The sequence below is a fragment of the Nelusetta ayraudi genome, unplaced genomic scaffold (genome assembly GCF_046127955.1).
Source record: "Nelusetta ayraudi isolate G7.1 ecotype Tasmania unplaced genomic scaffold, CSIRO-AGI_Nayr_v1 ptg000045l, whole genome shotgun sequence".
Taxonomy (NCBI): domain Eukaryota; kingdom Metazoa; phylum Chordata; class Actinopteri; order Tetraodontiformes; family Monacanthidae; genus Nelusetta; species Nelusetta ayraudi.
Genome location: NW_027466095.1, coordinates 3151649 through 3286433, shown reverse-complemented (window position 1 = coordinate 3286433; position 134785 = coordinate 3151649). Strand labels below are relative to the sequence as shown.

Genomic DNA, 134785 nt, shown 5'->3' with positions numbered 1-134785 from the left:
AGAACCTGGGCGTCATTTTTGACTCTGAGCTTAGTTTTATTGCGCATATTAAAAACGTCACAAGGACGGGTTTTTATCATCTTAAGAACATAGCTAGAGTCCGCCCGTTTCTCTCCCAGGCAGACACAGAGGTGCTGATGCATGCTTTTATTTCTTGTCGGATAGACTACTGCAATGCCCTGCTCTCTGGTCTACCGAAAAAAAAACTATCTGTAACTTACAGGTACTTCAGAACTCAGCCGCTCGTGTGCTTACTAGGACCAGGGGGCGGGATCACATTACTCCAGTTTTAAAATCACTGCATTGGCTCCCTGTGCGATTCAGGATCGACTTTAAAGTGCTTTTATTAGTTTTCAAGTGTCTTAACGGTCTTGGACCATCTTATTTATCAGATATGCTTTTATCTTATCAGCCCTCGCGGATCTTGAGGTCCTCTGGAACCGGCCTATTAATTGTTCCAAGTGTTCGGACCAGAACCCATGGAGAGGCTGCGTTCAGCCACTACGGTCCGAAACTTTGGAACAGCCTGCCAGAGAGACCTGTATGTGACTTGGGAGGACACGGGTGGATGGTATTTGCTCTATTTTTCTTTTATCTTCACTAATATTTGATTTTAATTTCTGTTAAGCACCTTGAGTTGCAAGCCTTTGTATGAAAGGTGCTATATAAATAAAATTTGATTGATTGATTGATTGATGCGTGTTAAATGTAGTACTATGTTAGCGCTTGAGGCGAGACTTAGCCAGCTTGAGGAACGACTTCGCTCCTTCGAGCATAGTAGTCCTGTAGCTAGTAGGGTTAGCTTAGCTGGAGTGGAGCGTTCATTCGCTAGCGTAGCGTCGGAGTCTCTAGGTCCCACTAGTTCCCCTCCCTTCGCGGCTCCCGAGCAGCCGGGAAAGGTCGGTTGGGTGACTGTCAGGAGGAAGCGTAGCCTTAACAAGCCTGCCGGGCACCACCACCATTCTCAGCACCAGGCCCCCTCCGTCCATGTCTCGAATAAGTTTGCTCCACTCAGCAGCACGCCGACTGAGATTGACACTCTGGTGATCGGTTCGTCTATAGTGAGGCATGTTAACCTAGGACAGCCATCGGCCACAGTGAAGTGCATCCCCGGGGCCAGGGCGGGCGATATTGAAGGGCATTTAAAGTTAATGGCTAAGAATAAACGGAGATTTAGGCAGATTGTAATTCACTGTGGTTTCAATGATGCACGCCTGAAATCGTCCGAGGTCACTAAGTTAAACGTAGCTTCGGTGTGCGCATTTGCTCAGACCATGTCGGACAAAGTAGTTTTCTCTGGCCCCTTGCCAAATGTTAGGAACGATGAGATGTTTAGCCGCATGTCATCTTTTCACCGTTGGCTGTCAGGGTGGTGTCCCAATAACTCGGTGGGCTTTGTAGATAACTGGAAGCCTTTCTGGGGCAAGCCTGGTCTTGTTAGGAGGGATGGCATTCATCCCACCCGGGAAGGTGCAGCTCTCTTATCTAGCAATATAGTTAAAATTTTAGCTTCCACTCACTGACGCTCCAGGGTGGAGACCAGGCAACAGAGTTGTAGTCCTATACGCTACTCTGGGCTTCTCTCACTGCCGTCCCCTGCCGTTAGTAAGTAAGTAAGTCCCCGAAGCCCTGCCAGTCTTTTCCAATAGAAGTTGTGTCGGTCCCTCGCACCTCCAAACCTCTTATACTGTGCAAATCTCCAATAGATCATAGTAACCTAGTTCGAATAGATTGTAGAAATAAGGGGGCCCGGTCGGAGGTGGCTCCAGGGTCTCCCACAAACAAAATGGTGAAATGTGGCCTTCTTAACATTAGGTCTCTACATTCCAAGGCAGTTTTAGTTAATGATTTGATTAGTGAACATAGTGTTGATATTTTCGGCCTCACAGAGACATGGCTACGTCAAGATGAATATTTTAGTCTTAATGAAGCCACTCCTCCTAGTCATATTAATACTCATAAGGCTCGTGATAGTGGTCGAGGAGGTGGCGTTGCAGCTATTTATAATTCCAATTTGTTAGTCAATCTCAAGGCTCAATCTATTTATAATTCATTTGAGAGTTTAGCGATGTCTATTTCGTTGTCACCTGATAGGCAGGCAGATTCCGTTGAATTCATTGTTGTCTACCGTCCCCCCGGTCCATATTCTTCTTTCTTAGATGAATTTTCAGAGTTTTTGTCTACTTTAGCATTGACTAAAGACAAGATCATAATGATTGGAGATTTTAATATTCATGTTGACATTGAGAGTGACAGTCTGAGTTCTCATTTCAAATCTATCCTCGACTCCTTAGGCTTCCTTCAAGTTGTGAATGTACCCACTCATAAGCATAGTCATACTTTGGATCTTGTGCTCACTTTTGGACTTGGTGTAGAGCAGCTGACAATCTTTCCCCGAAACGACGTTTTGTCTGACCACTTTCTGATCAAGTGGTCAGATTCTAAGATTAAGATTCTAGTTTTAACTTACAAAGCTCTTCATTCTCAGGCTCCTTCTTATATTAGGGAACTCATTGAACTTTATCATCCTCCAAGAGCCCTTCGCTCTGAGGATTCAGGTCTTTTAGTTATCCTCAAAATTTCTAGAGTTAGATCAGGAGGTAGGTGTTTCAGTTTCCTGGCACCTTTATTTTGGAACCATCTTCCAGCCTCGGTGAGGGGGGCAGACACAGTTAGTTTATTTAGGAGTAGACTTAAGACTTTCCTTTTTCTTAAAGCTTATAGTTAGACTCCATCCACTGTCAGTTAAGCTGCTGTAGACTTACGCCGTGGAGGGAGATCTTTCGCTCCCGTTACAGGGATCGTTGCTCTGTGCAGGCGGAGCCTCTATCACTCTCCTCACCCAATCAATCTTTTACTCTATCCACTCTGTCCAAGCTCTCATTATGCTTTGTACAGAATGCTCGATATGCATGATACTGCCGCAGTCTCTGTGTCCCCGGCAGGTGATGACCACTGCGCCAGGAGCTGGATTGTGCTGTCCTGGGGGTCTTGGTGTCATCGCTTCATCCCACCGCCACGCTTAAGACCTGGACTTGTCCTATCGGCAGATTGTCCATCGAGCTAGGCTCTTGCCTTCCAAAGCATGAACACTTACACTCCACATGGACAGCAGCCTTGAATTATTTCCTATTCTTTGTGTTTATATCCATTTTGCCTGGTTGGTGTATCTGTTTTTCACTCTGTCCTGTCTGCCACCCTGGCTCACTCTGCTCCTTTCTCTCTTTCTCTGTCTCTCCTCTATCTTTCTACTTCACCCCAACTACTCATAGGCAGATGATGGCCCTCTGGAGTCTGGTTCTGCCCTAGGTTTCTTCCCACAGGGGAGTTTTTCCCAGCCACTGTAGCATCTTGCTTGCTCCGGTGGCCCGGTTGGTTCTCTCTGATTGTATGAAGCGCTTTGAGACGCCTTTGGTTGTGATTTAGCGCTGTACAAATAAAAGTTTATTATTATTTTTATAAATATACACAGATAAAACCTGGTCATCGGGTACCATGTGGGATTTGAACCCACATCTCCTACAACCACAGTCAGAGGTTTAGCCTACTGAGCTAACCACCTTGTTAGCCTGAGGACTGTGGAGGTCAATAGGTCACCCTGTTCATACAGCCTATTATACAGCCCACTACTTCTGGTAAACACATGACTATAAACTCATTATATTATACAGTGACCTGTATGTGATTGATTTGATGCTGATGATCTTCTATTATTCATCACTGATGAGGAAATGAGTTGAAGAGTCTTTGGTTTTGGCAACTTGTTGTCCTTTGTTGTGTGTCTGTGTCACTGCTTGTCAGTGTGTGTCAGTGTGTGTGTGTCAGTGTGTGTCAGTGTGTGTCAGGTGAAGCACTGAGGCCTCTATAGTTCTTTGCTTTTGTGGTGAATTCTTCTGGTGGCTTCGTGTGATGTAGATGTTGAAGGAGTCTTCACTGACACAGACTTAGTTGTATATAAAAACTGGTTTATTTGCAAAGAAGTCAGAAGTCAGTCAGGCACCTAGAAAGCCTGGGGATGTCTCTGGGCCAGATGTCAGCAACTCCGATGATCCTTTGTTCACATCACCTCTTATACCCCCCAGCAACCAGAGAGGAAGATGCTGGGAGTGGAGGAGAATGTATACATTACATAGTTGCACCCCCAATGGCCATCTGGTTTCAATTTGGTGGACGTTGGCAACAACAAGACCATATATCGACCCTGACGTCCTTAGGGAAGGAGTGCAGCAGCGGGTTCACTGCTGAGTTCACATCAGGCCATATACATAAGATCACATGATGTCATATAGATAGATTCAGATACTACACTGTCTCAGCGCTGAAGACGGTCTTGTGGGGAGCAACGCTGACTCCTAACACGGAGGTCACAGGATCAAATCCCAGCCTGTACCAGAGATACAACTCTGCTAACTAGCCAGCTAGCTCCCCCTTCTTTCTTTTTGAATTCAATTTTAAAAGAGTGAGGAGAATTTCCTTTCCTCTTAATTGTATCTAAAAGGCTTCAGCTCCGCTTGTTGTGTTGCACTTGTACAAAGTGACTGTGGCTGTTTGTTTCTCCTGCAGAGTCCGGTGTTGAAACGCACCAATGTCAAGTCACTGCTTTCTATTGATGTAGTGACATCCCTCCACAGCCCTCAGGAACCTGCTTAGCAGGTTAGCTCAGTGGGTTAGCCTGCTGACTGTGGTGCTGGAGACCAGTGTTCCACTCCTGGTTGTTGGTTCAATTCGCAAGCAAAGCCTCTTTTGTTCTCTTGCTACTTTGAACCAAGCCCAACCCCAACACTAAGTGACCCTCCAATCCAGGAGTGGGCAAACCGTTTGACTGGTGGGCCATAATGGCTTCTACAATATGACAGAGGGGCCGCTTTCTCATTGGAGGAAAAACATAGCAGGGGATATGTAGAAAACATCTTGCTTTAATGGCAATTAAATAATGAACACAACAAAATAATTGTTTTCATTATTTTCTATTTCATTACCTAATGACTATTAACCCTTTAAGCGCCATCATTTTTTCAAGAAAATATTCAATTTTAATATCCAGATTTCAAATGGCTGTGACTTGAAATTGGTAAGAGATAAACCCAGACTGTAACTTTGAAAAATCTTCAGTAAACGCGAACTTTTTGTTTGTTTGTTTTTGTATTTTGTCAGATGTCTGGGGTCTGTATGTCAGATCCCTGTCTCCACAATACCCCACAACCTCATCAAAATGTTTTGTCCACTTTCGATAATTTTCCACATATCTCAAACAGACTCAGCCATCATCACTGGAATTTACAGGGTGACCGCGAACATCCCTGCTGCCTCCACCAGCACTGGCTGGGCGTTTCCTCCCACAGCTTCTACCACGTTGATCACTAACTCAGTGCACCCTCCGTCACCATTAGCGGTGTTTTGAGCACTCCTGCTTCCCCCACCACGTCCCCTCATCCTCATTGGTCGATTACTCCCACTACACCCCGGCCACGCTGAGGCGAAGCATGTGCTGCTTAGTGACTGTCGTGGCGCATCGACTCGCTGCCGCTGCGTAAAGACGCACCGGCAGACTCGCTCTCACGGGACGACTGAACATCATCGTCAGAGTGCGAATATTCCTCTTTGTTATCTGAGTCAGACATTACTTGACAAAGTACTTTGTCAACGAACAAACCTCTCGGCGATGTATTCTTGGTAAAATTTGCTGTCTTTCTCTCCGCTCCCACTACAACCACTTCCTCGTCTCCTCGACTGAGGCTTTCTCTCTATTTATACTCCGAAATCTGAATATAAACACCCCCACAAATGCTGCTCAGATTGAAGCCACAGGTATCTGCCATCTCCTGGTGAAAAGTGGTAACTACTTTCAGCACCATATTTGCCTCTATGGCCTGTTTAATTCAACAATGACGCTCGTCGCAAGGCGACCATGGCGCCTGAAGGTTTAATAAAATTCCTTCAAGTTTGGTGGGCCTGGTTGGAAAGTATAATGGGCCGCATATGGCCCCCGGGACGTAGTTTGAGTTCCAACCTGGATCCTCTGACATAATTCCTCCATTCCGAACAGGCCAGAGGTGGAATCATCTTTATATGACCTTCCGTTCCTGAAATATGCGTCTTTGACCTATGAATTTGATCTTTGACGCGGTTCCAAACGTCTGACCCCTGATTCAGTTGTTCTGTTAGAATCAGGCTCCCTGAAACTGGGAGGGTGGGCGGAGTTTCAACTCAACAACAGGAAGGTAAAGTCAGTGAATCTTGGTTTGAACAGTGCCACTGATTCCTCTGGCCCTGCGCTTTTCAAAGCCTCCACTGGGGTGCGCCAGTGGACTGCAGGGGAGGCGACGGTGAAAACTGTGGCATCATATTGAAAGTGAAGCCAAAGTTGAAGGATGAAGCGGTGGGAAAAGCAACAGTGTCCATAGTGATGATGAAAGTCTCTGACTACAGTTGATGTGTTGACGATTTGATTGGAGGAATTGCACCAGCAGCCTCAGAATGAAGACATTAGTTGACTGGAGAACTGGAGGAGGTTTCAATGGATTGAAAAATATGTTGAAAAACACTCAGATATTTATTAGAATGTGTTTCAAAGAGATGTTAAAGCATGCAGATGATAAAATGTGTTTAAAAGAAAGACAATTAAGATCAAACACAAAAGATTATTAAAATGTTATTAAATATACACGTTTAAGAACATTCAAATGTGAAAGATGTTTCCAAAAAAATACACATGTATACAACATTTATTGTTGGAACCTTTTTTTAATATACAAAGCAATGACCTTGACCTCTGACCTCTGACCCTGACCCATCTGTTTCTCCTGGTTTCATTGGTTGTGGCTTCATTTGATCAGTTTTCAGATTTGGTTTCTAAAAGGCTTCTGATGTTTTTTAGCAGATTCATCAGGAGAACAACAAGCACAACTACAGTCACACAACACAACACAACACACACACACACACACACACACACACACACACACACACACACACACACACATATACCTGTATATATAAGACTGGTAGTTTTGACTCTATCCCTGTGTGGAATGTTGTCCTTGTACTTCCTAATACTGGCTGCTTTTTACCGGCCCTATAGTTGATGTTCAGATGATCATTTGTGACTCACCTTGATTTTGTTTTTTTGCCTAAACTGCACATTTTCTAAGTGTGCTTTCCAATACTTTCAGTTTCTTTTGTGCCATAGCCAGCTATGGTGTTTCTCCTGTTGTCTTTTCTTTACCCTCTGCTACCTTGACTTAACCAAGTCCAATCGTGACTTGGTATCACACACATCTTTGACAGCTACATTTTCATTCAACTCACTTTTTGTGCACGACCTCAGACTGTAACCTGTTGCCTGGTTCAGTAAACAACAGCCAGAACAACGGTGCTGTCCAGGTTGACCAACACAAACACCGTGGATAAAAGTCTTCACATCTAATCCTAAACAATCTGCTGCAACCTGAATTTCTGCTTCTGTGGCCCCCACCGTCCAACTGAGGTGCCTTGTCCTGTGGTGGCCCTACCACCTTCCTAGAGGGCGCTATAGCCAATTTAGTCTTTTGGTCTACATAGGGGGCGCTATAGCCAATTTAGTCTTTTGGTCTATGTAGGGAGCGCTATAGCCAATTTAGTCTTTTGGTCTATGTAGGAAGAATAACACTGAGAAATAAAAGATAGGAAGAACAATGGGGTCTTGGCCCTGCGATAACCTGCTCTGCTTCAGAGCTGCTCTATCGCCAGGGCTCTGAGGAGCCTTGTCCTTGTCCTTCTTTGTTATCTGAGTCAGACATTACTTGACAAAGTACTTTGTCAACGAACAAACCTCTCGGCGATGTATTCTTGGTAAAATTTGCTGTCTTTCTCTCCGCTCCCACTACAACCACTTCCTCGTCTCCTCGACTGAGGCTTTCTCTCTATTTATACTCCGAAATCTGAATATAAACACCCCCACAAATGCTGCTCAGATTGAAGCCACAGGTATCTGCCATCTCCTGGTGAAAAGTGGTAACTACTTTCAGCACCATATTTGCCTCTATGGCCTGTTTAATTCAACAATGACGCTCGTCGCAAGGCGACCATGGCGCCTGAAGGTTTAATAAAATTCCTTCAAGTTTGGTGGGCCTGGTTGGAAAGTATAATGGGCCGCATATGGCCCCCGGGACGTAGTTTGAGTTCCAACCTGGATCCTCTGACATAATTCCTCCATTCCGAACAGGCCAGAGGTGGAATCATCTTTATATGACCTTCCGTTCCTGAAATATGCGTCTTTGACCTATGAATTTGATATAAATATATATACATATGTATATATATATATATATATATATACATATATATGTATATATATATATATATATATATATATATATATATATATATATATATATATATATATATATATATATATATACAGTTTCCCTGCAGAGAAGCTTTGACGTGTGTGTGTGTGTGTGTGTGTGTGTGTGTGTGTGTGTGTGTGTGTTTGGCCAGCAGAGGGCAGTGTTACTGCAGCTTGGAGTCATTTTCAGCCATTTTCAAAGCAGTGGCTCCAGTGCTTGGATGTTTCCCACAAGCTTCATTTGTCCATCACTGCTTTGTCCTGCAGTGTGTTCTGCTCCGAGTGCAGTTTCTGCCACTGTTCTCCTGCCACTGCTTCTGACACAATGTTTGCTGCCCTTGTCTTTTGATGGAGTGAGCATCCTTGAGGACCGGACCATCTTCACCTGTTGCACTCCAACTGCTCCTGGGAGCCACAGCCACGCTTGATGCACCCTGGCAGAGAGAGAGGGGCATGGCTGCACTTCAACTCAACACAGCGTCATGTGATTTCAGGGAAGTGGGAGCAGAAACACTGATCAGAGAATCTAAGAATCAAAAAATATCACAAGAGCAGCTGAAAGTCCAAATGCTTCTCCATCAGGCTGCATGTTGGCTGGAGGCGGCAGCAGCAGCAGCAGTGTGAGTGAGCGGTGCAGCAGGAGTCCTCCTCTGTGTTCACAGAGGGTTGCTCTAGGTGGACACAGGTGGCTTCTTTCGCTCCTCTCTCAAACCATCTGTCTTCTGTGTCTAAAATCTGGACCTTTGAGTCTTGGAAGGAGCGGCCTTTGTCCCGGAAATACAGATGAACCGCTGACTCAGCAGAGCTGTTGATTACAACACCTGCTTGATCATCAACACCTAATGGTGAAAAATCAACACCTTGCTATAAATCGGTACCATCAGCCTTGGCCCCACCCACAACTTCACTGGTAATCTGATTGGATTTTGGTTATGGGATTGGATGGAATCTTGAAAATGGGTTCCAAAGGGAAAGAAGGATTCTGAAATCAGATTAGATGATGTAATCCAATCCTAATTTTAATCTGGATCAAACCTTCAGTTTGTGTTGTTCAAAACATTTCAGTAGGATCTGGATAACTTTGATCCAAAAAGAACTGGATTATCCTGATCCCAACAGGGGTGGGATTTCAAGGTGGATTTCAGGAAGGAAATGAGCAAAACTTTAAAATTGGTCAAATAACCAATTTGTATAATTTTGTGTATATACTTTGATTTATATTTTGCACTTGATTCGATATTCATGCATATATATGTATAAAAATATACATATGTATATTTTAGCAGGGTGCTTCAATATTATTGTGCCTTGTTAACAGGTTGTAGTTCTGTTCCTTTTAATGTTGGATGTCAGCTTGAAGTCACCACTCCAGCTGCAGCCTGAGGGGGAGAAGGGCTGATCAGACAGAAGAACACTGTGCAGCAGCAGGAAGTGCAAAGCTGATTTCTAGCTTGTGCTCCAGATGCGGCCAGGCAGTGGACAGTTTGTGCAACAGACTGGTGTGATGTGGCAGGCAGGCAGGCAGCAGTCATTCAGAGTTTGAGCATTTCTATCTGGCTGTACCCCAGAGAAACAATGGAAGGCCTCAGATGACTGGAGTATTAATTTGAGAATCCACATATTGGACGGATCAATATTTTAGTCCTGATCTGGTCAATAGTGTAATTTCCCATCATGCCCGTCTCACCAGTCAAGCCGTCCCGCTGCCAAGTGTAGAAGCAATAAAAATGCCTCAGAGTCCCAGACCAGACCCAGACCCTTGACAAGTGTTCTGGAGACCAACCTGCAGTACTACAGTACTACTGCAGTACTACTACACTGCTGCTCCCTGTCATTATTGTTAACTTGCAGGCAAATGTGCAGTGATCTTCTTCTTGGAGTTGTTGTCAACTGCACTGGTTGTGGCTGCAATGGCCTGGAAGGGGCCACAGACCATAGTTTGGTTCACCTGTCTCTTGTAAGAATGACACTTTTATTTTCTGTAGTTGAATTTTCATCTCACTGGAGGTCTCTGCCAAGCACCAAAACAAACAAAGCAGACAGCAAACACTGTTTCTCTTTCCTTTGGGTCACATGACTGTGAAACACCTCCAAAATTGTGGCTGACAAAAAAGAATTAGAAATTTGAGCATTTTCCCACTGGGAGCAGGTTTTACTTTGTTTGTTCCTGTGAAGAAAGCATCCAGAAACATCAATTGGATGATGTGGATCTTGAGCTTCAGCACAGAGTTTGCGTGACGTCAGTGGGTTCAGCAGAAGTGGAGATATTTTATTGGCAAGTGGAACAACAGCAATAGTGCTGAGCAGGAAACAGCAGCTGCTGGATGATGTGCCGGCCTGCTGTCAGTCCAGCAGCCTTCTGTGAAAAACACTCTTCCAGGAACGCAAACAACAACTTCCAGCTTCCAGTCCAGTCCCTAAGCAGCTGAGACTGGGAGGTTGTGGGTTCCATCCCCGCCTGGCTCACACCAAGACAGTCAAAATGCTCTCGTTGCCTCCCTGCTTCAGTCTTCAGGGTTGCAACTGTGGCTTGGTGCTGTTCTTTTATTGAAAGCATGGTCACCTTTGCTGCCATCTGCTGGTTTGACAATGCCACACAGGCTCAAATGAAGAGTCAGTCAAATCATCAGACTATGCTCAGTATGAGCTCAACTTGGTCAAAGAGCAGCACCACAGTCTTCTGGAGCTCCATGTTTTCCATCCAACGTTAGAGAAGCTCACAGCAGACCAGCTGCATGTCTGCAAGCTTCTCTTCATCTTGGACGGCCTGGATGAAAGCAGACTGGTTCTGGACTTTGAGAAGAACCAGGTGGTGACTGACGTCACTCAGAAGAAGTCAGTCAGCGTCCTGCTAACAAACCTGATCAGAGGAGATCTGCTTCCCTCGGCTATGCTGTGCATAACTTCCAGACCTGCAGCAGCCAATCAGATCCCTCCGTCATGTGTGGACAGGCTGACAGAAGTACGAGGCTTCACCAATGACCACAAGGAGGACTATTTCAGGAGGAGGTTCAGAGATAGAGGAGATGTGTCCAGCAGGATCATCTCCCACATCAAGGCCTCCAGGAGCCTCCACATCATGTGTGAGATCCCGGTCTTCTGCTGGATCACTGTCACAGTTCTGGAGAGCATGTTGAGCTTAGAGCAGAGAGGAGAGCTGCCCAAGACCCTGACTGACATGTACTCACACTTCCTGCTGGTCCAGACCAAGAGGAAACAGCACAAGTATGGAGGAGAGCATCAGACCACAGGTCCACAGGAGCTGAAGTGGTCAAAGATGCTGACTGACATGTTCTCATTCTCATTCTTCTCAAGGAAGAAACCAAAAGACAACATTAACCTGACAGAGGCTGACAGGGAGCTTCTTCTGAAGCTGGGCCAGCTGGCATTTGAACATCTGGAGAGTGGAAACATCATGTTCTACAATGAAGACCTGGAGAAGTGTGGTCTCAGTGTGACTGATGCCTCTGTGTACTCAGGAGTTTGTACAGAGATCTTCAGAAAAGAGAGTGTGATCTTCCACAAAACTGTCTACTGCTTCGTTCATCTGAGCGTCCAGGAGTTTCTGGCTGCAGTCTACAGCTTCCACTGTCACACCAAGAGGAAGAGGACAGAAGATGGTCACTCTGGAGAATCCCTGGATAAGTTCCTGAAGAGGATGATGAAGAAATCCCTGCAGAGTCCAAACGGTCACCTGGACTTGTTTGTTCGCTTTCTCCATGGACTTAGTCTGGAATCCAACCAGAGACTCTTAGGAGGCCTGCTGGGTCTCACTGACAACCATCCAGGAACCTTACAGAAGGTCATCAACAACCTGAAGGAGATGAACACTGGTGATGTTTATCCTGACAGAAGCATCAACATCTTCCACTGTCTGCTGGAGGTGCAGGATCAGTCAGTGCATCAGGAGGTCCAAGAGTTCCTACAGTCAGAGAACAGATCAGAGAAGAGACTCTCAGCCATCCAGTGTTCAGCTCTGGCCTACATGCTGCAGATGTCAGAGGAGGTTATGGAGGAGTTGGACCTCAACAAGTACAATACAACCATGGAGGGAAGATTGAGACTGATTCCAGCTGTGAGGAACTGCAGGAAGGCTGTGATAGGAAGGTACGTATAGAGTGCGTGTGTGTGTGTGTGTGTGTGTGTGTGTGTGTGTGTGTGTGGTCATTCTTGTAAAAGAGATCTTGGATCTCAAAGGGACAAACCTGGTTAAATAGTTCTAATAATAATTCAACTACAGAAAAGAGTTGTCAGAATAATCAATAAAGTTCCCTAAAGCACAAATCAATGATTGATAGAATCAAAGATCTTCCAATTCATCTTCCAGTCTGGCGCAACCCTGCCGCTATCTGTGCCTCAGCGCATTGTAAGCCGATTTTCACGTTTGCGTCCCCTCTGTGGATCGGAATCACCGTTTTTTGTGCTATTTACACAGATTTTCAGGCGCAAAAGCCGCGCAATCGCTTTGAGGATCTACCCCACAGTGTTTTAAAGTGAGAGAAAATCAATCCGTGTTCAGAGGGTTGAGTGTCTTTGAATGATGGAAGGTGAGAAGCATTGTTAAATATAGATGTCTTTCTTTTTTGGGAGTTCCATTTTGGAATGGGATCAGTGACCATTTGAAAATGTGTGCTTCTTTGTTGAGTTGAAAAAATCTTGAAGGGCAAAATACTTGATGATGATGAGGATAAATGATTTAATTGTGAGTCAATGATGAAGAATAATGTCAAGCATATTTTGTTGAGTTGTTTTTCTCTTTTTTTCCTTTTTGATTTTGTCTGACTAATTATTCCAGCTAATCTTATGGACTGTATAGGAGAGGCAAGAATCAGCTTGGGCTTCAGCCTGCTGCTTTTTCCTTCACACAGTTGTTATGTTTTTGTTGTTGTGAGTCTTTATAATGTGCACATTTGTTTTGGAAGCTTCTTTTTCATTGTTGTCAGTTGATTGCACAAGATTGATTGGATTTACACTGTCAACCAAAATCAACTATTCAATCATTCATGATGAAGATGATGAAGATGGTGGTGATGGTGGTTATGATGGTGATGGTGGTGATGATGATGGTGATGGTGATGATGGTGATGGTGATGATGGTGATGGTGGTGATGATGATGATCGTGGTGATGTGGTGGTGATGATGATGATGATGGTGGTGGTGGTGATGACGGTGATGGCGATGATGATGATGATGATGATGATGATGATGGTGGTGATGATGATGATCATGATGATGATGAAGGAGGGAGCAACTTCTCACTCTGCTCTCCTTCATTCAGTGTTGGACTCTCAGAGCTTGAGTGTGCAGTGGTGTCTTCAGCTCTGCAGTCCAGCCCCTCCCACCTCACACTGCTGGACCTGAGCTGGACCATCCTGAAGGATCCTGGAGTGAAGCTGCTCTGTGCTGGACTGCAGAGTCCAAACTGCAGACTGGAAGTTCTCAGGTCAGTTCCTGCTTTCTACTGGTGGACAGTGTGTGTCAGCAGATGACAACTGGTGTGTAACGCTGCTCAGTGTGAAGACTTTGAAGCAGATATTAAAGACTCATCAAGACAAAGTGGATGTTGATATTTTCATGTCAACAATCTGCAGCCAGAAAAGACTTTGGATGGTGGAAGAAAGTGTGGAAAATGTCTCCAGTCACTTTGGAGCTCAATGGAAGTTGTTGATTGGTGATGAAGGTCATATGACTGATCAGAAAATCCTGTGAAGAAATGTTAGAGGCAGATTAATAGTGCAGCAGTATTTCTTCATCTTGTCCTTTGAATGTGTTTGACTTGTAACGAGACTCTGATGACTGAAAACAGCCACAAGCACACAAAGGACTCACTGATTATTTTCCATCTTCACTGCTGATTAGCTGCACACTGACTGGCACACTGCTGTTGTTATTGTGTTGACAACACACTGACACAATGACTGGTTTGAGGGAATGACTCAGTGATCCCAATAGCTGCACATCTGGATCATCAACAGGGAGAAATGACTCTTAATATGACATTTACACCATGGAAGAAATCAAATATTGATTCTTTATTCAGGTTGGAGAGGTGCAGTTTGTCAGAGCTTAACTGTGATTGGCTGCTCTCAGCTCTGAAGTCCAACCCCTCCCACCTCAGACTGCTGGACCTGACTGGGAACCAGCTGCAGGATTCATCAGTGAAGGTGCTGAGTGGTTTTCTGCAGAGTCCAGACTGTAAACTGGAGACTCTGAGGTCAGTTCACCCTCTTCACTTTACAACTTCTATCACTCTTGTTATTGTTGTCATGATTTTCACTTAACTGCTGTTGGAAATTCAATTTGCAGTCACTGGTTTGTGTTTGAAATGAGTGAAACTGGGTTGAAAGGTCCAGTATGTAAAATCCTGCCATCTAGTGGTCAGATTGCAGTGCTTACTTGCTGGCCCTCCCTCTCCCCTTCTTGCCAGTGAACTACGGGGGCCTTCCAGCATCATAAAGGATGTGGTTGACACCAAAGGTGTCTAATTCTCTGTATAAAGTTCCATCGATACAAATATTACAACCATCTATTAGCATCACAATTAGTCATAGTCACAGCAGACAGTCCAGTGCTAGCATGATTTTCAGCTAGCGCTAGCATTAGCCACCTGTATGAGCACTTAGATACTGTAGATAGATCCAGCTGGACTCAGCAGAAGGTCAACAGTCAATGCAGGTTCTATCATCTCAGTCAGTTCAGTATTGATGAGCAAGATGCAGAAAAGATTCCACTGCATTTCAGTCACTTAATAACCATTTGTTCTCAGAATTTGCTTTATTAGAGGATTCCAGCCTCCAACCATCAATATGAAACTGTCTCTCAAACTGATCTTCCCAACCAGCCGCCTACAAACATGGGGGTGCAAGATGGCCACGACCTTTGACCTCCTGTCTTTTTCTATAAAGAACCGTTCTAATGGCAGGAAAAGCAGAGGACTTTTATTTTCTACTAATCAAAGACTTCAAACTATATTGACGGTTGTATATGAAGCTTTCAGCAATAAATCTGCACTGATTTTACACACTGAACCTTTGAGGCAAAAGGAATCAATGAATTCCAACATTGTTAACAGCTGATCAGTGGTCACATGACTAAACAGGTTGATATCAAATATTTTATTGTGGTGATTCATTATTTCAGTATTATTGTTGTGCTTCTGATTGGTTTAATGGACATTACAGTGTTATAGACATTAATATTTTTAATTTGAGATAGTGATGAAAACTCCACTCACACCATCATTTATTCTTTATTCAGGTTGGACGACTGCAGTTTGTCAGAGCTCAGCTGTGATTGGCTGCTCTCAGCTCTGAAGTCCAACCCCTCCCACCTCAGACTCCGGGACCTGAGTGAGAACCAGCTGCAGGATTCAGGAGTGAAGGAGCTGAGTGGTTTTCTGCAGAGTCCAGACTGTAAACTGGAGGTTCTGAGGTCAGTACTGGTTTGGAACCAGTGGATGATGGTTTCAGCACCAAACACAATTCATCACACATGTTGAATAAACATTGAACTGAAGGTTGATTCATATCAAAATGACATCCAGAAATATGAAAACTTCATTCTGTTCATCAGTGGTCATGTGACCAAACATCATTTCAACACACATTAATTTTGGACTGAGGATTTAATTTCAAGGTGACATTTTCTGTAGTGTCAGATTCTGAAGTCGACGTTTCACTTTGATTTTCAGAGTGATGACACCCTGGAAAAAATCTCTATCATTATAAACTCTCCATCATTTATTCTCTATTCAGATTGGGGGACTGCAGGTTGTCAGAGCTCAGCTGTGATTGGCTGCTCTCAGCTCTGAAGTCCAACCCCTCCCACCTCAGACACCTGGACCTGAGTGGGAACCAGCTGCAGTATTCATCAGTGAAGCCACTAATGGATCTTGTCCACAGCAGAGACTATCAACTGGAGGGTGTGAGGTCAGTACTGGTGTCGCTTGGCTGCAAATCACCTCAGCTGAGACACGTAGTCAGTCACCGCAGGCAAGTATTTATCATCTTGAAAGATTCCACACACCATCTAAACCTGTCCTTTCCATTCAAAGTCCATGGCTTCAATGACGTCGTTTTGCCAACATCTGAAACCATGAAATGGCGGAGGCTCATTTGGTTCCATCGTGCCCAGAGAAGAGTGGGGCGGGGCCAATGCGGTCTAGGCCGACCGCCGGTGGGGAACCACCGCAGCCGGCCCGGTCCGAAGTCGCTGCTAGCATGGAACCGCTGCAGCCGACCGGGTCCGAGGGTACCGTTGGTGAGAGAGGTTTCCCCCGTTGTCTGTTTGGAAAGGACAGGTGAAGAGACGGTTCAGGAGGATGCAGCCGGCGAGTCAGAAGAAAGTGGAAAAAATTTAAAGATTGATGACGTGGAAACTCAGATGGATGCCTTATTGGACGAGGAGATGGTCAGCGATGACGACATTAAAATCTCACAAAAGAGAAAGGGAACAGAGTCAGGGAGCGGCAGCAGCAAGGTGAGCAGGAGAGCAGTGACTCTCAGCCAGGAGGGAGACAGCAATCTTGCTTTGTCACAAGAGTCACCAGCACACTCTCTCTACACTGGGGGGGGGGATAAAAAGGTTTTTGGAAAGAACTAAAGGGCAGATAATAAGTTATCTGTTAATAATAGTAGAAGATCACTTTCCCCATCTTAAAGTGTTTTCTAAAATCCGCTAAACTCCTCACTAGGAAATGTGGAAGAGTTGATGATGAGCTCTCTGATCAGGAGGTTTACAGGTTAAAAAAGCACATTGTCAAAGTAAAAAGTCAACTCAGCAGCCAAAATGAGGAAGTGTAGAGGGTCTTTGACTTTGACTTTGACTTGTGTACTTTTTCTTTTATCCATGGGTGGTCCAACTGTAGTGGAGGGGTGGGAATTTTATTTTCACAAAGATTTTTACCAGTTTCTTTTGATTTTGAAGTAATCATCCCAGGTGTGTTGCTCAAAGTGAAAATATCCAACTTGTATTTTTAAATGTCTACGCCCAACAAAGGCGCTTGAAGGGTCGGCTTTTTTAGACATTTTAAATGATGCTGTTAAAAATTGTGATGAAAATGATTTGATGTTTTTGGGAAGTGATTTGAATTGCACAGAGTGACCTTCACTAGATAGGAATCACCCAGAACCCCAGCGGGCCTCCTCCAGCAGGATGATACAGGTTATAAAATCACATCAGTTATCCAACGTGTGGAGGCTTTTTAACAGCAATCGTAGACCTGGAGTAATTCCAAAGAAAACTTTTCATCTTGAGCTCCACTTGACCACATTTATTGTTTTACACACCTTTGAAATATTTTTAACCTGTGGGTTTTCGTGACCACTCCTTGGTCTCCTGCACTGTTTTTTATGAAGAATATTCCTTTAAAAAGCGCCTATTGGCATTTTAACACTGCCATTTTAAATAACCAGGCTTTTAGAACAGCTTTGAAATATTTCTGGGAGAGCCATAGGGAGAACAGGCCTGCCTTTCCCAGCAGCCAGCAGTGGTGGGATTTCGGCAAGGCACAGATCCAGCAGTTGACTGGCAATGTCGCGAGAGATTTAGCCCGATGTTTGAGGCGGAAGAACTGCCATCTCTAGCAGAGTCCTCTGGAAATCGATGGCTTTTAGATTCCCTCAAAAAGAAAAAGGCCGCTATAGCCAACCTGCTAGGTGTGTCAGCACACGGAGCTCTGGTCAGGTCTAGCTTTTTAAATGTGGCTGAGATGGATGCCCCTTCTCAAGTCTTCTTTGGGCTGGAGCAAAACAAGGGACAAAGGAAGATCATTCACTGTTTACGCCCGGATTGTGGCCTTGAAATGTCAGACTGGTCTGAGATTAGAAGATCTGCTGTCGGGTTCTACAAGAACCTTCTTAGGAGTGAATGTCAGATTATAAATATTATTGTAGCACTACGCCTTTACCAAGGGTGGGCTTCTGGGTTCATTAGTTAATTCTTTAAAAATGTCATTTTAGATTATTGATTTTAATGTATATCTTTAAGTTCTGTAAATAACACAATACTCTTAACTTGAAAATGAAAAAAGGAATAGTTTATTTCAAGGTTTTTTCTTTTAGACATATAAACAAAATACAAACACTTTAAATAAAATTAAGTTTCAACCAAATTCTTCAATTCATAAAGAAAGGCATTGTTGCAGGAGTCAATGCAAAGAGCTCAAGGAAGGACAAAGGAAGCACATCCCTCATCAACTGGTGACCAGAGGGGGACCAGAGGATGGACAGCAGAAGCAACTGGCTTTGCCACCACCATCAAACTCTACAACACATTCAGTTCCATGGTGGGGAACTTATGATCCATCGGAGGCACGGGGACAGGAACCTGTGACCTCAGGCTTGTCTTGCAGGAAATTGTTTGAACAGGTGACACCAGAAGAAGGGATGGATCATTTGGCTCCCTGCCAAATAAGGACTTGTTTCTTCTCATTATCAGTAATCAGAGTGTAACGCCTCCAACCTTCACTGGATGAAGAAAGCACACTGTCTAGTAGTGATGGTGAGGTGAAGCCTCATGAGGCATTGAACCACTTGAGCCAACTGCTTGGAGAAAGGCTTCATTTCTCAAAGCGTCATGTGCACACGACACCACCTACTGGCCAAGTGTACAATCACAGGCAAGCTGTGTCTCAACCACGTGTGATGCATTGCATTTTTGTGTCTGTTGTGTCTGTTGGGAATGACTATGAATTGCAAAAAAATTGATGACCAAATCATTTCTGTACATAAATTAGAATATGTATAGAATACATTTTTTGAATGTATTCTGTTTGTGCAAATGTTCAGAAAATGCTAATATAATATGGCAGGTTGTGCATTTTTTTTTTCTGAAAAGGGCATGGGTGTAATCAGGCAGATGACAGTGAAAGTGCTTGTGGAACTTGGAAAAGGGCATAGATCAGGGGTGCTCACACTTTTTCAACATGCAAGTTACTTTTAAAATGACCAAGTCAAAAAGATCCACCTACTATAAAATAGCAAAACATATTAATTCAGAAATATATTTGTAGTCCAGTGAGAAAGAAAGAAGGAAAGAAGGAAAGAAAGAGGATTAAATGGGTAAACATGTTCCCATGTGCATGTATGATTATCATTGCACAGAAAACTCATGGTTTAAAATTGTTAAGGTTATATCTGCCTATGTTTTATTTTATCAGTAAAAGTGTGTTTACGTTGAGATGTTTTGCTGTATATTTCTGTGTTTTTCAACGCATAGGTTAGGGGTAATTGGTGTGTGTGTGTGTGTGTGTGTGTGTGTGGAACGCAGACGTTTTGCTAGCAGCATCTCCCAGGATCTCCGGTGCGTCTGTGGTGCGTGCGCATTTTGAAGCGCATTTTCCGAGCGAGGCGTCTCGATCAGTTTACGCCAGGATTGCAAGCTCACGCGACAACCCCGGTAGTTTGGCGTGTATTTAAAGAAAACAACAGCCAAACTCTTTTTCCTGTCCCTGTCCTACAAAATGCAGGTATCTAAAGTATACATTGATTTTGTTCATTATAGTTTCAGATTTAAAATGAAATCTGCTTCATGTCTCCTTTATTTGATCTGAACAGTGCCCAAGCCGATACGTCACATTTACGTTTCACTGTAAAACACAGCACATATAAAAACAAAATCCAGCACATCGTACATTATGACCAAAATCAACCACATCCACCGTGTTTTCTAATCCTGCCTGAACGATTCTGTAATTGACGCGGACGCGCGCCTTAAAGCGGTGCGTCTCTCTCTCTCCATGCGATCGACCCAAACTAACTTCGCGATTGACCAGTAGATGGCGATCGACGTAATGGGCACTCCTGGCATAGATGCTTGTGTAACTTGGACGTTGATGTACAGGACAGGGGGCTCCATCCTATCACCTCTCCTCTCCTCACTCTCTCCCTAAACTCTCCAAACTATCTCCAAACTAAACGCTATCTACTCTCAAACTCTCCAAACTATAAACGCTATCCAAAATCTAGTCATCCAAACTCTCTCCAAATCTCAACTGACTGCAATAACCCCCATTTTGAATAGAGCCTGAGGGGTCTATATAAGGCGTTAAACCTCGCAGCAAAACCTTAACCACTTCCCAAAAGCAATCATGTGGTACCAGCCGGGCGGCGAGGCTTTGGACGTCATCATTTTGGCTCCTCCCCTAAATGAAGCAAGCCTCGATACGCGCTTCGCGGAAACGCCCCCATCATTACTCGACACGCTTCGAAGCCTCGGCGCGTCTCGTAACATCACTACTGTCTAGGTTGGGGCAGTTGGACACTGTTGCTGAGTTTAACATTGAACCTTTTTATTACAGGAAACCAAGACATTTTGCCAGTGCAATAACATTTATGACAAAAACAAAATAGAGCTCTTCAAATATTAATAAGAGAATAAAATAATAAAGTTCAAAAGAAAGTGTCAAATTCTCCTATGTCAGGAGATAAAGAATGTTGTTTGAGTGCTGTGTGAAAAGTCAGTCTGTTGTCAGTCAGTTCCATGTCTGTGGCTTCCAGTGTGTCTGTCTGTTCTGCTATATCTATCTATTTTACTACCCGGCTAGATCTTTGTGATGAACGTTCTTATCTGTCAATGTAGAATGAGGAGGTGTTGATGCTCCTCGGAGTCGATCCCGTTCTCCTTCGGACGTCACGTTGCTTGCTTGGCTCGCCACTCAACCGCGGAAGGTTCACAATCACGCTGCTCAATCTTTATTCCAGCCAAAGAGTGAAACCAATCTAATACATGGTGCACAAAACATTCAATTACTAATGACTCACATTCATCATGACACTACTATTCCTATTCATTCTCTACATGCTCATATTCAAATGCAACATACATATACACATAACATCACCAATTGTATTCTAACAGTGTTTTAATTCACTTTTTAATTGGATATTTATTTTTTAAACTGTATGAATTCACTTGTTTTAATACACTTATATATTTAATTAGCTTCAATGAAAATTATATGAGCTATTTAGGGTAATACATCAAAAATAATACCATCATAGGCTAAGCAATATTTTTTGATTTTATAAGTTGCTTGTACACATTTTACAATGATACACAGTACCACTGTGGGTTGAAACATTAAATGCTATCACCGCAACTCCGACTGGTTTATACAGAAAATATTCATGTGCAATATATTCACAATGAGCAAACACAAACAGGCTAAACACAAGGCTTTGCCCCTGTAGCATGTAGCTCACCGGAGCTCTCTCAGGGCTTACAACAGTAGAAACGGCACTTCAGGCTCTCTCTCACAATAGTCACCAAACTCTCACCTAACAACAGAAGACTGATCAATACACTGGAGAATTATTAAGCACTCATTTCAGAGGGGGGCCGAATTGCAGATTGGGGTTGTTTGGGTTGGGGCGAGTAGCCGCATTCCAATAGACATCAACTACCCTGATGTCCATACTGATCTCCAGAACCATCCGTATTCCCCGGGGCATAGTTTGCCCACCCCTGCCCTGACCACTAATAAAGCTGATTCTGATTCTCACAATCAGCTTTATTGGCAAAGTTTGTGCTGCCAAACAGGGAATTTGACTCTGTTTTTCTCAATCTCACTACTTAGGTTAAAAAACAAAAAACAAAACAACAGGAAATAAAAAGTAAAGGGTAAAAAAATAAACAATGTTCGACTGAAGTATACAATAAACAATAAACAATGTGCAACTCGGTGGAGGGGTACATTAAGAATATATATACAAGTATACATAATATTTATATATATATAGATAGATAGATAGATAGTTAGATAGATCGATATCCAAGTATTCTTTAAATATGCACATATACCTAAATATAAAATATATATACAAGTCTACATATGTCTACACTGTGACAGAAAAATAAAAGAAACATAGGTGCAGCAGTCAAGGTAGAAATGTTCATAGTGCAGTATGAGTAATGTAATGTAAACAGCAGTGTGAACAGGTAAACAGGTAAACAGCAGTGCAGTCAACAGTATTACATCAGACTGAATGAACTGAGTCCGAAGCAGGAGAAGATGTTCCAGAAAAGTGGTGTCCATTCACGTCCAAATGGTCTGAAAGGTCCAAACCACTTTCTGCAAGTTGGAAGTTCGGAAAAAAAAACAAAAAACAAAAAAACAAAACCTTTTCCTATTAAAAAAAAGAAGTTTTTTTTTAATAGATCATCATTTTTTTCCTAAACGTCCTACAGACTTCAAACATGGATCCGCTGACATAATTCCTCTCTTCTGAACAGGCCAGAGGTGGAATCATCTTTCCACCAACTTCCATTCTGGAAATACGCATCTTTGACCTATGAATTTGACCTTTGACCCGGCTGAAAATTCAGTTGTTCCATTCGGAAACAGTGTTCTGGCCGTGAGCCGCTAGTCCCCCCCCCCCCCCAGCTGTGTCTTGTGGTGCACTCCCTGGTGTGGGTCTGCAGGCTCCGTCGATTGGCCCTGGGGGATCACGTGTTCAGTCCAGGGAAGAGGATTGGCCAACAACAAGCAGCCACTCAGAGCACACCTGCCGCAAGCTGGTGTATAAAAAGGCTGGAGCTCCCTGAGAGTGACGGCAGACACCCTCACTGTTTGCTCTGTAATAATAATAATAATAAACTTTTATTTGTACAGCGCTAAATCACAACCAAAGGCGTCTCAAAGCGCTTTATACAATCAGAGAGAACCAACCGGGCCCCCGGAGCAAGCAAGATGCGACAGTGGCTGGGAAAAACTCCCCTGTGGGAAGAAACCTAGGGCAGAACCAGACTCCAGAGGGCCATCATCTGCCTATGAGTTGTTGGGGTGAAGTAGAAAGATAGAGGAGAGACAGAGAAAGAGAGAAAGGAGCAGAGTGAGCCAGGGTGGCAGACAGGACAGAGTGAAAAACAGATACACCAACCAGGCAAAACGGATATAAACACAAAGAATAGGAAATAATTCAAGGCTGCTGTCCATGTGGAGTGTAAGTGTCCATGCTTTGGAAGGCAAGAGCCTAGCTCGATGGACAATCTGCCGATAGGACAAGTCCAGGTCTTAAGCGTGGTGGTGGGATGAAGCGATGACAGCAAGACCCCCAGGACAGCACAATCCAGCTCCTGGCGCAGTGGTCATCACCTGCCGGGGACACAGAGACTGCGGCAGTATCATGCATATCGAGCATACTGTACAAAGCATTATGAGAGCTTGGACAGAGTGGATAGAGTAAAAGATTGATTGGGTGAGGAGAGTGATAAAGGCTCCGCCTGCACAGAGCAACGATCCCTGTAACGGGAGCGAAAGATCTCCCTCCACGGCGTAAGTCTACAGCAGCTTAACTGACAGTGGATGGAGTCTAACTATAAGCTTTAAGAAAAAGGAAAGTCTTAAGTCTACTCCTAAATAAACTAACTGTGTCTGCCCCCCTCACCGAGGCTGGAAGATGGTTCCAAAATAGAGGTGCCAGGAAACTGAAACACCTACCTCCTGATCTAACTCTAGAAATTTTGGGGATAACTAAAAGACCTGAATCCTCAGAGCGAAGGGCTCTTGGAGGATGATAAAGTTCAATGAGTTCCCTAATATAAGAAGGAGCCTGAGAATGAAGAGCTTTGTAAGTTAAAACTAGAATCTTAATCTTAGAATCTGACCACTTGATCAGAAAGTGGTCAGACAAAACGTCGTTTCGGGGAAAGATTGTCAGCTGCTCTACACCAAGTCCAAAAGTGAGCACAAGATCCAAAGTATGACTATGCTTATGAGTGGGTACATTCACAACTTGAAGGAAGCCTAAGGAGTCGAGGATAGATTTGAAATGAGAACTCAGACTGTCACTCTCAATGTCAACATGAATATTAAAATCTCCAATCATTATGATCTTGTCTTTAGTCAATGCTAAAGTAGACAAAAACTCTGAAAATTCATCTAAGAAAGAAGAATATGGACCGGGGGGACGGTAGACAACAATGAATTCAACGGAATCTGCCTGCCTATCAGGTGACAACGAAATAGACATCGCTAAACTCTCAAATGAATTATAAATAGATTGAGCCTTGAGATTGACTAACAAATTGGAATTATAAATAGCTGCAACGCCACCTCCTCGACCACTATCACAAGCCTTATGAGTATTAATATGACTAGGAGGAGTGGCTTCATTAAGACTAAAATATTCATCTTGACGTAGCCATGTCTCTGTGAGGCCGAAAATATCAACACTATGTCCACTAATCAAATCATTAACTAAAACTGCCTTGGAATGTAGAGACCTAATGTTAAGAAGGCCACATTTCACCATTTTGTTTGTGGGAGACCCTGGAGCCACCTCCGACCGGGCCCCCTTATTTCTACAATCTATTCGAACTAGGTTACTATGATCTATTGGAGATTTGCACAGTATAAGAGGTTTGGAGGTGTGAGGGACCGACACAACTTCTATTGGAAAAGACTGGCAGGGCTTCGGGGACTTACTTACTTACTAACGGCAGGGGACGGCAGTGAGAGAAGCCCAGAGTAGCGTATAGGACTACAACTCTGTTGCCTGGTCTCCACCCTGGAGCGTCAGTGAGTGGAAGCTAAAATTTTAACTATATTGCTAGATAAGAGAGCTGCACCTTCCCGGGTGGGATGAATGCCATCCCTCCTAACAAGACCAGGCTTGCCCCAGAAAGGCTTCCAGTTATCTACAAAGCCCACCGAGTTATTAGGACACCACCCTGACAGCCAACGGTGAAAAGATGACATGCGGCTAAACATCTCATCGTTCCTAACATTTGGCAAGGGGCCAGAGAAAACTACTTTGTCCGACATGGTCTGAGCAAATGCGCACACCGAAGCTACGTTTAACTTAGTGACCTCGGACGATTTCAGGCGTGCATCATTGAAACCACAGTGAATTACAATCCGCCTAAATCTCTGTTTATTCTTAGCCATTAACTTTAAATGCCCTTCAATATCGCCCGCCCTGGCCCCGGGGATGCACTTCACTGTGGCCGATGGCTGTCCTAGGTTAACATGCCTCACTATAGACGAACCGATCACCAGAGTGTCAATCTCAGTCGGCGTGCTGCTGAGTGGAGCAAACTTATTCGAGACATGGACGGAGGGGGCCTGGTGCTGAGAATGGTGGTGGTGCCCGGCAGGCTCGTTAAGGCTATGCTTCCTCCTGACAGTCACCCAACCGACCTTTCCCGGCTGCTCGGGAGCCGCGAAGGGAGGGGAACTAGTGGGACCTAGAGACTCCGACGCTACGCTAGCGAATGAACGCTCCGCTCCAGCTAAGCTAACCCTACTAGCTACAGGACTACTATGCTCGAAGGAGCGAAGTCGTTCCTCAAGCTGGCTAAGTCTCGCCTCAAGCACTAACATAGTACTACATTTAACACACATCCCTGACTCGGTAATTGAGGACGAGCTAAAGCTAAGCATCTGGCAGTGTGAGCAAGAAAAGACGGGAGGAGAGAGAGGAGGGACAGAGGAGAGGTGAGAGGGAGAAGCCATGGCTTCGACTGTGCTTATGCAAACTGATAGAGATAGGTGTATTGAGAAGATACTAAATAATTTGGAGAACGATCACCTTTTAAGAGAAAACAGTCCAGTGGTTCGCTCAGTCAGAGCTCAAGCTCAGGAGCGGCGTGGCTGGCTGGCCGGCTGTGCTGTCGCCTCCTGTGTGACGCGCTGTGACGTCGAGAATATCTGTCTTTGATACTCGTGAAGAAAATCTGCATTTTAAATCTCACCTACTGAGCCCAAATCGGGACACAACACCTAGTTTTCCTTTGGTAGTTCCACCAGGGTCTAGCAGTGCCTGGCCACCTGTATTTAAGTTTTGTCTAGAGGAGTTTGTTGGCTTTTGAGAGAACATTTGTGTTTATTATGATAAAGATATCCTCAGTTTCTGGATACCTGCTTGTTTTCTGTAGAGACAGTATTTGTGTTTATTATTATAACGACTACCGTAGTTCTTAGATTTATACAGTGGATATTTTCTTTCTTTGTTAGTCGGCTGTATCGCCATCCTTAGTTTTAGCTCCTTGCCATCAATAAATATTTATTATCCTCATTAATTTGCAATCTGTTTCCACCGATTCAAATATAACAACAATCAGGCTGCCTGAAAGTGGGAGGGTGGGTGGAGTTTCAACTCAACAACAGGAAGGTAAAGTCAGTGAATCTGGGTTTGAACAGTGCCACTGATCCCTCTGGCCCTGTGCTTTTCAAAGCCTCCACTGGGGGGCGCCAGAGGACTGCAGGGGAGGCGAGCGTGAAAAGTGCGGCATCATATTGAAAGTGAAGCCAAGGTTGAAGGATGAAGCGGCGGGAAAAGCAACAGTGTCCATAGTGTACTCCCCCCTGAGCTGCCACCTTATCATGGTGGGGGAGTTTGAGTGCCCGAATGATCCCAGGAGCTATGTTGCCTGGGGCTTTATGCCCCTGGTAGGGTCTCCCAAGGCAAACAGGTCCTGGGTGACGGGACAGACTAAGAGCAGCTCAGAAACCCTTATGAAGCAAATCAAAAAGAGGACCGTGACGTCGCCCGGTATGGCGCAACCGGGGCCCCACCCTGGAGCCAGGCCCGGGGTTGGGGCTCGTATGCGAGCGCCTGGTGGCCGGGCCTTCGCCTGCGGGGCCCGGCCGGGCCCAGCCCGAAGGAGCGACGCGGGTCCCACCTCCTGTGGGCTCACCACCAACAGAGGAAACCGTAGGGGTCGGGTGCAGTGTGGTTCGGGCGGCGGTCGAGGCGGAGGGCCTCGACAGCCCGGGCCTCGGAAACAGCCTCTGGCTGTAGGGACATGGAATGTCACCTCGCTGGGGGGGGAAGGAGCTCGAGCTGGTGCAGGAGGTCGAGAGGTACCGGCTAGATATAGTCGGGCTCACCTCCACGCACAGCATGGGCTCTGGAACCCAGCTCCTCGAGAGGGGCTGGACTCTCCATTTTTCTGGCGTTGCCCGCGGTGAGCGGCGGCGGGCTGGGGTGGGCGTGCTTATTGCCCCACAGCTTAGCCGTCACGTGTTGGAGTTTACCCCGGTGAACGAGAGGGTCGCGTCCCTGCGCCTTCGGGTTGGGGACAGGTCTCTCACTGTCATTTCGGCCTATGGCCCGAATGGCAGTGTTGAGTACCCGGCCTTCTTGGAGTCCTTGGGAGGGGTGCTGGATGGTGCTCCGACTGGGGACTCCGTTGTTCTGCTGGGGGACTTCAACGCACATGTGGGCAGCGACAGTGTGACCTGGAGAGGCGTGATTGGGAGGAACGGCCTCCCCGATCTGAACCCGAACGGTGTTTTGTTGCTGGACTTCTGTGCTAGTCACAGTTTGTCCGTGACGAACACCATGTTCGAACACAGGGGTGTCCACTGGTGCACTTTGCATCAGGATGCCCTGGGGCGGAGGTCGATGATCGACTTTGTGGTTGTGTCGTCTGACCTCCGTCCCTGTGTTTTGGACACTCGGGTGAAGAGAGGGGCTGAGCTGTCAACTGATCACTACCTGGCGGGGGAGGAGACCGGAAAGACCTGGCAGGCCCAAACGTATTGTGAGGGTCTACTGGGAACGTCTGGTTGAGCCCTCTGTCAGTACGGTCTTCAACTCCCACCTCCGGGAGAGCTTCTCCCAGATCCCGGGGGAGGTCGGAGACATTGAGTCCGAATGGACCATGTTCTCCACCTCTATTGTTAACGCGGCTGCTCGTAGTTGTGGTCGTAAGGTCTCCGGTGCCTGTCGTGGCGGTAACCCCCGAACCCGGTGGTGGACACCGGAAGTAAGGGATGCCGTCAAGCTGAAGAAGGAGTCCTATCGAGCCATGTTGGCTCGTGGGACCCCGGAAGCAGCTGACACGTACCGGCAGGCCAAGCGTGCTGCAGCTCGGGCGGTAGTGGAGGCAAAAACTCGGGCTTGGGAGGAGTTCGGGGAGGCCATGGAGGAGGACTTTCGGTCGGCCTCGAAGAAGTTCTGGCAAACCGTTCGGCGCCTCAGGAGGGGGAAGCAGTTCGCCACCGACACTGTTTATGGTGCAGGCGGGGAGCTGTTGACTTCGACTGGGGATGTTGTCCGGCGGTGGAAGGAATACTTCGAGGATCTCCTCAATCCTGCCGTCACGTCTTCCGCGGAGGAAGCAGAGGCGGGGGACCCGGGGGAGGACTTGTCCATTACCCGAGCCGAAGTCACCGACGCAGTCAGGAAACTCCTTGGTGGCAAAGCTCCGGGGGTGGATGAGATCCGCCCCGAGTACCTCAAGGCTCTGGATGTGCAGGGACTGTCGTGGCTGACACGTCTCTGTAACATCGCGTGGTGGTCGGGGACAGTGCCTGTGGACTGGCAGACCGGGGTGGTGGTTCCTCTTTTTAAAAAGGGGGACCGGAGGGTGTGCTCTAATTACAGAGGGATCACACTCCTCAGCCTCCCCGGTAAAGTCTATTCCAGGGTGCTGGAGAGGAGGATACGGCCGATAGTCGAACCTCGGATCCAGGAGGAACAGTGCGGGTTCCGTCCGGGTCGTGGAACACTGGATCAGCTCCATACTCTCCGCCGGGTGCTCGAGGGTTCATGGGAGTTCGCCCAACCGGTCTACATGTGCTTTGTGGATCTGGAGAAGGCGTTCGACCATGTCCCTCGACGCATCCTGTGGGGGGTGCTCCAGGAGTATGGGGTCCGGGGCCCTCTGTTAAGGGCCGTGCGGTCCCTGTACGATCGGAGCAGGAGTCTGGTTCGCATTGCCGGCAGTAAGTCAGACTTGTTCCCAGTGCGTGTTGGACTCCGGCAGGGCTGCCCTTTGTCACCGGTTCTGTTCATTGTTTTTATGGACAGAATTTCTAGGCGCAGCCAGGGGCCGGAGGGAGTCTGGTTCGGGAACCACATGATTGCGTCTCTGCTGTTTGCAGATGATGTGGTCATGTTGGCTTCATCGAGCCAGGACCTCCAATGTGCGCTGGGGCGGTTTGCAGCCGAGTGTGAAGCGGCTGGGATGAGAATCAGCACCTCCAAGTCCGAGGCCATGGTTCTCGACCGGAAAAAGGTGGTTTGTCCTCTCCGGGTCGGTGGGGGGATCCTGCCTCAGGTGGAGGAGTTCAAGTATCTCGGGGTCTTGTTCACGAGTGAGGGGAGGATGGAGCGTGAGATCGACAGGCGGATCGGTGCAGTGGCTGCAGTGATGCGGTCGCTGTACCGGTCCGTCGTAGTGAAGAAGGAGCTAAGCCGAAAGGCGAAGCTCTCGATTTACCGGTCGATCTACGTTCCCACCCTCACCTATGGTCACGAGCTTTGGGTAGTGACCGAAAGAACAAGATCGCGAATACAAGCGGCCGAAATGAGTTTCCTCCGCAGGGTGGCCGGGCGTACCCTGAGGGATAGGGTGAGAAGCTCGGCCACCCGGGAGGAGCTCGGAGTAGAGCCGCTGCTCCTCCGCATCGAGAGGGGCCAGCTGAGGTGGCTCGGGCATCTGTTCCGGATGCCTCCTGGACGCCTCCCTGGGCAGGTGTTCCGGGCATGTCCCACCGGGAGGAGGCCTCGGGGAAGACCCAGGACACGCTGGAGGGACTATGTCTCCTGGCTGGCCTGGGAACGCCTTGGGGTCCCACCGGACGAGCTGGAGGAGGTGACTGGGGCCAGGGAGGTCTGGGCATCTCTGCTAAGGCTGCTGCCCCCGCGACCCGACCCACGGATGAAGCGGTAGAAGAAGAAGAAGAAGAAGAAGAAGAAGAAGTGAAGCCAAGGTTGAAGGATGAAGCGGCGGGAAAAGCAACAGTGTCCATAGTGATGATGAAAGTCTCTGACTACAGTTGATGTGTTGATGATTTGATTGGAGGAATTGCACCAGCAGCCTCAGAATGAAGACATTAGTTGACTGGAGAACTGGAGGAGGTTTCAATGGATTGAAAAATATGTTGAAAAACACTCAGATATTTATTAGAATGTTTTCAAAGACGGGCGACACAGTGGCGCAGTGGTTAGCGCTGCTGCCTCACAGCAAGAAGGTCGTGGGTTCGATTCCGGGGCCTGGACCTGGGACCTTTCTGTGTGGAGTTTGCATGTTCTCCCCGTGTCTGCGTGGGTTCTCTCCGGGTTCTCCGGCTTCCTCCCACACTCCAAAAACATGCATGTGCGGTCAATTGAACACTCTAAATTGTCCGTAGGTGTGCATGTGAGTGTGAATGGTTGTTTGTTTCTATGTGGCCCTGCGATGAACTGGCGACTTGTCCAGGGTGTCCCCTGCCTTCGCCCTATGACAGCTGGGATAGGCTCCAGCAGACCCCCGTGACCCTGACCTCGGGACTAAGCGGGTATGGAAAATGAATGAATGAATGAATGTTTTCAAAGAGAAGGTAAAGCATGCAGATGTTAAAATGTGTTTAAAAAAGACATTTAAGATCAAACGCAAAGGATTATTAAAATGTTATTGAAATATACACGTTTAAGAACATACAAATGTGAAAGATGTTTACAAAAAATACACATGTATATAAAATTTATTCATGAAACCTTTTTTTTAAATAAACAAAGCAATGACAATAACAGTAATAATAGACCTACCTTGACCCCTGACCTCTGACCTGTCTGTTTCTCCTGGTTTCATTGGTTGTGGCTTCATTTGATCAGTTTTCAGATTTGGTTTCTAAAAGGCTTCTGATGTTTTTTTTTAGCAGATTCATCAGGAGAAAAACAAGTACAACTACAGTCACACCACACACACACACACACACTCACACACATTAATATGTAGAGAGAGAGAGAGAGAGGGAGAGAGAGAGAGATTGTTTCAAGTCAAGGCTTTTTAAACTCAAAGGTGATCAAAGCAATGATACTTCAGCATCAAAGCTTCTCTACAATAAATGCAGCATCTTGAATGCTGCTCATTGAGGTGTGTGTGTGTGTGTTTGGCCAGCAGAGGTCAGTGTTACTGCAGCTTGGAGTCATTTTCAGCCATTTTCAAAGCAGTGGCTCCAGTGCTTGGATGTTTCCCACAAGCTTCATTTGTCCATCACTGCTTTGTCCTGCAGTGTGTTCTGCTCCAAGTGCAGTTTCTGCCACTGCTTCTGACACAATGTTTGCTGTCCTTGTCTTTTGATGGAGTGAGCAGCTCCTTGAGGACCGGACCATCTTGACCTGTTGCACTCCAACTGCTCCTGGTAGTCACAGCCACGCTTGATGCACCCTGAGTCAAGCATCAGTAAATGAGTTTTCAATCAGGGCAATTCATGTCTTTATTCTTGTTTGCCAGAAAAGCCTTTATTTAGCCTTTATTCAGAATGAATCATTTGGGCACGCGCGGAGTTGCTCATTTTCCGGAAAGAGTCGTGGAAGAAGAAGAAGCCGTACTTCTGCCTGTGTTGTAAACAAACCCCGCGTTGTCTGCACGTCCTCGGCTCGTTCACAAGCCTTCAAAGCGTTTTTTTATTTGGTCTATCTTTTCGTTTATATTTCGCAAAAAAAATGACCGGCTGCCGCTAAGGAAAAAAACAAACAAAAAAAACAACAACACTGAAAGAGGTGTAGAGTACAAATTAAAATCACCCACAGGGCTGCAGATCTCACTCTGCCCTCACTCTGGGTTGCAGCATCTGCCAGCAAAGAGAATGCTCCTGGAGGGGTTGCGTTGAATGAACAACAGGAAGGGGTGGTCTGCAGTGAACTTTTTTGGAGGTATGTACATCAATAGTTTGAAGATCATACCAGTTGCAGCAGCAGCTTCTGTTCCCTTCTCATTGACCTCGACAATTGCCTTGTGGACAACATCTGAAATAGTCAGGCTGTGGTCTGGAGACATGCCTGTCAGAGAGGAGGCAAAAAGGAGAGATATATTTGACAAATGTGTTGCATTATAATCTAAACCAGTGTGTCTCAACCACTGTGCTGTGACACACAACGATCCAATTTCACTTAAATGGTCTGACCAAAAAAACAACCATGTCATTATGGAGTGACTGTGCTTTGAGATAAAGTTAGTAGTAGGACTCCTGGTATTATTTGTTAAAAGTTGTGTGGCATTATAGGGCCAGCAGGGGTGCTGCTTTGCGGGGCTGAAATCGCTCAGAAACCTCGCATACGGTCCAACTACATCGAAGGCTTTGTGGTGGACGCTGGGATCGGTGTGACTGTGCTGTCCCCTCCGCTTCCTCCTGCTGTGGCACGCTCAGGCGCTGCAGCCGCTGTCCACGTTGAGTCGTTTGGGCATAGCTACCTCTCAGAGGCACCCGTGTTAGCCGGGTTTAGTTTCTCTTTTATTCTGAACTGTGCGATTGAGGGATTTATTTTATTTCATTTAATTTTTTTTGCTTATGGTTGTCACGTTCATTGTTGCTGTTGTTATTGTCAAATTGATGTGATTGTCTGTTAATTGGTTTTGATTCATTTGCAAGTTTGCTTCTTTTTGTGTATGTATACGTATGTTAAACTTTTTTTTTTTTATTAGTTTAGGTTTGCTTAGTTATGTGCATTTCCTCCTCCTAACTTGTTTTGCTTTTTGTCCTTCAGTGGCTGAGGACCGACAGTCGTCGACTGGTGTAGGCGGGTGGTGGTGTCCCTTTTCCTGGTTTGCTGTGCTGTCACCACCTGGGTTGATTGTTCACCTGGAGTGTGCGTTGAGTGCTGTTTCACGAGTGAGTGGGGTGACTCTTCTGGGCTTCCTCCTCGTCCTCCCTGGTCAGTCGCACTGGTAAGGCCTCAGCCCTGAACGGACCCCATTTCCCCCGTTTGAAGTTATTTTCTCCCCATTACTTTGAATTATTCCCCCCTGTTTTGAGTATTTCTTCTTTATTTTGAATAGGTCACTTAATTTCTTCGGCCTTATGTTGAATATTCTTCCCTTGGTCGCCTATGATATATTTTATCATGAAATGATTTGAGTGCTGTAATAAATATTTTTTTTTGTATGGAACCACGACATATACATATATATATATAAATATTAGAGCTGTCAGTCGATTAAAAAAATTAATCAGATTAATCGCATGGTTTTCCATAGTTAACTCACGATTAATTGCATATTTTTTTATCTGCTCTAAATCTACCACAAACTGATATTTTTCCATTTTTTTAATATTCATATCAACATGGGAGTAGGCAAATACTTGCTTTCTGCAAATGCAGCATGTTTATTCGTGTTGGAGCAATGACAAGTACTACTAACAAAACAAAAGCATAGGGTAAAAAAAATTATTATAAACTCAAGCCCAACAAAGATAACTGATGGGCATAACTGTAACATTACATAGTAATGATTACTAGTACTACCAAAATTTGTATATTTTATTTTTAAACTCGAACTTGAACAATTCATCCCCTACGAACGGGCGTTAGGTGTGTGTGTGTGTGTGTGTGTGCAAATAGAAACACGCACTCAGGTATCAAGTCTTCCTCTGTGTGTGTGTGTGTATTTGTTTAATCTCTCTCGCACTCTGATGCAGTTGTCGTTTCGGCGTCTGCTCTATTTTGTGCGCGAGCCGCGAGCGATCCTCGTCAATAGTACAGGAAGTCGCTCAAAAAAAACGAGACAATCCGGTGAATTTTCAAAATAAACTAATTTCAAAATAAAAACCAAATGACAAATTCCATCATATTTGTATGTTATATTTGTCAGTACATTGTATCAGAGTGCGAGAGAGATTAAAGAAATACACACACACACACACAAACACACACACACACACACACACACATACACACACACACAGAGGAAGACTTGATCAAAATACGTCTGTTTGATCCTAGAGATGCCGGTCAGTGATCATTAAGAAAGAGGTCTTGAGATGGACACCTGAGTGCGTGTTTCTATTTACACACACACACACACACACATGCGCAACTTTTTTTTTACCCTGCGCATCTTTTGTTTTGTTAGTAGTACTTGTCATTGCTCCAACACGAATAAACATGCTGCATTTGCAGAAAGCAAGTATTTGCCTACTCCCATATTGATATGATTATTAAAAAAATTGGAAAAATATCAGTTTACGGTAGATTTAGAGCAGATAAAAAATATGTGATTAATTTGCGATTAATCATGAGTTAACTATGGAAAACCATGCGATTAATCGGATTAATATTTTTAATCGACTGACAGCTCTAATATATATATGTATATATATATATATAATCCATGCTTTTGTTACGTCTAGGCTAGATTACTGTAACTCGGTACTAGCAGGATGCCCAAATTCATCCCTTAGGACATTACAGTTAATCCAAAACTCCGCGGCACGATTGTTAACCGGAACTAGAAGGAGGCAGCATATTACTCCAATTTTAGCTTCCTTGCATTGGCTGCCTGTCAAATTTAGAATTGAATTTAAGATTCTAGTTTTAACTTACAAAGCTCTTCATTCTCAGGCTCCTTCTTATATTAGGGAACTCATTGAACTTTATCATCCTCCAAGAGCCCTTCGCTCTGAGGATTCAGGTCTTTTAGTTATCCCAAAAATTTCTAGAGTTAGATCAGGAGGTAGGTGTTTCAGTTTCCTGGCACCTCTATTTTGGAACCATCTTCCAGCCTCGGTGAGGGGGGCAGACACAGTTAGTTTATTTAGGAGTAGACTTAAGACTTTCCTTTTTCTTAAAGCTTATAGTTAGACTCCATCCACTGTCAGTTAAGCTGCTGTAGGCTTACGCCGTGGAGGGAGATCTTTCGCTCCCGTTACAGGGATCGTTGCTCTGTGCAGGCGGAACCTTTATCACTCTCCTCACCCAATCAATCTTTTACTCTATCCAATCTTTTACTCTATCCACTCTGTCCAAGCTCTCATTATGCTTTGTACAGTATGCTCGATATGCATGATACTGCCGCAGTCTCTGTGTCCCCGGCAGGTGATGACCACTGCGCCAGGAGCTGGATTGTGCTGTCCTGGGGGTCTTGCTGTCATCGCTTCATCCCACCGCCACGCTTAAGACCTGGACTAGTCCTATCGGCAGATTGTCCATCGAGCTAGGCTCTTGCCTTCCAAAGCATGTACACTTACACTCCACATGGACAGCAGCCTTGAATTATTTCCTATTCTTTGTGTTTATATCCGTTTTGCCTGGTTGGTGTATCTGTTTTTCACTCTGTCCTGTCTGCCACCCTGGCTCACTCTGCTCCTTTCTCTCTTTCTCTGTCTCTCCTCTATCTTTCTACTTCACCCCAACTACTCATAGGCAGATGATCGCCCTCTGGAGTCTGGTTCTGCCCTAGGTTTCTTCCCACAGGGGAGTTTTTCCCAGCCACTGTCGCATCTTGCTTGCTCCGGGGGCCCAGTTGGTTCTCTCTGATTGTATAAAGCGCTTTGAGACGCCTTTGGCTGTGATTTAGCGCTGTACAAATAAAAGTTTATTATTATTATTATTATATCTATATATATATATCTATATATATATATATCTATATATATATATATATATATATATATATATATATATATACATATACATATATATATATATATATATATATATATATAGATATATATATATATATATATATATACATATGCAGATGTCACTTCATTGATCGGTGGTACCTTGTTCATTCTGAACTCAGCCTCGCTAGTGTTGCTCTCCTCAAATATCTTCTCCCAGGTGCCTTTGAAGTAAATGGCATTAACCAGCACCAGCTTGGTCCTGCTATCCAACACACCATTAGCCAGCAAATCCTTGATTTTTCCTAAACGATCGCATGGACATGGATGAGTTGTGATGTTTCACAAATTAAGGAAAACATTTGATAAATTTCAAGAAAAAAACACCTTGAGTTTGTTCCTCCACCCAGTTGTTGATGTTCAGTCTTGCTGCTTCGAATCAGCTCTTGAAATTCACAGACTCCAGCTCACCGTAATACTTGCTGATGCTTTCCAGGTACTCCTGAAAAACCAAGAACATTATGACGAGTTAATTTCAAGGAGTAAATATTCCTGACTGACTTACTTAGGATGGGTGATTTAACCGTTAACTCAAATCAACGCAATCACCATTGACTTGTCACATATATATACATGTATATTCATATGTATATAAATATAAATGTATATATAATGTTTATTTATATACGTATATATGTGTTTGTGCGTGTGTGTGTATATACAGTATACCTACTTTAATGTGAGTGTGTATATATATATATATGTATATATATATATATATATATATATATATATATATATATATATACATATATACATATATACATACACACTCACATCATATATATATTAGGGCTGGGCAACAATTAAAAATCGTAATAATTGTATGATTTCTCTGATTAATCACGATTAATCGCACTGTATAGGCAAAAATCCAATAATGAATTTAAAAGAAGTGTTTAGTGCACTTTTGTTGTGTGCAACTTTGTTGTTGTGTGCAACCCCGTGCTTGTTATTGTGCGACACATGAGCTGCCGGCTGCCAGCAGCAAGTGCGTTGCGCACGTAACTACGTCATCAACACGAGTTTATCGTTAATAGCGCGAGATGACATATTCCTACCGCGGGGAATCTTTTGACGGTATATCGCAAACGCCGATATATCGCCCATCTCTACTCACAGCTCCTACAGCACGTGAGCAACATGCGTTAATGCGCGTTAAAGTAATTCTTGGCGTTTATAAATAAATGATATGTATATATATATATATATATAAATATATATATATATATATATATATATATATATATATATACATATATATATATATATATACATATATATATATATATATATACATATATATATATATATACATATATATATATATATATGTATATACATATATATATATATTTATATATATATATGTACACACACACATTCATATACATTGTATGTATATGATTGATTAGATTGTTGATTAGAATGTTTCTTGTATCTTAATGTAATTACTGTTTATTAGTAGTAGAATTACTGTTTATTTTTTGTATTGTTTTTAGTGCTGCAACGGTGTAGTTTCCCAATTTGGGATCAATGAAGTACATCTATTCTATTCTAGACACGCACACACACACACACACACACACACACACACACACACACACATATGTACATATATATGTATACATATGTATGTATATACATATATATATATATATATATACATATATATATATATATATATATATATATATATATATATATATATATATACATATATATATATATATATATTCACACACTTGTATGCGTACTTATAACACACACACCTTCAAGAAATGGAAAGACTGCTCCCCGTACAGTCGGTTGGCAACACTGAGAGCATATGGAGCCCCTGGCTTGTTCAGCTCACTCAGTAGTTTCTTAAAGCCAGTGCTAACATCATCTGGACTATCTTTAGCTTTTAACCCATGTGAAGAGAGAAGACAACTGTTACAGAAATGCATTAAAACTGTCAATTGACCTCGTTTCTCCATGAATTTTCCTTGAACATTGTTGGTTTACAAGCAAGCCGCCGTGCAACGTTCAAGACTTGCACACAAATTGCTACCATTTCACACCTGTGTTGACCCAAGCCATGCCAGTAGCACTTGGCAGGATCAGTGTTTCCTGTACCAGCACATTGAACTGAGAACTGGCCAGGTGCACTTAACCTTTAGTTAACAGGACGTGAGAGTGGTGCATTTTTGTTTTATTCCATATTCAAATGAAACGCCAAGCCTCCTCCATGGTCATGGTCCAGTTTATCGGAATAGCTTCCATCTTAAGTTCATCACTTGTGCAATTGTTGTTTTTTTGTTACCTCTGGAAGTTTGGCCTGGAGTTTCTGCTGTATCTGCATCAGTTGTTGTCGTTGTTGTTGTTGTAGTTGTTCTTCTGAAAACTCAGAGTTTTCTGCATTGTTAAAATGGAGAACCTATGGATAAAATAGAAAATGTGATTAACCACATCTATTGTATGTATGTGTATATATATATATATATATATATATATACATATATATATATATATACATATATACATATATATATATGTATATATATGTATATATATATATATATATATATATATATATATATATATATATATATATATATATATATATATATATATATACATATATATATATATATACATATATGTACACATATTATTATTATTATGTCAGAATAACTGATTTTGCCTCTGGTTTATCATAGATATTTCCCAGTCAAGAGCAGAGCAGCCCAAGCAGTCACAACTAAAAATCTTCCCTCGAACCTATCAAGGGGACAGAACACTTTGCTTGTCAAAAGACTGGTACAACACACATAAATGGCTGGAATACTCTCAGAGTAAAGACTCTGCCTACTGTCATGCCTGCCGGCACTTCAGTCTCCCCTCCTCTGGTGATACAGTATTTACATTACCCATTACCCATTCAAAGATGGGGGACTTTTAGGCCATGCCAAACCTGAAGCACATACTAATGCAATGTTTGCATGGGCAGAGTATGAAAAGTCCCCTGCAAGCACATCCTCTCTTTCAGTCTCCTTAAATGCAGAATATAATAAATTAGTGAAGTAAAATAGAGAGTACATTAAAATTGCTGGAGAAACCCTGCTCCTCACAGCTATGCAGAACATAGCACAGAGAGTACATACAGAATCAGAAGGTGAGGATAAAGGACATTTTTTCTCTATTATGGAACTACTAGCCAAACACAATCCCACAGTCAGAAGAAAAATTACAAGTCAAAGAAATGCAACATATCTTGGGAATGGCACACAAAATGAAATTATTGATTGTGTCCTAGAAATGGTTCGCACTTCAATAACTCGTGACGTTGCCCAAAGTGAAGCTTTCAGTATTTTGGTTGATGAGACTAAAGACCTAAGTAAAAAAAGAACAGATGTCCTCTGTAATAAGATACTATTACAGTGGGTGAGGATGTGAGAGCTTCCTTGCTTTTGAGGCAGCACAGCGCCTGGATGCTGCAGCACTTTCACAGACAATAATTCAGATTTTGCAGAAGCACGGTCTTGACAAAAACCACCTTGGAGGGCAAAGTACATGACGGAGCCTCAGTCATGAGCGGAAAAAACGCAGGTGTGCAAGCTCGTATGAAATCAGAGGCCCCATTAGCTTTTAATGTGCACTGCAATGCACATTGTTTAAATTTAGTATTAGTGGATGGTGTGAAATGCATCCCTGTAGGCTGATTGCTTCTTTTCTCTTTTGCAGAATCTGTGTGTCTTTGTGTCAGGGTCCTATGTCCACCAAAGATGGCTTGAGGTAAAGAGGGAGATGTTCCAGCGGGCCCCAAGAGAGTTACAAAGACTTATAGAGACCAGGGTTTTTCCGGACTGCAAGATGATTTGGCAAAGTATAAAAACTGCAATTTTTCAATGAAAGAATCTGCTGTTCTAAACGTGTCCACTTGATGTCGCAATATCGTTTCTGCTTCACAAACAAACATAATGGGGCTGAGCAAGTACATCCACTCACGTCTCCTATTGGCTACCCTCATTGCCCCAAAATGCCCAGAGTTGATACAGAGCAGTGTTGCCAACTTGCCGACTTTCTCATTCAATCTGGTGACTTTCCAACTCCCCATGGCGAGTGACAAATCTGTTGACTTTTCCTCGTGTTATTGGAGACTTTCCTGGTGTTTTGGAGACAGACATGAAAGCACGTATTGTTCCTCAGCTGTTGTTGTCAGCGAGCAGCGGGTGCTGCCACGAGCTCCTCCCTGCCCCAATGTAGTCACGAGTTGCGAGTCAAGCCGTGCGTTACGCGGCAGTCTTGGGCAATCACTGCGTTTTACTCACACAGCCTCAGTCACTTGCTCACCCTTAATTCCAACAGGAACTTATAGTCCAACAACAATCATCTCAAATAAGGTGGCTAAAACTAAGAGCTAAAGATATGCGACACTCAAAAGCAGCTGTGAGGCTCCGACGAGCCAAACCTCTTCACTAATCTACCATACTGTGCTTTGAAACACAACTCAACCATTTTTAGACACAATTCCAGGAAATGTCAATCATATAAAACAATACTATGTTCATGAAAATAATATTGGATAGATTATAGTCAATATATTTAATATAATTAAAAAATATATTTATATAAAAAAATTTACCGAAAACATATTTAAGGTGTTTTTAACTCTATCCCAATGTTTTCCTCCCATACAGCATCCATTGTGATCAAGTGCAAATGGTCAATTATGCAAATTAGAGTACACAATTTTACACACTACACCTTTGAAGTTTGACAGCCAACCACAAAGACTTGAAAACTTTTGTTACCTCTGTGAGAAGTTGGTGGAGGAAAAGTCCCGAAACAACACAGAATCAATGCATTTCAATGACATTGCTGATGCTTCCTACTTTTGCCACAACGTTGTCAAGGGAAACCCCTGAGTGCTCGATATACAGCAGATATACAGTGCATACACTATATATCAATCTATCTATCTCACCTTTTTTCCCTGTTAATAGGGTGTTTACTACTGTGGTGCCTTAAAAACAAGGTGTGTGGGTTTGTCATGAGCTCTAAATTATGATTCTTTGTGAACTTTTAATGTTTCCCCACTTCTTTTTCCTTAAATTGGTGTGTGGTGCATAAAAACGGGTGATGTGCCGCATGGAGATTGTGCAGGCCAGTATATTAATGAGGGTACATGTCCTTAACCAACTCACCGATCACTAACTTTACCCAAAGTCAACTTTGAGCCCAAGTGTGTGCGACTGGGTTACCTCTGACATCTGTTGAGCCGTGTTGCCTCGGGCCCCCAGCAGCACCATCGCCAGGGCCGATGAGATGCTGAAGGGGGAGAAGAAGATATTCTTGGTCTTGTCCTCGTCACTCAGCTTTCTCAACAAGTCCAGAGCGAAGGCTGTGTTGGCCTTGGAAAGAGGGAACGGTGTTGCCATTGTGTCTATGAATAAAGAAATAAGGGCAGAGGATTGAAATGCACTCCACGGACAAAAGTAGAATAAAATAGAATAGAATAGAATAGAAAGCCTTTATTAATCCTACATCAGGGAAATTTGCATCATTACAGCAATAAAAAGTAGTGCAAAGAGAAGTAAAAATATTGATTAAAAAGAAGTGCAAATAAAGATGGAATAAAAAGGAGAAGATATTACAACATATATACAAGATATTAACATGTTAGATGATAAATAAGTGTTTTATAGCACATTTATGAAATGTAACTTGGTCAACACCATGATGAATTTGCACAACATATATGCTCACAACAAAAATAAAACAACTCTGTAAACAAAAAAAGGAAGTAGGTTGCCAGCAGCCGAGACTTATTTTTGCCCAATCTGTTGAGTCCACAATAGTATCCAGAATATTAGTAATACAGAGACAAGAAGAAAAAGACAAACAACAAAACAAAATATGCTTTGTATTATTCCTCTTAATTGATTCACAAGTCAATTGCTTATCCTTATAATCATGAAATATTTTGACCTTTAATATTCAAAAAAAATAATAATAATTTCAACACATTTTCAAATCATCACTGAGCCCATTCCAAAATGTAACTCCCATAAAAGAAACACATCTATGTTTAACATGGGTCACATTGGTCCAGAGGGCAGATGACAGCCCTCTGGAGTCTGGATCTGCTCTAAGTTTCTTCCCACAGGGGAGTTTTTCCTGGCCTCTGACGCACTTGCTTGCTCTGGGGGCCCAGTTGGTTCCCTTTTCTCTGATTGTACAAAGCACTTTGAGACGTCTTTGGATGTGATTAAGCACTGAACAAATATAAGTTGATTGGTTCTCACATGACACAATTAAAGACACTCAACCCTCTTAACCCGCCACAAAGCAAATTGAAATGATTAATGACGCTACTAGGACAAAAGGAAACACTGACCAATATCTATCTTTACACTCATGCACATCTCTCACACTCTGGAATGGAATGTCTTGGTCTCAGTCTTAATCTTGTTTGTCCACGTTTCAACAACTAATACCTAAATCAGTGTCAATTGTTTAACTGTCGCCAAATCCTTTCTGGTTCCACCAGTGATTGGCCTTGATATTAGCCAAACGTCCGAGAAGCGATACCACGTCACTGGCGAGCACAGGGAGTCATTCCGCTCACAGCCACCCTCGCTCACGGCGCATCGCAGCAGCATTTACTTGGCCTCAACAACAACAAGGTGCTAAAAGTGTGGATGAACCTTCCATGGACAGTGAGCAGCAGAAGCCGCACACAAGTTGGCCAACCTAATGCAAGTGGATGCAGCTTAAAGTTAGTTCTGGCCACGTGACCACGTCCTGACCGATCCACAATGGCTTCCAACACCAAGTTTCCGTTCAAACTTCCTGCTACGTCTGGCAAGGAAATTGTCAGTCCGTGCAATCTTAACCCGCCACAAAACAAATTCAAATGATTAATGACGCTACTAGGACCAAAGGAAACACTGACCAATATCTATCTTGACACTCATGCACATCTCTCACACTCTGCAATGGAATGTCTTGGTCTCAGTCTTAATCTTGTTTGTCCATAATAATACCTAAATCAGTGTCAATTGTTTAACTGTCACCAAATCTTTTCTGGTTCCACCAGTGATTGGACACTGAAACTCAGGGAACAGAGAATGGGGAGAGAAAGTGGACACAAACGCAAGAGCTTTGTGTACAATCGAAACGGAGCCACGGAAACTTGGCCAGCAGCCTGATGAACGCAGCCAAGTGAGAAGCTGAACTTCAGTCAGAAAGCCTCTCAAGACAACATGTCATGATTCAAGAAGCCATCTGATCACGGGCATCGCGCACGCTGGACAGACAGCATTTCTTACTGGCGTACGAGAGAACGTACTCTTGCTTTTCAACATCTGATCAGGGGAGAGTGCGAACACAGTCCCCCACTACCAGAAATTATGCAGTCGAGATTCCCACATTTGGGGAATTCGCAGGGGTCAGCACAACCGGAGTGCAATGGTCGCGCCTCGCCCTGGGTGAACCACCTTCTTGATCATGGTGTCTCCCCTGCCAGGTAAGTATGAGTTGTCCATGGCTGACATGACCACGTCTTCCACAGTCATTGCGCGCTGGCTCACGGTGCTCGCCACGTGTTCACAGCCAAAGGCATGTCAGAAAGAAAAGCAATAGTTGATATTTGGTTGAATGAGAAAGAAATCTGTCCCAACCTCATGTCTCCCAAATAACAGATTTGTACGTGAGCAATCCTTTTTCCACAGTTCACTGCTGCATGACCACAACAAAAGGGAATTTGGAAAACCACTCATTTCATCCCATTTACCTCCAAAAGAATCAACAACTAAACCACCAGAGAAAGTGTGGCAAAAAGAGCTCCATTTGAAATCTGTGATGTGCGATTCCAGTGGGAAATTCAGAGAAAAGAAGAACATTCTGAATCGTCAAGGGGAAAAACAAAACAAATGACCACTCAACTAATTCATCGAGGAGTAGAAAACGCAACGCTAAAGCACTAGCTGCAATGCATACAGCGGGACGGCACCAAAGAAAAGGCAGCAGACTGCTTGATGCCGGACCAACAGCTGACAGGTCGCAGTGCAACGCCCTCTGCTGTTTACTACGGAGATGTGCTCTAAGTCAGAGGACTGCAGGGGACGTGAAATCATACTCTACCCATTGTGGGAATTGCGCACGGAAAGGCAACCCCGCATGTGCTATTACAGAAGCGCTCCAAACCGCCGATCAAATCTGACCTCAACCCCATCTAGTTGAGCTTGATTTTAGACAACGTAAGGAGGAGTGCACCGTTCCTGGAGATACTGCCATACCGGGTCAATGCGTGGAGTGGACGGAGCAAGCCCCTGTTCCATCTCCCTGGTCCAAAAATCAATTTAATATATGGTCCCCGGGTAGGGGACGTATCAGATATTAAACTGATAAGAACAGATACTACACTTGATCTTAGCCAAAAGGCCGAGAAGCGATACCACGTCACTGGCGAGCACAGGGAGTCATTCCGCTCACAGCCACCCTCGCTCACGGCGCATCGCGGCAGCATTTACTTGGCCTCAACAACAACAAGGTGCTAAAAGTGTGGATGAACCTTCCATGGACAGTGAGCAGCAGAAGCCGCACACAAGTTGGCCAACCTAATGCAAGTGGATGCAGCTTAAAGTTAGTTCTGGCCACGTGAGCACGTCCTGACCGATCCACAATGGCTTCCAACACCAAGTTTCCGTTCAAACTTCCTGCTACGTCTGGCAAGGAAATTGTCAGTCCGTGCAATCTTAACCCGCCACAAAACAAATTCAAATGATTAATGACGCTACTAGGACCAAAGGAAACACTGACCAATATCTATCTTGACACTCATGCACATCTCTCACACTCTGGAATGGAATGTCTTGGTCTCAGTCTTAATCTTGTTTGTCCATGTTTCAACAACTAATACCTAAATCAGTGTCAATTGTTTAACTGTCACCAAATCTTTTCTGGTTCCACCAGTGATTGGACACTGAAACTCAGGGAACAGAGAATGGGGAGAGAAAGTGGACACAAACGCAAGAGCTTTGTGTACAATCGAAACGGAGCCACGGAAACTTGGCCAGCAGCCTGATGAACGCAGCCAAGTGAGAAGCTGAACTTCAGTCAGAAAGCCTCTCAAGACAACATGTCATGATTCAAGAAGCCATCTGATCACGGGCATCGCGCACGCTGGACAGACAGCATTTCTTACTGGCGTACGAGAGAACGTACTCTTGCTTTTCAACATCTGATCAGGGGAGAGCGCGAACGCAGTCCCCCACTACCAGAAATTATGCAGTCCAGATTCCCACATTTGGGGAATTCGCAGGGGTCAGCACAACCGGAGTGCAATGGTCGCGCCTCGCCCTGGGTGAACCACCTTCTTGATCATGGTGTCTCCCCTGCCAGGTAAGTATGAGTTGTCCATGGCTGACATGACCACGTCTTCCACAGTCATTGCGCGCTGGCTCACGGTGCTCGCCACGTGTTCACAGCCAAAGGCATGTCAGAAAGAAAAGCAATCGTTGATATTTGGTTGAATGAGAAAGAAATCTGTCCCAACCTCATGTCTCCCAAATAACAGATTTGTACGTGAGCAATCCTTTTTCCACAGTTCACTGCTGCATGACCACAACAAAAGGGAATTTGGAAAACCACTCATTTCATCCCATTTACCTCCAAAAGAATCAACAACTAAACCACCAGAGAAAATGTGGCAAAAAGAGCTCCATTTGAAATCTGTGATGTGCGATTCCAGTGGGAAATTCAGAGAAAAGAAGAACATTCTGAATCGTCAAGGGGAAAAACAAAACAAATGACCACTCAACTAATTCATCGAGGAGTAGAAAACGCAACGCTAAAGCACTAGCTGCAATGCATACAGCGGGACGGCACCAAAGAAAAGGCAGCAGACTGCTTGATGCCGGACCAACAGCTGACAGGTCGCAGTGCAACGCCCTCTGCTGTTTACTACGGAGATGTGCTCTAAGTCAGAGGACTGCAGGGGACGTGAAATCATACTCTACTCATTGTGGGAATTGCGCACGGAAAGGCAACCCCGCATGTGCTATTACAGAAGCGCTCCAAACCGCCGATCAAATCTGACCTCAACCCCATCTAGTTGAGCTTGATTTTAGACAACGTAAGGAGGAGTGCACCGTTCCTGGAGATACTGCCATACCGGGTCAATGCGTGGAGTGGACGGAGCAAGCCCCTGTTCCATCTCCCTGGTCCAAAAATCAATTTAATATATGGTCCCCGGGTAGGGGACGTATCAGATATTAAACTGATAAGAACAGATACTACACTTGATCTTAGCCAAAAGGCCGAGAAGCGATACCACGTCACTGGCGAGCACAGGGAGTCATTCCGCTCACAGCCACCCTCGCTCACGGCGCATCGCGGCAGCATTTACTTGGCCTCAACAACAACAAGGTGCTAAAAGTGTGGATGAACCTTCCATGGACAGTGAGCAGCAGAAGCCGCACACAAGTTGGCCAACCTAATGCAAGTGGATGCAGCTTAAAGTTAGTTCTGGCCACGTGAGCACGTCCTGACCGATCCACAATGGCTTCCAACACCAAGTTTCCGTTCAAACTTCCTGCTACGTCTGGCAAGGAAATTGTCAGTCCGTGCAATCTTAACCCGCCACAAAACAAATTCAAATGATTAATGACGCTACTAGGACCAAAGGAAACACTGACCAATATCTATCTTGACACTCATGCACATCTCTCACACTCTGGAATGGAATGTCTTGGTCTCAGTCTTAATCTTGTTTGTCCATGTTTCAACAACTAATACCTAAATCAGTGTCAATTGTTTAACTGTCACCAAATCTTTTCTGGTTCCACCAGTGATTGGACACTGAAACTCAGGGAACAGAGAATGGGGAGAGAAAGTGGACACAAACGCAAGAGCTTTGTGTACAATCGAAACGGAGCCACGGAAACTTGGCCAGCAGCCTGATGAACGCAGCCAAGTGAGAAGCTGAACTTCAGTCAGAAAGCCTCTCAAGACAACATGTCATGATTCAAGAAGCCATCTGATCACGGGCATCGCGCACGCTGGACAGACAGCATTTCTTACTGGCGTACGAGAGAACGTACTCTTGCTTTTCAACATCTGATCAGGGGAGAGCGCGAACGCAGTCCCCCACTACCAGAAATTATGCAGTCGAGATTCCCACATTTGGGGAATTCGCAGGGGTCAGCACAACCGGAGTGCAATGGTCGCGCCTCTCCCTGGGTGAACCACCTTCTTGATCATGGTGTCTCCCCTGCCAGGTAAGTATGAGTTGTCCATGGCTGACATGACCACGTCTTCCACAGTCATTGCGCGCTGGCTCACGGTGCTCGCCACGTGTTCACAGCCAAAGGCATGTCAGAAAGAAAAGCAATAGTTGATATTTGGTTGAATGAGAAAGAAATCTGTCCCAACCTCATGTCTCCCAAATAACAGATTTGTACGTGAGCAATCCTTTTTCCACAGTTCACTGCTGCATGACCACAACAAAAGGGAATTTGGAAAACCACTCATTTCATCCCATTTACCTCCAAAAGAATCAACAACTAAACCACCAGAGAAAATGTGGCAAAAAGAGCTCCATTTGAAATCTGTGATGTGCGATTCCAGTGGGAAATTCAGAGAAAAGAAGAACATTCTGAATCGTCAAGGGGAAAAACAAAACAAATGACCACTCAACTAATTCATCGAGGAGTAGAAAACGCAACGCTAAAGCACTAGCTGCAATGCATACAGCGGGACGGCACCAAAGAAAAGGCAGCAGACTGCTTGATGCCGGACCAACAGCTGACAGGTCGCAGTGCAACGCCCTCTGCTGTTTACTACGGAGATGTGCTCTAAGTCAGAGGACTGCAGGGGACGTGAAATCATACTCTACTCATTGTGGGAATTGCGCACGGAAAGGCAACCCCGCATGTGCTATTACAGAAGCGCTCCAAACCGCCGATCAAATCTGACCTCAACCCCATCTAGTTGAGCTTGATTTTAGACAACGTAAGGAGGAGTGCACCGTTCCTGGAGATACTGCCATACCGGGTCAATGCGTGGAGTGGACGGAGCAAGCCCCTGTTCCATCTCCCTGGTCCAAAAATCAATTTAATATATGGTCCCCGGGTAGGGGACGTATCAGATATTAAACTGATAAGAACAGATACTACACTTGATCTTAGCCAAAAGGCCGAGAAGCGATACCACGTCACTGGCGAGCACAGGGAGTCATTCCGCTCACAGCCACCCTCGCTCACGGCGCATCGCGGCAGCATTTACTTGGCCTCAACAACAACAAGATGCTAAAAGTGTGGATGAACCTTCCATGGACAGTGAGCAGCAGAAGCCGCACACAAGTTGGCCAACCTAATGCCAGTGGATGCAGCTTAAAGTTAGTTCTGGCCACGTGAGCACGTCCTGACCGATCCACAATGGCTTCCAACACCAAGTTTCCGTTCAAACTTCCTGCTACGTCTGGCAAGGAAATTGTCAGTCCGTGCAATCTTAACCCGCCACAAAACAAATTCAAATGATTAATGACGCTACTAGGACCAAAGGAAACACTGACCAATATCTATCTTGACACTCATGCACATCTCTCACACTCTGGAATGGAATGTCTTGGTCTCAGTCTTAATCTTGTTTGTCCATGTTTCAACAACTAATACCTAAATCAGTGTCAATTGTTTAACTGTCACCAAATCTTTTCTGGTTCCACCAGTGATTGGACACTGAAACTCAGGGAACAGAGAATGGGAAGAGAAAGTGGACACAAACGCAAGAGCTTTGTGTACAATCGAAACGGAGCCACGGAAACTTGGCCAGCAGCCTGATGAACGCAGCCAAGTGAGAAGCTGAACTTCAGTCAGAAAGCCTCTCAAGACAACATGTCATGATTCAAGAAGCCATCTGATCACGGGCATCGCGCACGCTGGACAGACAGCATTTCTTACTGGCGTACGAGAGAACGTACTCTTGCTTTTCAACATCTGATCAGGGGAGAGCGCGAACGCAGTCCCCCACTACCAGAAATTATGCAGTCGAGATTCCCACATTTGGGGAATTCGCAGGGGTCAGCACAACCGGAGTGCAATGGTCGCGCCTCGCCCTGGGTGAACCACCTTCTTGATCATGGTGTCTCCCCTGCCAGGTAAGTATGAGTTGTCCATGGCTGACATGACCACGTCTTCCACAGTCATTGCGCGCTGGCTCACGGTGCTCGCCACGTGTTCACAGCCAAAGGCATGTCAGAAAGAAAAGCAATAGTTGATATTTGGTTGAATGAGAAAGAAATCTGTCCCAACCTCATGTCTCCCAAATAACAGATTTGTACGTGAGCAATCCTTTTTCCACAGTTCACTGCTGCATGACCACAACAAAAGGGAATTTGGAAAACCACTCATTTCATCCCATTTACCTCCAAAAGAATCAACAACTAAACCACCAGAGAAAATGTGGCAAAAAGAGCTCCATTTGAAATCTGTGATGTGCGATTCCAGTGGGAAATTCAGAGAAAAGAAGAACATTCTGAATCGTCAAGGGGAAAAACAAAACAAATGACCACTCAACTAATTCATCGAGGAGTAGAAAACGCAACGCTAAAGCACTAGCTGCAATGCATACAGCGGGACGGCACCAAAGAAAAGGCAGCAGACTGCTTGATGCCGGACCAACAGCTGACAGGTCGCAGTGCAACGCCCTCTGCTGTTTACTACGGAGATGTGCTCTAAGTCAGAGGACTGCAGGGGACGTGAAATCATACTCTACCCATTGTGGGAATTGCGCACGGAAAGGCAACCCCGCATGTGCTATTACAGAAGCGCTCCAAACCGCCGATCAAATCTGACCTCAACCCCATCTAGTTGAGCTTGATTTTAGACAACGTAAGGAGGAGTGCACCGTTCCTGGAGATACTGCCATACCGGGTCAATGCGTGGAGTGGACGGAGCAAGCCCCTATTCCATCTCCCTGGTCCAAAAATCAATTTAATATATGGTCCCCGGGTAGGGGACGTATCAGATATTAAACTGATAAGAACAGATACTACACTTGATCTTAGCCAAAAGGCCGAGAAGCGATACCACGTCACTGGCGAGCACAGGGAGTCATTCCGCTCACAGCCACCCTCGCTCACGGCGCATCGCGGCAGCATTTACTTGGCCTCAACAACAACAAGGTGCTAAAAGTGTGGATGAACCTTCCATGGACAGTGAGCAGCAGAAGCCGCACACAAGTTGGCCAACCTAATGCAAGTGGATGCAGCTTAAAGTTAGTTCTGGCCACGTGAGCACGTCCTGACCGATCCACAATGGCTTCCAACACCAAGTTTCCGTTCAAACTTCCTGCTACGTCTGGCAAGGAAATTGTCAGTCCGTGCAATCTTAACCCGCCACAAAACAAATTCAAATGATTAATGACGCTACTAGGACCAAAGGAAACACTGACCAATATCTATCTTGACACTCATGCACATCTCTCACACTCTGGAATGGAATGTCTTGGTCTCAGTCTTAATCTTGTTTGTCCATGTTTCAACAACTAATACCTAAATCAGTGTCAATTGTTTAACTGTCACCAAATCTTTTCTGGTTCCACCAGTGATTGGACACTGAAACTCAGGGAACAGAGAATGGGGAGAGAAAGTGGACACAAACGCAAGAGCTTTGTGTACAATCGAAACGGAGCCACGGAAACTTGGCCAGCAGCCTGATGAACGCAGCCAAGTGAGAAGCTGAACTTCAGTCAGAAAGCCTCTCAAGACAACATGTCATGATTCAAGAAGCCATCTGATCACGGGCATCGCGCACGCTGGACAGACAGCATTTCTGACTGGCGTACGAGAGAACGTACTCTTGCTTTTCAACATCTGATCAGGGGAGAGCGCGAACGCAGTCCCCCACTACCAGAAATTATGCAGTCGAGATTCCCACATTTGGGGAATTCGCAGGGGTCAGCACAACCGGAGTGCAATGGTCGCGCCTCGCCCTGGGTGAACCACCTTCTTGATCATGGTGTCTCCCCTGCCAGGTAAGTATGAGTTGTCCATGGCTGACATGACCACGTCTTCCACAGTCATTGCGCGCTGGCTCACGGTGCTCGCCACGTGTTCACAGCCAAAGGCATGTCAGAAAGAAAAGCAATAGTTGATATTTGGTTGAATGAGAAAGAAATCTGTCCCAACCTCATGTCTCCCAAATAACAGATTTGTACGTGAGCAATCCTTTTTCCACAGTTCACTGCTGCATGACCACAACAAAAGGGAATTTGGAAAACCACTCATTTCATCCCATTTACCTCCAAAAGAATCAACAACTAAACCACCAGAGAAAATGTGGCAAAAAGAGCTCCATTTGAAATCTGTGATGTGCGATTCCAGTGGGAAATTCAGAGAAAAGAAGAACATTCTGAATCGTCAAGGGGAAAAACAAAACAAATGACCACTCAACTAATTCATCGAGGAGTAGAAAACGCAACGCTAAAGCACTAGCTGCAATGCATACAGCGGGACGGCACCAAAGAAAAGGCAGCAGACTGCTTGATGCCGGACCAACAGCTGACAGGTCGCAGTGCAACGCCCTCTGCTGTTTACTACGGAGATGTGCTCTAAGTCAGAGGACTGCAGGGGACGTGAAATCATACTCTACCCATTGTGGGAATTGCGCACGGAAAGGCAACCCCGCATGTGCTATTACAGAAGCGCTCCAAACCGCCGATCAAATCTGACCTCAACCCCATCTAGTTGAGCTTGATTTTAGACAACGTAAGGAGGAGTGCACCGTTCCTGGAGATACTGCCATACCGGGTCAATGCGTGGAGTGGACGGAGCAAGCCCCTATTCCATCTCCCTGGTCCAAAAATCAATTTAATATATGGTCCCCGGGTAGAGGACTTATCAGATATTAAACTGATAAGAACAGATACTACACTTGATCTTAGCCAAAAGGCCGAGAAGCGATACCACGTCACTGGCGAGCACAGGGAGTCATTCCGCTCACAGCCACCCTCGCTCACGGCGCATCGCGGCAGCATTTACTTGGCCTCAACAACAACAAGGTGCTAAAAGTGTGGATGAACCTTCCATGGACAGTGAGCAGCAGAAGCCGCACACAAGTTGGCCAACCTAATGCAAGTGGATGCAGCTTAAAGTTAGTTCTGGCCACGTGAGCACGTCCTGACCGATCCACAATGGCTTCCAACACCAAGTTTCCGTTCAAACTTCCTGCTACGTCTGGCAAGGAAATTGTCAGTCCGTGCAATCTTAACCCGCCACAAAACAAATTCAAATGATTAATGACGCTACTAGGACCAAAGGAAACACTGACCAATATCTATCTTGACACTCATGCACATCTCTCACACTCTGGAATGGAATGTCTTGGTCTCAGTCTTAATCTTGTTTGTCCATGTTTCAACAACTAATACCTAAATCAGTGTCAATTGTTTAACTGTCACCAAATCTTTTCTGGTTCCACCAGTGATTGGACACTGAAACTCAGGGAACAGAGAATGGGGAGAGAAAGTGGACACAAACGCAAGAGCTTTGTGTACAATCGAAACGGAGCCACGGAAACTTGGCCAGCAGCCTGATGAACGCAGCCAAGTGAGAAGCTGAACTTCAGTCAGAAAGCCTCTCAAGACAACATGTCATGATTCAAGAAGCCATCTGATCACGGGCATCGCGCACGCTGGACAGACAGCATTTCTGACTGGCGTACGAGAGAACGTACTCTTGCTTTTCAACATCTGATCAGGGGAGAGCGCGAACGCAGTCCCCCACTACCAGAAATTATGCAGTCGAGATTCCCACATTTGGGGAATTCGCAGGGGTCAGCACAACCGGAGTGCAATGGTCGCGCCTCGCCCTGGGTGAACCACCTTCTTGATCATGGTGTCTCCCCTGCCAGGTAAGTATGAGTTGTCCATGGCTGACATGACCACGTCTTCCACAGTCATTGCGCGCTGGCTCACGGTGCTCGCCACGTGTTCACAGCCAAAGGCATGTCAGAAAGAAAAGCAATAGTTGATATTTGGTTGAATGAGAAAGAAATCTGTCCCAACCTCATGTCTCCCAAATAACAGATTTGTACGTGAGCAATCCTTTTTCCACAGTTCACTGCTGCATGACCACAACAAAAGGGAATTTGGAAAACCACTCATTTCATCCCATTTACCTCCAAAAGAATCAACAACTAAACCACCAGAGAAAATGTGGCAAAAAGAGCTCCATTTGAAATCTGTGATGTGCGATTCCAGTGGGAAATTCAGAGAAAAGAAGAACATTCTGAATCGTCAAGGGGAAAAACAAAACAAATGACCACTCAACTAATTCATCGAGGAGTAGAAAACGCAACGCTAAAGCACTAGCTGCAATGCATACAGCGGGACGGCACCAAAGAAAAGGCAGCAGACTGCTTGATGCCGGACCAACAGCTGACAGGTCGCAGTGCAACGCCCTCTGCTGTTTACTACGGAGATGTGCTCTAAGTCAGAGGACTGCAGGGGACGTGAAATCATACTCTACCCATTGTGGGAATTGCGCACGGAAAGGCAACCCCGCATGTGCTATTACAGAAGCGCTCCAAACCGCCGATCAAATCTGACCTCAACCCCATCTAGTTGAGCTTGATTTTAGACAACGTAAGGAGGAGTGCACCGTTCCTGGAGATACTGCCATACCGGGTCAATGCGTGGAGTGGACGGAGCAAGCCCCTATTCCATCTCCCTGGTCCAAAAATCAATTTAATATATGGTCCCCGGGTAGAGGACGTATCAGATATTAAACTGATAAGAACAGATACTACACTTGATCTTAGCCAAAAGGCCGAGAAGCGATACCACGTCACTGGCGAGCACAGGGAGTCATTCCGCTCACAGCCACCCTCGCTCACGGCGCATCGCGGCAGCATTTACTTGGCCTCAACAACAACAAGGTGCTAAAAGTGTGGATGAACCTTCCATGGACAGTGAGCAGCAGAAGCCGCACACAAGTTGGCCAACCTAATGCAAGTGGATGCAGCTTAAAGTTAGTTCTGGCCACGTGAGCACGTCCTGACCGATCCACAATGGCTTCCAACACCAAGTTTCCGTTCAAACTTCCTGCTACGTCTGGCAAGGAAATTGTCAGTCCGTGCAATCTTAACCCGCCACAAAACAAATTCAAATGATTAATGACGCTACTAGGACCAAAGGAAACACTGACCAATATCTATCTTGACACTCATGCACATCTCTCACACTCTGGAATGGAATGTCTTGGTCTCAGTCTTAATCTTGTTTGTCCATGTTTCAACAACTAATACCTAAATCAGTGTCAATTGTTTAACTGTCACCAAATCTTTTCTGGTTCCACCAGTGATTGGACACTGAAACTCAGGGAACAGAGAATGGGGAGAGAAAGTGGACACAAACGCAAGAGCTTTGTGTACAATCGAAACGGAGCCACGGAAACTTGGCCAGCAGCCTGATGAACGCAGCCAAGTGAGAAGCTGAACTTCAGTCAGAAAGCCTCTCAAGACAACATGTCATGATTCAAGAAGCCATCTGATCACGGGCATCGCGCACGCTGGACAGACAGCATTTCTGACTGGCGTACGAGAGAACGTACTCTTGCTTTTCAACATCTGATCAGGGGAGAGCGCGAACGCAGTCCCCCACTACCAGAAATTATGCAGTCGAGATTCCCACATTTGGGGAATTCGCAGGGGTCAGCACAACCGGAGTGCAATGGTCGCGCCTCGCCCTGGGTGAACAACCTTCTTGATCATGGTGTCTCCCCTGCCAGGTAAGTATGAGCTGTCCATGGCTGACATGACCACGTCTTCCACAGTCATTGCGCGCTGGCTCACGGTGCTCGCCACGTGTTCACAGCCAAAGGCATGTCAGAAAGAAAAGCAATAGTTGATATTTGGTTGAATGAGAAAGAAATCTGTCCCAACCTCATGTCTCCCAAATAACAGATTTGTACGTGAGCAATCCTTTTTCCACAGTTCACTGCTGCATGACCACAACAAAAGGGAATTTGGAAAACCACTCATTTCATCCCATTTACCTCCAAAAGAATCAACAACTAAACCACCAGAGAAAATGTGGCAAAAAGAGCTCCATTTGAAATCTGTGATGTGCGATTCCAGTGGGAAATTCAGAGAAAAGAAGAACATTCTGAATCGTCAAGGGGAAAAACAAAACAAATGACCACTCAACTAATTCATCGAGGAGTAGAAAACGCAACGCTAAAGCACTAGCTGCAATGCATACAGCGGGACGGCACCAAAGAAAAGGCAGCAGACTGCTTGATGCCGGACCAACAGCTGACAGGTCGCAGTGCAACGCCCTCTGCTGTTTACTACGGAGATGTGCTCTAAGTCAGAGGACTGCAGGGGACGTGAAATCATACTCTACCCATTGTGGGAATTGCGCACGGAAAGGCAACCCCGCATGTGCTATTACAGAAGCGCTCCAAACCGCCGATCAAATCTGACCTCAACCCCATCTAGTTGAGCTTGATTTTAGACAACGTAAGGAGGAGTGCACCGTTCCTGGAGATACTGCCATACCGGGTCAATGCGTGGAGTGGACGGAGCAAGCCCCTATTCCATCTCCCTGGTCCAAAAATCAATTTAATATATGGTCCCCGGGTAGGGGACGTATCAGATATTAAACTGATAAGACCAGATACTACACTTGATCTTAGCCAAAAGGCCGAGAAGCGATACCACGTCACTGGCGAGCACAGGGAGTCATTCCGCTCACAGCCACCCTCGCTCACGGCGCATCGCGGCAGCATTTACTTGGCCTCAACAACAACAAGGTGCTAAAAGTGTGGATGAACCTTCCATGGACAGTGAGCAGCAGAAGCCGCACACAAGTTGGCCAACCTAATGCAAGTGGATGCAGCTTAAAGTTAGTTCTGGCCACGTGAGCACGTCCTGACCGATCCACAATGGCTTCCAACACCAAGTTTCCGTTCAAACTTCCTGCTACGTCTGGCAAGGAAATTGTCAGTCCGTGCAATCTTAACCCGCCACAAAACAAATTCAAATGATTAATGACGCTACTAGGACCAAAGGAAACACTGACCAATATCTATCTTGACACTCATGCACATCTCTCACACTCTGGAATGGAATGTCTTGGTCTCAGTCTTAATCTTGTTTGTCCATGTTTCAACAACTAATACCTAAATCAGTGTCAATTGTTTAACTGTCACCAAATCTTTTCTGGTTCCACCAGTGATTGGACACTGAAACTCAGGGAACAGAGAATGGGGAGAGAAAGTGGACACAAACGCAAGAGCTTTGTGTACAATCGAAACGGAGCCACGGAAACTTGGCCAGCAGCCTGATGAACGCAGCCAAGTGAGAAGCTGAACTTCAGTCAGAAAGCCTCTCAAGACAACATGTCATGATTCAAGAAGCCATCTGATCACGGGCATCGCGCACGCTGGACAGACAGCATTTCTGACTGGCGTACGAGAGAACGTACTCTTGCTTTTCAACATCTGATCAGGGGAGAGCGCGAACGCAGTCCCCCACTACCAGAAATTATGCAGTCGAGATTCCCACATTTGGGGAATTCGCAGGGGTCAGCACAACCGGAGTGCAATGGTCGCGCCTCGCCCTGGGTGAACAACCTTCTTGATCATGGTGTCTCCCCTGCCAGGTAAGTATGAGCTGTCCATGGCTGACATGACCACGTCTTCCACAGTCATTGCGCGCTGGCTCACGGTGCTCGCCACGTGTTCACAGCCAAAGGCATGTCAGAAAGAAAAGCAATAGTTGATATTTGGTTGAATGAGAAAGAAATCTGTCCCAACCTCATGTCTCCCAAATAACAGATTTGTACGTGAGCAATCCTTTTTCCACAGTTCACTGCTGCATGACCACAACAAAAGGGAATTTGGAAAACCACTCATTTCATCCCATTTACCTCCAAAAGAATCAACAACTAAACCACCAGAGAAAATGTGGCAAAAAGAGCTCCATTTGAAATCTGTGATGTGCGATTCCAGTGGGAAATTCAGAGAAAAGAAGAACATTCTGAATCGTCAAGGGGAAAAACAAAACAAATGACCACTCAACTAATTCATCGAGGAGTAGAAAACGCAACGCTAAAGCACTAGCTGCAATGCATACAGCGGGACGGCACCAAAGAAAAGGCAGCAGACTGCTTGATGCCGGACCAACAGCTGACAGGTCGCAGTGCAACGCCCTCTGCTGTTTACTACGGAGATGTGCTCTAAGTCAGAGGACTGCAGGGGACGTGAAATCATACTCTACCCATTGTGGGAATTGCGCACGGAAAGGCAACCCCGCATGTGCTATTACAGAAGCGCTCCAAACCGCCGATCAAATCTGACCTCAACCCCATCTAGTTGAGCTTGATTTTAGACAACGTAAGGAGGAGTGCACCGTTCCTGGAGATACTGCCATACCGGGTCAATGCGTGGAGTGGACGGAGCAAGCCCCTATTCCATCTCCCTGGTCCAAAAATCAATTTAATATATGGTCCCCGGGTAGGGGACGTATCAGATATTAAACTGATAAGACCAGATACTACACTTGATCTTAGCCAAAAGGCCGAGAAGCGATACCACGTCACTGGCGAGCACAGGGAGTCATTCCGCTCACAGCCACCCTCGCTCACGGCGCATCGCGGCAGCATTTACTTGGCCTCAACAACAACAAGGTGCTAAAAGTGTGGATGAACCTTCCATGGACAGTGAGCAGCAGAAGCCGCACACAAGTTGGCCAACCTAATGCAAGTGGATGCAGCTTAAAGTTAGTTCTGGCCACGTGAGCACGTCCTGACCGATCCACAATGGCTTCCAACACCAAGTTTCCGTTCAAACTTCCTGCTACGTCTGGCAAGGAAATTGTCAGTCCGTGCAATCTTAACCCGCCACAAAACAAATTCAAATGATTAATGACGCTACTAGGACCAAAGGAAACACTGACCAATATCTATCTTGACACTCATGCACATCTCTCACACTCTGGAATGGAATGTCTTGGTCTCAGTCTTAATCTTGTTTGTCCATGTTTCAACAACTAATACCTAAATCAGTGTCAATTGTTTAACTGTCACCAAATCTTTTCTGGTTCCACCAGTGATTGGACACTGAAACTCAGGGAACAGAGAATGGGGAGAGAAAGTGGACACAAACGCAAGAGCTTTGTGTACAATCGAAACGGAGCCACGGAAACTTGGCCAGCAGCCTGATGAACGCAGCCAAGTGAGAAGCTGAACTTCAGTCAGAAAGCCTCTCAAGACAACATGTCATGATTCAAGAAGCCATCTGATCACGGGCATCGCGCACGCTGGACAGACAGCATTTCTGACTGGCGTACGAGAGAACGTACTCTTGCTTTTCAACATCTGATCAGGGGAGAGCGCGAACGCAGTCCCCCACTACCAGAAATTATGCAGTCGAGATTCCCACATTTGGGGAATTCGCAGGGGTCAGCACAACCGGAGTGCAATGGTCGCGCCTCGCCCTGGGTGAACCACCTTCTTGATCATGGTGTCTCCCCTGCCAGGTAAGTATGAGTTGTCCATGGCTGACATGACCACGTCTTCCACAGTCATTGCGCGCTGGCTCACGGTGCTCGCCACGTGTTCACAGCCAAAGGCATGTCAGAAAGAAAAGCAATAGTTGATATTTGGTTGAATGAGAAAGAAATCTGTCCCAACCTCATGTCTCCCAAATAACAGATTTGTACGTGAGCAATCCTTTTTCCACAGTTCACTGCTGCATGACCACAACAAAAGGGAATTTGGAAAACCACTCATTTCATCCCATTTACCTCCAAAAGAATCAACAACTAAACCACCAGAGAAAATGTGGCAAAAAGAGCTCCATTTGAAATCTGTGATGTGCGATTCCAGTGGGAAATTCAGAGAAAAGAAGAACATTCTGAATCGTCAAGGGGAAAAACAAAACAAATGACCACTCAACTAATTCATCGAGGAGTAGAAAACGCAACGCTAAAGCACTAGCTGCAATGCATACAGCGGGACGGCACCAAAGAAAAGGCAGCAGACTGCTTGATGCCGGACCAACAGCTGACAGGTCGCAGTGCAACGCCCTCTGCTGTTTACTACGGAGATGTGCTCTAAGTCAGAGGACTGCAGGGGACGTGAAATCATACTCTACCCATTGTGGGAATTGCGCACGGAAAGGCAACCCCGCATGTGCTATTACAGAAGCGCTCCAAACCGCCGATCAAATCTGACCTCAACCCCATCTAGTTGAGCTTGATTTTAGACAACGTAAGGAGGAGTGCACCGTTCCTGGAGATACTGCCATACCGGGTCAATGCGTGGAGTGGACGGAGCAAGCCCCTATTCCATCTCCCTGGTCCAAAAATCAATTTAATATATGGTCCCCGGGTAGGGGACGTATCAGATATTAAACTGATAAGAACAGATACTACACTTGATCTTAGCCAAAAGGCCGAGAAGCGATACCACGTCACTGGCGAGCACAGGGAGTCATTCCGCTCACAGCCACCCTCGCTCACGGCGCATCGCGGCAGCATTTACTTGGCCTCAACAACAACAAGGTGCTAAAAGTGTGGATGAACCTTCCATGGACAGTGAGCAGCAGAAGCCGCACACAAGTTGGCCAACCTAATGCAAGTGGATGCAGCTTAAAGTTAGTTCTGGCCACGTGAGCACGTCCTGACCGATCCACAATGGCTTCCAACACCAAGTTTCCGTTCAAACTTCCTGCTACGTCTGGCAAGGAAATTGTCAGTCCGTGCAATCTTAACCCGCCACAAAACAAATTCAAATGATTAATGACGCTACTAGGACCAAAGGAAACACTGACCAATATCTATCTTGACACTCATGCACATCTCTCACACTCTGGAATGGAATGTCTTGGTCTCAGTCTTAATCTTGTTTGTCCATGTTTCAACAACTAATACCTAAATCAGTGTCAATTGTTTAACTGTCACCAAATCTTTTCTGGTTCCACCAGTGATTGGACACTGAAACTCAGGGAACAGAGAATGGGGAGAGAAAGTGGACACAAACGCAAGAGCTTTGTGTACAATCGAAACGGAGCCACGGAAACTTGGCCAGCAGCCTGATGAACGCAGCCAAGTGAGAAGCTGAACTTCAGTCAGAAAGCCTCTCAAGACAACATGTCATGATTCAAGAAGCCATCTGATCACGGGCATCGCGCACGCTGGACAGACAGCATTTCTGACTGGCGTACGAGAGAACGTACTCTTGCTTTTCAACATCTGATCAGGGGAGAGCGCGAACGCAGTCCCCCACTACCAGAAATTATGCAGTCGAGATTCCCACATTTGGGGAATTCGCAGGGGTCAGCACAACCGGAGTGCAATGGTCGCGCCTCGCCCTGGGTGAACCACCTTCTTGATCATGGTGTCTCCCCTGCCAGGTAAGTATGAGTTGTCCATGGCTGACATGACCACGTCTTCCACAGTCATTGCGCGCTGGCTCACGGTGCTCGCCACGTGTTCACAGCCAAAGGCATGTCAGAAAGAAAAGCAATAGTTGATATTTGGTTGAATGAGAAAGAAATCTGTCCCAACCTCATGTCTCCCAAATAACAGATTTGTACGTGAGCAATCCTTTTTCCACAGTTCACTGCTGCATGACCACAACAAAAGGGAATTTGGAAAACCACTCATTTCATCCCATTTACCTCCAAAAGAATCAACAACTAAACCACCAGAGAAAATGTGGCAAAAAGAGCTCCATTTGAAATCTGTGATGTGCGATTCCAGTGGGAAATTCAGAGAAAAGAAGAACATTCTGAATCGTCAAGGGGAAAAACAAAACAAATGACCACTCAACTAATTCATCGAGGAGTAGAAAACGCAACGCTAAAGCACTAGCTGCAATGCATACAGCGGGACGGCACCAAAGAAAAGGCAGCAGACTGCTTGATGCCGGACCAACAGCTGACAGGTCGCAGTGCAACGCCCTCTGCTGTTTACTACGGAGATGTGCTCTAAGTCAGAGGACTGCAGGGGACGTGAAATCATACTCTACCCATTGTGGGAATTGCGCACGGAAAGGCAACCCCGCATGTGCTATTACAGAAGCGCTCCAAACCGCCGATCAAATCTGACCTCAACCCCATCTAGTTGAGCTTGATTTTAGACAAAGTAAGGAGGAGTGCACCGTTCCTGGAGATACTGCCATACCGGGTCAATGCGTGGAGTGGACAGAGCAAGCCCCTATTCCATCTCCCTGGTCCAAAAATCAATTTAATATATGGTCCCCGGGTAGGGGACGTATCAGATATTAAACTGATAAGAACAGATACTACACTTGATCTTAGCCAAAAGGCCGAGAAGCGATACCACGTCACTGGCGAGCACAGGGAGTCATTCCGCTCACAGCCACCCTCGCTCACGGCGCATCGCGGCAGCATTTACTTGGCCTCAACAACAACAAGGTGCTAAAAGTGTGGATGAACCTTCCATGGACAGTGAGCAGCAGAAGCCGCACACAAGTTGGCCAACCTAATGCAAGTGGATGCAGCTTAAAGTTAGTTCTGGCCACGTGAGCACGTCCTGACCGATCCACAATGGCTTCCAACACCAAGTTTCCGTTCAAACTTCCTGCTACGTCTGGCAAGGAAATTGTCAGTCCGTGCAATCTTAACCCGCCACAAAACAAATTCAAATGATTAATGACGCTACTAGGACCAAAGGAAACACTGACCAATATCTATCTTGACACTCATGCACATCTCTCACACTCTGGAATGGAATGTCTTGGTCTCAGTCTTAATCTTGTTTGTCCATGTTTCAACAACTAATACCTAAATCAGTGTCAATTGTTTAACTGTCACCAAATCTTTTCTGGTTCCACCAGTGATTGGACACTGAAACTCAGGGAACAGAGAATGGGGAGAGAAAGTGGACACAAACGCAAGAGCTTTGTGTACAATCGAAACGGAGCCACGGAAACTTGGCCAGCAGCCTGATGAACGCAGCCAAGTGAGAAGCTGAACTTCAGTCAGAAAGCCTCTCAAGACAACATGTCATGATTCAAGAAGCCATCTGATCACGGGCATCGCGCACGCTGGACAGACAGCATTTCTTACTGGCGTACAAGAGAACGTACTCTTGCTTTTCAACATCTGATCAGGGGAGAGCGCGAACGCAGTCCCCCACTACCAGAAATTATGCAGTCGAGATTCCCACATTTGGGGAATTCGCAGGGGTCAGCACAACCGGAGTGCAATGGTCGCGCCTCGCCCTGGGTGAACCACCTTCTTGATCATGGTGTCTCCCCTGCCAGGTAAGTATGAGTTGTCCATGGCTGACATGACCACGTCTTCCACAGTCATTGCGCGCTGGCTCACGGTGCTCGCCACGTGTTCACAGCCAAAGGCATGTCAGAAAGAAAAGCAATAGTTGATATTTGGTTGAATGAGAAAGAAATCTGTCCCAACCTCATGTCTCCCAAATAACAGATTTGTACGTGAGCAATCCTTTTTCCACAGTTCACTGCTGCATGACCACAACAAAAGGGAATTTGGAAAACCACTCATTTCATCCCATTTACCTCCAAAAGAATCAACAACTAAACCACCAGAGAAAATGTGGCAAAAAGAGCTCCATTTGAAATCTGTGATGTGCGATTCCAGTGGGAAATTCAGAGAAAAGAAGAACATTCTGAATCGTCAAGGGGAAAAACAAAACAAATGACCACTCAACTAATTCATCGAGGAGTAGAAAACGCAACGCTAAAGCACTAGCTGCAATGCATACAGCGGGACGGCACCAAAGAAAAGGCAGCAGACTGCTTGATGCCGGACCAACAGCTGACAGGTCGCAGTGCAACGCCCTCTGCTGTTTACTACGGAGATGTGCTCTAAGTCAGAGGACTGCAGGGGACGTGAAATCATACTCTACCCATTGTGGGAATTGCGCACGGAAAGGCAACCCCGCATGTGCTATTACAGAAGCGCTCCAAACCGCCAATCAAATCTGACCTCAACCCCATCTAGTTGAGCTTGATTTTAGACAACGTAAGGAGGAGTGCACCGTTCCTGGAGATACTGCCATACCGGGTCGATGCGTGGAGTGGACGGAGCAAGCCCCTATTCCATCTCCCTGGTCCAAAAATCAATTTAATATATGGTCCCCGGGTAGGGGACGTATCAGATATTAAACTGATAAGAACAGATACTACACTTGATCTTAGCCAAAAGGCCGAGAAGCGATACCACGTCACTGGCGAGCACAGGGAGTCATTCCGCTCACAGCCACCCTCGCTCACGGCGCATCGCGGCAGCATTTACTTGGCCTCAACAACAACAAGGTGCTAAAAGTGTGGATGAACCTTCCATGGACAGTGAGCAGCAGAAGCCGCACACAAGTTGGCCAACCTAATGCAAGTGGATGCAGCTTAAAGTTAGTTCTGGCCACGTGAGCACGTCCTGACCGATCCACAATGGCTTCCAACACCAAGTTTCCGTTCAAACTTCCTGCTACGTCTGGCAAGGAAATTGTCAGTCCGTGCAATCTTAACCCGCCACAAAACAAATTCAAATGATTAATGACGCTACTAGGACCAAAGGAAACACTGACCAATATCTATCTTGACACTCATGCACATCTCTCACACTCTGGAATGGAATGTCTTGGTCTCAGTCTTAATCTTGTTTGTCCATGTTTCAACAACTAATACCTAAATCAGTGTCAATTGTTTAACTGTCACCAAATCTTTTCTGGTTCCACCAGTGATTGGACACTGAAACTCAGGGAACAGAGAATGGGGAGAGAAAGTGGACACAAACGCAAGAGCTTTGTGTACAATCGAAACGGAGCCACGGAAACTTGGCCAGCAGCCTGATGAACGCAGCCAAGTGAGAAGCTGAACTTCAGTCAGAAAGCCTCTCAAGACAACATGTCATGATTCAAGAAGCCATCTGATCACGGGCATCGCGCACGCTGGACAGACAGCATTTCTTACTGGCGTACAAGAGAACGTACTCTTGCTTTTCAACATCTGATCAGGGGAGAGCGCGAACGCAGTCCCCCACTACCAGAAATTATGCAGTCGAGATTCCCACATTTGGGGAATTCGCAGGGGTCAGCACAACCGGAGTGCAATGGTCGCGCCTCGCCCTGGGTGAACCACCTTCTTGATCATGGTGTCTCCCCTGCCAGGTAAGTATGAGTTGTCCATGGCTGACATGACCACGTCTTCCACAGTCATTGCGCGCTGGCTCACGGTGCTCGCCACGTGTTCACAGCCAAAGGCATGTCAGAAAGAAAAGCAATAGTTGATATTTGGTTGAATGAGAAAGAAATCTGTCCCAACCTCATGTCTCCCAAATAACAGATTTGTACGTGAGCAATCCTTTTTCCACAGTTCACTGCTGCATGACCACAACAAAAGGGAATTTGGAAAACCACTCATTTCATCCCATTTACCTCCAAAAGAATCAACAACTAAACCACCAGAGAAAATGTGGCAAAAAGAGCTCCATTTGAAATCTGTGATGTGCGATTCCAGTGGGAAATTCAGAGAAAAGAAGAACATTCTGAATCGTCAAGGGGAAAAACAAAACAAATGACCACTCAACTAATTCATCGAGGAGTAGAAAACGCAACGCTAAAGCACTAGCTGCAATGCATACAGCGGGACGGCACCAAAGAAAAGGCAGCAGACTGCTTGATGCCGGACCAACAGCTGACAGGTCGCAGTGCAACGCCCTCTGCTGTTTACTACGGAGATGTGCTCTAAGTCAGAGGACTGCAGGGGACGTGAAATCATACTCTACCCATTGTGGGAATTGCGCACGGAAAGGCAACCCCGCATGTGCTATTACAGAAGCGCTCCAAACCGCCGATCAAATCTGACCTCAACCCCATCTAGTTGAGCTTGATTTTAGACAACGTAAGGAGGAGTGCACCGTTCCTGGAGATACTGCCATACCGGGTCGATGCGTGGAGTGGACGGAGCAAGCCCCTATTCCATCTCCCTGGTCCAAAAATCAATTTAATATATGGTCCCCGGGTAGGGGACGTATCAGATATTAAACTGATAAGAACAGATACTACACTTGATCTTAGCCAAAAGGCCGAGAAGCGATACCACGTCACTGGCGAGCACAGGGAGTCATTCCGCTCACAGCCACCCTCGCTCACGGCGCATCGCGGCAGCATTTACTTGGCCTCAACAACAACAAGGTGCTAAAAGTGTGGATGAACCTTCCATGGACAGTGAGCAGCAGAAGCCGCACACAAGTTGGCCAACCTAATGCAAGTGGATGCAGCTTAAAGTTAGTTCTGGCCACGTGAGCACGTCCTGACCGATCCACAATGGCTTCCAACACCAAGTTTCCGTTCAAACTTCCTGCTACGTCTGGCAAGGAAATTGTCAGTCCGTGCAATCTTAACCCGCCACAAAACAAATTCAAATGATTAATGACGCTACTAGGACCAAAGGAAACACTGACCAATATCTATCTTGACACTCATGCACATCTCTCACACTCTGGAATGGAATGTCTTGGTCTCAGTCTTAATCTTGTTTGTCCATGTTTCAACAACTAATACCTAAATCAGTGTCAATTGTTTAACTGTCACCAAATCTTTTCTGGTTCCACCAGTGATTGGACACTGAAACTCAGGGAACAGAGAATGGGGAGAGAAAGTGGACACAAACGCAAGAGCTTTGTGTACAATCGAAACGGAGCCACGGAAACTTGGCCAGCAGCCTGATGAACGCAGCCAAGTGAGAAGCTGAACTTCAGTCAGAAAGCCTCTCAAGACAACATGTCATGATTCAAGAAGCCATCTGATCACGGGCATCGCGCACGCTGGACAGACAGCATTTCTGACTGGCGTACGAGAGAACGTACTCTTGCTTTTCAACATCTGATCAGGGGAGAGCGCGAACGCAGTCCCCCACTACCAGAAATTATGCAGTCGAGATTCCCACATTTGGGGAATTCGCAGGGGTCAGCACAACCGGAGTGCAATGGTCGCGCCTCGCCCTGGGTGAACCACCTTCTTGATCATGGTGTCTCCCCTGCCAGGTAAGTATGAGTTGTCCATGGCTGACATGACCACGTCTTCCACAGTCATTGCGCGCTGGCTCACGGTGCTCGCCACGTGTTCACAGCCAAAGGCATGTCAGAAAGAAAAGCAATAGTTGATATTTGGTTGAATGAGAAAGAAATCTGTCCCAACCTCATGTCTCCCAAATAACAGATTTGTACGTGAGCAATCCTTTTTCCACAGTTCACTGCTGCATGACCACAACAAAAGGGAATTTGGAAAACCACTCATTTCATCCCATTTACCTCCAAAAGAATCAACAACTAAACCACCAGAGAAAATGTGGCAAAAAGAGCTCCATTTGAAATCTGTGATGTGCGATTCCAGTGGGAAATTCAGAGAAAAGAAGAACATTCTGAATCGTCAAGGGGAAAAACAAAACAAATGACCACTCAACTAATTCATCGAGGAGTAGAAAACGCAACGCTAAAGCACTAGCTGCAATGCATACAGCGGGACGGCACCAAAGAAAAGGCAGCAGACTGCTTGATGCCGGACCAACAGCTGACAGGTCGCAGTGCAACGCCCTCTGCTGTTTACTACGGAGATGTGCTCTAAGTCAGAGGACTGCAGGGGACGTGAAATCATACTCTACCCATTGTGGGAATTGCGCACGGAAAGGCAACCCCGCATGTGCTATTACAGAAGCGCTCCAAACCGCCGATCAAATCTGACCTCAACCCCATCTAGTTGAGCTTGATTTTAGACAACGTAAGGAGGAGTGCACCGTTCCTGGAGATACTGCCATACCGGGTCGATGCGTGGAGTGGACGGAGCAAGCCCCTATTCCATCTCCCTGGTCCAAAAATCAATTTAATATATGGTCCCCGGGTAGGGGACGTATCAGATATTAAACTGATAAGAACAGATACTACACTTGATCTTAGCCAAAAGGCCGAGAAGCGATACCACGTCACTGGCGAGCACAGGGAGTCATTCCGCTCACAGCCACCCTCGCTCACGGCGCATCGCGGCAGCATTTACTTGGCCTCAACAACAACAAGGTGCTAAAAGTGTGGATGAACCTTCCATGGACAGTGAGCAGCAGAAGCCGCACACAAGTTGGCCAACCTAATGCAAGTGGATGCAGCTTAAAGTTAGTTCTGGCCACGTGAGCACGTCCTGACCGATCCACAATGGCTTCCAACACCAAGTTTCCGTTCAAACTTCCTGCTACGTCTGGCAAGGAAATTGTCAGTCCGTGCAATCTTAACCCGCCACAAAACAAATTCAAATGATTAATGACGCTACTAGGACCAAAGGAAACACTGACCAATATCTATCTTGACACTCATGCACATCTCTCACACTCTGGAATGGAATGTCTTGGTCTCAGTCTTAATCTTGTTTGTCCATGTTTCAACAACTAATACCTAAATCAGTGTCAATTGTTTAACTGTCACCAAATCTTTTCTGGTTCCACCAGTGATTGGACACTGAAACTCAGGGAACAGAGAATGGGGAGAGAAAGTGGACACAAACGCAAGAGCTTTGTGTACAATCGAAACGGAGCCACGGAAACTTGGCCAGCAGCCTGATGAACGCAGCCAAGTGAGAAGCTGAACTTCAGTCAGAAAGCCTCTCAAGACAACATGTCATGATTCAAGAAGCCATCTGATCACGGGCATCGCGCACGCTGGACAGACAGCATTTCTGACTGGCGTACGAGAGAACGTACTCTTGCTTTTCAACATCTGATCAGGGGAGAGCGCGAACGCAGTCCCCCACTACCAGAAATTATGCAGTCGAGATTCCCACATTTGGGGAATTCGCAGGGGTCAGCACAACCGGAGTGCAATGGTCGCGCCTCGCCCTGGGTGAACCACCTTCTTGATCATGGTGTCTCCCCTGCCAGGTAAGTATGAGTTGTCCATGGCTGACATGACCACGTCTTCCACAGTCATTGCGCGCTGGCTCACGGTGCTCGCCACGTGTTCACAGCCAAAGGCATGTCAGAAAGAAAAGCAATAGTTGATATTTGGTTGAATGAGAAAGAAATCTGTCCCAACCTCATGTCTCCCAAATAACAGATTTGTACGTGAGCAATCCTTTTTCCACAGTTCACTGCTGCATGACCACAACAAAAGGGAATTTGGAAAACCACTCATTTCATCCCATTTACCTCCAAAAGAATCAACAACTAAACCACCAGAGAAAATGTGGCAAAAAGAGCTCCATTTGAAATCTGTGATGTGCGATTCCAGTGGGAAATTCAGAGAAAAGAAGAACATTCTGAATCGTCAAGGGGAAAAACAAAACAAATGACCACTCAACTAATTCATCGAGGAGTAGAAAACGCAACGCTAAAGCACTAGCTGCAATGCATACAGCGGGACGGCACCAAAGAAAAGGCAGCAGACTGCTTGATGCCGGACCAACAGCTGACAGGTCGCAGTGCAACGCCCTCTGCTGTTTACTACGGAGATGTGCTCTAAGTCAGAGGACTGCAGGGGACGTGAAATCATACTCTACCCATTGTGGGAATTGCGCACGGAAAGGCAACCCCGCATGTGCTATTACAGAAGCGCTCCAAACCGCCAATCAAATCTGACCTCAACCCCATCTAGTTGAGCTTGATTTTAGACAACGTAAGGAGGAGTGCACCGTTCCTGGAGATACTGCCATACCGGGTCGATGCGTGGAGTGGACGGAGCAAGCCCCTATTCCATCTCCCTGGTCCAAAAATCAATTTAATATATGGTCCCCGGGTAGGGGACGTATCAGATATTAAACTGATAAGAACAGATACTACACTTGATCTTAGCCAAAAGGCCGAGAAGCGATACCACGTCACTGGCGAGCACAGGGAGTCATTCCGCTCACAGCCACCCTCGCTCACGGCGCATCGCGGCAGCATTTACTTGGCCTCAACAACAACAAGGTGCTAAAAGTGTGGATGAACCTTCCATGGACAGTGAGCAGCAGAAGCCGCACACAAGTTGGCCAACCTAATGCAAGTGGATGCAGCTTAAAGTTAGTTCTGGCCACGTGAGCACGTCCTGACCGATCCACAATGGCTTCCAACACCAAGTTTCCGTTCAAACTTCCTGCTACGTCTGGCAAGGAAATTGTCAGTCCGTGCAATCTTAACCCGCCACAAAACAAATTCAAATGATTAATGACGCTACTAGGACCAAAGGAAACACTGACCAATATCTATCTTGACACTCATGCACATCTCTCACACTCTGGAATGGAATGTCTTGGTCTCAGTCTTAATCTTGTTTGTCCATGTTTCAACAACTAATACCTAAATCAGTGTCAATTGTTTAACTGTCACCAAATCTTTTCTGGTTCCACCAGTGATTGGACACTGAAACTCAGGGAACAGAGAATGGGGAGAGAAAGTGGACACAAACGCAAGAGCTTTGTGTACAATCGAAACGGAGCCACGGAAACTTGGCCAGCAGCCTGATGAACGCAGCCAAGTGAGAAGCTGAACTTCAGTCAGAAAGCCTCTCAAGACAACATGTCATGATTCAAGAAGCCATCTGATCACGGGCATCGCGCACGCTGGACAGACAGCATTTCTGACTGGCGTACGAGAGAACGTACTCTTGCTTTTCAACATCTGATCAGGGGAGAGCGCGAACGCAGTCCCCCACTACCAGAAATTATGCAGTCGAGATTCCCACATTTGGGGAATTCGCAGGGGTCAGCACAACCGGAGTGCAATGGTCGCGCCTCGCCCTGGGTGAACCACCTTCTTGATCATGGTGTCTCCCCTGCCAGGTAAGTATGAGTTGTCCATGGCTGACATGACCACGTCTTCCACAGTCATTGCGCGCTGGCTCACGGTGCTCGCCACGTGTTCACAGCCAAAGGCATGTCAGAAAGAAAAGCAATAGTTGATATTTGGTTGAATGAGAAAGAAATCTGTCCCAACCTCATGTCTCCCAAATAACAGATTTGTACGTGAGCAATCCTTTTTCCACAGTTCACTGCTGCATGACCACAACAAAAGGGAATTTGGAAAACCACTCATTTCATCCCATTTACCTCCAAAAGAATCAACAACTAAACCACCAGAGAAAATGTGGCAAAAAGAGCTCCATTTGAAATCTGTGATGTGCGATTCCAGTGGGAAATTCAGAGAAAAGAAGAACATTCTGAATCGTCAAGGGGAAAAACAAAACAAATGACCACTCAACTAATTCATCGAGGAGTAGAAAACGCAACGCTAAAGCACTAGCTGCAATGCATACAGCGGGACGGCACCAAAGAAAAGGCAGCAGACTGCTTGATGCCGGACCAACAGCTGACAGGTCGCAGTGCAACGCCCTCTGCTGTTTACTACGGAGATGTGCTCTAAGTCAGAGGACTGCAGGGGACGTGAAATCATACTCTACCCATTGTGGGAATTGCGCACGGAAAGGCAACCCCGCATGTGCTATTACAGAAGCGCTCCAAACCGCCAATCAAATCTGACCTCAACCCCATCTAGTTGAGCTTGATTTTAGACAACGTAAGGAGGAGTGCACCGTTCCTGGAGATACTGCCATACCGGGTCGATGCGTGGAGTGGACGGAGCAAGCCCCTATTCCATCTCCCTGGTCCAAAAATCAATTTAATATATGGTCCCCGGGTAGGGGACGTATCAGATATTAAACTGATAAGAACAGATACTACACTTGATCTTAGCCAAAAGGCCGAGAAGCGATACCACGTCACTGGCGAGCACAGGGAGTCATTCCGCTCACAGCCACCCTCGCTCACGGCGCATCGCGGCAGCATTTACTTGGCCTCAACAACAACAAGGTGCTAAAAGTGTGGATGAACCTTCCATGGACAGTGAGCAGCAGAAGCCGCACACAAGTTGGCCAACCTAATGCAAGTGGATGCAGCTTAAAGTTAGTTCTGGCCACGTGAGCACGTCCTGACCGATCCACAATGGCTTCCAACACCAAGTTTCCGTTCAAACTTCCTGCTACGTCTGGCAAGGAAATTGTCAGTCCGTGCAATCTTAACCCGCCACAAAACAAATTCAAATGATTAATGACGCTACTAGGACCAAAGGAAACACTGACCAATATCTATCTTGACACTCATGCACATCTCTCACACTCTGGAATGGAATGTCTTGGTCTCAGTCTTAATCTTGTTTGTCCATGTTTCAACAACTAATACCTAAATCAGTGTCAATTGTTTAACTGTCACCAAATCTTTTCTGGTTCCACCAGTGATTGGACACTGAAACTCAGGGAACAGAGAATGGGGAGAGAAAGTGGACACAAACGCAAGAGCTTTGTGTACAATCGAAACGGAGCCACGGAAACTTGGCCAGCAGCCTGATGAACGCAGCCAAGTGAGAAGCTGAACTTCAGTCAGAAAGCCTCTCAAGACAACATGTCATGATTCAAGAAGCCATCTGATCACGGGCATCGCGCACGCTGGACAGACAGCATTTCTTACTGGCGTACAAGAGAACGTACTCTTGCTTTTCAACATCTGATCAGGGGAGAGCGCGAACGCAGTCCCCCACTACCAGAAATTATGCAGTCGAGATTCCCACATTTGGGGAATTCGCAGGGGTCAGCACAACCGGAGTGCAATGGTCGCGCCTCGCCCTGGGTGAACCACCTTCTTGATCATGGTGTCTCCCCTGCCAGGTAAGTATGAGTTGTCCATGGCTGACATGACCACGTCTTCCACAGTCATTGCGCGCTGGCTCACGGTGCTCGCCACGTGTTCACAGCCAAAGGCATGTCAGAAAGAAAAGCAATAGTTGATATTTGGTTGAATGAGAAAGAAATCTGTCCCAACCTCATGTCTCCCAAATAACAGATTTGTACGTGAGCAATCCTTTTTCCACAGTTCACTGCTGCATGACCACAACAAAAGGGAATTTGGAAAACCACTCATTTCATCCCATTTACCTCCAAAAGAATCAACAACTAAACCACCAGAGAAAATGTGGCAAAAAGAGCTCCATTTGAAATCTGTGATGTGCGATTCCAGTGGGAAATTCAGAGAAAAGAAGAACATTCTGAATCGTCAAGGGGAAAAACAAAACAAATGACCACTCAACTAATTCATCGAGGAGTAGAAAACGCAACGCTAAAGCACTAGCTGCAATGCATACAGCGGGACGGCACCAAAGAAAAGGCAGCAGACTGCTTGATGCCGGACCAACAGCTGACAGGTCGCAGTGCAACGCCCTCTGCTGTTTACTACGGAGATGTGCTCTAAGTCAGAGGACTGCAGGGGACGTGAAATCATACTCTACCCATTGTGGGAATTGCGCACGGAAAGGCAACCCCGCATGTGCTATTACAGAAGCGCTCCAAACCGCCGATCAAATCTGACCTCAACCCCATCTAGTTGAGCTTGATTTTAGACAACGTAAGGAGGAGTGCACCGTTCCTGGAGATACTGCCATACCGGGTCGATGCGTGGAGTGGACGGAGCAAGCCCCTATTCCATCTCCCTGGTCCAAAAATCAATTTAATATATGGTCCCCGGGTAGGGGACGTATCAGATATTAAACTGATAAGAACAGATACTACACTTGATCTTAGCCAAAAGGCCGAGAAGCGATACCACGTCACTGGCGAGCACAGGGAGTCATTCCGCTCACAGCCACCCTCGCTCACGGCGCATCGCGGCAGCATTTACTTGGCCTCAACAACAACAAGGTGCTAAAAGTGTGGATGAACCTTCCATGGACAGTGAGCAGCAGAAGCCGCACACAAGTTGGCCAACCTAATGCAAGTGGATGCAGCTTAAAGTTAGTTCTGGCCACGTGAGCACGTCCTGACCGATCCACAATGGCTTCCAACACCAAGTTTCCGTTCAAACTTCCTGCTACGTCTGGCAAGGAAATTGTCAGTCCGTGCAATCTTAACCCGCCACAAAACAAATTCAAATGATTAATGACGCTACTAGGACCAAAGGAAACACTGACCAATATCTATCTTGACACTCATGCACATCTCTCACACTCTGGAATGGAATGTCTTGGTCTCAGTCTTAATCTTGTTTGTCCATGTTTCAACAACTAATACCTAAATCAGTGTCAATTGTTTAACTGTCACCAAATCTTTTCTGGTTCCACCAGTGATTGGACACTGAAACTCAGGGAACAGAGAATGGGGAGAGAAAGTGGACACAAACGCAAGAGCTTTGTGTACAATCGAAACGGAGCCACGGAAACTTGGCCAGCAGCCTGATGAACGCAGCCAAGTGAGAAGCTGAACTTCAGTCAGAAAGCCTCTCAAGACAACATGTCATGATTCAAGAAGCCATCTGATCACGGGCATCGCGCACGCTGGACAGACAGCATTTCTGACTGGCGTACGAGAGAACGTACTCTTGCTTTTCAACATCTGATCAGGGGAGAGCGCGAACGCAGTCCCCCACTACCAGAAATTATGCAGTCGAGATTCCCACATTTGGGGAATTCGCAGGGGTCAGCACAACCGGAGTGCAATGGTCGCGCCTCGCCCTGGGTGAACCACCTTCTTGATCATGGTGTCTCCCCTGCCAGGTAAGTATGAGTTGTCCATGGCTGACATGACCACGTCTTCCACAGTCATTGCGCGCTGGCTCACGGTGCTCGCCACGTGTTCACAGCCAAAGGCATGTCAGAAAGAAAAGCAATAGTTGATATTTGGTTGAATGAGAAAGAAATCTGTCCCAACCTCATGTCTCCCAAATAACAGATTTGTACGTGAGCAATCCTTTTTCCACAGTTCACTGCTGCATGACCACAACAAAAGGGAATTTGGAAAACCACTCATTTCATCCCATTTACCTCCAAAAGAATCAACAACTAAACCACCAGAGAAAATGTGGCAAAAAGAGCTCCATTTGAAATCTGTGATGTGCGATTCCAGTGGGAAATTCAGAGAAAAGAAGAACATTCTGAATCGTCAAGGGGAAAAACAAAACAAATGACCACTCAACTAATTCATCGAGGAGTAGAAAACGCAACGCTAAAGCACTAGCTGCAATGCATACAGCGGGACGGCACCAAAGAAAAGGCAGCAGACTGCTTGATGCCGGACCAACAGCTGACAGGTCGCAGTGCAACGCCCTCTGCTGTTTACTACGGAGATGTGCTCTAAGTCAGAGGACTGCAGGGGACGTGAAATCATACTCTACCCATTGTGGGAATTGCGCACGGAAAGGCAACCCCGCATGTGCTATTACAGAAGCGCTCCAAACCGCCGATCAAATCTGACCTCAACCCCATCTAGTTGAGCTTGATTTTAGACAAAGTAAGGAGGAGTGCACCGTTCCTGGAGATACTGCCATACCGGGTCAATGCGTGGAGTGGACAGAGCAAGCCCCTATTCCATCTCCCTGGTCCAAAAATCAATTTAATATATGGTCCCCGGGTAGGGGACGTATCAGATATTAAACTGATAAGAACAGATACTACACTTGATCTTAGCCAAAAGGCCGAGAAGCGATACCACGTCACTGGCGAGCACAGGGAGTCATTCCGCTCACAGCCACCCTCGCTCACGGCGCATCGCGGCAGCATTTACTTGGCCTCAACAACAACAAGGTGCTAAAAGTGTGGATGAACCTTCCATGGACAGTGAGCAGCAGAAGCCGCACACAAGTTGGCCAACCTAATGCAAGTGGATGCAGCTTAAAGTTAGTTCTGGCCACGTGAGCACGTCCTGACCGATCCACAATGGCTTCCAACACCAAGTTTCCGTTCAAACTTCCTGCTACGTCTGGCAAGGAAATTGTCAGTCCGTGCAATCTTAACCCGCCACAAAACAAATTCAAATGATTAATGACGCTACTAGGACCAAAGGAAACACTGACCAATATCTATCTTGACACTCATGCACATCTCTCACACTCTGGAATGGAATGTCTTGGTCTCAGTCTTAATCTTGTTTGTCCATGTTTCAACAACTAATACCTAAATCAGTGTCAATTGTTTAACTGTCACCAAATCTTTTCTGGTTCCACCAGTGATTGGACACTGAAACTCAGGGAACAGAGAATGGGGAGAGAAAGTGGACACAAACGCAAGAGCTTTGTGTACAATCGAAACGGAGCCACGGAAACTTGGCCAGCAGCCTGATGAACGCAGCCAAGTGAGAAGCTGAACTTCAGTCAGAAAGCCTCTCAAGACAACATGTCATGATTCAAGAAGCCATCTGATCACGGGCATCGCGCACGCTGGACAGACAGCATTTCTTACTGGCGTACAAGAGAACGTACTCTTGCTTTTCAACATCTGATCAGGGGAGAGCGCGAACGCAGTCCCCCACTACCAGAAATTATGCAGTCGAGATTCCCACATTTGGGGAATTCGCAGGGGTCAGCACAACCGGAGTGCAATGGTCGCGCCTCGCCCTGGGTGAACCACCTTCTTGATCATGGTGTCTCCCCTGCCAGGTAAGTATGAGTTGTCCATGGCTGACATGACCACGTCTTCCACAGTCATTGCGCGCTGGCTCACGGTGCTCGCCACGTGTTCACAGCCAAAGGCATGTCAGAAAGAAAAGCAATAGTTGATATTTGGTTGAATGAGAAAGAAATCTGTCCCAACCTCATGTCTCCCAAATAACAGATTTGTACGTGAGCAATCCTTTTTCCACAGTTCACTGCTGCATGACCACAACAAAAGGGAATTTGGAAAACCACTCATTTCATCCCATTTACCTCCAAAAGAATCAACAACTAAACCACCAGAGAAAATGTGGCAAAAAGAGCTCCATTTGAAATCTGTGATGTGCGATTCCAGTGGGAAATTCAGAGAAAAGAAGAACATTCTGAATCGTCAAGGGGAAAAACAAAACAAATGACCACTCAACTAATTCATCGAGGAGTAGAAAACGCAACGCTAAAGCACTAGCTGCAATGCATACAGCGGGACGGCACCAAAGAAAAGGCAGCAGACTGCTTGATGCCGGACCAACAGCTGACAGGTCGCAGTGCAACGCCCTCTGCTGTTTACTACGGAGATGTGCTCTAAGTCAGAGGACTGCAGGGGACGTGAAATCATACTCTACCCATTGTGGGAATTGCGCACGGAAAGGCAACCCCGCATGTGCTATTACAGAAGCGCTCCAAACCGCCGATCAAATCTGACCTCAACCCCATCTAGTTGAGCTTGATTTTAGACAACGTAAGGAGGAGTGCACCGTTCCTGGAGATACTGCCATACCGGGTCGATGCGTGGAGTGGACGGAGCAAGCCCCTATTCCATCTCCCTGGTCCAAAAATCAATTTAATATATGGTCCCCGGGTAGGGGACGTATCAGATATTAAACTGATAAGAACAGATACTACACTTGATCTTAGCCAAAAGGCCGAGAAGCGATACCACGTCACTGGCGAGCACAGGGAGTCATTCCGCTCACAGCCACCCTCGCTCACGGCGCATCGCGGCAGCATTTACTTGGCCTCAACAACAACAAGGTGCTAAAAGTGTGGATGAACCTTCCATGGACAGTGAGCAGCAGAAGCCGCACACAAGTTGGCCAACCTAATGCAAGTGGATGCAGCTTAAAGTTAGTTCTGGCCACGTGAGCACGTCCTGACCGATCCACAATGGCTTCCAACACCAAGTTTCCGTTCAAACTTCCTGCTACGTCTGGCAAGGAAATTGTCAGTCCGTGCAATCTTAACCCGCCACAAAACAAATTCAAATGATTAATGACGCTACTAGGACCAAAGGAAACACTGACCAATATCTATCTTGACACTCATGCACATCTCTCACACTCTGGAATGGAATGTCTTGGTCTCAGTCTTAATCTTGTTTGTCCATGTTTCAACAACTAATACCTAAATCAGTGTCAATTGTTTAACTGTCACCAAATCTTTTCTGGTTCCACCAGTGATTGGACACTGAAACTCAGGGAACAGAGAATGGGGAGAGAAAGTGGACACAAACGCAAGAGCTTTGTGTACAATCGAAACGGAGCCACGGAAACTTGGCCAGCAGCCTGATGAACGCAGCCAAGTGAGAAGCTGAACTTCAGTCAGAAAGCCTCTCAAGACAACATGTCATGATTCAAGAAGCCATCTGATCACGGGCATCGCGCACGCTGGACAGACAGCATTTCTTACTGGCGTACAAGAGAACGTACTCTTGCTTTTCAACATCTGATCAGGGGAGAGCGCGAACGCAGTCCCCCACTATCAGAAATTATGCAGTCGAGATTCCCACATTTGGGGAATTCGCAGGGGTCAGCACAACCGGAGTGCAATGGTCGCGCCTCGCCCTGGGTGAACCACCTTCTTGATCATGGTGTCTCCCCTGCCAGGTAAGTATGAGTTGTCCATGGCTGACATGACCACGTCTTCCACAGTCATTGCGCGCTGGCTCACGGTGCTCGCCACGTGTTCACAGCCAAAGGCATGTCAGAAAGAAAAGCAATAGTTGATATTTGGTTGAATGAGAAAGAAATCTGTCCCAACCTCATGTCTCCCAAATAACAGATTTGTACGTGAGCAATCCTTTTTCCACAGTTCACTGCTGCATGACCACAACAAAAGGGAATTTGGAAAACCACTCATTTCATCCCATTTACCTCCAAAAGAATCAACAACTAAACCACCAGAGAAAATGTGGCAAAAAGAGCTCCATTTGAAATCTGTGATGTGCGATTCCAGTGGGAAATTCAGAGAAAAGAAGAACATTCTGAATCGTCAAGGGGAAAAACAAAACAAATGACCACTCAACTAATTCATCGAGGAGTAGAAAACGCAACGCTAAAGCACTAGCTGCAATGCATACAGCGGGACGGCACCAAAGAAAAGGCAGCAGACTGCTTGATGCCGGACCAACAGCTGACAGGTCGCAGTGCAACGCCCTCTGCTGTTTACTACGGAGATGTGCTCTAAGTCAGAGGACTGCAGGGGACGTGAAATCATACTCTACCCATTGTGGGAATTGCGCACGGAAAGGCAACCCCGCATGTGCTATTACAGAAGCGCTCCAAACCGCCGATCAAATCTGACCTCAACCCCATCTAGTTGAGCTTGATTTTAGACAACGTAAGGAGGAGTGCACCGTTCCTGGAGATACTGCCATACCGGGTCGATGCGTGGAGTGGACGGAGCAAGCCCCTATTCCATCTCCCTGGTCCAAAAATCAATTTAATATATGGTCCCCGGGTAGGGGACGTATCAGATATTAAACTGATAAGAACAGATACTACACTTGATCTTAGCCAAAAGGCCGAGAAGCGATACCACGTCACTGGCGAGCACAGGGAGTCATTCCGCTCACAGCCACCCTCGCTCACGGCGCATCGCGGCAGCATTTACTTGGCCTCAACAACAACAAGGTGCTAAAAGTGTGGATGAACCTTCCATGGACAGTGAGCAGCAGAAGCCGCACACAAGTTGGCCAACCTAATGCAAGTGGATGCAGCTTAAAGTTAGTTCTGGCCACGTGAGCACGTCCTGACCGATCCACAATGGCTTCCAACACCAAGTTTCCGTTCAAACTTCCTGCTACGTCTGGCAAGGAAATTGTCAGTCCGTGCAATCTTAACCCGCCACAAAACAAATTCAAATGATTAATGACGCTACTAGGACCAAAGGAAACACTGACCAATATCTATCTTGACACTCATGCACATCTCTCACACTCTGGAATGGAATGTCTTGGTCTCAGTCTTAATCTTGTTTGTCCATGTTTCAACAACTAATACCTAAATCAGTGTCAATTGTTTAACTGTCACCAAATCTTTTCTGGTTCCACCAGTGATTGGACACTGAAACTCAGGGAACAGAGAATGGGGAGAGAAAGTGGACACAAACGCAAGAGCTTTGTGTACAATCGAAACGGAGCCACGGAAACTTGGCCAGCAGCCTGATGAACGCAGCCAAGTGAGAAGCTGAACTTCAGTCAGAAAGCCTCTCAAGACAACATGTCATGATTCAAGAAGCCATCTGATCACGGGCATCGCGCACGCTGGACAGACAGCATTTCTGACTGGCGTACGAGAGAACGTACTCTTGCTTTTCAACATCTGATCAGGGGAGAGCGCGAACGCAGTCCCCCACTACCAGAAATTATGCAGTCGAGATTCCCACATTTGGGGAATTCGCAGGGGTCAGCACAACCGGAGTGCAATGGTCGCGCCTCGCCCTGGGTGAACCACCTTCTTGATCATGGTGTCTCCCCTGCCAGGTAAGTATGAGTTGTCCATGGCTGACATGACCACGTCTTCCACAGTCATTGCGCGCTGGCTCACGGTGCTCGCCACGTGTTCACAGCCAAAGGCATGTCAGAAAGAAAAGCAATAGTTGATATTTGGTTGAATGAGAAAGAAATCTGTCCCAACCTCATGTCTCCCAAATAACAGATTTGTACGTGAGCAATCCTTTTTCCACAGTTCACTGCTGCATGACCACAACAAAAGGGAATTTGGAAAACCACTCATTTCATCCCATTTACCTCCAAAAGAATCAACAACTAAACCACCAGAGAAAATGTGGCAAAAAGAGCTCCATTTGAAATCTGTGATGTGCGATTCCAGTGGGAAATTCAGAGAAAAGAAGAACATTCTGAATCGTCAAGGGGAAAAACAAAACAAATGACCACTCAACTAATTCATCGAGGAGTAGAAAACGCAACGCTAAAGCACTAGCTGCAATGCATACAGCGGGACGGCACCAAAGAAAAGGCAGCAGACTGCTTGATGCCGGACCAACAGCTGACAGGTCGCAGTGCAACGCCCTCTGCTGTTTACTACGGAGATGTGCTCTAAGTCAGAGGACTGCAGGGGACGTGAAATCATACTCTACCCATTGTGGGAATTGCGCACGGAAAGGCAACCCCGCATGTGCTATTACAGAAGCGCTCCAAACCGCCGATCAAATCTGACCTCAACCCCATCTAGTTGAGCTTGATTTTAGACAACGTAAGGAGGAGTGCACCGTTCCTGGAGATACTGCCATACCGGGTCGATGCGTGGAGTGGACGGAGCAAGCCCCTATTCCATCTCCCTGGTCCAAAAATCAATTTAATATATGGTCCCCGGGTAGGGGACGTATCAGATATTAAACTGATAAGAACAGATACTACACTTGATCTTAGCCAAAAGGCCGAGAAGCGATACCACGTCACTGGCGAGCACAGGGAGTCATTCCGCTCACAGCCACCCTCGCTCACGGCGCATCGCGGCAGCATTTACTTGGCCTCAACAACAACAAGGTGCTAAAAGTGTGGATGAACCTTCCATGGACAGTGAGCAGCAGAAGCCGCACACAAGTTGGCCAACCTAATGCAAGTGGATGCAGCTTAAAGTTAGTTCTGGCCACGTGAGCACGTCCTGACCGATCCACAATGGCTTCCAACACCAAGTTTCCGTTCAAACTTCCTGCTACGTCTGGCAAGGAAATTGTCAGTCCGTGCAATCTTAACCCGCCACAAAACAAATTCAAATGATTAATGACGCTACTAGGACCAAAGGAAACACTGACCAATATCTATCTTGACACTCATGCACATCTCTCACACTCTGGAATGGAATGTCTTGGTCTCAGTCTTAATCTTGTTTGTCCATGTTTCAACAACTAATACCTAAATCAGTGTCAATTGTTTAACTGTCACCAAATCTTTTCTGGTTCCACCAGTGATTGGACACTGAAACTCAGGGAACAGAGAATGGGGAGAGAAAGTGGACACAAACGCAAGAGCTTTGTGTACAATCGAAACGGAGCCACGGAAACTTGGCCAGCAGCCTGATGAACGCAGCCAAGTGAGAAGCTGAACTTCAGTCAGAAAGCCTCTCAAGACAACATGTCATGATTCAAGAAGCCATCTGATCACGGGCATCGCGCACGCTGGACAGACAGCATTTCTGACTGGCGTACGAGAGAACGTACTCTTGCTTTTCAACATCTGATCAGGGGAGAGCGCGAACGCAGTCCCCCACTACCAGAAATTATGCAGTCGAGATTCCCACATTTGGGGAATTCGCAGGGGTCAGCACAACCGGAGTGCAATGGTCGCGCCTCGCCCTGGGTGAACCACCTTCTTGATCATGGTGTCTCCCCTGCCAGGTAAGTATGAGTTGTCCATGGCTGACATGACCACGTCTTCCACAGTCATTGCGCGCTGGCTCACGGTGCTCGCCACGTGTTCACAGCCAAAGGCATGTCAGAAAGAAAAGCAATAGTTGATATTTGGTTGAATGAGAAAGAAATCTGTCCCAACCTCATGTCTCCCAAATAACAGATTTGTACGTGAGCAATCCTTTTTCCACAGTTCACTGCTGCATGACCACAACAAAAGGGAATTTGGAAAACCACTCATTTCATCCCATTTACCTCCAAAAGAATCAACAACTAAACCACCAGAGAAAATGTGGCAAAAAGAGCTCCATTTGAAATCTGTGATGTGCGATTCCAGTGGGAAATTCAGAGAAAAGAAGAACATTCTGAATCGTCAAGGGGAAAAACAAAACAAATGACCACTCAACTAATTCATCGAGGAGTAGAAAACGCAACGCTAAAGCACTAGCTGCAATGCATACAGCGGGACGGCACCAAAGAAAAGGCAGCAGACTGCTTGATGCCGGACCAACAGCTGACAGGTCGCAGTGCAACGCCCTCTGCTGTTTACTACGGAGATGTGCTCTAAGTCAGAGGACTGCAGGGGACGTGAAATCATACTCTACCCATTGTGGGAATTGCGCACGGAAAGGCAACCCCGCATGTGCTATTACAGAAGCGCTCCAAACCGCCAATCAAATCTGACCTCAACCCCATCTAGTTGAGCTTGATTTTAGACAACGTAAGGAGGAGTGCACCGTTCCTGGAGATACTGCCATACCGGGTCGATGCGTGGAGTGGACGGAGCAAGCCCCTATTCCATCTCCCTGGTCCAAAAATCAATTTAATATATGGTCCCCGGGTAGGGGACGTATCAGATATTAAACTGATAAGAACAGATACTACACTTGATCTTAGCCAAAAGGCCGAGAAGCGATACCACGTCACTGGCGAGCACAGGGAGTCATTCCGCTCACAGCCACCCTCGCTCACGGCGCATCGCGGCAGCATTTACTTGGCCTCAACAACAACAAGGTGCTAAAAGTGTGGATGAACCTTCCATGGACAGTGAGCAGCAGAAGCCGCACACAAGTTGGCCAACCTAATGCAAGTGGATGCAGCTTAAAGTTAGTTCTGGCCACGTGAGCACGTCCTGACCGATCCACAATGGCTTCCAACACCAAGTTTCCGTTCAAACTTCCTGCTACGTCTGGCAAGGAAATTGTCAGTCCGTGCAATCTTAACCCGCCACAAAACAAATTCAAATGATTAATGACGCTACTAGGACCAAAGGAAACACTGACCAATATCTATCTTGACACTCATGCACATCTCTCACACTCTGGAATGGAATGTCTTGGTCTCAGTCTTAATCTTGTTTGTCCATGTTTCAACAACTAATACCTAAATCAGTGTCAATTGTTTAACTGTCACCAAATCTTTTCTGGTTCCACCAGTGATTGGACACTGAAACTCAGGGAACAGAGAATGGGGAGAGAAAGTGGACACAAACGCAAGAGCTTTGTGTACAATCGAAACGGAGCCACGGAAACTTGGCCAGCAGCCTGATGAACGCAGCCAAGTGAGAAGCTGAACTTCAGTCAGAAAGCCTCTCAAGACAACATGTCATGATTCAAGAAGCCATCTGATCACGGGCATCGCGCACGCTGGACAGACAGCATTTCTTACTGGCGTACAAGAGAACGTACTCTTGCTTTTCAACATCTGATCAGGGGAGAGCGCGAACGCAGTCCCCCACTACCAGAAATTATGCAGTCGAGATTCCCACATTTGGGGAATTCGCAGGGGTCAGCACAACCGGAGTGCAATGGTCGCGCCTCGCCCTGGGTGAACCACCTTCTTGATCATGGTGTCTCCCCTGCCAGGTAAGTATGAGTTGTCCATGGCTGACATGACCACGTCTTCCACAGTCATTGCGCGCTGGCTCACGGTGCTCGCCACGTGTTCACAGCCAAAGGCATGTCAGAAAGAAAAGCAATAGTTGATATTTGGTTGAATGAGAAAGAAATCTGTCCCAACCTCATGTCTCCCAAATAACAGATTTGTACGTGAGCAATCCTTTTTCCACAGTTCACTGCTGCATGACCACAACAAAAGGGAATTTGGAAAACCACTCATTTCATCCCATTTACCTCCAAAAGAATCAACAACTAAACCACCAGAGAAAATGTGGCAAAAAGAGCTCCATTTGAAATCTGTGATGTGCGATTCCAGTGGGAAATTCAGAGAAAAGAAGAACATTCTGAATCGTCAAGGGGAAAAACAAAACAAATGACCACTCAACTAATTCATCGAGGAGTAGAAAACGCAACGCTAAAGCACTAGCTGCAATGCATACAGCGGGACGGCACCAAAGAAAAGGCAGCAGACTGCTTGATGCCGGACCAACAGCTGACAGGTCGCAGTGCAACGCCCTCTGCTGTTTACTACGGAGATGTGCTCTAAGTCAGAGGACTGCAGGGGACGTGAAATCATACTCTACCCATTGTGGGAATTGCGCACGGAAAGGCAACCCCGCATGTGCTATTACAGAAGCGCTCCAAACCGCCGATCAAATCTGACCTCAACCCCATCTAGTTGAGCTTGATTTTAGACAACGTAAGGAGGAGTGCACCGTTCCTGGAGATACTGCCATACCGGGTCGATGCGTGGAGTGGACGGAGCAAGCCCCTATTCCATCTCCCTGGTCCAAAAATCAATTTAATATATGGTCCCCGGGTAGGGGACGTATCAGATATTAAACTGATAAGAACAGATACTACACTTGATCTTAGCCAAAAGGCCGAGAAGCGATACCACGTCACTGGCGAGCACAGGGAGTCATTCCGCTCACAGCCACCCTCGCTCACGGCGCATCGCGGCAGCATTTACTTGGCCTCAACAACAACAAGGTGCTAAAAGTGTGGATGAACCTTCCATGGACAGTGAGCAGCAGAAGCCGCACACAAGTTGGCCAACCTAATGCAAGTGGATGCAGCTTAAAGTTAGTTCTGGCCACGTGAGCACGTCCTGACCGATCCACAATGGCTTCCAACACCAAGTTTCCGTTCAAACTTCCTGCTACGTCTGGCAAGGAAATTGTCAGTCCGTGCAATCTTAACCCGCCACAAAACAAATTCAAATGATTAATGACGCTACTAGGACCAAAGGAAACACTGACCAATATCTATCTTGACACTCATGCACATCTCTCACACTCTGGAATGGAATGTCTTGGTCTCAGTCTTAATCTTGTTTGTCCATGTTTCAACAACTAATACCTAAATCAGTGTCAATTGTTTAACTGTCACCAAATCTTTTCTGGTTCCACCAGTGATTGGACACTGAAACTCAGGGAACAGAGAATGGGGAGAGAAAGTGGACACAAACGCAAGAGCTTTGTGTACAATCGAAACGGAGCCACGGAAACTTGGCCAGCAGCCTGATGAACGCAGCCAAGTGAGAAGCTGAACTTCAGTCAGAAAGCCTCTCAAGACAACATGTCATGATTCAAGAAGCCATCTGATCACGGGCATCGCGCACGCTGGACAGACAGCATTTCTGACTGGCGTACGAGAGAACGTACTCTTGCTTTTCAACATCTGATCAGGGGAGAGCGCGAACGCAGTCCCCCACTACCAGAAATTATGCAGTCGAGATTCCCACATTTGGGGAATTCGCAGGGGTCAGCACAACCGGAGTGCAATGGTCGCGCCTCGCCCTGGGTGAACCACCTTCTTGATCATGGTGTCTCCCCTGCCAGGTAAGTATGAGTTGTCCATGGCTGACATGACCACGTCTTCCACAGTCATTGCGCGCTGGCTCACGGTGCTCGCCACGTGTTCACAGCCAAAGGCATGTCAGAAAGAAAAGCAATAGTTGATATTTGGTTGAATGAGAAAGAAATCTGTCCCAACCTCATGTCTCCCAAATAACAGATTTGTACGTGAGCAATCCTTTTTCCACAGTTCACTGCTGCATGACCACAACAAAAGGGAATTTGGAAAACCACTCATTTCATCCCATTTACCTCCAAAAGAATCAACAACTAAACCACCAGAGAAAATGTGGCAAAAAGAGCTCCATTTGAAATCTGTGATGTGCGATTCCAGTGGGAAATTCAGAGAAAAGAAGAACATTCTGAATCGTCAAGGGGAAAAACAAAACAAATGACCACTCAACTAATTCATCGAGGAGTAGAAAACGCAACGCTAAAGCACTAGCTGCAATGCATACAGCGGGACGGCACCAAAGAAAAGGCAGCAGACTGCTTGATGCCGGACCAACAGCTGACAGGTCGCAGTGCAACGCCCTCTGCTGTTTACTACGGAGATGTGCTCTAAGTCAGAGGACTGCAGGGGACGTGAAATCATACTCTACCCATTGTGGGAATTGCGCACGGAAAGGCAACCCCGCATGTGCTATTACAGAAGCGCTCCAAACCGCCAATCAAATCTGACCTCAACCCCATCTAGTTGAGCTTGATTTTAGACAAAGTAAGGAGGAGTGCACCGTTCCTGGAGATACTGCCATACCGGGTCAATGCGTGGAGTGGACAGAGCAAGCCCCTATTCCATCTCCCTGGTCCAAAAATCAATTTAATATATGGTCCCCGGGTAGGGGACGTATCAGATATTAAACTGATAAGAACAGATACTACACTTGATCTTAGCCAAAAGGCCGAGAAGCGATACCACGTCACTGGCGAGCACAGGGAGTCATTCCGCTCACAGCCACCCTCGCTCACGGCGCATCGCGGCAGCATTTACTTGGCCTCAACAACAACAAGGTGCTAAAAGTGTGGATGAACCTTCCATGGACAGTGAGCAGCAGAAGCCGCACACAAGTTGGCCAACCTAATGCAAGTGGATGCAGCTTAAAGTTAGTTCTGGCCACGTGAGCACGTCCTGACCGATCCACAATGGCTTCCAACACCAAGTTTCCGTTCAAACTTCCTGCTACGTCTGGCAAGGAAATTGTCAGTCCGTGCAATCTTAACCCGCCACAAAACAAATTCAAATGATTAATGACGCTACTAGGACCAAAGGAAACACTGACCAATATCTATCTTGACACTCATGCACATCTCTCACACTCTGGAATGGAATGTCTTGGTCTCAGTCTTAATCTTGTTTGTCCATGTTTCAACAACTAATACCTAAATCAGTGTCAATTGTTTAACTGTCACCAAATCTTTTCTGGTTCCACCAGTGATTGGACACTGAAACTCAGGGAACAGAGAATGGGGAGAGAAAGTGGACACAAACGCAAGAGCTTTGTGTACAATCGAAACGGAGCCACGGAAACTTGGCCAGCAGCCTGATGAACGCAGCCAAGTGAGAAGCTGAACTTCAGTCAGAAAGCCTCTCAAGACAACATGTCATGATTCAAGAAGCCATCTGATCACGGGCATCGCGCACGCTGGACAGACAGCATTTCTTACTGGCGTACAAGAGAACGTACTCTTGCTTTTCAACATCTGATCAGGGGAGAGCGCGAACGCAGTCCCCCACTACCAGAAATTATGCAGTCGAGATTCCCACATTTGGGGAATTCGCAGGGGTCAGCACAACCGGAGTGCAATGGTCGCGCCTCGCCCTGGGTGAACCACCTTCTTGATCATGGTGTCTCCCCTGCCAGGTAAGTATGAGTTGTCCATGGCTGACATGACCACGTCTTCCACAGTCATTGCGCGCTGGCTCACGGTGCTCGCCACGTGTTCACAGCCAAAGGCATGTCAGAAAGAAAAGCAATAGTTGATATTTGGTTGAATGAGAAAGAAATCTGTCCCAACCTCATGTCTCCCAAATAACAGATTTGTACGTGAGCAATCCTTTTTCCACAGTTCACTGCTGCATGACCACAACAAAAGGGAATTTGGAAAACCACTCATTTCATCCCATTTACCTCCAAAAGAATCAACAACTAAACCACCAGAGAAAATGTGGCAAAAAGAGCTCCATTTGAAATCTGTGATGTGCGATTCCAGTGGGAAATTCAGAGAAAAGAAGAACATTCTGAATCGTCAAGGGGAAAAACAAAACAAATGACCACTCAACTAATTCATCGAGGAGTAGAAAACGCAACGCTAAAGCACTAGCTGCAATGCATACAGCGGGACGGCACCAAAGAAAAGGCAGCAGACTGCTTGATGCCGGACCAACAGCTGACAGGTCGCAGTGCAACGCCCTCTGCTGTTTACTACGGAGATGTGCTCTAAGTCAGAGGACTGCAGGGGACGTGAAATCATACTCTACCCATTGTGGGAATTGCGCACGGAAAGGCAACCCCGCATGTGCTATTACAGAAGCGCTCCAAACCGCCGATCAAATCTGACCTCAACCCCATCTAGTTGAGCTTGATTTTAGACAACGTAAGGAGGAGTGCACCGTTCCTGGAGATACTGCCATACCGGGTCGATGCGTGGAGTGGACGGAGCAAGCCCCTATTCCATCTCCCTGGTCCAAAAATCAATTTAATATATGGTCCCCGGGTAGGGGACGTATCAGATATTAAACTGATAAGAACAGATACTACACTTGATCTTAGCCAAAAGGCCGAGAAGCGATACCACGTCACTGGCGAGCACAGGGAGTCATTCCGCTCACAGCCACCCTCGCTCACGGCGCATCGCGGCAGCATTTACTTGGCCTCAACAACAACAAGGTGCTAAAAGTGTGGATGAACCTTCCATGGACAGTGAGCAGCAGAAGCCGCACACAAGTTGGCCAACCTAATGCAAGTGGATGCAGCTTAAAGTTAGTTCTGGCCACGTGAGCACGTCCTGACCGATCCACAATGGCTTCCAACACCAAGTTTCCGTTCAAACTTCCTGCTACGTCTGGCAAGGAAATTGTCAGTCCGTGCAATCTTAACCCGCCACAAAACAAATTCAAATGATTAATGACGCTACTAGGACCAAAGGAAACACTGACCAATATCTATCTTGACACTCATGCACATCTCTCACACTCTGGAATGGAATGTCTTGGTCTCAGTCTTAATCTTGTTTGTCCATGTTTCAACAACTAATACCTAAATCAGTGTCAATTGTTTAACTGTCACCAAATCTTTTCTGGTTCCACCAGTGATTGGACACTGAAACTCAGGGAACAGAGAATGGGGAGAGAAAGTGGACACAAACGCAAGAGCTTTGTGTACAATCGAAACGGAGCCACGGAAACTTGGCCAGCAGCCTGATGAACGCAGCCAAGTGAGAAGCTGAACTTCAGTCAGAAAGCCTCTCAAGACAACATGTCATGATTCAAGAAGCCATCTGATCACGGGCATCGCGCACGCTGGACAGACAGCATTTCTTACTGGCGTACAAGAGAACGTACTCTTGCTTTTCAACATCTGATCAGGGGAGAGCGCGAACGCAGTCCCCCACTATCAGAAATTATGCAGTCGAGATTCCCACATTTGGGGAATTCGCAGGGGTCAGCACAACCGGAGTGCAATGGTCGCGCCTCGCCCTGGGTGAACCACCTTCTTGATCATGGTGTCTCCCCTGCCAGGTAAGTATGAGTTGTCCATGGCTGACATGACCACGTCTTCCACAGTCATTGCGCGCTGGCTCACGGTGCTCGCCACGTGTTCACAGCCAAAGGCATGTCAGAAAGAAAAGCAATAGTTGATATTTGGTTGAATGAGAAAGAAATCTGTCCCAACCTCATGTCTCCCAAATAACAGATTTGTACGTGAGCAATCCTTTTTCCACAGTTCACTGCTGCATGACCACAACAAAAGGGAATTTGGAAAACCACTCATTTCATCCCATTTACCTCCAAAAGAATCAACAACTAAACCACCAGAGAAAATGTGGCAAAAAGAGCTCCATTTGAAATCTGTGATGTGCGATTCCAGTGGGAAATTCAGAGAAAAGAAGAACATTCTGAATCGTCAAGGGGAAAAACAAAACAAATGACCACTCAACTAATTCATCGAGGAGTAGAAAACGCAACGCTAAAGCACTAGCTGCAATGCATACAGCGGGACGGCACCAAAGAAAAGGCAGCAGACTGCTTGATGCCGGACCAACAGCTGACAGGTCGCAGTGCAACGCCCTCTGCTGTTTACTACGGAGATGTGCTCTAAGTCAGAGGACTGCAGGGGACGTGAAATCATACTCTACCCATTGTGGGAATTGCGCACGGAAAGGCAACCCCGCATGTGCTATTACAGAAGCGCTCCAAACCGCCGATCAAATCTGACCTCAACCCCATCTAGTTGAGCTTGATTTTAGACAACGTAAGGAGGAGTGCACCGTTCCTGGAGATACTGCCATACCGGGTCGATGCGTGGAGTGGACGGAGCAAGCCCCTATTCCATCTCCCTGGTCCAAAAATCAATTTAATATATGGTCCCCGGGTAGGGGACGTATCAGATATTAAACTGATAAGAACAGATACTACACTTGATCTTAGCCAAAAGGCCGAGAAGCGATACCACGTCACTGGCGAGCACAGGGAGTCATTCCGCTCACAGCCACCCTCGCTCACGGCGCATCGCGGCAGCATTTACTTGGCCTCAACAACAACAAGGTGCTAAAAGTGTGGATGAACCTTCCATGGACAGTGAGCAGCAGAAGCCGCACACAAGTTGGCCAACCTAATGCAAGTGGATGCAGCTTAAAGTTAGTTCTGGCCACGTGAGCACGTCCTGACCGATCCACAATGGCTTCCAACACCAAGTTTCCGTTCAAACTTCCTGCTACGTCTGGCAAGGAAATTGTCAGTCCGTGCAATCTTAACCCGCCACAAAACAAATTCAAATGATTAATGACGCTACTAGGACCAAAGGAAACACTGACCAATATCTATCTTGACACTCATGCACATCTCTCACACTCTGGAATGGAATGTCTTGGTCTCAGTCTTAATCTTGTTTGTCCATGTTTCAACAACTAATACCTAAATCAGTGTCAATTGTTTAACTGTCACCAAATCTTTTCTGGTTCCACCAGTGATTGGACACTGAAACTCAGGGAACAGAGAATGGGGAGAGAAAGTGGACACAAACGCAAGAGCTTTGTGTACAATCGAAACGGAGCCACGGAAACTTGGCCAGCAGCCTGATGAACGCAGCCAAGTGAGAAGCTGAACTTCAGTCAGAAAGCCTCTCAAGACAACATGTCATGATTCAAGAAGCCATCTGATCACGGGCATCGCGCACGCTGGACAGACAGCATTTCTGACTGGCGTACGAGAGAACGTACTCTTGCTTTTCAACATCTGATCAGGGGAGAGCGCGAACGCAGTCCCCCACTACCAGAAATTATGCAGTCGAGATTCCCACATTTGGGGAATTCGCAGGGGTCAGCACAACCGGAGTGCAATGGTCGCGCCTCGCCCTGGGTGAACCACCTTCTTGATCATGGTGTCTCCCCTGCCAGGTAAGTATGAGTTGTCCATGGCTGACATGACCACGTCTTCCACAGTCATTGCGCGCTGGCTCACGGTGCTCGCCACGTGTTCACAGCCAAAGGCATGTCAGAAAGAAAAGCAATAGTTGATATTTGGTTGAATGAGAAAGAAATCTGTCCCAACCTCATGTCTCCCAAATAACAGATTTGTACGTGAGCAATCCTTTTTCCACAGTTCACTGCTGCATGACCACAACAAAAGGGAATTTGGAAAACCACTCATTTCATCCCATTTACCTCCAAAAGAATCAACAACTAAACCACCAGAGAAAATGTGGCAAAAAGAGCTCCATTTGAAATCTGTGATGTGCGATTCCAGTGGGAAATTCAGAGAAAAGAAGAACATTCTGAATCGTCAAGGGGAAAAACAAAACAAATGACCACTCAACTAATTCATCGAGGAGTAGAAAACGCAACGCTAAAGCACTAGCTGCAATGCATACAGCGGGACGGCACCAAAGAAAAGGCAGCAGACTGCTTGATGCCGGACCAACAGCTGACAGGTCGCAGTGCAACGCCCTCTGCTGTTTACTACGGAGATGTGCTCTAAGTCAGAGGACTGCAGGGGACGTGAAATCATACTCTACCCATTGTGGGAATTGCGCACGGAAAGGCAACCCCGCATGTGCTATTACAGAAGCGCTCCAAACCGCCGATCAAATCTGACCTCAACCCCATCTAGTTGAGCTTGATTTTAGACAACGTAAGGAGGAGTGCACCGTTCCTGGAGATACTGCCATACCGGGTCGATGCGTGGAGTGGACGGAGCAAGCCCCTATTCCATCTCCCTGGTCCAAAAATCAATTTAATATATGGTCCCCGGGTAGGGGACGTATCAGATATTAAACTGATAAGAACAGATACTACACTTGATCTTAGCCAAAAGGCCGAGAAGCGATACCACGTCACTGGCGAGCACAGGGAGTCATTCCGCTCACAGCCACCCTCGCTCACGGCGCATCGCGGCAGCATTTACTTGGCCTCAACAACAACAAGGTGCTAAAAGTGTGGATGAACCTTCCATGGACAGTGAGCAGCAGAAGCCGCACACAAGTTGGCCAACCTAATGCAAGTGGATGCAGCTTAAAGTTAGTTCTGGCCACGTGAGCACGTCCTGACCGATCCACAATGGCTTCCAACACCAAGTTTCCGTTCAAACTTCCTGCTACGTCTGGCAAGGAAATTGTCAGTCCGTGCAATCTTAACCCGCCACAAAACAAATTCAAATGATTAATGACGCTACTAGGACCAAAGGAAACACTGACCAATATCTATCTTGACACTCATGCACATCTCTCACACTCTGGAATGGAATGTCTTGGTCTCAGTCTTAATCTTGTTTGTCCATGTTTCAACAACTAATACCTAAATCAGTGTCAATTGTTTAACTGTCACCAAATCTTTTCTGGTTCCACCAGTGATTGGACACTGAAACTCAGGGAACAGAGAATGGGGAGAGAAAGTGGACACAAACGCAAGAGCTTTGTGTACAATCGAAACGGAGCCACGGAAACTTGGCCAGCAGCCTGATGAACGCAGCCAAGTGAGAAGCTGAACTTCAGTCAGAAAGCCTCTCAAGACAACATGTCATGATTCAAGAAGCCATCTGATCACGGGCATCGCGCACGCTGGACAGACAGCATTTCTGACTGGCGTACGAGAGAACGTACTCTTGCTTTTCAACATCTGATCAGGGGAGAGCGCGAACGCAGTCCCCCACTACCAGAAATTATGCAGTCGAGATTCCCACATTTGGGGAATTCGCAGGGGTCAGCACAACCGGAGTGCAATGGTCGCGCCTCGCCCTGGGTGAACCACCTTCTTGATCATGGTGTCTCCCCTGCCAGGTAAGTATGAGTTGTCCATGGCTGACATGACCACGTCTTCCACAGTCATTGCGCGCTGGCTCACGGTGCTCGCCACGTGTTCACAGCCAAAGGCATGTCAGAAAGAAAAGCAATAGTTGATATTTGGTTGAATGAGAAAGAAATCTGTCCCAACCTCATGTCTCCCAAATAACAGATTTGTACGTGAGCAATCCTTTTTCCACAGTTCACTGCTGCATGACCACAACAAAAGGGAATTTGGAAAACCACTCATTTCATCCCATTTACCTCCAAAAGAATCAACAACTAAACCACCAGAGAAAATGTGGCAAAAAGAGCTCCATTTGAAATCTGTGATGTGCGATTCCAGTGGGAAATTCAGAGAAAAGAAGAACATTCTGAATCGTCAAGGGGAAAAACAAAACAAATGACCACTCAACTAATTCATCGAGGAGTAGAAAACGCAACGCTAAAGCACTAGCTGCAATGCATACAGCGGGACGGCACCAAAGAAAAGGCAGCAGACTGCTTGATGCCGGACCAACAGCTGACAGGTCGCAGTGCAACGCCCTCTGCTGTTTACTACGGAGATGTGCTCTAAGTCAGAGGACTGCAGGGGACGTGAAATCATACTCTACCCATTGTGGGAATTGCGCACGGAAAGGCAACCCCGCATGTGCTATTACAGAAGCGCTCCAAACCGCCGATCAAATCTGACCTCAACCCCATCTAGTTGAGCTTGATTTTAGACAAAGTAAGGAGGAGTGCACCGTTCCTGGAGATACTGCCATACCGGGTCAATGCGTGGAGTGGACAGAGCAAGCCCCTATTCCATCTCCCTGGTCCAAAAATCAATTTAATATATGGTCCCCGGGTAGGGGACGTATCAGATATTAAACTGATAAGAACAGATACTACACTTGATCTTAGCCAAAAGGCCGAGAAGCGATACCACGTCACTGGCGAGCACAGGGAGTCATTCCGCTCACAGCCACCCTCGCTCACGGCGCATCGCGGCAGCATTTACTTGGCCTCAACAACAACAAGGTGCTAAAAGTGTGGATGAACCTTCCATGGACAGTGAGCAGCAGAAGCCGCACACAAGTTGGCCAACCTAATGCAAGTGGATGCAGCTTAAAGTTAGTTCTGGCCACGTGAGCACGTCCTGACCGATCCACAATGGCTTCCAACACCAAGTTTCCGTTCAAACTTCCTGCTACGTCTGGCAAGGAAATTGTCAGTCCGTGCAATCTTAACCCGCCACAAAACAAATTCAAATGATTAATGACGCTACTAGGACCAAAGGAAACACTGACCAATATCTATCTTGACACTCATGCACATCTCTCACACTCTGGAATGGAATGTCTTGGTCTCAGTCTTAATCTTGTTTGTCCATGTTTCAACAACTAATACCTAAATCAGTGTCAATTGTTTAACTGTCACCAAATCTTTTCTGGTTCCACCAGTGATTGGACACTGAAACTCAGGGAACAGAGAATGGGGAGAGAAAGTGGACACAAACGCAAGAGCTTTGTGTACAATCGAAACGGAGCCACGGAAACTTGGCCAGCAGCCTGATGAACGCAGCCAAGTGAGAAGCTGAACTTCAGTCAGAAAGCCTCTCAAGACAACATGTCATGATTCAAGAAGCCATCTGATCACGGGCATCGCGCACGCTGGACAGACAGCATTTCTTACTGGCGTACGAGAGAACGTACTCTTGCTTTTCAACATCTGATCAGGGGAGAGCGCGAACGCAGTCCCCCACTACCAGAAATTATGCAGTCGAGATTCCCACATTTGGGGAATTCGCAGGGGTCAGCACAACCGGAGTGCAATGGTCGCGCCTCGCCCTGGGTGAACCACCTTCTTGATCATGGTGTCTCCCCTGCCAGGTAAGTATGAGTTGTCCATGGCTGACATGACCACGTCTTCCACAGTCATTGCGCGCTGGCTCACGGTGCTCGCCACGTGTTCACAGCCAAAGGCATGTCAGAAAGAAAAGCAATAGTTGATATTTGGTTGAATGAGAAAGAAATCTGTCCCAACCTCATGTCTCCCAAATAACAGATTTGTACGTGAGCAATCCTTTTTCCACAGTTCACTGCTGCATGACCACAACAAAAGGGAATTTGGAAAACCACTCATTTCATCCCATTTACCTCCAAAAGAATCAACAACTAAACCACCAGAGAAAATGTGGCAAAAAGAGCTCCATTTGAAATCTGTGATGTGCGATTCCAGTGGGAAATTCAGAGAAAAGAAGAACATTCTGAATCGTCAAGGGGAAAAACAAAACAAATGACCACTCAACTAATTCATCGAGGAGTAGAAAACGCAACGCTAAAGCACTAGCTGCAATGCATACAGCGGGACGGCACCAAAGAAAAGGCAGCAGACTGCTTGATGCCGGACCAACAGCTGACAGGTCGCAGTGCAACGCCCTCTGCTGTTTACTACGGAGATGTGCTCTAAGTCAGAGGACTGCAGGGGACGTGAAATCATACTCTACCCATTGTGGGAATTGCGCACGGAAAGGCAACCCCGCATGTGCTATTACAGAAGCGCTCCAAACCGCCGATCAAATCTGACCTCAACCCCATCTAGTTGAGCTTGATTTTAGACAACGTAAGGAGGAGTGCACCGTTCCTGGAGATACTGCCATACCGGGTCGATGCGTGGAGTGGACGGAGCAAGCCCCTATTCCATCTCCCTGGTCCAAAAATCAATTTAATATATGGTCCCCGGGTAGGGGACGTATCAGATATTAAACTGATAAGAACAGATACTACACTTGATCTTAGCCAAAAGGCCGAGAAGCGATACCACGTCACTGGCGAGCACAGGGAGTCATTCCGCTCACAGCCACCCTCGCTCACGGCGCATCGCGGCAGCATTTACTTGGCCTCAACAACAACAAGGTGCTAAAAGTGTGGATGAACCTTCCATGGACAGTGAGCAGCAGAAGCCGCACACAAGTTGGCCAACCTAATGCAAGTGGATGCAGCTTAAAGTTAGTTCTGGCCACGTGAGCACGTCCTGACCGATCCACAATGGCTTCCAACACCAAGTTTCCGTTCAAACTTCCTGCTACGTCTGGCAAGGAAATTGTCAGTCCGTGCAATCTTAACCCGCCACAAAACAAATTCAAATGATTAATGACGCTACTAGGACCAAAGGAAACACTGACCAATATCTATCTTGACACTCATGCACATCTCTCACACTCTGGAATGGAATGTCTTGGTCTCAGTCTTAATCTTGTTTGTCCATGTTTCAACAACTAATACCTAAATCAGTGTCAATTGTTTAACTGTCACCAAATCTTTTCTGGTTCCACCAGTGATTGGACACTGAAACTCAGGGAACAGAGAATGGGGAGAGAAAGTGGACACAAACGCAAGAGCTTTGTGTACAATCGAAACGGAGCCACGGAAACTTGGCCAGCAGCCTGATGAACGCAGCCAAGTGAGAAGCTGAACTTCAGTCAGAAAGCCTCTCAAGACAACATGTCATGATTCAAGAAGCCATCTGATCACGGGCATCGCGCACGCTGGACAGACAGCATTTCTGACTGGCGTACGAGAGAACGTACTCTTGCTTTTCAACATCTGATCAGGGGAGAGCGCGAACGCAGTCCCCCACTACCAGAAATTATGCAGTCGAGATTCCCACATTTGGGGAATTCGCAGGGGTCAGCACAACCGGAGTGCAATGGTCGCGCCTCGCCCTGGGTGAACCACCTTCTTGATCATGGTGTCTCCCCTGCCAGGTAAGTATGAGTTGTCCATGGCTGACATGACCACGTCTTCCACAGTCATTGCGCGCTGGCTCACGGTGCTCGCCACGTGTTCACAGCCAAAGGCATGTCAGAAAGAAAAGCAATAGTTGATATTTGGTTGAATGAGAAAGAAATCTGTCCCAACCTCATGTCTCCCAAATAACAGATTTGTACGTGAGCAATCCTTTTTCCACAGTTCACTGCTGCATGACCACAACAAAAGGGAATTTGGAAAACCACTCATTTCATCCCATTTACCTCCAAAAGAATCAACAACTAAACCACCAGAGAAAATGTGGCAAAAAGAGCTCCATTTGAAATCTGTGATGTGCGATTCCAGTGGGAAATTCAGAGAAAAGAAGAACATTCTGAATCGTCAAGGGGAAAAACAAAACAAATGACCACTCAACTAATTCATCGAGGAGTAGAAAACGCAACGCTAAAGCACTAGCTGCAATGCATACAGCGGGACGGCACCAAAGAAAAGGCAGCAGACTGCTTGATGCCGGACCAACAGCTGACAGGTCGCAGTGCAACGCCCTCTGCTGTTTACTACGGAGATGTGCTCTAAGTCAGAGGACTGCAGGGGACGTGAAATCATACTCTACCCATTGTGGGAATTGCGCACGGAAAGGCAACCCCGCATGTGCTATTACAGAAGCGCTCCAAACCGCCGATCAAATCTGACCTCAACCCCATCTAGTTGAGCTTGATTTTAGACAATGTAAGGAGGAGTGCACCGTTCCTGGAGATACTGCCATACCGGGTCGATGCGTGGAGTGGACGGAGCAAGCCCCTATTCCATCTCCCTGGTCCAAAAATCAATTTAATATATGGTCCCCGGGTAGGGGACGTATCAGATATTAAACTGATAAGAACAGATACTACACTTGATCTTAGCCAAAAGGCCGAGAAGCGATACCACGTCACTGGCGAGCACAGGGAGTCATTCCGCTCACAGCCACCCTCGCTCACGGCGCATCGCGGCAGCATTTACTTGGCCTCAACAACAACAAGGTGCTAAAAGTGTGGATGAACCTTCCATGGACAGTGAGCAGCAGAAGCCGCACACAAGTTGGCCAACCTAATGCAAGTGGATGCAGCTTAAAGTTAGTTCTGGCCACGTGAGCACGTCCTGACCGATCCACAATGGCTTCCAACACCAAGTTTCCGTTCAAACTTCCTGCTACGTCTGGCAAGGAAATTGTCAGTCCGTGCAATCTTAACCCGCCACAAAACAAATTCAAATGATTAATGACGCTACTAGGACCAAAGGAAACACTGACCAATATCTATCTTGACACTCATGCACATCTCTCACACTCTGGAATGGAATGTCTTGGTCTCAGTCTTAATCTTGTTTGTCCATGTTTCAACAACTAATACCTAAATCAGTGTCAATTGTTTAACTGTCACCAAATCTTTTCTGGTTCCACCAGTGATTGGACACTGAAACTCAGGGAACAGAGAATGGGGAGAGAAAGTGGACACAAACGCAAGAGCTTTGTGTACAATCGAAACGGAGCCACGGAAACTTGGCCAGCAGCCTGATGAACGCAGCCAAGTGAGAAGCTGAACTTCAGTCAGAAAGCCTCTCAAGACAACATGTCATGATTCAAGAAGCCATCTGATCACGGGCATCGCGCACGCTGGACAGACAGCATTTCTGACTGGCGTACGAGAGAACGTACTCTTGCTTTTCAACATCTGATCAGGGGAGAGCGCGAACGCAGTCCCCCACTACCAGAAATTATGCAGTCGAGATTCCCACATTTGGGGAATTCGCAGGGGTCAGCACAACCGGAGTGCAATGGTCGCGCCTCGCCCTGGGTGAACCACCTTCTTGATCATGGTGTCTCCCCTGCCAGGTAAGTATGAGTTGTCCATGGCTGACATGACCACGTCTTCCACAGTCATTGCGCGCTGGCTCACGGTGCTCGCCACGTGTTCACAGCCAAAGGCATGTCAGAAAGAAAAGCAATAGTTGATATTTGGTTGAATGAGAAAGAAATCTGTCCCAACCTCATGTCTCCCAAATAACAGATTTGTACGTGAGCAATCCTTTTTCCACAGTTCACTGCTGCATGACCACAACAAAAGGGAATTTGGAAAACCACTCATTTCATCCCATTTACCTCCAAAAGAATCAACAACTAAACCACCAGAGAAAATGTGGCAAAAAGAGCTCCATTTGAAATCTGTGATGTGCGATTCCAGTGGGAAATTCAGAGAAAAGAAGAACATTCTGAATCGTCAAGGGGAAAAACAAAACAAATGACCACTCAACTAATTCATCGAGGAGTAGAAAACGCAACGCTAAAGCACTAGCTGCAATGCATACAGCGGGACGGCACCAAAGAAAAGGCAGCAGACTGCTTGATGCCGGACCAACAGCTGACAGGTCGCAGTGCAACGCCCTCTGCTGTTTACTACGGAGATGTGCTCTAAGTCAGAGGACTGCAGGGGACGTGAAATCATACTCTACCCATTGTGGGAATTGCGCACGGAAAGGCAACCCCGCATGTGCTATTACAGAAGCGCTCCAAACCGCCGATCAAATCTGACCTCAACCCCATCTAGTTGAGCTTGATTTTAGACAACGTAAGGAGGAGTGCACCGTTCCTGGAGATACTGCCATACCGGGTCGATGCGTGGAGTGGACGGAGCAAGCCCCTATTCCATCTCCCTGGTCCAAAAATCAATTTAATATATGGTCCCCGGGTAGGGGACGTATCAGATATTAAACTGATAAGACCAGATACTACACTTGATCTTAGCCAAAAGGCCGAGAAGCGATACCACGTCACTGGCGAGCACAGGGAGTCATTCCGCTCACAGCCACCCTCGCTCACGGCGCATCGCGGCAGCATTTACTTGGCCTCAACAACAACAAGGTGCTAAAAGTGTGGATGAACCTTCCATGGACAGTGAGCAGCAGAAGCCGCACACAAGTTGGCCAACCTAATGCAAGTGGATGCAGCTTAAAGTTAGTTCTGGCCACGTGAGCACGTCCTGACCGATCCACAATGGCTTCCAACACCAAGTTTCCGTTCAAACTTCCTGCTACGTCTGGCAAGGAAATTGTCAGTCCGTGCAATCTTAACCCGCCACAAAACAAATTCAAATGATTAATGACGCTACTAGGACCAAAGGAAACACTGACCAATATCTATCTTGACACTCATGCACATCTCTCACACTCTGGAATGGAATGTCTTGGTCTCAGTCTTAATCTTGTTTGTCCATGTTTCAACAACTAATACCTAAATCAGTGTCAATTGTTTAACTGTCACCAAATCTTTTCTGGTTCCACCAGTGATTGGACACTGAAACTCAGGGAACAGAGAATGGGGAGAGAAAGTGGACACAAACGCAAGAGCTTTGTGTACAATCGAAACGGAGCCACGGAAACTTGGCCAGCAGCCTGATGAACGCAGCCAAGTGAGAAGCTGAACTTCAGTCAGAAAGCCTCTCAAGACAACATGTCATGATTCAAGAAGCCATCTGATCACGGGCATCGCGCACGCTGGACAGACAGCATTTCTGACTGGCGTACGAGAGAACGTACTCTTGCTTTTCAACATCTGATCAGGGGAGAGCGCGAACGCAGTCCCCCACTACCAGAAATTATGCAGTCGAGATTCCCACATTTGGGGAATTCGCAGGGGTCAGCACAACCGGAGTGCAATGGTCGCGCCTCGCCCTGGGTGAACCACCTTCTTGATCATGGTGTCTCCCCTGCCAGGTAAGTATGAGTTGTCCATGGCTGACATGACCACGTCTTCCACAGTCATTGCGCGCTGGCTCACGGTGCTCGCCACGTGTTCACAGCCAAAGGCATGTCAGAAAGAAAAGCAATAGTTGATATTTGGTTGAATGAGAAAGAAATCTGTCCCAACCTCATGTCTCCCAAATAACAGATTTGTACGTGAGCAATCCTTTTTCCACAGTTCACTGCTGCATGACCACAACAAAAGGGAATTTGGAAAACCACTCATTTCATCCCATTTACCTCCAAAAGAATCAACAACTAAACCACCAGAGAAAATGTGGCAAAAAGAGCTCCATTTGAAATCTGTGATGTGCGATTCCAGTGGGAAATTCAGAGAAAAGAAGAACATTCTGAATCGTCAAGGGGAAAAACAAAACAAATGACCACTCAACTAATTCATCGAGGAGTAGAAAACGCAACGCTAAAGCACTAGCTGCAATGCATACAGCGGGACGGCACCAAAGAAAAGGCAGCAGACTGCTTGATGCCGGACCAACAGCTGACAGGTCGCAGTGCAACGCCCTCTGCTGTTTACTACGGAGATGTGCTCTAAGTCAGAGGACTGCAGGGGACGTGAAATCATACTCTACCCATTGTGGGAATTGCGCACGGAAAGGCAACCCCGCATGTGCTATTACAAAAGCGCTCCAAACCGTTGATCAAATCTGACCTCAACCCCATCTAGTTGAGCTTGATTTTAGACAACGTAAGGAGGAGTGCACCATTCCTGGAGATACTGCCATACCGGGTCAATGCGTGGAGTGGACGGAGCAAGCCCCTATTCCATCTCCCTGGTCCAAAAATCAATTTAATATATGGTCCCCGGGTAGGGGACGTATCAGATATTAAACTGATAAGAACAGATACTACACTTGATCTTAGCCAAAAGGCCGAGAAGCGATACCACTTCACTGGCGAGCACAGGGAGTCATTCCGCTCACAGCCACCCTCGCTCACGGCGCATCGCGGCAGCATTTACTTGGCCTCAACAACAACAAGGTGCTAAAAGTGTGGATGAACCTTCCATGGACAGTGAGCAGCAGAAGCCGCACACAAGTTGGCCAACCTAATGCAAGTGGATGCAGCTTAAAGTTAGTTCTGGCCACGTGAGCACGTCCTGACCGATCCACAATGGCTTCCAACACCAAGTTTCCGTTCAAACTTCCTGCTACGTCTGGCAAGGAAATTGTCAGTCCGTGCAATCTTAACCCGCCACAAAACAAATTCAAATGATTAATGACGCTACTAGGACCAAAGGAAACACTGACCAATATCTATCTTGACACTCATGCACATCTCTCACACTCTGGAATGGAATGTCTTGGTCTCAGTCTTAATCTTGTTTGTCCATGTTTCAACAACTAATACCTAAATCAGTGTCAATTGTTTAACTGTCACCAAATCTTTTCTGGTTCCACCAGTGATTGGACACTGAAACTCAGGGAACAGAGAATGGGGAGAGAAAGTGGACACAAACGCAAGAGCTTTGTGTACAATCGAAACGGAGCCACGGAAACTTGGCCAGCAGCCTGATGAACGCAGCCAAGTGAGAAGCTGAACTTCAGTCAGAAAGCCTCTCAAGACAACATGTCATGATTCAAGAAGCCATCTGATCACGGGCATCGCGCACGCTGGACAGACAGCATTTCTGACTGGCGTACGAGAGAACGTACTCTTGCTTTTCAACATCTGATCAGGGGAGAGCGCGAACGCAGTCCCCCACTACCAGAAATTATGCAGTCGAGATTCCCACATTTGGGGAATTCGCAGGGGTCAGCACAACCGGAGTGCAATGGTCGCGCCTCGCCCTGGGTGAACCACCTTCTTGATCATGGTGTCTCCCCTGCCAGGTAAGTATGAGTTGTCCATGGCTGACATGACCACGTCTTCCACAGTCATTGCGCGCTGGCTCACGGTGCTCGCCACGTGTTCACAGCCAAAGGCATGTCAGAAAGAAAAGCAATAGTTGATATTTGGTTGAATGAGAAAGAAATCTGTCCCAACCTCATGTCTCCCAAATAACAGATTTGTACGTGAGCAATCCTTTTTCCACAGTTCACTGCTGCATGACCACAACAAAAGGGAATTTGGAAAACCACTCATTTCATCCCATTTACCTCCAAAAGAATCAACAACTAAACCACCAGAGAAAATGTGGCAAAAAGAGCTCCATTTGAAATCTGTGATGTGCGATTCCAGTGGGAAATTCAGAGAAAAGAAGAACATTCTGAATCGTCAAGGGGAAAAACAAAACAAATGACCACTCAACTAATTCATCGAGGAGTAGAAAACGCAACGCTAAAGCACTAGCTGCAATGCATACAGCGGGACGGCACCAAAGAAAAGGCAGCAGACTGCTTGATGCCGGACCAACAGCTGACAGGTCGCAGTGCAACGCCCTCTGCTGTTTACTACGGAGATGTGCTCTAAGTCAGAGGACTGCAGGGGACGTGAAATCATACTCTACCCATTGTGGGAATTGCGCACGGAAAGGCAACCCCGCATGTGCTATTACAGAAGCGCTCCAAACCGCCGATCAAATCTGACCTCAACCCCATCTAGTTGAGCTTGATTTTAGACAACGTAAGGAGGAGTGCACCGTTCCTGGAGATACTGCCATACCGGGTCGATGCGTGGAGTGGACGGAGCAAGCCCCTATTCCATCTCCCTGGTCCAAAAATCAATTTAATATATGGTCCCCGGGTAGGGGACATATCAGATATTAAACTGATAAGAACAGATACTACACTTGATCTTAGCCAAAAGGCCGAGAAGCGATACCAAGTCACTGGCGAGCACAGGGAGTCATTCCGCTCACAGCCACCCTCGCTCACGGCGCATCGCGGCAGCATTTACTTGGCCTCAACAACAACAAGGTGCTAAAAGTGTGGATGAACCTTCCATGGACAGTGAGCAGCAGAAGCCGCACACAAGTTGGCCAACCTAATGCAAGTGGATGCAGCTTAAAGTTAGTTCTGGCCACGTGAGCACGTCCTGACCGATCCACAATGGCTTCCAACACCAAGTTTCCGTTCAAACTTCCTGCTACGTCTGGCAAGGAAATTGTCAGTCCGTGCAATCTTAACCCGCCACAAAACAAATTCAAATGATTAATGACGCTACTAGGACCAAAGGAAACACTGACCAATATCTATCTTGACACTCATGCACATCTCTCACACTCTGGAATGGAATGTCTTGGTCTCAGTCTTAATCTTGTTTGTCCATGTTTCAACAACTAATACCTAAATCAGTGTCAATTGTTTAACTGTCACCAAATCTTTTCTGGTTCCACCAGTGATTGGACACTGAAACTCAGGGAACAGAGAATGGGGAGAGAAAGTGGACACAAACGCAAGAGCTTTGTGTACAATCGAAACGGAGCCACGGAAACTTGGCCAGCAGCCTGATGAACGCAGCCAAGTGAGAAGCTGAACTTCAGTCAGAAAGCCTCTCAAGACAACATGTCATGATTCAAGAAGCCATCTGATCACGGGCATCGCGCACGCTGGACAGACAGCATTTCTTACTGGCGTACGAGAGAACGTACTCTTGCTTTTCAACATCTGATCAGGGGAGAGCGCGAACGCAGTCCCCCACTACCAGAAATTATGCAGTCGAGATTCCCACATTTGGGGAATTCGCAGGGGTCAGCACAACCGGAGTGCAATGGTCGCGCCTCGCCCTGGGTGAACCACCTTCTTGATCATGGTGTCTCCCCTGCCAGGTAAGTATGAGTTGTCCATGGCTGACATGACCACGTCTTCCACAGTCATTGCGCGCTGGCTCACGGTGCTCGCCACGTGTTCACAGCCAAAGGCATGTCAGAAAGAAAAGCAATAGTTGATATTTGGTTGAATGAGAAAGAAATCTGTCCCAACCTCATGTCTCCCAAATAACAGATTTGTACGTGAGCAATCCTTTTTCCACAGTTCACTGCTGCATGACCACAACAAAAGGGAATTTGGAAAACCACTCATTTCATCCCATTTACCTCCAAAAGAATCAACAACTAAACCACCAGAGAAAATGTGGCAAAAAGAGCTCCATTTGAAATCTGTGATGTGCGATTCCAGTGGGAAATTCAGAGAAAAGAAGAACATTCTGAATCGTCAAGGGGAAAAACAAAACAAATGACCACTCAACTAATTCATCGAGGAGTAGAAAACGCAACGCTAAAGCACTAGCTGCAATGCATACAGCGGGACGGCACCAAAGAAAAGGCAGCAGACTGCTTGATGCCGGACCAACAGCTGACAGGTCGCAGTGCAACGCCCTCTGCTGTTTACTACGGAGATGTGCTCTAAGTCAGAGGACTGCAGGGGACGTGAAATCATACTCTACCCATTGTGGGAATTGCGCACGGAAAGGCAACCCCGCATGTGCTATTACAGAAGCGCTCCAAACCGCCGATCAAATCTGACCTCAACCCCATCTAGTTGAGCTTGATTTTAGACAACGTAAGGAGGAGTGCACCGTTCCTGGAGATACTGCCATACCAGGTCGATGCGTGGAGTGGACGGAGCAAGCCCCAATTCCATCTCCCTGGTCCAAAAATCAATTTAATATATGGTCCCCGGGTAGGGGACATATCAGATATTAAACTGATAAGAACAGATACTACACTTGATCTTAGCCAAAAGGCCGAGAAGCGATACCACGTCACTGGCGAGCACAGGGAGTCATTCCGCTCACAGCCACCCTCGCTCACGGCGCATCGCGGCAGCATTTACTTGGCCTCAACAACAACAAGGTGCTAAAAGTGTGGATGAACCTTCCATGGACAGTGAGCAGCAGAAGCCGCACACAAGTTGGCCAACCTAATGCAAGTGGATGCAGCTTAAAGTTAGTTCTGGCCACGTGAGCACGTCCTGACCGATCCACAATGGCTTCCAACACCAAGTTTCCGTTCAAACTTCCTGCTACGTCTGGCAAGGAAATTGTCAGTCCGTGCAATCTTAACCCGCCACAAAACAAATTCAAATGATTAATGACGCTACTAGGACCAAAGGAAACACTGACCAATATCTATCTTGACACTCATGCACATCTCTCACACTCTGGAATGGAATGTCTTGGTCTCAGTCTTAATCTTGTTTGTCCATGTTTCAACAACTAATACCTAAATCAGTGTCAATTGTTTAACTGTCACCAAATCTTTTCTGGTTCCACCAGTGATTGGACACTGAAACTCAGGGAACAGAGAATGGGGAGAGAAAGTGGACACAAACGCAAGAGCTTTGTGTACAATCGAAACGGAGCCACGGAAACTTGGCCAGCAGCCTGATGAACGCAGCCAAGTGAGAAGCTGAACTTCAGTCAGAAAGCCTCTCAAGACAACATGTCATGATTCAAGAAGCCATCTGATCACGGGCATCGCGCACGCTGGACAGACAGCATTTCTGACTGGCGTACGAGAGAACGTACTCTTGCTTTTCAACATCTGATCAGGGGAGAGCGCGAACGCAGTCCCCCACTACCAGAAATTATGCAGTCGAGATTCCCACATTTGGGGAATTCGCAGGGGTCAGCACAACCGGAGTGCAATGGTCGCGCCTCGCCCTGGGTGAACCACCTTCTTGATCATGGTGTCTCCCCTGCCAGGTAAGTATGAGTTGTCCATGGCTGACATGACCACGTCTTCCACAGTCATTGCGCGCTGGCTCACGGTGCTCGCCACGTGTTCACAGCCAAAGGCATGTCAGAAAGAAAAGCAATAGTTGATATTTGGTTGAATGAGAAAGAAATCTGTCCCAACCTCATGTCTCCCAAATAACAGATTTGTACGTGAGCAATCCTTTTTCCACAGTTCACTGCTGCATGACCACAACAAAAGGGAATTTGGAAAACCACTCATTTCATCCCATTTACCTCCAAAAGAATCAACAACTAAACCACCAGAGAAAATGTGGCAAAAAGAGCTCCATTTGAAATCTGTGATGTGCGATTCCAGTGGGAAATTCAGAGAAAAGAAGAACATTCTGAATCGTCAAGGGGAAAAACAAAACAAATGACCACTCAACTAATTCATCGAGGAGTAGAAAACGCAACGCTAAAGCACTAGCTGCAATGCATACAGCGGGACGGCACCAAAGAAAAGGCAGCAGACTGCTTGATGCCGGACCAACAGCTGACAGGTCGCAGTGCAACGCCCTCTGCTGTTTACTACGGAGATGTGCTCTAAGTCAGAGGACTGCAGGGGACGTGAAATCATACTCTACCCATTGTGGGAATTGCGCACGGAAAGGCAACCCCGCATGTGCTATTACAGAAGCGCTCCAAACCGCCGATCAAATCTGACCTCAACCCCATCTAGTTGAGCTTGATTTTAGACAACGTAAGGAGGAGTGCACCGTTCCTGGAGATACTGCCATACCGGGTCAATGCGTGGAGTGGACGGAGCAAGCCCCTATTCCATTTCCCTGGTCCAAAAATCAATTTAATATATGGTCCCCGGGTAGGGGACGTATCAGATATTAAACTGATAAGAACAGATTTTTTTTTTTCTTTCGAAAAAAGTTTATTGACACTCATTCAGTTAATTATGTTACATGATTTTTTTACATTTGCATTAATGTGTTTCCACAGACACAATACACATAAATAATAAGACAAATATTTTCTGTAAAAAACATGATTAAAACAAGAGATATGAACAGGAGTGCACAATTTTAAAAGGGGCTCAATGTCTTTGTCTCTTTTGTGCGGGAACGCAATGAGTCCTTACCAAAATTATTCCATTCTGCTCCCCCAAACATTTGTTCGCTCAGGACCTTGTCGTGGTGCTCAGAGGAGATCCTCGCCCTTTTGCTCCTTCCCTCCTGCCTCACCCGGAGAGCCAGGCCGTTGCTGCTTTGACCTTTTTGTGTGTGGTTCCAGGTCCTTCCTCCGAATGGGCCCAGAGGCGATTCTTCTTTGTGGTTGTGTCCTAGGGCCCGCCGCCTGCATAGCCATCTGGATCACAACCACGGGGGGGATCTGCATGTGCTTCCTTACCAGCAAGTTTCTGGAGGTCCATATGGCGTCTTTGATGGCGGCTAGGGTGAGCCACTGCTCTGCAAAGTCCCTTGCTGGCATCTTCTGGGGGCTCACCCCATATAGCACTAGTTGTGCTGTAAGGACCTCCCTTGCTGGTAAGTACGGGAATTTCAAGGACCTGGCTGTTGCCCACTGGTCTACAGCAGCACTGCACTCCCAGAAGAGATGCCTCACTGACTCGGGCGCGCCACAACCAGGTCGGGGGCAAGTCGCTGATGGTGACATGCCCCGGGAGTGCAAGACGGACCTGACCGGGAGGATCTCGTGAGCCACCATCCATGACAGGTCTCGGAGTCTGTTTGGGAGAGCAGGATGGTTCACGTTGCGCCAAACTGTTGAGGGCTCGCTGAGTGCGAGCCCGCGCACTGGACTCACTGGTTCTCGCTCCTGCACAATAGAAACAAGAGAGCGGTGGCTTGTTAAAACATGCAACTCCTCCTTTTCCAAATTAAAATACTTTAAAAACGTCTGGATCAAAGCATATGTTAAAGGCAGATTAAAAGACACCGGTACTTTCAGGTCTGTGGGTAACAATTTCAGTTTTCTGAGGTAGGACCCCATCCAGAAACGTGTCATTGCAGCCGTCCTGGGGTTTCTGGATGGGGTTGTTGCTATTTTGATGTGCGAGGCCGTATAGGTGCTTCCTAAAAATAGGTAAAGGTCTGGCACTGCTTTTCCTCCTTTCTCCTTTGGCCTTTTCATGAAGTCTCTTCTTAGTCTTCCCCACTTAGATCCCCACAGGAAGTAGAAAATGGCTCGCTCCAGGATTAAAAACACACGTCTTGGTGGGATAAAAACAGAACTGATCAGTAAAAGCAAGGGTAAAATCACTGCTTTGATGATTAAAACTTTTCCTTCAAGGGTCAGTCCTCTAAGTCCCCAGTACCCTAGTCTTTGTCTAACTTTCCCTGTGACGTCATCCCAGTTTGTGTCCCCTCCCCCTTCCTTATCAAATTTGATTCCCAATATTTTCTGGTTAGTCTGGGTCGTAGTCAGGGGGAGTCCCGTTGTCTCGTTTGCTGTCCATGGTCCATAAAATTGGGCTTGGGTCTTGTCTCTGTTCAATTTTGACCCAGAGGCCTGTCCGAAAAAGTCAGTCAAGTCCAGTGTCCTGTTCACGGATAAAAGGTCAGTGCATAAAATGTTAATGTCGTCCATGTATAAAACACACTTGGTCACCAGTCCCCCACTCCCCGGGACTCCCACCCCATTGATTCGTTGGTCCCTTTGCAAGATCTGTGCCAGTGGTTCTATACAGGTAATGTAGAGGAGGGCAGATAAAGGACACCCCTGACGGACACCGCAGTTGATGTTGACTGCTTTTGTCAAAAGCCCGTTAACGATGAATTTGCTGGAGATGCCCCGGTACAGCAATCCCACCCAAGCTACAAACCTTTCTGGGAACCCCATTTTTTCCAGTACCCGGAAGAGGTACTGATGCGAGACCCGATCAAAGGCTTTCTCAAAGTCTAAATTTAGTACTACTAGCCGGATGTTTCTGTCTCTCGCGTAACAGATGGTGTCTCTGATCAGTACGAGGCTGTCAGTGATCTTCCTCCCCGGAACGGCACAGGCTTGATCCGGGTGAATCACTTCTTCTAAAAACATGGACATCCGTGTGGCTAAAAGTTTGCTAAAAAGTTTGCAGTCAAAGTTTAAAAGCGTGATCGGTCTCCAATTCTTCAAGTCAGTCTTGTCTTTTTTTTTGTAAAGAAGAGTCACTATCCCTATTCTAAAACTGTCGGGAAGTCGGTCAAGGTGTTCAAAATCCATAAAAACAGTCATCAAATCAGGTGCTAAAATGTCCCAAAAGGTCAAATAAAACTCTAAGGGAAGTCCGTCTTGTCCAGGGGACTTCCCTTTTTTAAAACCAGACAAACATTTATTTAATTCTAAAAAAGTAAAATCTTGGGATAAAAGCACGCTGTTGCTTACTGTTTTATCAATGAATTTTAGAACTTCTGTCATGGTGTCAGTTTTAACAGGTTTTTCTGAGTACAGGTTTGAATAAAATGTCTCAATTGTCTCTTTTATTTCATCCATTGTTTCTGTTGTGCACCCATTTTCTTTCTTCAGTTTTGCAATGCCTCCCCCTTTATTTATAATTTTCCTAAAGAAATACCGTGTGCACTTTTCACCCTCTTCTATTTCCCGTTCCCTGCTCCTTAAAATGACACCTTTGCTGTGGATTTCTGATAGGGCCGACATCTCTTTCTTGACTTGTTTAATTTCTTCGTTGAAGTCCATACCATGTTGGTTAAGGTTAAAATAGCATTGAAGTCTTTTCTGCAGTCCCATCATGCGTCTGTGTTCCCTATTCTTTTTTTCCCTACCTGCCTGCCTAAAGAAAGTCTTTGTCTTTTCCTTCACCATTTCCCACCAGTGTGCATGTGTTTCGTAAAAGTCTTGGAGGGTCTGCCACTCTTTGTACTGCTCCCTGAACTGCCTAACTAAGTCCCTATCTAATAAAAGGGAGCAGTTGAGTTTCCACAGACCACTTCCTGAAGTCACACCTGAAGAGAGTGACAGAGTGCAAGACACCATGAGGTGATCAGAGAAGAAAACAGGGGTCAATCTAGCATCGGTGGGCGGGCAGTCCCGTGTAAAAACATAATCTATGCGAGAGGCTCTGGTACTGTCACCACTGAACCAGGTGAAGCCCTCCTCTCTGGGATGCATGGTTTTAAAACAGTCTTGAAGTTTAAAATCCCTGCAAATGCCCTGTAATAAAACTGATGTCTTGTCTATTTTAAAATCTTCTCCTGCTCTTCTTCTATCCGTCTTGTTTAAAATGCAATTAAAATCACCTGCTACAACTAAAGGTGCCCTGCCTAGCATGTGGGACTGCAAGTTTTCTAAAAGGTCATACCTGTCATTTTTGTCATTAAAGCCATAAATATTGAGAAGGTTAAAATCCCGCCCCATAAAATTTAGATGTGCTAAAAGTGCCCGACCATCTCTCACCACTGTGCTACCCTTCACCAGAACCTGAGGGTTTTTTATTAAAATGGCTACTCCGTCATTTTTATTTTCGTTTGATCCACTCCATAGAGACGTTTGTGGCCACATATCTTCCCATGTTCTATATTGTTTTAAAAAGGGTAGGCCACATTCCTGTATTAAAAACACATCTGATTCATGGGAAAATAAAAAGGATAAAACACTCTGGGCTCTGACTCTCGACTTCACACTTCTCACATTTATGGTAGAGAAGGTGAGTGTCATAAGAATGGTTAAAAACAACAGGTGTGACATTCTTTAAAAACCTATAAAGATATCAAAAAAAAGGCTGTAAAACATTTAGACTAAACTGATAAGAACAGATACTACACTTGATCTTAGCCAAAAGGCCGAGAAGCGATACCACGTCACTGGCGAGCACAGGGAGTCATTCCGCTCACAGCCACCCTCGCTCACGGCGCATCGCGGCAGCATTTACTTGGCCTCAACAACAACAAGGTGCTAAAAGTGTGGATGAACCTTCCATGGACAGTGAGCAGCAGAAGCCGCACACAAGTTGGCCAACCTAATGCAAGTGGATGCAGCTTAAAGTTAGTTCTGGCCACGTGAGCACGTCCTGACCGATCCACAATGGCTTCCAACACCAAGTTTCCGTTCAAACTTCCTGCTACGTCTGGCAAGGAAATTGTCAGTCCGTGCAATCTTAACCCGCCACAAAACAAATTCAAATGATTAATGACGCTACTAGGACCAAAGGAAACACTGACCAATATCTATCTTGACACTCATGCACATCTCTCACACTCTGGAATGGAATGTCTTGGTCTCAGTCTTAATCTTGTTTGTCCATGTTTCAACAACTAATACCTAAATCAGTGTCAATTGTTTAACTGTCACCAAATCTTTTCTGGTTCCACCAGTGATTGGACACTGAAACTCAGGGAACAGAGAATGGGGAGAGAAAGTGGACACAAACGCAAGAGCTTTGTGTACAATCGAAACGGAGCCACGGAAACTTGGCCAGCAGCCTGATGAACGCAGCCAAGTGAGAAGCTGAACTTCAGTCAGAAAGCCTCTCAAGACAACATGTCATGATTCAAGAAGCCATCTGAGCACGGGCATCGCGCACGCTGGACAGACAGCATTTCTTACTGGCGTACGAGAGAACGTACTCTTGCTTTTCAACATCTGATCAGGGGAGAGCGCGAACGCAGTCCCCCACTACCAGAAATTATGCAGTCAAGATTCCCACATTTGGGGAATTCGCAGGGGTCAGCACAACCGGAGTGCAATGGTCGCGCCTCGCCCTGGGTGAACCACCTTCTTGATCATGGTGTCTCCCCTGCCAGGTAAGTATGAGTTGTCCATGGCTGACATGACCACGTCTTCCACAGTCATTGCGCGCTGGCTCACGGTGCTCGCCACGTGTTCACAGCCAAAGGCATGTCAGAAAGAAAAGCAATAGTTGATATTTGGTTGAATGAGAAAGAAATCTGTCCCAACCTCATGTCTCCCAAATAACAGATTTGTACGTGAGCAATCCTTTTTCCACAGTTCACTGCTGCATGACCACAACAAAAGGGAATTTGGAAAACCACTCATTTCATCCCATTTACCTCCAAAAGAATCAACAACTAAACCACCAGAGAAAATGTGGCAAAAAGAGCTCCATTTGAAATCTGTGATGTGCGATTCCAGTGGGAAATTCAGAGAAAAGAAGAACATTCTGAATCGTCAAGGGGAAAAACAAAACAAATGACCACTCAACTAATTCATCGAGGAGTAGAAAACGCAACGCTAAAGCACTAGCTGCAATGCATACAGCGGGACGGCACCAAAGAAAAGGCAGCAGACTGCTTGATGCCGGACCAACAGCTGACAGGTCGCAGTGCAACGCCCTCTGCTGTTTACTACGGAGATGTGCTCTAAGTCAGAGGACTGCAGGGGACGTGAAATCATACTCTACCCATTGTGGGAATTGCGCACGGAAAGGCAACCCCGCATGTGCTATTACAGAAGCGCTCCAAACCGCCGATCAAATCTGACCTCAACCCCATCTAGTTGAGCTTGATTTTAGACAACGTAAAGAGGAGTGCACCGTTCCTGGAGATACTGCCATACCGGGTCAATGCGTGGAGTGGACGGAGCAAGCCCCTATTCCATCTCCCTGGTCCAAAAATCAATTTAATATATGGTCCCCGGGTAGGGGACGTATCAGATATTAAACTGATAAGAACAGATACTACACTTGATCTTAGCCAAAAGGCCGAGAAGCGATACCACGTCACTGGCGAGCACAGGGAGTCATTCCGCTCACAGCCACCCTCGCTCACGGCGCATCGCGGCAGCATTTACTTGGCCTCAACAACAACAAGGTGCTAAAAGTGTGGATGAACCTTCCATGGACAGTGAGCAGCAGAAGCCGCACACAAGTTGGCCAACCTAATGCAAGTGGATGCAGCTTAAAGTTAGTTCTGGCCACGTGAGCACGTCCTGACCGATCCACAATGGCTTCCAACACCAAGTTTCCGTTCAAACTTCCTGCTACGTCTGGCAAGGAAATTGTCAGTCCGTGCAATCTTAACCCGCCACAAAACAAATTCAAATGATTAATGACGCTACTAGGACCAAAGGAAACACTGACCAATATCTATCTTGACACTCATGCACATCTCTCACACTCTGGAATGGAATGTCTTGGTCTCAGTCTTAATCTTGTTTGTCCATGTTTCAACAACTAATACCTAAATCAGTGTCAATTGTTTAACTGTCACCAAATCTTTTCTGGTTCCACCAGTGATTGGACACTGAAACTCAGGGAACAGAGAATGGGGAGAGAAAGTGGACACAAACGCAAGAGCTTTGTGTACAATCGAAACGGAGCCACGGAAACTTGGCCAGCAGCCTGATGAACGCAGCCAAGTGAGAAGCTGAACTTCAGTCAGAAAGCCTCTCAAGACAACATGTCATGATTCAAGAAGCCATCTGATCACGGGCATCGCGCACGCTGGACAGACAGCATTTCTTACTGGCGTACGAGAGAACGTACTCTTGCTTTTCAACATCTGATCAGGGGAGAGCGCGAACGCAGTCCCCCACTACCAGAAATTATGCAGTCGAGATTCCCACATTTGGGGAATTCGCAGGGGTCAGCACAACCGGAGTGCAATGGTCGCGCCTCGCCCTGGGTGAACCACCTTCTTGATCATGGTGTCTCCCCTGCCAGGTAAGTATGAGTTGTCCATGGCTGACATGACCACGTCTTCCACAGTCATTGCGCGCTGGCTCATGGTGCTCGCCACGTGTTCACAGCCAAAGGCATGTCAGAAAGAAAAGCAATAGTTGATATTTGGTTGAATGAGAAAGAAATCTGTCCCAACCTCATGTCTCCCAAATAACAGATTTGTACGTGAGCAATCCTTTTTCCACAGTTCACTGCTGCATGACCACAACAAAAGGGAATTTGGAAAACCACTCATTTCATCCCATTTACCTCCAAAAGAATCAACAACTAAACCACCAGAGAAAATGTGGCAAAAAGAGCTCCATTTGAAATCTGTGATGTGCGATTCCAGTGGGAAATTCAGAGAAAAGAAGAACATTCTGAATCGTCAAGGGGAAAAACAAAACAAATGACCACTCAACTAATTCATCGAGGAGTAGAAAACGCAACGCTAAAGCACTAGCTGCAATGCATACAGCGGGACGGCACCAAAGAAAAGGCAGCAGACTGCTTGATGCCGGACCAACAGCTGACAGGTCGCAGTGCAACGCCCTCTGCTGTTTACTACGGAGATGTGCTCTAAGTCAGAGGACTGCAGGGGACGTGAAATCATACTCTACCCATTGTGGGAATTGCGCACGGAAAGGCAACCCCGCATGTGCTATTACAGAAGCGCTCCAAACCGCCGATCAAATCTGACCTCAACCCCATCTAGTTGAGCTTGATTTTAGACAACATAAGGAGGAGTGCACCGTTCCTGGAGATACTGCCATACCGGGTCGATGCGTGGAGTGGACGGAGCAAGCCCCTATTCCATCTCCCTGGTCCAAAAATCAATTTAATATATGGTCCCCGGGTAGGGGACGTATCAGATATTAAACTGATAAGAACAGATACTACACTTGATCTTAGCCAAAAGGCCGAGAAGCGATACCACGTCACTGGCGAGCACAGGGAGTCATTCCGCTCACAGCCACCCTCGCTCACGGCGCATCGCGGCAGCATTTACTTGGCCTCAACAACAACAAGGTGCTAAAAGTGTGGATGAACCTTCCATGGACAGTGAGCAGCAGAAGCCGCACACAAGTTGGCCAACCTAATGCAAGTGGATGCAGCTTAAAGTTAGTTCTGGCCACGTGAGCACGTCCTGACCGATCCACAATGGCTTCCAACACCAAGTTTCCGTTCAAACTTCCTGCTACGTCTGGCAAGGAAATTGTCAGTCCGTGCAATCTTAACCCGCCACAAAACAAATTCAAATGATTAATGACGCTACTAGGACCAAAGGAAACACTGACCAATATCTATCTTGACACTCATGCACATCTCTCACACTCTGGAATGGAATGTCTTGGTCTCAGTCTTAATCTTGTTTGTCCATGTTTCAACAACTAATACCTAAATCAGTGTCAATTGTTTAACTGTCACCAAATCTTTTCTGGTTCCACCAGTGATTGGACACTGAAACTCAGGGAACAGAGAATGGGGAGAGAAAGTGGACTCAAACGCAAGAGCTTTGTGTACAATCGAAACGGAGCCACGGAAACTTGGCCAGCAGCCTGATGAACGCAGCCAAGTGAGAAGCTGAACTTCAGTCAGAAAGCCTCTCAAGAAAACATGTCATGATTCAAGAAGCCATCTGATCACGGGCATCGCGCACGCTGGACAGACAGCATTTCTTACTGGCGTACGAGAGAACGTACTCTTGCTTTTCAACATCTGATCAGGGGAGAGCGCGAACGCAGTCCCCCACTACCAGAAATTATGCAGTCGAGATTCCCACATTTGGGGAATTCGCAGAGGTCAGCACAACCGGAGTGCAATGGTCGCGCCTCGCCCTGGGTGAACCACCTTCTTGATCATGGTGTCTCCCCTGCCAGGTAAGTATGAGTTGTCCATGGCTGACATGACCACGTCTTCCACAGTCATTGCGCGCTGGCTCACGGTGCTCGCCACGTGTTCACAGCCAAAGGCATGTCAGAAAGAAAAGCAATAGTTGATATTTGGTTGAATGAGAAAGAAATCTGTCCCAACCTCATGTCTCCCAAATAACAGATTTGTACGTGAGCAATCCTTTTTCCACAGTTCACTGCTGCATGACCACAACAAAAGGGAATTTGGAAAACCACTCATTTCATCCCATTTACCTCCAAAAGAATCAACAACTAAACCACCAGAGAAAATGTGGCAAAAAGAGCTCCATTTGAAGTCTGTGATGTGCGATTCCAGTGGGAAATTCAGAGAAAAGAAGAACATTCTGAATCGTCAAGGGGAAAAACAAAACAAATGACCACTCAACTAATTCATCGAGGAGTAGAAAACGCAACGCTAAAGCACTAGCTGCAATGCATACAGCGGGACGGCACCAAAGAAAAGGCAGCAGACTGCTTGATGCCGGACCAACAGCTGACAGGTCGCAGTGCAACGCCCTCTGCTGTTTACTACGGAGATGTGCTCTAAGTCAGAGGACTGCAGGGGACGTGAAATCATACTCTACCCATTGTGGGAATTGCGCACGGAAAGGCAACCCCGCATGTGCTATTACAGAAGCGCTCCAAACCGCCGATCAAATCTGACCTCAACCCCATCTAGTTGAGCTTGATTTTAGACAACGTAAGGAGGAGTGCACCGTTCCTGGAGATACTGCCATACCGGGTCGATGCGTGGAGTGGACGGAGCAAGCCCCTATTCCATCTCCCTGGTCCAAAAATCAATTTAATATATGGTCCCCGGGTAGGGGACGTATCAGATATTAAACTGATAAGAACAGATACTACACTTGATCTTAGCCAAAAGGCCGAGAAGCGATACCACGTCACTGGCGAGCACAGGGAGTCATTCCGCTCACAGCCACCCTCGCTCACGGCGCATCGCGGCAGCATTTACTTGGCCTTGTAGTATCTGAATCTATGCATATGTCCTCATGTGATCTTATGTGTATGGCCTGATGTGAACTCAGCGGTGAACCCGCTGTGGCACTCTTTCCCTAAGGACGTTAGGGTCCATATATGGTCTTGTCGTTGCCAAGGTCCACCAAATTGAAACCAGATGGCCATTGGGGGTGCAACTATGGAATGCATACATCCTCCTCCACTTCCTGTATCTTCCTCCCTGGTTGCAGGGGGTATAAGAGGAGATGTGAACAAAGGATCATCGGAGTTGCTCACATCTGGCCCAGAGACATCCCCAGGCGTTCTAGGTGCCTGTCTGACTCTTGACTTCTGTGAAATAAACCAGTTTTTATCCAACTAAGTCTGTGTCAGTGAAGACTCCTTCAACATCTACATCACCTGAATCCACCAGAAGAATTCACCACAATTTTGGCGTCACGAACAGGATCTGCTGTGGCTGCTGACGCTGTCGCCATCTGCTTTCTTGACCTGACTGCTGCTCCTTGTCGACAAAAGGTACTGTAGCGCTTTGTTCCTTTTATCTTAGGAGTGCTGGCTGGTTCAGTTAGGCCTTTGGTGCTGTCTGGCCACACTGTGTAAAGATCATTTGTGTGGGTGTGGATTTGTGTGTTGATGTTGTAGGACCCTTCATCAAAATTCTTTTTTATTTTTAAGTGGTTTAGGATCCCTTGGGAAATTCACTTTTTAGTGAAGTGTTTTATTTTTTATTTTAAGATGCTCCAGGAGGTTTCACCGTTGGGTGAAAGATTGGAAGCCTTAGGGGATTCATTGCGAGTTCTCTAGGAAGAGATGTAGAATGCACACCAAGTGTTTCTACATTTAGGGATGCCCTGGATTGCATAAGAAGAGTGCGCGTGTTTTTTGAGCGTCTGGGACGTTCGCTCGAGCTGCCGCGGGATTTGACCTAAGCCCTCTGGGAGGCCGTCTAGCATACGTGGCCGTGAAATCCTGGGTGTCCGTTAGGGATATTCTGGTCAGCAGCTTTCGGGCAGCTGGAACTGTGGGTTAAATATCAGGTTGTAAATGACCTCTCTGGCATATGCTGACGAGTGATGTTTGATGCCGTTTGATCTGATATCCACACTTCAAGGTAGCACAAATTTAGTTTGCATAAATTTTATGCTGTAGTCTTTTTCTTTGCGGCCGTAGTTGATATGCCGGTTAGGAGTGTGTGACTGTGTTATTTTTGTCGGGTACCGTTGTCTGTGTTTTTTCTTTTGGGGGGATGTGCGTGTGTGTGTGTGAATGAGAGGAGGAGTGACTGGGGTCTTTGTTCTCTGTGTGTCTGTCTGTCTTGATGTTCTTTGTGTGTGGAGAAGTTGGAAGTTTGGAGTTTTACATCACCTGTGTTAGAGCTGATATTAGAAATATAGTGGTGTATGTGGAGAGGTTGAACTGATTCCCTCATTGTTAAATTTATGAGCCTACTGGGGACTTTTGAATAGGCTGAATAAAAGGTGTTAGAGGGACATATGTCTTTCAACATCTAGTTAACTTATGAGCCCCAGCTAGGACGTTTTATTGTTTATTAGAAAATTTTGAGGTTGAATTCTATGAGCCCAAATGAGGACTTTGCTTAGCTGACATTTGAAGGTCTCTGTTGCGGTGGTGAGGAGAGGAGCCTCATCAGTGACTTTCTGTTGCACCAACACTTGCATGCGTTGAATGTGCTGGCTCTTGCGTGCTTGTGATGCTGGATGTGAAGGAACAGCCGGAGCTGTGAGTGCGTGCAAGGGGGGCTGGACAACGAAATGTGTTGAAATAAAGTATTTTCTTTTTGTTTGTTTTAGGATTGGGTGATTTTGTGGGTTTTTCTTTTCTCATAAGGATTGTGTGCATTTTCTTTTAGTTTATTTTGGGGTTATTTTGGCCTTGAAGGTTTTTGGATTGGGTGTGGTCGGTCTTTGAGTGGTCAGTCAGGGGCTGGTGCGCCTGGCTCCCCAGGAGCTGAGTTGGGTGTTTCACCTTCGGTGGTCAAGTTTGGACTGGGAGTTCTTCCCTGCTTTAAGGGGCGGAGCTTGTTTGCTCCTCCTACAAGTGGGGGTGTCTCTTTTTCCTCGCCCCCTCCTCACGGTTTTTGAAAAAAAAAAAAGGGGGGAATAGGTTGGCGATAATAGAGCGGTTTATTAACTTTTGTTGATGGCTGTTTATAATTTGATAATGATTGTTTATAACTTTATAAACTAAAATAATGATTTCTCAATAATTAATAATAAAAAGGTAAATAAGCTTTGTGTTTTCTTTCGAGAAGTTCACCAGTTTATTTATTACCTAATTTTTTCTCTTTTCTGTTTCCGTATTTGTGATTCATCTGAACCTGGATCCTTTGGAGGCAGACAGGAGGACGAGTTGCCCTGTTGGTGACGGCATAGAGGTCTTGCATTTAAGGCCAGTGAAATTTATATCATATATTGTTTTTGATTTGAGATTTACAGTTGTTGTCTTGTGGCCTCCTTTTGAACAGGTTCGGAAGGACACAAAATACGTTTTTACACCTTTCACACCATTCTTGTATCTTCTGATTTTTTACAGGTCATTCTTAAATCTATTGTCTCTTCCTGGCTCGGTGCATATTATCTTGCTTTATCTTTGTTATTGTAGTTTTTGAAAATTAAGGGTCAATTTTTTAGAATTCATAACTGAGTTTATTTTTTAGATTAAGAGCCCATATCGGAAACCTTTCAGTTCTTTTTACAGTAAATAAGTCCTGCAAAAGAAAGAAAATGACGGAGGTGGTTGCTAAACCTATAACACCGATTGAGGTGGTGCAGAAAAATAATCCGCTTGTTAAAGGTCTAACAGAAGCCTCTAAGAAGTGGAACAAGCGTTGGCCAGATATTGAGAGACCCTGGCCGGTTGAAGGTACTTTCAATTCCGATGTGATTCAAACCATGAGTGTGCTCATTACAATATACAAGGCTAAAGAGAAAAAAGGTAAAAAAGGTAAATCGCGAGCTGAGAAGAGAAAAATTGAACTCGCAATGTTGCAGCTCTTTGAGGATGAGGGACAAAAGTTGAGAGCTGCGGCTGAAGGGAAAGATAAAATGGCTATGGAAGTAATTGCCAAAGCCACGGAGTCAACAGCAACACTACTGGAGAAAATCAATACTCCTTTTTCGCATACTGCTCCGGTGAAAAATCCGCCACCTTATAAGGAAACGGAGTACGCTGACATTTATCCACAGCTTCCAGTAATTAAGCAAAAAGGTAATTACAGCATTAAAGATGATCAGGACAAAATACTCGAGACAGGGAAAGCGAAAACAACGGTGAAAATGTATCCTTCCACGAAAACTAAACCTACTGCAGTGGGGAAACTAGAGGGTAAAATGAGAAAGTTGGAGCTGGACAATAGTGATAGTGACTCGGAAGAGGCCATTGGTGGCTACGATCCTGTCATTAAAAAGATGCTGGCCAGAGCGGAGAAACTAGGATCTAAACTCCGGAGAGCGAAGAAAATACATCAAGATCCCTCTGATGAGAGCTCAGACTCTGATAGTGGAGATGATCCCGACTTTGATCACACACTCAGGACACTTGAAAAGAAAATAGTGCAATGTCGTTCAGACATCTGTGAGGCCAAAACTCCAGAGGTCTGTAGAAAACTGGAAAGGCAATTAAGAGACTTAGAGTCAATAGAAAAATCTTTCCATAGGGAACAATCAGGCTATGCCTTGCGTTCAAGAAAAATAGAAGCATCTGCTAAAATGTGCCCAGTGGTCGTTCGCGGACAAAACTTTGAATATAAACCTTGGCAAAATTCGGACATGTCAGACATATTGGAGAAGCTACCGATTCTCCAGGATGGGGCACATCCTTGGATTTCAAAATTAGAGGAACTTATGGTAGGCACACAGTCTGCAGTGGGTGACATCAAGCGACTTTTAGCTAGTCTCATTGGTGTTCCTGCTATGGAGGAACTTTTGCAGAAGGCTAGGATGCTTCGCTTCATAGGTACAGCGGTAAATGATGCTGAATTATTTGCTGCGTATAGAGGTCAATTTTGGAGTGCGTTGCGTGATGCATTCCCAACAAACGTCCACCCTGATAACATTCTAATGGAGCCGTTGGGAGATCAAGAAAATCCCAGGGCTTATGTGTCAAGAGCTCTCCAATCTTGGAGAAATGTCACAGGCAATGATCCAGACGCTAATCAAATGGAACAATCTATTGTGCGGACTAAAATCCAACAGGGGCTGCCACTGGCAGTACGCAGTAAATTAGCAGAGGTGGTTGGTCTCGGAAGCATGGCCAAAAGCGTGTACATTGATCACATTGCCCATCAAGTTGAACTATTTCGCAAGAAGGAGTTGGACCAGAGAACTCAAGATCAAGAGACTCTCAGAAAACTTAATCAGTTGCAATTAGGTGATAATAAACGTAAAGAGAAAAAACAAGCAGTGGTTATGACAGACCAACCTGATCAGATGCCACAGATGCGATCCAATCAAATTCATGTTCAACCACAACAGTTTGGGGCTGCAGCGCCTGTTCAACCTAGATTCCAGCAAGTTTATAATCCGTCACAAATGAGAGGGGGACAAGTCAGAGGAGATTTTGGAAGGGGAGCAAGAAGGAACTTTGATTCTGGCCCTAGCCAACTCTCTGAGGTGTGTTACAGGTGTGGACGACTTGGACATTTTGCACGTAACTGTCAAGTACCAGGTATGGGAGCTTCTGGAGGAAGAGTCCAAAATTATTCCAGGGGACAAGGGCGTCAACCCAGAGGACCGGTGAACCCCTACCGGGGACCGGTGTCTGGGTTCTAGGGTTGCCCAGAAAACTCGAGTGGGAGGTGTCAGCTGGTAGTGTCAGAGTCGGATCAAGATCCAATGATTTTGGTGGAAGTAAATGGGCGATCACTGGAAGTGATGGCTGATTGCGGAGCGGCTTTCACCTGTGTCCGACCTGAAGACGCTATACATCTCCCCATGTCTGGTCAGTTAGTCCGGACAGTCGGGTTTGAGGGTATGAAACAGCTGATTCCTCTCACCAAACCAATTGAGCTTCGCTATAAAGATCAAAAGATTGTAATACCCGTATTAGTGTCAGAAAATACTCCGGTTGCTTTGTTGGGAAGAGATGCGTTGTGTAAACTGAACTGCACCATACGTTGTACACCTAGTGGATGTCAAGTAGATGGGCCAAATGAATTTCGACAGTTGCTGGTAACTACTGAAACACAGATGCCTGTAGTATTCTGGATTGGAAATTTTAGCTCAACTTTGTTGGAGCCGGTTAAAATGTGGGACCAATTTATTGAAACACAAATGTCTGATGCCAAAGAATCGGAATGTCCTCTTCATTGTACACTTAAATATTTCAAAAACACTGACCACTTAGACCCTGAAAGGTGGTTAGCGGTGCAACCTAAGCAGGTCTCACTTAGTTTTTCTTATATAATTCTGGGACCGCAAGGAGCAGCTATGAGAGTGGATGATAGCGAATATCTTAATAGAGAATTCAAGGTTACAGGAAGTGTTCCACACATAACTTTGAAAGTAACTGATGGATTTCGACCAAAAGATGTTGGCCCAATGATGTCTGAGGCTGACAAAGCAATCTTTCTGCCTTTGGAAGAGTGCCAAAATGTTTGGAGGAGTGAAGATCAACAATTCCTAAAAATTGCGGTTGCAGCTTGTGGTCAGGGACAGCCACAAACTGTGCAAATGTCACATGAATCCATTTGCAATGTTCAGTCTGAAACTAACCATTTAAAAGAAGAAATGTTGCGTCACGTTCCAAAATCTTTGTGGGCCCAACACAGTACTGATATAGGCTTTGTTAAATCAGCTACACCAGTGACGGTTAATCTTCGTCCAGGAGTTTCTCTTCCTTGGAAAAACCAATACCCGTTAAAGGAAGAAGCGGTTCTAGGAATTGAACCACAGATTGAAGGTTTAGTAAAGGCAGGCGTCTTGAAAATAGTTGAACATCCGCGGTGTAATACACCATTGTTGCCTGTAAGAAAGCCTGACGATACTTATCGTTTGGCACACGATCTGAGAGCAGTAAATGAAGTGGTTGTTGATTTTCCAGCTGAAGTACCGGATCCGCATACATTGCTTGCACAGATTCCACCGGAAGCTTCTCATTTCACTGTCATTGACTTGTGTGGAGCCTTTTTCAGTATTCCTCTGAGTGTGGAGAGCCAAGGATTATTTGGCTTTACATACAACGGTGAGTTTTATGAATATTTGAGACTTCCACAGGGGTTCAAACATAGTCCTCACATTTTCAACAAAATCTTGAAAGATGACCTGGTTGGTGTTGACCAGCTGGTGAACAGCACCATTGTTCAATACATGGATGACATCATCATTTGTTCGCCTGACGAAGACACATGTCACAGAGACTCGACTAGATTTTTACAGCTACTTGAAGAAAAGGGACATAAAGCTTCTCAAAAGAAGCTACAGTATTGTAGGGAAGAAGTGATCTATTTAGGTCAGAAGATTTCGAGAGGTCGTCGGGAAATTTCAGTGGGTCATTTGGAGGCTATTCGCAAGGCTCCAAAGCCCAGAACTGTTCGAGAGATGATGACCTTTCTTGGTATTACAGGTTACTCTTCAGCGTGGATTGAAGATTATGCAAGCTTGACAGGACCCTTGAGAGCAATGATTAAAGATACTGGCAATGCACAACTGCATGGCAATTTAACTTGGACACAAGATGGGTTCTTAGCCTTTGAGACCATTAAACAGCGACTGCAGGAGGCTCCTGCATTGGCGTTACCAGATTATTCTAAGAACTTCCTTCTATATGTTTCGACGTCTACTGGTGGGAAGTTTGCACGTGCTGTACTTTGTCAACCAACAGGGACGGGGTCAAATCCTCAGCCTGTTGCATATTACTCCACTGCATTTTCAGATGTCGAGATGGGACTGCCGCTATGCTACAGAGCATTGGTGGGTGTCTACTTGATGTACGAAAAAGCTTCATCTGTTACCATGGGTTATCCAATCACTATTCTTTGTCATCACAGTTTGAGGAACCTTTTGAACTATGGTAAATATACATTGACAATGCCCAGACTTAGGGATTATCATAGGCTGTTGGAACAACCAGATGTCACTTTGGTTAGATGCGTTACAGTTAACCCGGCTGAGAACCTGCCAACTTCAGAAGACGGAGAACCTCATGACTGTGTTCAAGAATCAGAACGCTATTCAAAACTAAGATCAGATCTGCAAGCTCTACCCTTACGAGATGTAGAAGTTGAGTATTGGACAGACGGTTCGTGTTACCGGATAGGTGAGACCTTGAGTGCTGGCTATGCAATAGTCAGAGCTGAAGGGTTAGATTTTGTGATCGAGAAAGCTGAGACGATTCCACAACCAGCGTCGGCTCAACTTGCTGAACTAGTGGGTTTGACTGAAGCCTGCCTGTTAGCAGACGGCAAGAGAGTGACAATCTACACAGATTCTGCATATGCACATAATGTTTGCCATCTTTTTGGTGCTGTATGGAAGAACAGGGGTTTTAAGAAAACTGATGGCTCTCCTGTCCAACATGCTACTCAAATAGTAAAATTATTGCATGCAATGATGAAACCACGAGAAATAGCTATCGCTAAATGCGCAGCTCATAAAATGGACGCGTCAAGGGTTTCGCGCGGGAACCGAGCAGCGGATGATGCAGCGAAACAGGTGACTGGTGCCGATAGACCTGGCAAAGTTCTCCTGGTCGTTCACGAAGTGGACTTGGAGAATCAAATTTCACTTGAGGACGTTGGGGCGATGCAGAATGATGCACCAACTGTGGACAAACAACTTTGGCGTGACCGGGGGGCAGTACAAGATTCGACGGGCCTGTGGAGAAATCATGAGGGGTTGATTGTGGCTCCGCCAGATCTCCTAGGTTTAATGATTCAAGAAGCACATGGGTTGGCCCATGTTGCTAGGGGGGAGGTTAGGAGGAAAATTACTAAGGAATATGGGTTCTGGGCTCCTTATTTACTTGAGCAGATTGATCATGTCATTGGAAGATGCACGATTTGCCTAAAGAACAATGTTCGTCGGGGGGTAACAGTCCCACCAGGTTACATTCCGACACCTACTGGTCCCATGCGTGAACTGGTTATTGATTTTGTGGACATGATTAAACCAATTGAAGGGAAAAGATACATGCTGGTGGTCGTGGATAGATTTTCACGATGGCCTGAAGCGTGTCCGACCAAACGAAAGGATGCTCAATCAGTTGCGAAGTTTTTATGCCGTGAGGTCATTAGTAGATGGGGACTACCAGATCGCATATCTTCGGACAACGGAAGAGAGTTCGTAGATAAAACAGTGAAATTGATCCTGCAGAAATTGGGGATAAAACAGCGTCTTGGAGCCGTCTACCATCCACAAAGTCAAGGTATTTGTGAGAAAATGAATGGCATTTTAAAGAATCGTATTGTCAAGATCTGTCAACATACAGGTTTGAACTGGATAGCAGCTCTTCCTTTAGCATTAATGGCGTGTCGCTCGAGCGAGTTGAGAGACCTACACTTAACTCCACATGAATTAGCGATGGGTAGACGAATGCCCACCTCCGGATGGCGAACAGGAGGCAAAGGTCCGAGTCTAGCCATTCTGGAAGATGAAATGCGTGCGTATGTCAATCATATGGCTATTCTTCATAAAAGAATATCCACATATGTTTCTGACAGGCAAAAACAGGAAGAGGGGCAACAGAGGCTCGACGAGCAGAGGAGGAACACAGTGCGACCGGGAGATAAGGTATTTGTAAAAGTGTTCAGGAGAAAGTGGTTCAACGAGCGGCGTCAAGGTCCTTTTGAAGTCGTGCGTTCCACTGGAACGGCAGTGCAGGTAAATGGGTCATCGACGTGGTATCACCTGTCCCATTGTGTTAAAGCACAAGAGGACAGGGGACTTGAGGGGTGGTATCCAGATGCAGAAGGCTCTAGTGAGCCGGGTACCAGAACGGAGGAACCGGATGGACAGAGGAATTCTGAGAGTCCTGATCAGCTGGAAGACCTGCATGAGGATGTTGTGGGTTCTCCTGCTGATACAGGTGACATCTCCTCTGCCTACCCGCAAGGGGAGGTCGACAGTGTCGACTTCCAAGGTGCCTCCGATACAGCAGGGGCGAATCTCCTTCGAAGAGATTCACCAAGAGCTAGAGAGAGACGCAGGAATAGAGAGGCGAGGGCTGTCCAAACGAGCAACCCTAGACCCATCCGACAAAGAGTTCCGCCTAGACGTTATGAGGCATAATGTAAGAGTGCCTCTGGGAAGTGCGGCCATTCTTCCCTGCGACTGCGCAACAAATCGTGCGGGGTCTGGACAAAACTCTGTACAGTGGGTGGATCCGCAGTTTATTCTTATAACTGGGCAGCCAAGTCCAGGCAAATATACTTTCGTTGATGGGGCTAAAGGTTCGGTGGCTGATGGTGATTGCAGTCTCCAGGTCTCTGATGTTCAAGAAACAGATGAGGGTATATTCACGTGCACCTTAAATACGTATCGGCCTGCAGATGACAAGGAGATGGACAGTTGGAGAACTGTGCCTCTTAAAATCACTATTGTAACTCTGATTCCAACGAGCGGTGACGTTCCTAAAACGGTGCGAACGGTGAAGAAGGAGGTTCAGAAACCGGTGTCTGCTGCACGACCTACGAGTGCAGTGACCAAACGGGAGCGGGATCTTTTGCACCAGGGTGTGATAGTGGATGATGTTGTACTACAAACCACAACTCCATATCTAACAACTTTACAGGCCACAACTTCACAAATTACTACTCAGCAGACTACGACGCTGTTGACAACACCTTCCAGTACTCATATCCCTCTACAAGCTGTTACTACTCCTACGATGACGACACCACAGGCGGAAACGACTCTGTCTTCGAAAGGTGACAGTGTGGCTCACCCTACTACTGTGACAACTACAGTTGTTACAACAAAACCCATTTCAAAGACATCCCAAATGTTGCAGATAAAACCTGAGATTCAAATTGACCTGGAAGTAGCCTTACAGGGTTCAGTAGTAAAGAAAGGGGGGAATTTTCCTGATCCTCAGACGGAAATTCGTGACCTAACAGTAAAAACAGCTGATGAGGATTCCAGTGTACAAGTTGAAATTATCACAAGGCACACCGTAGAAGTGACAGTAGGGGAGAAAGCTGTACTTCCTTGTGATTGCACTTTGGGTGTAGTTGTCTCTGGGTCACCTCATTTGCGTTGGGTTACTCCGAATGGAAAGCGTCTTGATTTTTCCAATTATACGCCCGGTGATAAATTTGGGTTCATTAATGATCGCGGACCAGGACACATTGAAGGTGATTGTAGTATATTCATACATACAGTCCAACTGGAGGATCAAGGTTCCTATTTTTGTGTTTTCCATGATAGCCAAGGGAAAACAACTTCAGATTCTTCGGATGCAAAGAATTCAGTTCTTAGAACCACCATTGTAACCGTAGTAGTGCCGGAATCGAAGTCACTTCCTGTTGAGACGGGAAGTAATTTGCCCGAGAGAGATTTAGAGGGGGAGTTCAGTGATTCCTCCGACGCGGCTCAATATACCATGCCGGTTGGTATGATTTCAGAAGGGCAACACAAAACTTCGCGTGTCAAAGCGAAACGTGATTATCGATGGAAGGCGTATGGATTTGATTCATCTGTCCTAGAGATTTCGGATCTATTTGCGGCGAAAAATTTGTGGTTTCAACAGCTGACTCATGCAGTAAGATCACAAGCATCCGTCAAAGGACCATGCATCGTAAGAGTGCCTTCACCAAGCACTTGGCCCTCAATTCTAGAGGCCGTAGCAGAGCCGTTGTCTTACGAGTGTCAATTTTCTTTGTTGACATGGCTTTTTCATCTCCAAAGGGGCATGGACCTAAGATCGCGAAATGTGTCGTTGGATGTAAATACCGGTGTTTGCGATCCTTACAGAGGGCTGCCATACATTAATCTATTGGATCAACAGGATGATCTTTTAACAGCAGTACCTGATTCTATCGACGTGAAAACGGAAAGAGTTCCTACATGTTTTTGTGCCAATGATACATATGCTGGTAAGAGTGTGTTTTTGGGGGTGTCAGATTGCAGACAATATCTCATGACGGTGACCAATCCGGATCGGTCTTATAGAGGAAAGTTGTATCCAGTAACTTTCAAGGGAAATAAAAATAGGCCGGACATATCCATAATGGTCGTGAATGATCGTTTGCCTGCAGATGTGACTATTGGCACTTTCAAGGACATCTGGTGGATATGTGGGGACGCAGCTTACTTATTTTTGCCCCATAATTGGGTTGGATGTTGCTACATGGCTACATTGAAACTCCCGTATGAAGTTTTTGCGCTTCAGGTAGGCGCTGATTCCAACAACAGCAGCTCTGCGGCTGCTCCAGGATCTAGACTCAAGAGAGACTTGGCCGAGTTTCACAATCTCGAGTCTTATCATTGGAGAATCAGCTTGGGAGAAAAATGGGGCCTGGGTTTACTCCCATGGTATGGGGTTGTATTTTTAGCGGAACATATTGATAATATCACATATACGCTGCAAGGTTTTGCGAATGAGACAATAAAGGGCTTTGAACATCTATCAAATGCGCAGAGGAGTCATAGACTAACTCTGTTGAAACACGACATGGCCCTTGATTATATTCTGGCCAAGCAAGGAGGTTTGTGCGTGGCATTGAACCTAACAGGTGATGCATGCTACACTTTGATTCCTGATAATGCGGACAATATGACCAATGTGATTGAAGCGTTGAGAAAAATTAGGGATGCGTTTGGTCCCTCGGAAAGCGCAGGGACATCTGCGAGTGCATGGCTTCATGATAGGTTTGGTCCTGTGGGAGTTATGCTTCTACAGGTCTTTAGCGCGGTCGTTGTGTCATTGGGAATATTGTTTTGTGTTTGCACGCTGTCGTTGACGTGTGCAAAGGCGATGATACTCCGATGGATAGGTGTAGTCATGCCTGGCGATGCGGTTCAGATGCCGCTCCTCAAGGATGTTGAGGAGGAGGAGATTGCCACCACTGTGGTGGATAAATATTCGTAGTGGCAGATGTATGTTATGTTATATTTCTTTTCTTTTTGTATGTTTCTATTCTCTTCCTTGTGGGCGAGTGCCCAAGGGGGGGAAATAGTATGTTTACTCATGTTTGATGTTTGATGTTTGATGTTTGACGTATCTCTTGTAATGGAATTACATGTGTGATGTTCTGTATACAAAGATACTGGCAGATATTTTCTCTGTTTCAGGACAATAGTTGGGGAGCCTACGTGGGGGTGTCAACTAGATTCAGAATGGACTCAGAGACTCAAATAAGCTGAAATCACTGGAGAACCCTGAATGAGGACGCAGAACACGTGAAGATCCTGCATCAGGGGACTGTGAACAACAGAACTCAATGAAACTACTGTGTATTAACCACTGTGTTTGTTTGTATTTAATCTGAATTAATCTGAATTGCAACACGAAATTGATGTTTTAGAGAATAAAGTTATTTGGGGGATTTTATCAGTAGGCAGATGCTTATGGGAACTCAATATTTTTCTTTGTTTTGGAGAACAGGGAAAGGGGTGTTAGGCAGGGAAAGGTCCACGGTGTAGGTCCGATGGGATGACCAGCCAAGCCCTGGATGTTTTGTTTTTATTTTTGAGTTTCTCATGTGTGTGTTTGCCAACGTTTTCCCTAAATGCTGCTTCTCTACAGGATTAATTTGGAGGGCCGTAAGGTGGTCGCCTAGGACAGAGGGGCCGTGAGAGAATTTTCCTATCTAGAAGGATTGTGATGGTTTTTAACTGAAAGATGGCTGTCTGATAGGTTTTTCGCTCTCACACTCTACAAATTTACAGTGTTGCTCATAATCACTATGTTGTATGTAATAACTACTACCTCATTAAGCGGGTACTTTGTGTTTGAATTTACATTCTTTACTATCCATGTATCATGTGTGGGTATCTTCTGTTTGTTTCGAGACTTTATGAAGTCTCGAAGGGGGGAAATATGTAGTATCTGAATCTATGCATATGTCCTCATGTGATCTTATGTGTATGGCCTGATGTGAACTCAGCGGTGAACCCGCTGTGGCACTCTTTCCCTAAGGACGTTAGGGTCCATATATGGTCTTGTCGTTGCCAAGGTCCACCAAATTGAAACCAGATGGCCATTGGGGGTGCAACTATGGAATGCATACATCCTCCTCCACTTCCTGTATCTTCCTCCCTGGTTGCAGGGGGTATAAGAGGAGATGTGAACAAAGGATCATCGGAGTTGCTCACATCTGGCCCAGAGACATCCCCAGGCGTTCTAGGTGCCTGTCTGACTCTTGACTTCTGTGAAATAAACCAGTTTTTATCCAACTAAGTCTGTGTCAGTGAAGACTCCTTCAACATCTACATCACCTGAATCCACCAGAAGAATTCACCACAGCCTCAACAACAACAAGGTGCTAAAAGTGTGGATGAACCTTCCATGGACAGTGAGCAGCAGAAGCCGCACACAAGTTGGCCAACCTAATGCAAGTGGATGCAGCTTAAAGTTAGTTCTGGCCACGTGAGCACGTCCTGACCGATCCACAATGGCTTCCAACACCAAGTTTCCGTTCAAACTTCCTGCTACGTCTGGCAAGGAAATTGTCAGTCCGTGCAATCTTAACCCGCCACAAAACAAATTCAAATGATTAATGACGCTACTAGGACCAAAGGAAACACTGACCAATATCTATCTTGACACTCATGCACATCTCTCACACTCTGGAATGGAATGTCTTGGTCTCAGTCTTAATCTTGTTTGTCCATGTTTCAACAACTAATACCTAAATCAGTGTCAATTGTTTAACTGTCACCAAATCTTTTCTGGTTCCACCAGTGATTGGACACTGAAACTCAGGGAACAGAGAATGGGGAGAGAAAGTGGACACAAACGCAAGAGCTTTGTGTACAATCGAAACGGAGCCACGGAAACTTGGCCAGCAGCCTGATGAACGCAGCCAAGTGAGAAGCTGAACTTCAGTCAGAAAGCCTCTCAAGAAAACATGTCATGATTCAAGAAGCCATCTGATCACGGGCATCGCGCACGCTGGACAGACAGCATTTCTTACTGGCGTACGAGAGAACGTACTCTTGCTTTTCAACATCTGATCAGGGGAGAGCGCGAACGCAGTCCCCCACTATCAGAAATTATGCAGTCGAGATTCCCACATTTGGGGAATTCGCAGGGGTCAGCACAACCGGAGTGCAATGGTCGCGCCTCGCCCTGGGTGGACCACCTTCTTGATCATGGTGTCTCCCCTGCCAGGTAAGTATGAGTTGTCCATGGCTGACATGACCACGTCTTCCACAGTCACGGAAACTTGGCCAGCAGCCTGATGAACGCAGCCAAGTGAGAAGCTGAACTTCAGTCAGAAAGCCTCTCAAGAAAACATGTCATGATTCAAGGAGCCATCTGATCACGGGCATCGCGCACGCTGGACAGACAGCATTTCTTACTGGCGTACGAGAGAACGTACTCTTGCTTTTCAACATCTGATCAGGGGAGAGCGCGAACGCAGTCCCCCACTACCAGAAATTATGCAGTCGAGATTCCCACATTTGGGGAATTCGCAGAGGTCAGCACAACCGGAGTGCAATGGTCGCGCCTCGCCCTGGGTGAACCACCTTCTTGATCATGGTGTCTCCCCTGCCAGGTAAGTATGAGTTGTCCATGGCTGACATGACCACGTCTTCTACAGTCATTGCGCGCTGGCTCACGGTGCTCGCCACGTGTTCACAGCCAAAGGCATGTCAGAAAGAAAAGCAATAGTTGATATTTGGTTGAATGAGAAAGAAATCTGTCCCAACCTCATGTCTCCCAAATAACAGATTTGTACGTGAGCAATCCTTTTTCCACAGTTCACTGCTGCATGACCACAACAAAAGGGAATTTGGAAAACCACTCATTTCATCCCATTTACCTCCAAAAGAATCAACAACTAAACCACCAGAGAAAATGTGGCAAAAAGAGCTCCATTTGAAATCTGTGATGTGCGATTCCAGTGGGAAATTCAGAGAAAAGAAGAACATTCTGAATCGTCAAGGGGAAAAACAAAACAAATGACCACTCAACTAATTCATCGAGGAGTAGAAAACGCAACGCTAAAGCACTAGCTGCAATGCATACAGCGGGACGGCACCAAAGAAAAGGCAGCAGACTGCTTGATGCCGGACCAACAGCTGACAGGTCGCAGTGCAACGCCCTCTGCTGTTTACTACGGAGATGTGCTCTAAGTCAGAGGACTGCAGGGGACGTGAAATCATACTCTACCCATTGTGGGAATTGCGCACGGAAAGGCAACCCCGCATGTGCTATTACAGAAGCGCTCCAAACCGCCGATCAAATCTGACCTCAACCCCATCTAGTTGAGCTTGATTTTAGACAACGTAAGGAGGAGTGCACCGTTCCTGGAGATACTGCCATACCGGGTCGATGCGTGGAGTGGACGGAGCAAGCCCCTATTCCATCTCCCTGGTCCAAAAATCAATTTAATATATGGTCCCCGGGTAGGGGACGTATCAGATATTAAACTGATAAGAACAGATACTACACTTGATCTTAGCCAAAAGGCCGAGAAGCGATACCACGTCACTGGCGAGCACAGGGAGTCATTCCGCTCACAGCCACCCTCGCTCACGGCACATCGCGGCAGCATTTACTTGGCCTCAACAACAACAAGGTGCTAAAAGTGTGGATGAACCTTCCATGGACAGTGAGCAGCAGAAGCCGCACACAAGTTGGCCAACCTAATGCAAGTGGATGCAGCTTAAAGTTAGTTCTGGCCACGTGAGCACGTCCTGACCGATCCACAATGGCTTCCAACACCAAGTTTCCGTTCAAACTTCCTGCTACGTCTGGCAAGGAAATTGTCAGTCCGTGCAATCTTAACCCGCCACAAAACAAATTCAAATGATTAATGACGCTACTAGGACCAAAGGAAACACTGACCAATATCTATCTTGACACTCATGCACATCTCTCACACTCTGGAATGGAATGTCTTGGTCTCAGTCTTAATCTTGTTTGTCCATGTTTCAACAACTAATACCTAAATCAGTGTCAATTGTTTAACTGTCACCAAATCTTTTCTGGTTCCACCAGTGATTGGACACTGAAACTCAGGGAACAGAGAATGGGGAGAGAAAGTGGACACAAACGCAAGAGCTTTGTGTACAATCGAAACGGAGCCACGGAAACTTGGCCAGCAGCCTGATGAACGCAGCCAAGTGAGAAGCTGAACTTCAGTCAGAAAGCCTCTCAAGAAAACATGTCATGATTCAAGAAGCCATCTGATCACGGGCATCGCGCACGCTGGACAGACAGCATTTCTTACTGGCGTACGAGAGAACGTACTCTTGCTTTTCAACATCTGATCAGGGGAGAGCGCGAACGCAGTCCCCCACTACCAGAAATTATGCAGTCGAGATTCCCACATTTGGGGAATTCGCAGAGGTCAGCACAACCGGAGTGCAATGGTCGCGCCTCGCCCTGGGTGAACCACCTTCTTGATCATGGTGTCTCCCCTGCCAGGTAAGTATGAGTTGTCCATGGCTGACATGACCACGTCTTCCACAGTCATTGCGCGCTGGCTCACGGTGCTCGCCACGTGTTCACAGCCAAAGGCATGTCAGAAAGAAAAGCAATAGTTGATATTTGGTTGAATGAGAAAGAAATCTGTCCCAACCTCATGTCTCCCAAATAACAGATTTGTACGTGAGCAATCCTTTTTCCACAGTTCACTGCTGCATGACCACAACAAAAGGGAATTTGGAAAACCACTCATTTCATCCCATTTACCTCCAAAAGAATCAACAACTAAACCACCAGAGAAAATGTGGCAAAAAGAGCTCCATTTGAAATCTGTGATGTGCGATTCCAGTGGGAAATTCAGAGAAAAGAAGAACATTCTGAATCGTCAAGGGGAAAAACAAAACAAATGACCACTCAACTAATTCATCGAGGAGTAGAAAACGCAACGCTAAAGCACTAGCTGCAATGCATACAGCGGGACGGCACCAAAGAAAAGGCAGCAGACTGCTTGATGCCGGACCAACAGCTGACAGGTCGCAGTGCAACGCCCTCTGCTGTTTACTACGGAGATGTGCTCTAAGTCAGAGGACTGCAGGGGACGTGAAATCATACTCTACCCATTGTGGGAATTGCGCACGGAAAGGCAACCCCGCATGTGCTATTACAGAAGCGCTCCAAACCGCCGATCAAATCTGACCTCAACCCCATCTAGTTGAGCTTGATTTTAGACAACGTAAGGAGGAGTGCACCGTTCCTGGAGATACTGCCATACCGGGTCGATGCGTGGAGTGGACGGAGCAAGCCCCTATTCCATCTCCCTGGTCCAAAAATCAATTTAATATATGGTCCCCGGGTAGGGGACGTATCAGATATTAAACTGATAAGAACAGATTTTTTTTCTTTCGAAAAAAGTTTATTGACACTCATTCAGTTAATTATGTTACATGATTTTTTTACATTTGCATTAATGTGTTTCCACAGACACAATACACATAAATAATAAGACAAATATTTTCTGTAAAAAAAACATGATTAAAACAAGAGATATGAACAGGAGTGCACAATTTTAAAAGGGGCTCAATGTCTTTGTCTCTTTTGTGCAGGAACGCAATGAGTCCTTACCAAAATTATTCCATTCTGCTCCCCCAAACATTTGTTCGCTCAGGACCTTGTCGTGGTGCTCAGAGGAGATCCTCGCCCTTTTGCTCCTTCCCTCCTGCCTCACCCGGAGAGCCAGGCCGTTGCTGCTTTGACCTTTTTGTGTGTGGTTCCAGGTCCTTCCTCCGAATGGGCCCAGAGGCGATTCTTCTTTGTGGTTGTGTCCTAGGGCCCGCCGCCTGCATAGCCATCTGGATCACAACCACGGGGGGGATCTGCATGTGCTTCCTTACCAGCAAGTTTCTGGAGGTCCATATGGCGTCTTTGATGGCGGCTAGGGTGAGCCACTGCTCTGCAAAGTCCCTTGCTGGCATCTTCTGGGGGCTCACCCCATATAGCACTAGTTGTGCTGTAAGGACCTCCCTTGCTGGTAAGTACGGGAATTTCAAGGACCTGGCTGTTGCCCACTGGTCTACAGCAGCACTGCACTCCCAGAAGAGATGCCTCACTGACTCGGGCGCGCCACAACCAGGTCGGGGGCAAGTCGCTGATGGTGACATGCCCCGGGAGTGCAAGACGGACCTGACCGGGAGGATCTCGTGAGCCACCATCCATGACAGGTCTCGGAGTCTGTTTGGGAGAGCAGGATGGTTCACGTTGCGCCAAACTGTTGAGGGCTCGCTGAGTGCGAGCCCGCGCACTGGACTCACTGGTTCTCGCTCCTGCACAATAGAAACAAGAGAGCGGTGGCTTGTTAAAACATGCAACTCCTCCTTTTCCAAATTAAAATACTTTAAAAACGTCTGGATCAAAGCATATGTTAAAGGCAGATTAAAAGACACCGGTACTTTCAGGTCTGTGGGTAACAATTTCAGTTTTCTGAGGTAGGACCCCATCCAGAAACGTGTCATTGCAGCCGTCCTGGGGTTTCTGGATGGGGTTGTTGCTATTTTGATGTGCGAGGCCGTATAGGTGCTTCCTAAAAATAGGTAAAGGTCTGGCACTGCTTTTCCTCCTTTCTCCTTTGGCCTTTTCATGAAGTCTCTTCTTAGTCTTCCCCACTTAGATCCCCACAGGAAGTAGAAAATGGCTCGCTCCAGGATTAAAAGCACACGTCTTGGTGGGATAAAAACAGAACTGATCAGTAAAAGCAAGGGTAAAATCACTGCTTTGATGATTAAAACTTTTCCTTCAAGGGTCAGTCCTCTAAGTCCCCAGTACCCTAGTCTTTGTCTAACTTTCCCTGTGACGTCATCCCAGTTTGTGTCCCCTCCCCCTTCCTTATCAAATTTGATTCCCAATATTTTCTGGTTAGTCTGGGTCGTAGTCAAGGGGAGTCCCGTTGTCTCGTTTGCTGTCCATGGTCCATAAAATTGGGCTTGGGTCTTGTCTCTGTTCAATTTTGACCCAGAGGCCTGTCCGAAAAAGTCAGTCAAGTCCAGTGTCCTGTTCACGGATAAAAGGTCAGTGCATAAAATGTTAATGTCGTCCATGTATAAAACACAC

The 134785-nt window shown here is 46.3% G+C and overlaps 4 protein-coding genes, 1 long non-coding RNA gene, 78 other non-coding genes and 2 pseudogenes across 83 annotated transcripts in view; 3 read left to right on the top strand and 82 right to left on the bottom strand.

The window, feature by feature from the left end:
- LOC142894831 (uncharacterized) overlaps nt 1-5869 on the top strand; it is a 450316-nt gene extending 444447 nt beyond the window's left edge. The window contains exon 17 of the mRNA XM_076035641.1: nt 5256-5869. Coding sequence (XP_075891756.1) covers nt 5256-5364 — 109 coding nt within the window. The 3' untranslated portion in view covers nt 5365-5869. The remainder of the gene's footprint in view (nt 1-5255) is intronic.
- On the top strand, nt 807-1605 carry LOC142894855 (uncharacterized; the record flags this gene model as incomplete). Its single annotated transcript, XM_076035667.1, has 1 exon — nt 807-1605. A coding segment is annotated over one exon (717 nt), but the record flags the coding sequence as incomplete, so codon positions are not given.
- A 5012-nt stretch (nt 5870-10881) lies between the features above and the next one.
- LOC142894854 (NLR family CARD domain-containing protein 3-like) lies at nt 10882-17037 on the top strand. The gene is made up of 8 exons (XM_076035666.1): nt 10882-10939; nt 11038-12433; nt 13606-13770; nt 14368-14541; nt 15585-15758; nt 16082-16255; nt 16622-16805; nt 17020-17037. Exons 1-8 carry the CDS (start codon nt 10882-10884, stop codon nt 17035-17037), a joined length of 2343 nt encoding a protein of 780 aa, XP_075891781.1.
- A 3418-nt stretch (nt 17038-20455) lies between these two features.
- LOC142894861 (uncharacterized) lies at nt 20456-21654 on the bottom strand. Its single transcript, XR_012928060.1, has 3 exons — nt 21530-21654; nt 20637-21046; nt 20456-20548 (listed from the first exon to the last, which is right to left on the bottom strand). It is a non-coding gene; the product is annotated as an uncharacterized LOC142894861 (long non-coding RNA).
- Nucleotides 21655-24822: 3168 nt separating this feature from the next.
- On the bottom strand, nt 24823-25860 carry LOC142894839 (uncharacterized). Its single transcript, XM_076035659.1, has one exon. The coding sequence runs from the start codon at nt 25780-25782 to the stop codon at nt 24844-24846; it is 939 nt and encodes a 312-aa protein (XP_075891774.1). The 5' UTR covers nt 25783-25860; the 3' UTR covers nt 24823-24843.
- Nucleotides 25861-43021: 17161 nt separating this feature from the next.
- Nucleotides 43022-43185, bottom strand: LOC142894931 (U1 spliceosomal RNA). The gene has a single exon (XR_012928123.1). It is a non-coding gene; the product is annotated as a U1 spliceosomal RNA (small nuclear RNA).
- A 730-nt stretch (nt 43186-43915) lies between these two features.
- On the bottom strand, nt 43916-44106 carry LOC142894890 (U2 spliceosomal RNA). Its single transcript, XR_012928085.1, has one exon. It is a non-coding gene; the product is annotated as a U2 spliceosomal RNA (small nuclear RNA).
- A 792-nt stretch (nt 44107-44898) lies between these two features.
- LOC142894940 (U1 spliceosomal RNA) lies at nt 44899-45062 on the bottom strand. Its single transcript, XR_012928132.1, has one exon. It is a non-coding gene; the product is annotated as a U1 spliceosomal RNA (small nuclear RNA).
- Nucleotides 45063-45792: 730 nt separating this feature from the next.
- LOC142894889 (U2 spliceosomal RNA) lies at nt 45793-45983 on the bottom strand. Its single transcript, XR_012928084.1, has one exon. It is a non-coding gene; the product is annotated as a U2 spliceosomal RNA (small nuclear RNA).
- Nucleotides 45984-46775: 792 nt separating this feature from the next.
- On the bottom strand, nt 46776-46939 carry LOC142894928 (U1 spliceosomal RNA). Its single transcript, XR_012928120.1, has one exon. It is a non-coding gene; the product is annotated as a U1 spliceosomal RNA (small nuclear RNA).
- Nucleotides 46940-47669: 730 nt separating this feature from the next.
- Nucleotides 47670-47860, bottom strand: LOC142894887 (U2 spliceosomal RNA). Its single transcript, XR_012928082.1, has one exon. It is a non-coding gene; the product is annotated as a U2 spliceosomal RNA (small nuclear RNA).
- A 792-nt stretch (nt 47861-48652) lies between these two features.
- Nucleotides 48653-48816, bottom strand: LOC142894927 (U1 spliceosomal RNA). The gene has a single exon (XR_012928119.1). It is a non-coding gene; the product is annotated as a U1 spliceosomal RNA (small nuclear RNA).
- A 730-nt stretch (nt 48817-49546) lies between these two features.
- On the bottom strand, nt 49547-49737 carry LOC142894886 (U2 spliceosomal RNA). Its single transcript, XR_012928081.1, has one exon. It is a non-coding gene; the product is annotated as a U2 spliceosomal RNA (small nuclear RNA).
- A 792-nt stretch (nt 49738-50529) lies between these two features.
- LOC142894926 (U1 spliceosomal RNA) lies at nt 50530-50693 on the bottom strand. The gene has a single exon (XR_012928118.1). It is a non-coding gene; the product is annotated as a U1 spliceosomal RNA (small nuclear RNA).
- Nucleotides 50694-51423: 730 nt separating this feature from the next.
- Nucleotides 51424-51614, bottom strand: LOC142894897 (U2 spliceosomal RNA). The gene has a single exon (XR_012928092.1). It is a non-coding gene; the product is annotated as a U2 spliceosomal RNA (small nuclear RNA).
- Nucleotides 51615-52406: 792 nt separating this feature from the next.
- On the bottom strand, nt 52407-52570 carry LOC142894925 (U1 spliceosomal RNA). Its single transcript, XR_012928117.1, has one exon. It is a non-coding gene; the product is annotated as a U1 spliceosomal RNA (small nuclear RNA).
- Nucleotides 52571-53300: 730 nt separating this feature from the next.
- Nucleotides 53301-53491, bottom strand: LOC142894896 (U2 spliceosomal RNA). Its single transcript, XR_012928091.1, has one exon. It is a non-coding gene; the product is annotated as a U2 spliceosomal RNA (small nuclear RNA).
- A 792-nt stretch (nt 53492-54283) lies between these two features.
- Nucleotides 54284-54447, bottom strand: LOC142894939 (U1 spliceosomal RNA). Its single transcript, XR_012928131.1, has one exon. It is a non-coding gene; the product is annotated as a U1 spliceosomal RNA (small nuclear RNA).
- A 730-nt stretch (nt 54448-55177) lies between these two features.
- Nucleotides 55178-55368, bottom strand: LOC142894901 (U2 spliceosomal RNA). The gene has a single exon (XR_012928096.1). It is a non-coding gene; the product is annotated as a U2 spliceosomal RNA (small nuclear RNA).
- A 792-nt stretch (nt 55369-56160) lies between these two features.
- Nucleotides 56161-56324, bottom strand: LOC142894938 (U1 spliceosomal RNA). Its single transcript, XR_012928130.1, has one exon. It is a non-coding gene; the product is annotated as a U1 spliceosomal RNA (small nuclear RNA).
- Nucleotides 56325-57054: 730 nt separating this feature from the next.
- Nucleotides 57055-57245, bottom strand: LOC142894900 (U2 spliceosomal RNA). The gene has a single exon (XR_012928095.1). It is a non-coding gene; the product is annotated as a U2 spliceosomal RNA (small nuclear RNA).
- Nucleotides 57246-58037: 792 nt separating this feature from the next.
- LOC142894923 (U1 spliceosomal RNA) lies at nt 58038-58201 on the bottom strand. The gene has a single exon (XR_012928115.1). It is a non-coding gene; the product is annotated as a U1 spliceosomal RNA (small nuclear RNA).
- Nucleotides 58202-58931: 730 nt separating this feature from the next.
- On the bottom strand, nt 58932-59122 carry LOC142894884 (U2 spliceosomal RNA). Its single transcript, XR_012928080.1, has one exon. It is a non-coding gene; the product is annotated as a U2 spliceosomal RNA (small nuclear RNA).
- A 792-nt stretch (nt 59123-59914) lies between these two features.
- Nucleotides 59915-60078, bottom strand: LOC142894922 (U1 spliceosomal RNA). The gene has a single exon (XR_012928114.1). It is a non-coding gene; the product is annotated as a U1 spliceosomal RNA (small nuclear RNA).
- Nucleotides 60079-60808: 730 nt separating this feature from the next.
- On the bottom strand, nt 60809-60999 carry LOC142894895 (U2 spliceosomal RNA). Its single transcript, XR_012928090.1, has one exon. It is a non-coding gene; the product is annotated as a U2 spliceosomal RNA (small nuclear RNA).
- Nucleotides 61000-61791: 792 nt separating this feature from the next.
- Nucleotides 61792-61955, bottom strand: LOC142894921 (U1 spliceosomal RNA). Its single transcript, XR_012928113.1, has one exon. It is a non-coding gene; the product is annotated as a U1 spliceosomal RNA (small nuclear RNA).
- A 730-nt stretch (nt 61956-62685) lies between these two features.
- On the bottom strand, nt 62686-62876 carry LOC142894882 (U2 spliceosomal RNA). The gene has a single exon (XR_012928078.1). It is a non-coding gene; the product is annotated as a U2 spliceosomal RNA (small nuclear RNA).
- Nucleotides 62877-63668: 792 nt separating this feature from the next.
- Nucleotides 63669-63832, bottom strand: LOC142894920 (U1 spliceosomal RNA). The gene has a single exon (XR_012928112.1). It is a non-coding gene; the product is annotated as a U1 spliceosomal RNA (small nuclear RNA).
- Nucleotides 63833-64562: 730 nt separating this feature from the next.
- On the bottom strand, nt 64563-64753 carry LOC142894881 (U2 spliceosomal RNA). Its single transcript, XR_012928077.1, has one exon. It is a non-coding gene; the product is annotated as a U2 spliceosomal RNA (small nuclear RNA).
- A 792-nt stretch (nt 64754-65545) lies between these two features.
- Nucleotides 65546-65709, bottom strand: LOC142894919 (U1 spliceosomal RNA). Its single transcript, XR_012928111.1, has one exon. It is a non-coding gene; the product is annotated as a U1 spliceosomal RNA (small nuclear RNA).
- Nucleotides 65710-66439: 730 nt separating this feature from the next.
- LOC142894880 (U2 spliceosomal RNA) lies at nt 66440-66630 on the bottom strand. Its single transcript, XR_012928076.1, has one exon. It is a non-coding gene; the product is annotated as a U2 spliceosomal RNA (small nuclear RNA).
- A 792-nt stretch (nt 66631-67422) lies between these two features.
- LOC142894918 (U1 spliceosomal RNA) lies at nt 67423-67586 on the bottom strand. The gene has a single exon (XR_012928110.1). It is a non-coding gene; the product is annotated as a U1 spliceosomal RNA (small nuclear RNA).
- Nucleotides 67587-68316: 730 nt separating this feature from the next.
- Nucleotides 68317-68507, bottom strand: LOC142894879 (U2 spliceosomal RNA). Its single transcript, XR_012928075.1, has one exon. It is a non-coding gene; the product is annotated as a U2 spliceosomal RNA (small nuclear RNA).
- Nucleotides 68508-69299: 792 nt separating this feature from the next.
- LOC142894917 (U1 spliceosomal RNA) lies at nt 69300-69463 on the bottom strand. The gene has a single exon (XR_012928109.1). It is a non-coding gene; the product is annotated as a U1 spliceosomal RNA (small nuclear RNA).
- A 730-nt stretch (nt 69464-70193) lies between these two features.
- On the bottom strand, nt 70194-70384 carry LOC142894878 (U2 spliceosomal RNA). Its single transcript, XR_012928074.1, has one exon. It is a non-coding gene; the product is annotated as a U2 spliceosomal RNA (small nuclear RNA).
- Nucleotides 70385-71176: 792 nt separating this feature from the next.
- LOC142894916 (U1 spliceosomal RNA) lies at nt 71177-71340 on the bottom strand. The gene has a single exon (XR_012928108.1). It is a non-coding gene; the product is annotated as a U1 spliceosomal RNA (small nuclear RNA).
- A 730-nt stretch (nt 71341-72070) lies between these two features.
- On the bottom strand, nt 72071-72261 carry LOC142894877 (U2 spliceosomal RNA). The gene has a single exon (XR_012928073.1). It is a non-coding gene; the product is annotated as a U2 spliceosomal RNA (small nuclear RNA).
- Nucleotides 72262-73053: 792 nt separating this feature from the next.
- Nucleotides 73054-73217, bottom strand: LOC142894915 (U1 spliceosomal RNA). The gene has a single exon (XR_012928107.1). It is a non-coding gene; the product is annotated as a U1 spliceosomal RNA (small nuclear RNA).
- A 730-nt stretch (nt 73218-73947) lies between these two features.
- On the bottom strand, nt 73948-74138 carry LOC142894894 (U2 spliceosomal RNA). Its single transcript, XR_012928089.1, has one exon. It is a non-coding gene; the product is annotated as a U2 spliceosomal RNA (small nuclear RNA).
- A 792-nt stretch (nt 74139-74930) lies between these two features.
- LOC142894914 (U1 spliceosomal RNA) lies at nt 74931-75094 on the bottom strand. Its single transcript, XR_012928106.1, has one exon. It is a non-coding gene; the product is annotated as a U1 spliceosomal RNA (small nuclear RNA).
- A 730-nt stretch (nt 75095-75824) lies between these two features.
- On the bottom strand, nt 75825-76015 carry LOC142894875 (U2 spliceosomal RNA). Its single transcript, XR_012928071.1, has one exon. It is a non-coding gene; the product is annotated as a U2 spliceosomal RNA (small nuclear RNA).
- Nucleotides 76016-76807: 792 nt separating this feature from the next.
- LOC142894930 (U1 spliceosomal RNA) lies at nt 76808-76971 on the bottom strand. Its single transcript, XR_012928122.1, has one exon. It is a non-coding gene; the product is annotated as a U1 spliceosomal RNA (small nuclear RNA).
- A 730-nt stretch (nt 76972-77701) lies between these two features.
- Nucleotides 77702-77892, bottom strand: LOC142894874 (U2 spliceosomal RNA). Its single transcript, XR_012928070.1, has one exon. It is a non-coding gene; the product is annotated as a U2 spliceosomal RNA (small nuclear RNA).
- A 792-nt stretch (nt 77893-78684) lies between these two features.
- LOC142894912 (U1 spliceosomal RNA) lies at nt 78685-78848 on the bottom strand. Its single transcript, XR_012928104.1, has one exon. It is a non-coding gene; the product is annotated as a U1 spliceosomal RNA (small nuclear RNA).
- A 730-nt stretch (nt 78849-79578) lies between these two features.
- LOC142894873 (U2 spliceosomal RNA) lies at nt 79579-79769 on the bottom strand. The gene has a single exon (XR_012928069.1). It is a non-coding gene; the product is annotated as a U2 spliceosomal RNA (small nuclear RNA).
- A 792-nt stretch (nt 79770-80561) lies between these two features.
- On the bottom strand, nt 80562-80725 carry LOC142894911 (U1 spliceosomal RNA). Its single transcript, XR_012928103.1, has one exon. It is a non-coding gene; the product is annotated as a U1 spliceosomal RNA (small nuclear RNA).
- A 730-nt stretch (nt 80726-81455) lies between these two features.
- LOC142894872 (U2 spliceosomal RNA) lies at nt 81456-81646 on the bottom strand. The gene has a single exon (XR_012928068.1). It is a non-coding gene; the product is annotated as a U2 spliceosomal RNA (small nuclear RNA).
- A 792-nt stretch (nt 81647-82438) lies between these two features.
- LOC142894910 (U1 spliceosomal RNA) lies at nt 82439-82602 on the bottom strand. The gene has a single exon (XR_012928102.1). It is a non-coding gene; the product is annotated as a U1 spliceosomal RNA (small nuclear RNA).
- A 730-nt stretch (nt 82603-83332) lies between these two features.
- On the bottom strand, nt 83333-83523 carry LOC142894871 (U2 spliceosomal RNA). The gene has a single exon (XR_012928067.1). It is a non-coding gene; the product is annotated as a U2 spliceosomal RNA (small nuclear RNA).
- A 792-nt stretch (nt 83524-84315) lies between these two features.
- LOC142894909 (U1 spliceosomal RNA) lies at nt 84316-84479 on the bottom strand. Its single transcript, XR_012928101.1, has one exon. It is a non-coding gene; the product is annotated as a U1 spliceosomal RNA (small nuclear RNA).
- Nucleotides 84480-85209: 730 nt separating this feature from the next.
- LOC142894893 (U2 spliceosomal RNA) lies at nt 85210-85400 on the bottom strand. Its single transcript, XR_012928088.1, has one exon. It is a non-coding gene; the product is annotated as a U2 spliceosomal RNA (small nuclear RNA).
- A 792-nt stretch (nt 85401-86192) lies between these two features.
- Nucleotides 86193-86356, bottom strand: LOC142894908 (U1 spliceosomal RNA). The gene has a single exon (XR_012928100.1). It is a non-coding gene; the product is annotated as a U1 spliceosomal RNA (small nuclear RNA).
- A 730-nt stretch (nt 86357-87086) lies between these two features.
- On the bottom strand, nt 87087-87277 carry LOC142894951 (U2 spliceosomal RNA). Its single transcript, XR_012928143.1, has one exon. It is a non-coding gene; the product is annotated as a U2 spliceosomal RNA (small nuclear RNA).
- A 792-nt stretch (nt 87278-88069) lies between these two features.
- Nucleotides 88070-88233, bottom strand: LOC142894929 (U1 spliceosomal RNA). The gene has a single exon (XR_012928121.1). It is a non-coding gene; the product is annotated as a U1 spliceosomal RNA (small nuclear RNA).
- Nucleotides 88234-88963: 730 nt separating this feature from the next.
- LOC142894950 (U2 spliceosomal RNA) lies at nt 88964-89154 on the bottom strand. Its single transcript, XR_012928142.1, has one exon. It is a non-coding gene; the product is annotated as a U2 spliceosomal RNA (small nuclear RNA).
- A 792-nt stretch (nt 89155-89946) lies between these two features.
- Nucleotides 89947-90110, bottom strand: LOC142894907 (U1 spliceosomal RNA). Its single transcript, XR_012928099.1, has one exon. It is a non-coding gene; the product is annotated as a U1 spliceosomal RNA (small nuclear RNA).
- Nucleotides 90111-90840: 730 nt separating this feature from the next.
- On the bottom strand, nt 90841-91031 carry LOC142894949 (U2 spliceosomal RNA). The gene has a single exon (XR_012928141.1). It is a non-coding gene; the product is annotated as a U2 spliceosomal RNA (small nuclear RNA).
- Nucleotides 91032-91823: 792 nt separating this feature from the next.
- On the bottom strand, nt 91824-91987 carry LOC142894906 (U1 spliceosomal RNA). Its single transcript, XR_012928098.1, has one exon. It is a non-coding gene; the product is annotated as a U1 spliceosomal RNA (small nuclear RNA).
- A 730-nt stretch (nt 91988-92717) lies between these two features.
- LOC142894892 (U2 spliceosomal RNA) lies at nt 92718-92908 on the bottom strand. The gene has a single exon (XR_012928087.1). It is a non-coding gene; the product is annotated as a U2 spliceosomal RNA (small nuclear RNA).
- A 792-nt stretch (nt 92909-93700) lies between these two features.
- On the bottom strand, nt 93701-93864 carry LOC142894899 (U1 spliceosomal RNA). Its single transcript, XR_012928094.1, has one exon. It is a non-coding gene; the product is annotated as a U1 spliceosomal RNA (small nuclear RNA).
- Nucleotides 93865-94594: 730 nt separating this feature from the next.
- LOC142894948 (U2 spliceosomal RNA) lies at nt 94595-94785 on the bottom strand. The gene has a single exon (XR_012928140.1). It is a non-coding gene; the product is annotated as a U2 spliceosomal RNA (small nuclear RNA).
- Nucleotides 94786-95577: 792 nt separating this feature from the next.
- On the bottom strand, nt 95578-95741 carry LOC142894888 (U1 spliceosomal RNA). The gene has a single exon (XR_012928083.1). It is a non-coding gene; the product is annotated as a U1 spliceosomal RNA (small nuclear RNA).
- Nucleotides 95742-96471: 730 nt separating this feature from the next.
- On the bottom strand, nt 96472-96662 carry LOC142894947 (U2 spliceosomal RNA). Its single transcript, XR_012928139.1, has one exon. It is a non-coding gene; the product is annotated as a U2 spliceosomal RNA (small nuclear RNA).
- Nucleotides 96663-97454: 792 nt separating this feature from the next.
- Nucleotides 97455-97618, bottom strand: LOC142894876 (U1 spliceosomal RNA). Its single transcript, XR_012928072.1, has one exon. It is a non-coding gene; the product is annotated as a U1 spliceosomal RNA (small nuclear RNA).
- Nucleotides 97619-98348: 730 nt separating this feature from the next.
- On the bottom strand, nt 98349-98539 carry LOC142894898 (U2 spliceosomal RNA). Its single transcript, XR_012928093.1, has one exon. It is a non-coding gene; the product is annotated as a U2 spliceosomal RNA (small nuclear RNA).
- Nucleotides 98540-99331: 792 nt separating this feature from the next.
- LOC142894946 (U1 spliceosomal RNA) lies at nt 99332-99495 on the bottom strand. Its single transcript, XR_012928138.1, has one exon. It is a non-coding gene; the product is annotated as a U1 spliceosomal RNA (small nuclear RNA).
- A 730-nt stretch (nt 99496-100225) lies between these two features.
- On the bottom strand, nt 100226-100416 carry LOC142894891 (U2 spliceosomal RNA). Its single transcript, XR_012928086.1, has one exon. It is a non-coding gene; the product is annotated as a U2 spliceosomal RNA (small nuclear RNA).
- Nucleotides 100417-101208: 792 nt separating this feature from the next.
- LOC142894935 (U1 spliceosomal RNA) lies at nt 101209-101372 on the bottom strand. Its single transcript, XR_012928127.1, has one exon. It is a non-coding gene; the product is annotated as a U1 spliceosomal RNA (small nuclear RNA).
- Nucleotides 101373-102102: 730 nt separating this feature from the next.
- LOC142894942 (U2 spliceosomal RNA) lies at nt 102103-102293 on the bottom strand. The gene has a single exon (XR_012928134.1). It is a non-coding gene; the product is annotated as a U2 spliceosomal RNA (small nuclear RNA).
- Nucleotides 102294-103085: 792 nt separating this feature from the next.
- LOC142894924 (U1 spliceosomal RNA) lies at nt 103086-103249 on the bottom strand. Its single transcript, XR_012928116.1, has one exon. It is a non-coding gene; the product is annotated as a U1 spliceosomal RNA (small nuclear RNA).
- A 730-nt stretch (nt 103250-103979) lies between these two features.
- On the bottom strand, nt 103980-104170 carry LOC142894941 (U2 spliceosomal RNA). Its single transcript, XR_012928133.1, has one exon. It is a non-coding gene; the product is annotated as a U2 spliceosomal RNA (small nuclear RNA).
- Nucleotides 104171-104962: 792 nt separating this feature from the next.
- Nucleotides 104963-105126, bottom strand: LOC142894913 (U1 spliceosomal RNA). Its single transcript, XR_012928105.1, has one exon. It is a non-coding gene; the product is annotated as a U1 spliceosomal RNA (small nuclear RNA).
- Nucleotides 105127-105856: 730 nt separating this feature from the next.
- Nucleotides 105857-106036, bottom strand: LOC142894903 (U2 spliceosomal RNA; annotated as a pseudogene).
- Nucleotides 106037-109730: 3694 nt separating this feature from the next.
- On the bottom strand, nt 109731-109914 carry LOC142894904 (U2 spliceosomal RNA). Its single transcript, XR_012928097.1, has one exon. It is a non-coding gene; the product is annotated as a U2 spliceosomal RNA (small nuclear RNA).
- Nucleotides 109915-110706: 792 nt separating this feature from the next.
- On the bottom strand, nt 110707-110870 carry LOC142894936 (U1 spliceosomal RNA). The gene has a single exon (XR_012928128.1). It is a non-coding gene; the product is annotated as a U1 spliceosomal RNA (small nuclear RNA).
- Nucleotides 110871-111600: 730 nt separating this feature from the next.
- Nucleotides 111601-111791, bottom strand: LOC142894883 (U2 spliceosomal RNA). The gene has a single exon (XR_012928079.1). It is a non-coding gene; the product is annotated as a U2 spliceosomal RNA (small nuclear RNA).
- A 792-nt stretch (nt 111792-112583) lies between these two features.
- On the bottom strand, nt 112584-112747 carry LOC142894870 (U1 spliceosomal RNA). The gene has a single exon (XR_012928066.1). It is a non-coding gene; the product is annotated as a U1 spliceosomal RNA (small nuclear RNA).
- Nucleotides 112748-113477: 730 nt separating this feature from the next.
- On the bottom strand, nt 113478-113668 carry LOC142894945 (U2 spliceosomal RNA). The gene has a single exon (XR_012928137.1). It is a non-coding gene; the product is annotated as a U2 spliceosomal RNA (small nuclear RNA).
- A 792-nt stretch (nt 113669-114460) lies between these two features.
- Nucleotides 114461-114624, bottom strand: LOC142894934 (U1 spliceosomal RNA). Its single transcript, XR_012928126.1, has one exon. It is a non-coding gene; the product is annotated as a U1 spliceosomal RNA (small nuclear RNA).
- Nucleotides 114625-115354: 730 nt separating this feature from the next.
- Nucleotides 115355-115545, bottom strand: LOC142894944 (U2 spliceosomal RNA). The gene has a single exon (XR_012928136.1). It is a non-coding gene; the product is annotated as a U2 spliceosomal RNA (small nuclear RNA).
- A 14215-nt stretch (nt 115546-129760) lies between these two features.
- LOC142894937 (U1 spliceosomal RNA) lies at nt 129761-129924 on the bottom strand. Its single transcript, XR_012928129.1, has one exon. It is a non-coding gene; the product is annotated as a U1 spliceosomal RNA (small nuclear RNA).
- A 224-nt stretch (nt 129925-130148) lies between these two features.
- Nucleotides 130149-130312, bottom strand: LOC142894933 (U1 spliceosomal RNA). Its single transcript, XR_012928125.1, has one exon. It is a non-coding gene; the product is annotated as a U1 spliceosomal RNA (small nuclear RNA).
- A 730-nt stretch (nt 130313-131042) lies between these two features.
- LOC142894943 (U2 spliceosomal RNA) lies at nt 131043-131233 on the bottom strand. Its single transcript, XR_012928135.1, has one exon. It is a non-coding gene; the product is annotated as a U2 spliceosomal RNA (small nuclear RNA).
- Nucleotides 131234-132025: 792 nt separating this feature from the next.
- Nucleotides 132026-132189, bottom strand: LOC142894932 (U1 spliceosomal RNA). Its single transcript, XR_012928124.1, has one exon. It is a non-coding gene; the product is annotated as a U1 spliceosomal RNA (small nuclear RNA).
- Nucleotides 132190-132919: 730 nt separating this feature from the next.
- LOC142894902 (U2 spliceosomal RNA) lies at nt 132920-133096 on the bottom strand (annotated as a pseudogene).
- Nucleotides 133097-134785: the final 1689 nt, after the last annotated feature.

Bases quoted from the DNA above. Each gene is read 5' to 3' on its own strand.
- LOC142894854 (XM_076035666.1), top strand. From the start codon at position 10,882: ATGGTCACCTTTGCTGCCATCTGCTGGTTTGACAATGCCACACAGGCT. The intron at 10,940-11,037 runs GTCAGTCAAATC...ATCCAACGTTAG, and splicing joins CACACAGGCTCAAATGAAGA to AGAAGCTCACAGCAGACCAG. The intron at 12,434-13,605 runs GTACGTATAGAG...TCCTTCATTCAG, and splicing joins AGGAAGGCTGTGATAGGAAG to TGTTGGACTCTCAGAGCTTG.
- LOC142894839 (XM_076035659.1), bottom strand. From the start codon at position 25,782: ATGGCTTCTCCCTCTCACCTCTCCTCTGTCCCTCCTCTCTCTCCTCCC.